The 121,896-nt window shown below is 47.2% G+C and overlaps 4 protein-coding genes and 1 long non-coding RNA gene across 10 annotated transcripts; 2 read left to right on the plus strand and 3 right to left on the minus strand.

The window, feature by feature from the left end:
- Positions 1–3,235: 3,235 nt before the first annotated feature.
- On the minus strand, positions 3,236–6,431 carry LOC124968818 (inhibin beta B chain-like). The gene is given in 2 exon segments (XM_047531620.1): positions 3,236–5,327; positions 5,330–6,431. Coding segments are annotated over 2 exon segments (1,221 nt in total). The 5' UTR covers positions 6,396–6,431; the 3' UTR covers positions 3,236–5,172.
- A 12,960-nt stretch (positions 6,432–19,391) lies between these two features.
- Positions 19,392–28,298, minus strand: Clec3b (C-type lectin domain family 3 member B). The gene is made up of 3 exons (XM_047531867.1): positions 28,076–28,298; positions 23,939–24,037; positions 19,392–19,835 (listed from the first exon to the last, which is right to left on the minus strand). The coding sequence occupies exons 1-3, from the start codon at positions 28,182–28,184 to the stop codon at positions 19,435–19,437; spliced, it is 609 nt and encodes a 202-aa protein (XP_047387823.1). The 5' UTR covers positions 28,185–28,298; the 3' UTR covers positions 19,392–19,434.
- An 11,115-nt stretch (positions 28,299–39,413) lies between these two features.
- Positions 39,414–50,938, plus strand: LOC124967855 (uncharacterized). The gene is made up of 3 exons (XR_007105621.1): positions 39,414–39,512; positions 48,043–48,147; positions 50,771–50,938. It is a non-coding gene; the product is annotated as an uncharacterized LOC124967855 (long non-coding RNA).
- Exosc7 (exosome component 7) lies at positions 39,741–67,387 on the minus strand. Of its 2 annotated transcripts, none has more exons than XM_047530227.1 (8): positions 67,291–67,387; positions 59,993–60,094; positions 59,605–59,699; positions 52,612–52,777; positions 46,977–47,047; positions 44,469–44,592; positions 43,296–43,451; positions 39,741–39,986 (listed from the first exon to the last, which is right to left on the minus strand). In XM_047530227.1, exons 1-8 carry the CDS (start codon positions 67,375–67,377, stop codon positions 39,882–39,884), a joined length of 906 nt encoding a protein of 301 aa, XP_047386183.1. In that variant the 5' UTR covers positions 67,378–67,387; the 3' UTR covers positions 39,741–39,881. The 2 variants fall into 2 exon arrangements, with proteins under 2 accessions (XP_047386183.1, XP_047386184.1); XM_047530228.1 differs by lacking the exon at positions 67,291–67,387 and adding an exon at positions 67,153–67,290.
- A 126-nt stretch (positions 67,388–67,513) lies between these two features.
- Positions 67,514–118,925, plus strand: Zdhhc3 (zinc finger DHHC-type palmitoyltransferase 3). Of its 5 annotated transcripts, none has more exons than XM_047530222.1 (8): positions 67,514–67,653; positions 82,899–83,228; positions 95,220–95,344; positions 100,819–100,915; positions 101,544–101,625; positions 101,733–101,873; positions 105,292–105,422; positions 116,874–118,925. In XM_047530222.1, exons 2-8 carry the CDS (start codon positions 82,923–82,925, stop codon positions 117,123–117,125), a joined length of 1,134 nt encoding a protein of 377 aa, XP_047386178.1. In that variant the 5' UTR covers positions 67,514–67,653; positions 82,899–82,922; the 3' UTR covers positions 117,126–118,925. The 5 variants fall into 5 exon arrangements, with proteins under 5 accessions (XP_047386178.1, XP_047386179.1, XP_047386180.1 ...); XM_047530223.1 differs by having other exon boundaries at positions 101,757–101,873; XM_047530224.1 differs by lacking the exon at positions 116,874–118,925 and adding an exon at positions 108,005–109,665.
- Positions 118,926–121,896: the final 2,971 nt, after the last annotated feature.

Genomic DNA, 121,896 nt, shown 5'->3' on the forward strand with positions numbered 1-121,896 from the left:
GTTTTGTGGGATTTTGTTCTCCATGGGAAGAACCATATGCTGGTTAATTATACCATCTCCTTTGATTTTCAAAGCACAGTCAAGAAAATAATTTAGTTTTTGTTTGTTTGTTGTTGTTTGTGGGGGGTACCAGGGATTGAACTCAGGGCTCAGGGGTACTCGACCACTGAGCCACATCCCCAGTCCTTTTTTTTTTATTTGTATTTTATTTAGATACAGGGTCTCACTGAGTTGCTGAGCGCCTCGCCTTTGCTGAGGCTGGTTTTGAACTCTAGATCCTCCTGCTTCAGCCTCCCGAGCCTCTGGGACATAATTTCATTTCATCTTACACTCAGAGTATGCCTGGCACCTAATGACTCCATTAACTCTGAACTGAATTGGTTCCTAGAACCACTCATAGTCTTCTTCCTTGGGAAATGAAACTTGGTTGGCTTCTTGTTGATTGAGAACCAGACTCTGAGTATATTGCTTGCTTCTTTAATGGAATCCTAGGCCAGTGGTTCCAACAAATCAGATCCAACCACTCACTCTAAAAACCAAATGGAAAAGTAATGGCAAAAAAGCAGGAATCGGTATGGTTACCCTGGAAGACAAGGGAACCAGAGTTTCCACGCCTATCAGCAGGGTGCCGACATGAGCTCTCAGAGGAGAGGTAGGTAAAGGGTACCGGAAGTACGCACAGTCAAGCAGTCTTGGTGAAACTGTGGTCTAGTGGAGCATTATCTCAGGATTGGTCAAGAGTCCTTGTCACAGATATTTTTAAATCAGACCTGTTGTTCCTGTAATATAAAGTGACTGACTCAGAGCAAAGTTGACCCTTGCAAAATGGAGGCAGAGATGCCAGCTTTTATACATCTGCAGGCCTAAATGAAGAGTCAGTGTTTTAGTAAAAACAATCTTTACATCCTTGTGACAATTTGAAGACAATTGATACTTTGCTATGATGGTTAATTTTATGCCTACTTGATTGGGTCACAAGATACCTGGACATTGGATTAAATGTTATTCTGAGTTTCTCCTCCCCACTACATACTCGCCTTTGAGAACGACAAAAAACTAAGCTATATGTATCATTTGCTGTTATCTGACCAAATGCTCCTTGTTTCGTTACAGAGCAAGAAGCTAAGGCAGCCACAGAGGTCCTTGATTACTGATTCTTGCTATCACCCTGGAAAAACTTCAGACATGGTCGCTCAGAGTGGCAGGTGTGAGTTAATTAGAAGGCATAGGAAAGGGGGAAAAGGAGACACTCTCAAGGGAGAGAGGGAGCCTCTCAAAAAGGAGAGGAACAGTACAGGCCCTCCTGCCTTCCAGTTTTATTGGGTGTCTCAGGGAAATTTCCAGAGAGTCCCACCCAGGTTCACTCTTGACTTTTGACTGACAGCAGGATTGCATCAAACTTTCAAGTCCCCACTGTGCATGGTCTTACCCCATGGAGGGGAAATTTTACTATTATAGTGACATGCTAAAGATCAAAGACAACTCTAAGTCACTTTGGTCTGCACAGGCTGGTTCTAATTGAAACTTTTTTCTATCGATTTTACAGTTAGGAGACTTTGCTTCTAATTATCCTATCTCCCCAAGTTCTGGGATCTGGTCTGTGTAAAGTTCACAGAACTCCCCTCCTCCCAGGTAATTTGTTCTTCTTATCCACAGGGAGGAGCCTTTTGAGCCTGCATGTCTCCTGCAGATGACAGATTGTTGAGGAATGTAGCTCATCCTATGACTGAAGCCAGGCATGGCTGAGGGTAAATTGTTTTTTTAAAAGAAAGCATGTGTTGAGTTGGGGAGATAGCTCAGTTGGTAGAGTACTTGCCTCGCAAGCCCAAGACCCTGGGTTAAATCCCCAGCACCGCAAAAAAAAAAAAAAAAAAAAAAAAAAAAAAAACATGTGGAACCCAAGTGCCTTGGTGCACACCTATAATCCCAGAGGCTTGGGAGGCTGAGGCAGGAGGATTGCAAGTTCAAAGCCAGTCTCAGCCACTTAGCAAGGTCCTAGGCAACTTACTGAGACCCTGTCTCAAAATTAAAACTAAAGGGGGCTGGAGATGTGTCTCAGTGGTTAAGTGCCCCTGGGTTCAATCCCTGGTACCAAAAGAAAGATAAGAAAGCATGTGGGTTTGGGGAGTCAGTACACTGGGCCCCCCTTATAGAATTATCCCCTTAACCTCATGTTCCCACCGCTTATGTTTGTCTGTTACCTATCAATTTCCCCTGGGGGGGCAGGGGGAGCAAAGAATTATGAAAAATTAGAATTAGAAGGAGGATCATTAAAAATGATTTTGTGACCAACCATTCATTTTACAGACCAGGAGAATCAGGCCCTATTGAAGGAAGGATAATTGGAAATGTGCTTTTCAGAGGTGATCCTTTCCCAACCAGGGTCAGATCTTTCTTTCAGAAATCTTCCTCACTTCTTCTTGAAAGCCAACCCAGTGACATTTCTGCAAATAACGGTCTCTTTGACAAGCACTGGCAACACAGATACTCTGATAATGAAGACAAAAAATACCTTATCCTTAAAAAAAAAAACAAAAAAAAAAAAACTAGTGTCAAATCACTCTGATTTATACAAGATGAAGTTGTATTTTCAGTTATGTTTCCCTTAAATAACTTGAATAACAAGGACCTTTCAATATAATAGAGCCTTTGTCTTTGGTGCTAAAAAAATAAAAAATTGGTCCAATTTATTTTCTGCAGGCCAGGGACATTGATTTTTAAGATAAAAATTTGCACTTGCTACAGTTGCTGCCAATGTAGATTTCTTGCACAAATACATCAAGATGCTTCTCTTTATCTTCAGATCCTTACAAGGGGTTGAGCAATAATTGAACTTGGCACCACATCTGCTTTGATTTGCATGAAGGATTTTAGTGCTGGTGGCACTAAACCATATGGTATCAATTCAGATGCGTGCTCAATTCAATCCCATTATTTCTGTTCATGCTTACTGAATACCTACTATGTGCAAGATACCTAGCTATGTGCTGAGAGAGAGGTTTCCATGCATTTGAATGCCATTTGAACATTCATTCAACATGGCTCCACCTGGGGTGCTGATGTTTCCATCCCAGTAGATGCTTTCCTGAGCCGTTAAGACACCTCTAAACTAGAAGAGGAATGTGGCCGGAAAAGCAATAATAAAATGCAATGAGGGTCCTTTGACCATTTTTGTTTGTTTGTTTGTTTTGGTTTTGGGTACTGGGGATTTTTTTTTTTTTTTTTTTTTTTTCCGTGGCACTCAATCGTTTATTTTCTTAAACTGTACACAAACGTAAAATATTTTAACAGCCAGTCTATGGGGAAATTGTTTGGTTTTAAATTATTATGAAACAGAACCTAAGGGGAGCTTTATTAAATAAACATAAAGATGAGGATTTAAGGGTACACACCTGCATTCTACCAGTCATTTTTACTCTACCTTCTGGGTGTGTAAGGATAGAAAAGACACATTGAACTGAATAAACAAAATCCATTTATACCCTGAAACATTGGCAGGCCACTCAAGGGATTGTTCAGAACGTCCACCTCATAGAAGATGGCCTCACCATTCTAATAAAAATTAAAACTGATCTGTTGGCCTCTTTGGTTCCAAAATTATGTATAATACATTTAACTGTATTCATTTTTTTTGCTGCTATAAAAATAACTTCTTTTTTCAAATGGCAGTTTCTGACTAACCATGCAACTAAATCAGTGCAAACATTAAAAGCAATCATTCGCTTAAAAAAGAAGCAAAGGATTTCATTTCAAGTATAAAAAAATATAAAAAGAGTCATACGAGTCCAGTTTCATCTAGTGTGGGTCGACCCTTTAAATTGCATAGTTCGCGTGGCACTTGGACATCTAGAAGGAGAGCGACTTCAGCGCTCTTCCCAGGGCCACTTCTGGACACGCGCAGATCGGCAAGTGCTATATCATGTGCGTTCAGGCAGGTTGGCAAGTGCTATGCGGGGCAGGCGGGTGAGTGGGCAGGTGCCATGTCCATGGCTGCCCCGGTGGCCAGGGCCCACCCACACAGGCAACTTCTGCAAAGCAGTGAAAGCCTTCCCCATCTCTCCAAGGCCAGCGGAGCGGCTCCCTTCCCCCACCCTGTGCTGAGGGAGCCCCCCCAACCAGCATTTCCAGAATGCCTCCACTCCCCATTGCCTCCTCTGGGCTCACCCCCTTGCCTAGTGGTCATTCCCACCCTCCCCCAACCAGTCCCAGAGGAATGTCCCCAGGGAAGGGCACCGATTGCAACTTTTCTTCTTCTCATTTTGAACAATTCGATTTTTCACGTAAAAGGTCATACCTGATAGGAAAGTCTTTTCAGTTCTACAACTGGCACAAATGACCTGTCAACTGTTGGAGATCAGTTAAAGCATCAAATTAAGACCCCTCTCCTCTCCCACCCGCCCCACCCCACAAACACACACACACACATAAGTCATGTCAGGGACCCGAGTGACGAAGAGTAGAACGGTCACTGCCCCTGCTCCAGTCTCTGACAGTTGGTGTCCTTCCTGGGCCTCCTTCCCTCTACAAGGGTGTGGAAGGACAGTTCCCTGGTCTCGCAGCATGGAGAATGCCAGGTGGGGAGAAGTGGACACGTCTGCGCCAGGAGCTGCAGTGGCAGAGCAGGCCTGGCATGGCCCAGGGGGACATGCGGCCTGCCTGCACACTCTCCACCCTGCTTTCCTTCTCCATGGCACTCTCTTTCTCTCTCTCTCTCTCTTTCTCTCTCTCTCTCCCTGTCTCTGTCTTTGTGCTTTTATGTGTGCTCAGAAGGCGCGATTCAGAGTGGCCCGGCCAGCTGGTGGGAATGGTGGCTGCTCACCCCATTCTCTTCAACTGACAGGCATTGGTAGCTAAGCTGCCATTTGTCACCGCATCCATTTGCTGGTATCCTGGAGGCTGCTGTGTGGGTGGCAGGATGCGTCTGGCTGTGCGTGTCTACGTGTGCATTTGAAAGTCTCTCATGTCAGCTGAGGGCTCTCCCTCTGGTTTTGACTGGTTGCTCTATGAAGTAGTAGGAAATTCTTTCAGGCTTCACCCTGGCACTCTCTCTGCAGCCCAACGGAACGACCGTGCTCAGCCCACCAGGCACCTCCTGTCCCCGCAGGGGCTGGAAGAAGCCCACTGGGGACTGTCGTCCACACCCCACTGCCGCTGCGCCCCTGCCCTCTGCCATCAGGCGCAGCCACACTCCTCTACTATCATGTTGGGCACGTCCCGCTTGACGATGTTGTACTCGTCATCAAAGTAGAGCATGGACATGGAGCTCAGCTTGGTGGGGATGCAGCAGGAGTTCACGGGGCCGGGGTTCAGGCCCCGCATGCGGTACTGTTCACCACAGCAGTGTGGAAGGAGGAGGCGGAGCCGGGGACCCCGGCCAGGTAAGCCGGGCAGCTGCCCTCGCAGTAGTTCCCGTAGTAGCCAGTGGGCGCAATGATCCAGTCATTCCAGCCGATGAGCCGGAAGTCGATGAAGAACTGTTGCCTGCAACAGAGGTTGGTCCGGCCATCACACTCCAGGCCCCGCTTCCGGATGCGATGCCTGTTGTCGCCCAGCCGAGCCTGCACCACCACAAAGGGCCGGTGTGACTCCTCACCGGGGTCCACGAACACCGGCACCACGGCCAGCTCCTGGCAGCTATCGCACTGCACATCCAGGTTAAGTCGACGTTCACCCCGCTCGAACAAGGCCTGGAGGGCCTCTGTGAGCGGAAAGGTATGCCAGCCACTACGCTTGAGGTCCACCTTCTTCTCCACCACATTCCACCTGTCGCCATGGCCCTGCTCCTGGAAGTACACCTTGACCCGCACCTTCCGCCGACTACCCTTCTCCAGCACATAGGGCAGAAGTTTCAGGTAAAGCCACAGGCTGGCCTGCACCACAAACAGGTTCTGGTTGCCTTCGTTGGAAACGAAAAAGTACAAGCGAACCCGGGAGGAGGCGAGGCCATCTGTCTCCGCAAAGCTGATGATTTCGGAGACGCGCTCCTGGCCGTCGACGCCGGGGCTAGCATGGCCGTCGAGGTGTGGGATCTCCACGCGGCCGTCCTCGCGCACCTTGCCAGCGTGCAGCTTGCGCAGGGCCGTGACCATGGCGGCCTTAGGCACGGCGTGCGTGATGTTGGGTCGGCCCCGCAACTGCAGGCGGTTCAAGATGTGCCGCTTCACCGCCTCCAGGAAGTCGCCGTCCACCCGGCCCAGCTCTTCAGGCCGCCGGAAGCCGCCGCACGACGTACAGGTGTCCTGCGAGGCGCCTGGAGCTCCGGGCGGCGGGGGCGGCGGCGGCGCAGCGGGCGACGGCGGGGGCGTGGGGGAGCCCCAGGCCTCGGGCCCCAGCCAGCCCGCCACCAGGAGCAGAAGGCAGGCGGCCCCCAACGCCCGACCGGGCAACCCGTCCATGGTGCGCCGCTGGCGACGAGGGCGCCCGCCGCGAGGCGAGCCGAGCGCAGGGCTGGGCTCCGGGCTCCCGGGTACTGGGGATTGAACTCAGGGGCACTCAACCACTGAGCCACACCCCCAGCCTTATTTTGTATTTTATTTAGAGACTGGCTTTCCTGAATTGCTTAGTGCCTCACTTTTGCTGAGGCTGGTTTTGAACTTGTGAACCTCCTGCCTCAGCCTCCCAAGTCGCTGAGATTACAGGCCTGCACCACCATGCCTGGCCTTTGCTGGTTTTTATTTGGTTTCCTCAACTGTCGGGGTGCCCGGGACCCCTGGCCCTAGGTAAGGCTAAGATGGCGCCTGGCAGTGAGCCAGAGCAGTTAACTTTTGCACAAACAACTGACATTATTTTGAGGAAGTTCCAGGGATTGGTTGAGTTCCCTCGTGGACAGTGCATGATCACTGCATGTCTGCATTTTACTGCCTGTATCTGTTCATGCTCTCCCCTCGTGCTCTAATGCTGATTGGTTACGGTAATGCATATATTGGAGTGTAAGTTCCTCGAAAGGGAGAACAAAGAAAGAGAACAAAGAAAGAACTGAGAAGATGGGGGTGCGCGCAATAAAAAGGCTGAAAAGAACCAGGTGTCGTGTCTCTCTGCGGGCGGGGAGCGCGATACTCAACTCTGAGCTTTTGTTTCTAGCATGGTTCCTAAGGCAAAAGACCACATTTCAAGTTCAGTTAGCAAACAGACCATAGTCCATTAATCCATAAACTAAGTAAAACACATTGCCATGATTTCCCAGCAAAATTCTTTAATAACTTTCATTTTGGACACTAAAAGAGAAAAGCCTGCATTGCCATGTCCCACAGAAACGCTGAAGGTCAGCAGTTCAAAGTTACAGGTTTTTGTTTCCGTAAGAAACAAGTCAACCTTGAGTGCAAACCTCTGCATAGGGTTTCTTTTAGGAACAGAAATCTCCAGTGTTCTAACCTGAAGGGGAGAGGAAAGCCATATGTGGACCTGTTGTGGTTTGGCTATGAAGTGAGCCCCAAAGCCTCCATCTCCAGTGAAGCCATGGGGCTTACGGGAAGTGATCAGATTGGGAGGGCTGTGACCTCACCAGTGGATCAAGCCATTGATAGCTGAATGGACTACTGGGAGGTGGCAGGAACTGGAGAGGGTGGGGCATGGTCAGAGGAAGTAGTTCACTGAGGTCCCGCGCTGGTGGGAGTGGGAGATATTTCTTGTTCCTGGTCCAATGGAGCCAGCCAACCATAGTCACCAAAACCTCTGAAACCATGGGCCAAAATACATCTTTCCTCCTCTAAGTTGTTCTCAGGTATTTGTTGCAGCAACAGAAAGCTCACTAGCCAGGGCCATTAGGGAACTGCAAAACCAGGTTCAGCTGGGGAGGATGTCACCCTGGGCACTCTCCACACATCTCATTGTCACTGGCTTGGTGGGTTGGTGTTCTCCATCAGAAGAATCAGTTAAAGGCACAACTGTGAAAGGACAAAGTCTCTTTACTGGGACTCCAGGCTCAAGCAGAGGGGACACAAAGCATCAACCATGAGAGAGTCAAACTGCTTCCTGAACAAAGAAGAGAGTTATTTTTTATTCCTGGGTTGCAGGATTGCAGGATTGCAGGATTGCGGGGGTGGCCTAGAGTCTGGGGATTTTCATTGGCTCTGGGCACGTGTTCTGAGGTGTTTTCTTTGCGGGTCCTGTGCAAGCACTTCAGCCTGGAGAGAGGGCAGTCAGCCTGGGGCAAATGTTCCCTGCCTCCCTGCAGGATCATCTTGGCCTTGGACGTGTTGTGTTGCAGCAGCTGGTGAGAGAACACACCGGTGGGAGCAGAAGAGAATGCAGATCACGCAGGTAACAAGACAGGCTTCGTGGGGAGCCCTCAAGGACTGGGGGCTCCCAGAGGGAGAGGATCATCCCTGAGACAGACCTAGAGCAACAGAGTTAAGAGCCCTCTCCTAATAGCCAGCCGTGCATAGAAACCAGGTGTTCTGCAGAAAAACTGCGTCTTCCCTACTTAACTGGCAAGTGTTGGTGTACAAATGCCCCAAATTTCCAGTAGACGTGCGAAAATGTAACTCTCCTTCACTCCCTCCCTCCCTCTCTCTCTCCCTCCCTTCCTCTCTCTCTCCCTCCCTTCCTCTCTCTCTCTCTTTCTCTCTCTCACACACACACACACACACATACATACACCCCTTCTATACCTTGAGGGAACAATTGTGTCAGAAAGGATTGCACTTTTAAAACCTGATGGCATGCAATATGTTTTCTCCTCAGTGACATCTGAGAGAGGTGTACTCACGCCTGCCCTGCCATCCTATCAACTGTATTTGGAATGTAATTTGGACTTTCCCATCTTAAAATCTATGGAGTCTTGGGGACTATCGGTAGAAATTTTCCTTATGAATACTAGATGGAAAACGTTGAGAGATAGGTTCTGTGAGATTAAGTACTAAAAATCCAGAGGCCGTTCTAGAAAATGGTCATTGGTGACATCTGGAACATGTGCTTGTACTTTAAAACAGGAAAAAAAAAAAAAAAAAAAAAAACCGATTGGGTGTGGTGGTGCACACCTGTGATCCCAGCAGCTTGGGAAGCTGAGACAGGAGGATCATGGGTTCAAAGCCAGCCTCAGTAATTTAGCGAAACCCTGTCTCAATATGAAACATAAAAAGGATTGGAGATGTGACTCCGTGGATAAGCACCCCTGGGTTCAATCCCCAGGTCAAAAAAAAAAAAGAAAGAAAAACTGAAAACACACACACACACACACACACACACACACATCCAGGGAACAGAAAAAGAGGTTTACTTGCCTTTCCCCTTGCCCGTTGATCTCTAGCTCTTTCACTCTGTGGCCAGAAGCACCAAGGGAATGCTAGAAAGAGCTCTGAGTTGACAAGATGGAAACCCCAGATTCGATCCCTGTTCCCTTTGTCTTTGCAATGGCAATCACAGATGCGGACGGCTTTGTCCTCACTGCAGGTCACAGACAGGTACATGACAGTACCCTGTGAAGTGTGTTTGGGCCTCCATCCGGGCCCCACCCACCTCCACCTCTCCTGCTCCCTGGGAGACTGACCAGACTACATTGCCTGGACCTACTGCTGCTAGTTACAGGGAGGGTTTTCCAGGGCGAAGCACCTGCAAGAGCCAGGAGGGTGGACAGGCAGGTGTTGGGATAGTTCCTCTCGGTCGGCTCAGAGCTCCGGGTGGCATCTTCCGTCTAGGGCTGTGTCTCCACCCAGGGATCCCTTGCTGTGGACCTGCAGCATGACCCCAGTAGTATTGTTTGCTCGGGTCCTTCTGCCCTCCAGGGGACTTCTTGCCATGGCTAACATCCCCTATCATCTTGCCAAATGGTGCCAGTGTCTCTGCAGATACAGAGATAGGCACAGTCGTATGGGACTGCAAAAATGAAACCAGGCAAGACAGTCTTAATCCTCCATGGGGGAAATTACTATTGTTCTGTGACTTCTCAAAATGTTTATCAAAACATTGAAACTGTCTTACTGTCAGTAAAAGTGCCAAAAAAACCAAAAAAAACAAAAAAACCAAACACAGAATATGCTAATTTTAAAATATCAGAAATGTTGAGAATTAAAGTATTTTCTCTGTAAAAGTCTCAGCAAAAGTCTCCAGAACAGCTGGCCTCCTCCTGCCTGTGGTGACTTTGGATACAGAGTGAGCGTCTCTTCTGTGTCTTGGTAAATTGTTCTCACATTTAGATCATCTTTCCCACGTTAGCCTTTTTACTGCCAGTGTCACAAGACATCTCCAAGAGTTCCCGTGGTGTGGTCTGGGGTTGGTGTCATTTCCTCTGGGGACATTTTCAGGCTTTTGGTCACACTTTCTTCATCTGTTTGGATAAGTTCATAGACACCACGCTCCTCTAGCTGCATCTCCAGTGTCCGGACACTGCGGCATCCCCACATTCCCACGGCCAGCTCCTTCTTCTCTAACTCCATGTGTGTCCCATTTGAATGTCACTTCCAGCACCATCACCCTTCATTTCTTTGCACATTTTTATCTTTCTTGGCCAGTTCCCTCTTTCAATTATCTATTTTTGTACAATGTCACATGGGTTGATCGCTGGGAGTCAAGGAGGTGACACAAATACACACATTGCTGCCGGTGGATGAACTGAACTAACAGGTGCCCAGGCACCCGTGACTGACCGATTTCAAAAAAGAGGGATGTGGGTCACACTGTACGTCTGTTGCTATGGGGCACAACTCAAGAACAGACCAATCACCACTGAGAAGTCCAAATTTGAGAGTCTTTATTAAGCCGGTTGGCTGACTTTCTCACACAATGCCCCAAAAATGACTATTGGGAGAACAGCCCTGACCACGGGGTTGTAGGGGTTCTTATACCAAAAATCACATCAATCATAAGTGTCTGTTGCTATGATTCGAAATTACAAACTAACATCATGCAATATCAGCAGAGGGGGAAGTGGGTCAAAATGACCCTTACCCAGGTACAAACTAAAGAATGGTTACTAACATCCACACAATCACTGTTCACATGGTACATTGTTTAGGAGCAATAGGAATCAAAAGAGAGCAATTTTTCATTCCATAAGAATTGTCATTTTGCATTGCTAAACATGTCACACTAAGCAACCCATGATGGGTACAGAGAAGGGGTGTTCCCATGGGAGAAGCTTATTTCCTACATAACATGGAGTCTCAGAGTAAAATGGAGTCTGTCCAGTCATTTCCCCTAGAGTCTGGCCTATAACATTCCCATGGAGTCAGATCCATCAGCCCATCACACTGTCAGTGACTGAAGAACTAGCGGAGAAATTTGACTGTCAATTGATATACTCACAATGATCTGTAATGTAAATTATACTCACAGCTAATATATCAAGGTATCTGAAATTCTAACCATTTCTCTAGGGGACTGGGATCAAGCATATCAGAACTGTGCAAAAGGGGCCCACTTACTGTCTTTTCACAACAGTCTTTAACTGAGCTGAATTCTTTTTTTTTTTTTTTTTTTTTCAATGCTGAGGCGGGAACCCAGGGCTTCCTGCAGGTCTGGCACGCATGCGCCCTACCCCTGAACTACTTCCCCAGCCCTTAAGCAAGTTGAATTGTTTCCTGCTGCGACCATGAGTGACATAAAGGGTACAACTAATTCTCTGAGTAATGAAACAATCCATGATTCTGCCTACAGGAGGAGGCAGGTGGGAAGGCACTTCTTGGCCCAGGCTCTTGAAGAAGGAGGTTAGCCTATTGAGAAGAACAATTCAAAACTAAGGCTGAGACAGCCCTGCTTAGGAGCGAGGGTTGTGTTGAAAAGGCATTAGGGCTGGACCCAGCTGCCCAGCTGCAAACAGGACTCATGAAGGACTCTTGGCAGCAAGCTTTTGGGAACCAGATCAAGAATCACCATTTCTTCTTCAAGATCTTTTAATTCTCTTGCCTCCTAGCTTCCCAATCAGGTTCCACTGCATACTTCTAGTTGCCTACAATTTGCCCCTTCTTCTTTAAAATTGAGTTTAATTTTGGGGGGATGTCAATGTACCTACTTAAAAGATTTTACTTTTTATCTTTTCTTGGAGCTAAGTGCTAGGAAAAGTTCTACCTGTATGGATTTAGGGAAAAGAGAAAAATCCTTAAAGGAAGTTGATGGGTCCTTTCTCCCTTTCCTCTTACTTGATGACTGAAAGGTGGATGATCATGGCTGGAGCTTCAGCAGCCATCATGGACTATGAGGTGATGGTACAGCCCAAAAATAAGAGGAAACTTGATCCCCCTTGATGATATACCAATATCTTTTGTCTTATTTAAGACCCTATTATTTAGAATTTTTAAAAAATATTTTAGATATTGATGGACCTTTATTTTATTCATTTATTTATATGTGGTGCTGAGAATCAAACCCAGTGCCTCACACATGCTAGGCAAGTGCTCTGCCACTGAACCACAACCCCAGCCCCTTGGATTTTTATTATATGCAGCCATATCTAATTCTAACTGATAAACATGCCTACTTTCTTCTGAAATGAACTGATTGCATCAACTCCTTCAAGTTCAACTTCTACTTCATTTCAAAATCCATACAGTGGGGCTGGGGATGTAGCTTAGTGGTAGAGCCCATGTCTAACATGCTCAGGGCCCTGGGTTCAATCCCCAGCACTGCAGAAAAGAAAAAATACATAGAAAACAATTATGAAGCCCAGTGTGTTGGCACACGCCTATAATCCCAGCAGCTGGGGAGGCTGAGGCAGGAGGATCATGAATTCAAAGCCAGCCTCAGCAAATTAGTGAGGCCCTAAGGAACTCAGCGAAACCGGTCTCTAAATAAAATACATTAAAAAAGGGCTGGGGCTGGGGCTCAGTGGTTGAATGCCCTTGAGTTCAGTACCCAGTACCAAAAGAAAGAAAGAAAAACAACAATTATGAGTATGATCATTGCCAATCCTGGTTAGTATATGTGGTGCCACTGCTCAGTGCTTAGAATGGTAGGGACTCACTGAGAGACAATGTCTTCCTCGTATAATAAGAAACAAGGTCATGGTGGAACACACTGTATATTTTTCCTACCAGGTGAAGACAATGGTTTTTTAATTTTTTAATTTTTAGCTATGGATGGACATAATACCTTCGTTTTGTTTATTTAGTGTTTTATGTAGTACTGGGGATCAAACCCAGTGCCTCACAAGCGCTAGGCAAGCGTTCTGGCAAGCGTTCTACCACTAAACCACAATCCCAGCCCCCAAGACACTGGTTTTTATTCTTTCATCATCTTTTATGTAGGATAATTTTGTTTCCAAAACATTTTGATACAGTACCATTGTCTCATGATCTCCATAACTGTGTGCCAAGGGGTGGGCTTGTGGCTTTTTGCAGGTTCAATCCACAACAGCAATGGGAGAGAGGCAGTGAGGCTCACTCTCCAGGTGAGGGGACAGCTGCAGAGAGGAATCCTAACCCGGGGTCACCATGGTCCCCAGTGGGGGTGCTGCTCTCCCCTCTCATCACCCCAGAAAGTGGACTGGCTTCTAGAAACAGAGCTGATCGTAACTTAGCGGACTCCAGACCCTACTCTGCTGCCTTCACTGACGGCCTTGGAGAGAACAAGTCACAGGTGAGTTGAAGAGACTTCGGGAACCGCAGAGAAGCCGGGCAGGGCGTGGCTGATTTAAGAAGCTAAGAAATTTGCCTTCAGCTTCTGCATCTGCAAGCCTGGCCCCAGCCCTCCACTCTCCCTTCGTAAATGAAGAAACCACAGCTCCGAGATGACTCCCCGGGGCCACAGGACTAGAAAGTGGCAGAGCTGACATCTAAACCTAGGGTTTCTTCCTGACCCAGAGTCACTGCCGTTGAATAACTACAACCTGACTTAAGATTTTCCTGGTTAAGAAAACCCTTGAACCTAGAGCAAGTCCTGGCTTCCCTGCTTGCTATTGACCTAGTGATTTAGCTTGTCCACTATGCAATATTTTCTTACCGTACTGCCAATTCTTTTCTCCACAATGCAAAACTGGAGAGTTAATTACTCCCAGGGGCAAAACTAGCCCCATGCCATTCTCTCTAAACATGGAAAATGCCAGGCAGTGGGCTAGCTCAAGAGCACTCAGGACAGCGAACTCCACAGATGGTAGGCAGTCAGTTCTTACTAGTGAGCAGTTTAGAGAAATGGACTGCACTGGGCTGCTTTATCCTGAGAATGTGGCCTTGACTGAGGGAAGCTCCCTGTGCCTCAGTTTCTCATCTGAAGACTGCATTGCTCTTTAAGGTATTTCCCGGCCCCACCCCAGACCCGTTCTTCCATTGCGTGAAGCAACAGTGCCCTCTAGCGTTTCGTAGGTTGTGCCACGATTTTCAAGGTGAAAGGTTTCATAAACCATGTTCATAAATGAGTGGCCAATGTAAAAGTAGGTGAGGGAGAAGACAACATAAGGCCTCAGAGGCAGCCCTAGAAAATTTGGGGGGAATGTGCTTTTACAGGATTCTGCACCTCCAATCACAAATACACACCAAAGCCAGCACTATCAACGGTTTTCTTTTCAAAGATCTTTCATAATCATATCATCAAACATCTGAAAACTTTTTTTTCAAGACTCAGGAAAGAGTCAGTGTACAGAGCAGGTGGCACAAGGGCTCTGGAAGGCAACAGACTTGCACTGGAATTCCAGCCCCATTACTGAATGTTCTCAGCAAAGTTATCTTTGTACCCTATTTTTCTCAATTATAAAATAATTTCAGTAATAACTTCCTCCTGAGCTTATGAATATTAAATGCAATTTCTAGGTTGTTGCCAGGTTCATAGTAAACAGTTTCTGGGTCAGTATAAAAAACTGTTCATTTTCTTTGTTTTTATTATGTCCCCATTTGCTCTTTGCAAAGTCAAAATCAAAGGAAGAATTATTGCCTGGAAGTCTGAGCCATCCAGGATGCACCAGAGGTTGAAGCTGTTTTCAGATGAAGCAAAGCTGTGTGTGCAAGTTACCTTTAAAACCGTCGAAGTAGGGGCCTAGGGACTTCTGGGTGGCAGGGTTCACTGGGCTTCTGAATTTGTACACATCTGGGATTCAAGAAAGCACAATGGCCCATGGCCACTGCAGAAAATGAAATGGCCAATGCAGGCCTGAGCGCTGCTGGGCAGAGGAGACAGCCCACAGACAGCTTTCTTATCTGAGGGGGTCCCTACAGTGACATTCCTGAGAACAGGCGGGTAGAATCCTGAACTCAGGAGTCTCAGGGACACCTAAACTTCCTTTCGAAGATGAAGAAACAATGCTCCATAGGCCATCTTCGGGGCCCATGTCTAGTGCCACCAGGACCAGCTCTAGGTTTGCTGGGGACACAGCCCCTTCTCCACTGGAACTGAGCTGCCTGGGCCCCCAGAGGCTCCTTCTACACTTCCTGCTTCCAGTTCTCCCTCCCCTTTGCTGGGACTGGCAGGGTGAGAAAGGCTGCAGAAAGGGCCAAATGGGAAAGGAACAGGAACAGCAGAGGGGATGAGAGAGGGGAGAGAGAGTGGGTGCAACCAGGCCTGATTGCATGGTCCCAGCACATCAGCAAGGAAGGGCTGACCCCAAGACCCATAGCGGAACCACCATCCCTGCTCAGCTATCCTCACCAATACTGAGAGCAGCCCTGCTTCCGGAGACAGGATTTAGTCCCGCACTCTTCAAACTTATTTTGTTAGCATTCCCCCAACACAGTTGCTGTGCCATAGTTTAGGTGAGGAATGGTCTCCCAAGGCCTGTGTGTTGAAGGCTTGGTCCCTAGCTTGTAGAGCTATTTGGGAGGCAGTGGAACCTGTAGGTAGTGGAAGAAAGTCAGATTATTGGGGGTGTGCCCTTGAAGAGGATATTGGGACCTCTCTTTTTTTGCTTCCTGACTACCATGAGCTGAGGTTTTTTTCTGTCACACTCTTACTGTTATGTGCTGTGCCAGAAACAGGCCCAAAGGCAAGGGGGCCCAGCAAGCATGGACTAAAACCTCTGAAACAATCATGAGCCAAAATAAACCTATCCTCCTTATAAATTGATTACCTCAGGTGTTTTGTCACAGTAATGGAAAGCTGACTAGCACATATTCTTAGCACACAATTGACCAAGACATCACAGATACATTACACATTTTTATAATCAGGCAAGTAGGTTTTTTAAAAATTGGTTCACGAATCCTAGAATGAAGCAGGATTCAGCTTTGACATTATTGCTATTTTTCACTTTTAGTGTTGTAAAATGAAACCTTGTTTACATAAATAAGTTGGTGGCACAGCTAGGAGTTTTGTTACCTTGTTGTCACCTGAACTTCTAGGTATAGTTCAGAAGTGTTTAATCATTGGAAATTATTTTGTATGGTCTATTGGCTGACAATTTGGTGAGGATCTTCCCTAAAGGTATTGAAGGTAAAGAATTGGATCTACTGAATTTGCAAAAGGATGGTGTTTTAGTTGGTTTTTTTCATCTCTGTGACCAAAATACCTGACAAGAACTATTAGAGGAGGAAAACTTCATTTGGGCTCAGAGGTCTTTGGCTTGAGAGGTCTTCTTCCATAGACAACTGGCTCCATCTCTCTGGGTCCAAGATGAGGCAGAGCATCATGGCAGAAGGGCGTGGTGGAGGAAAGCAGCTCAGGCCATCAGGAAGCAGAGTGAGCTTCTCTCACCAGGGACAAAATATAAACTCCAAAAACTCACCCCCAGTGACCTACCTCCTCCAGCCACACCCTGCCTGCTTGCAGTTACCACCCAGTTAATCCATATCCATGAATTAAGTCACAGATTATGTTACAACTCTTGCAATCTAATCATTTCAATCTCTAGACGTTCTTGCATTGTCTAACATGTGAGCTTTTGGGGGACACCACATAACTAAACTATAACAGATGGTTTACCTTATCTTCTTACTTTCTCAGCCCCTACACTAATAATATTTCAAATTATCCCTTTGTTTGACATCACCAAAACTTTCCACACACCATGGTAAGATCAGGATGGGTAGCAGAAGAGTGGCCTTTCTTTTGTAGAAAGCGGAAAAGGTGATTGTAGAGAGAAAACAGAAGAGGCTTCTGTCCCAAGCCTGTGCCCAGGTAGCTCCGTTCAAAAGTTGAATATTTAGACAGTAATTCCCTTAAAACTATCATTATTTGTATTTCATCTAAAACATGCTCCAAAGTTTGTAACTCTGGGGCAGATCAGGGACTAGAGTTGAGTGAGGCACTCACCAGAGATATACATTTAAGGGAAGGTCAAAGTAAACCCTTCGTAAGCAGATAAATCATATCTGAACACAGTATTATTTCATATTTAATGCTAAAATATTCATAATGAACAAGATGTCAACATTTAAAATAAAAAAGATCATCAGGAGGCTGAGAAGGAAGGAGCCCAGAAGCCCAAGAGCTCAGGGCCAACCGTGAGAACCTGTCTCAAAAAATAGAGACAAAATCAGAGGACGGGTGTACCCAGTTTAAAGTATGCAGGTGTCCCAAACACAAGAGCCATTAGAAACAGGTGAAAAGATGTGTAATGATTCTCTTGCCCATACTGCCACCTGCTGCTGGAGCCAGGTAATGCTTTCCCCACTGTCAAAGAGGTGTGACCGTCCTCTTAAGGCAGCCATTCACTTTAGGAAGTTTGAAAAACTCCTGGCCACCCTGAGCAGTGGGGAGCAGGTGTCAAAGGATCCATAACTGAGTCACAAGACAGTTTGGGACTCAGCCTAGCCCTTCACTAACTGGACCATCTTGAACATACGGCATCATCTCTCTGAGTCTCTTTCTGCACTTCCTGCAACGGATCTCATCACCTCCTCCCATATGTTAAATTTCATGAGATGCTTTCTGTGATAACAGACTTCCTGGCACAGGGTATGTACAACATTCACTGGAAGCTGCCTCCCCACCCCACCCCACCCACACTGATCAACTATCATCCATTTGTCACTGAAGGCAAGACACAATAGAAGACAGGGAGCAAAAGATGCTGTGGAAATTCAGACAGTAGAGCAATGACCAGCGCTGAGGGGTGAGGAAAACGTCTCCGAGGAGGTGTCACTAGAGCTGGGCTTATGGTGATTAACTGAGCCAGGTCATGCAGGAGCTGGCCAGTACCTTCTGGGGAACAGTAGGCCACCTCTTGATTTTATTTCAGGAAAGTTCCAGTCACAGGAAGCAAACCAGCCATGGCGATACAAAGGCCAATGCCTTTGTAATGAACCCTCTGCTAAATCCCAACTCAGCTACTGACTAGTTTTGTGTCCAACAGAAGCCACTGAACTTCCCTGAGCTTCCATTTCCTTTCCTGTAAAATGATGATCAGAACACAACTTATCCAGGGTGGATGAAACTAAACCAGGTGACACGTTTGAAATTCCATCCCAGATGTGGTGGCCCATGTCTGTAATCCCAGCAGCTTGGGAGGTTGAGGCAGGAGGATCAAAAGTTCAAAGCCAGCCTCAGCAACTTAGCGAGGGCCTGTCTCAAAATAAAAAATAAAAGGGCTGGGGGTGTGGCTCAGTGGTTAAGTGCCCCTGGGTTCAATCCCTGGTGGTACTACGATAATACTACTTCTACTACCACTGATAATAATTTCCTGCAATATGGTGGGCACAAAACATTCTCCATGATAACATGAAGCAACACTTTGACCCCTGATTAGCCTTCAGTGAATAAGAAGGAAGGGGACACCTTGGCCATTGGTAGGGGAGTTTGGCCACTCCCACATTTGGCTCCTGGACCAGCCCCAAGTTGTGTTGAGGTAGAAGGTGGATGCAAAGCTCTCCACTCCTCCCCTACCCCACAGCAGGTCCAGCATTTCAGTGCATCCCAGATCCTCAGAAGGAGGAGAAATGGAGTGGGGTGAGGGTGCTGGATTCCAACAGATGGAAGTGGGTTTGCAAAAAGAAACCTGAAAATCCGAATAACGACTGTAACTTAGATATCAATATCATCAGTTTGTTTCCTGACCTTGGTAAGCATGTTGTTGCTTATGTAAGAAAATTTCCTTGTTTTCAGAAAACACACAATGAAGTATTTAGGGATAAACGGGAATCATGTATGCATTTACATCAAAAATAATAAGAGGATTAAACAAAAAATAGGGAAATGATAATACTGGGGGCATCAAAAATTCTTGCAACTTTCCTGGAAGTCTGAGATTAGGTGAAAACAAAAAGTTACAAAAAGAAAAAGAGCCAGGGCTCGCTCTCCCCCGTTCTACCCCGTCCTCCCTCTGAGAATCCACCGGGGGTATGCTCAGCAGGCTTCTTGCACCAGCAGCTCAGGCCTTCTGGCCCCGCCCCCCGAAGTCCCGCCCCGCCCCCCGTGGTCCCGCCCTGCCCGGCGCACCCAGCACAGACCGCAGGGACTCTGGGTGAAGCTGCACCGACTTTATTGCAAGAGGAGGCCCCAGGGCGGGAGCAGCAAGGGCTCCCCTGGCACTCCCCGGCGCCCTAAGATCCCTGGACCCCGCGGACCCCGCCCCTCCCTGGGACCCCGCCACCCCCGTCCCTCCAGCCCCGGGCCCCCCCCACTCGGCCGCACTGCTAGCGGCTACACGATGGCGAACTGGCAGATGTAGGGCAGCGCGTCGCGGCAGCGCTTATCGAACCACTTGCCGTTGGCCGCACCGGCCAGGGCGGCGCAGTTCTCGGCCTTGCCGCCGTCTGGCTGCGCCGTGATCTCCGTCTCCCAGTTCTTGTAGGCTACGCGACCGCCGGTCATGTCCACCCAGGAGCCCTCGGCTGCCATGTCGTTGAGGCCCAGCCACACCTCGGCCTCGCTGCCCACGCTCTGGCGCGCGTACTCGAACAGGGCGTCGTTCTCCGAGCCCGTCTGCGGTGTGCCCAGCGTGCCCCCGCGCGAGATGCAGTCCTCACTCGCCTCGTGGAAGGTCTTCGGCTGGGGGAAGGCCAGGAAGCACTTCATGTGCACCTTGGTGCCCTTCAGGCAGACTGGAAGGGAGAGAGATGGCTGTCATTGCGGGTCCCCCGGTTCCAAGCCCAAGAGCCACCCGCACCAGCTCTAGGAAGGCCCACCATCCTTCATCCCATCCCCTCCCACCCTTACAGTCCCTAGACTCAGGCAACAGGACCCTGCTGTGGTGGACACTGAGGCACTGGGTCCAGATCCGTGATGGAGAGGTCTTGAAGCTCCTGCCATTGGAATCAGGTGCTGTGCTGCAGAGAGCCACCTGAGGGCTGTGGGAGTGTAAAGTCCAGGTAATCTCCATTCAAAGCGGAATGATTCTGAAGGGCTCTTTCAGCTTTCTGGCTCTTGTAAGGTCACATTTGGAGGCTAACCTCAGCTGTCCCCTGCCCCATTGCACTGCACTACCTTCCCTGCCGCCCCCCCCCCCAAAAAAAAAAAGTGTGGATCAGAGACCTCTTCCCAATGGATTCACTTCCCAGGGAATCCATCTCTGATCCTTCATCCCTCTAGGATCCCAGAGCTTGCACTGCCAGGGTGCATGCCCATGTTGAGCTGGGACCACACTCCAGGTACCTGGGACCTGCAGTCCCTGACATGCAATGGGCCTCATCCCAGATCAGACCTCCCACCGCCTGAGTGCCCCAGCTTGAGGTTACAAGACCCTCTGATAGAAGAAACAACAGAAGAGGTGGGCTCTGGCTTTTTTGGGTGTGGAACTCAGGACTCGAGGATTCTCAGATTGAGCCTGGCCTCAGAGATTGTAAGGAAGTACTATTTGTTCAAGTTAGGGGGACAGGAGGTGTTTTCTTCAAGCAATTTGTTTCGTTGCTTCACTTCTAACTTACATGTTTAGACAGGTGGGGTGTATGCCTCTTGCTGCTGCCCCACAATGTCAGGGACACAGCAGTTCCACCGCCCCCATCTCACCCTCCCAACTCACTCACCTGCTCACCCGGTTACTTCCACTCCATGCAGCAAATATGGGCAGAGTGACACCTCCATATATGTCCCTGTGGGCATCTGACAACCCTAAACAGGGGCCTGAGGTCTCACAGAGGTGTCTAGTCCCACACTTTGTCCCAACTCAGCCATCCTACCTCGTGCTGTCCTGCAGCTAAGCCAAACCAGCCTTTCCTTCCTGCTGGGGACACTGACTCTGCCTAGGTCCCCCTAGGGATGAAGAACTTGCTTCTGGAAGTGTGCAGGAAGACAGTCCTCTGCTGGGATTGTCTCTGTGGGAGACAGCCACCTGGCCCGAGGTCACATCCCTTTCCCAAAGCAGCTGCACTCAGGGACTGACCAATGTGGCCTCTTGCCCAACCCAAGGCAGTGCTGAAGGGATGTCCCATCGCCAGGGCACCCCGTATAGTAGATGGAGGCTTTTGTGGACTCCACAGTGCAGCTCTCTCTGCCACTCGAGCTCCCTTCTGTCCCCTCCCTGCCTCAGGTGCAGATCCTGAGAATGTCCCCTAATATTCCTCCCTCAGGCTAAGCTCTGTCTCAGGGCTGCTTCCTGGAAACAGCCCTCAACACTCCCAAGGACCCTCAGCAAACATTAGTGCCCGTGATATTATCCTACTGTCCTGTCCCTCTGATGATTCAGGCTAGCCCTCCCCCATGCCTCTGCTTGCAGGCTGTCTCTCTTCATCTCTTCTAATCCTGAAAGTCCCTTCAAGGCTCAAGTGATTCCATGAGCACATTGAGGCTTCTGGAGAGAGGGCCCTGGCCACCTCTGTCTCCTTATGCTTGGCAGAGTCATACTGGCTGGGTTCTTCACGTGTACTGCTGACAGATGACGGGAGAGAAGTGTCACCTCCACAGGCCCCTATTCATCCACGTCAGCTTGGTTGGTTTGGTTTGCTCTGGGTGGGTTCACTATCAAGGTCATTTGTGGGATGTGGTAACAGAAGATCCCTAAGGAGGCAGGAAGCCAGGAACTTCCTGGGAGTCAGCAGACTCGGAGGAGAGTACTTTGGACCTCTATATGTCATGGACTTTGGGCAAGGAGGTCCTCACTTACCCTCTCCTGCACTGACTTTTCACAAGTACATGGTTACACAAGTGAGAGACCTCAGAGTTAATGCTTAAGTCTACCGCTAGCTAGTCCCTCTGCTCTGTAGAAGAGAAAACTGAGGCCCAGAGTGGCCCTGTGCTCTTCTAAATGCCCCCTCTGTTGCGGACACTTTGCTTCCCAGCTGTCTTCTCCCTTGTCTGCCTCCAACATAGAGGCCAAAAAAGCTGTCTTCTTGCACTCTCCAGTGCTCTTAAAGCTACAGATGGCCACGTGTAGAGTCCTGGTCAGTGAGATGGAAGTGGAAGGGTCATACTTTCCAAAGAATGGGATAGATGTGCTGGGCCACCTTTCATCCTTCTGGTCTCAAATGGCCTCCTGATGCCTGGATTTGGGGCCACCATGTTGGAACCACGAGGTGAAGTTTCTGAGCAAACCACTTAACAGCCACTTACTTCCACACTCACTTTTTGTTGAAGCCACTGTCGGGTTTTCTTTTATTTAAAGTAAAGACATCTCTGGAGATGCTTTTTTACTAGAATCTTCTCCCTCCCATCCGCCATGTTAAGCAGAGTATCCAAGGTTGTGTGTTTGTCCCTCCTTCAAGAAAGATTTAGAGTATTGATCTGCGGCAGGCACTATGCTGGACAGGGAGGGAGGAGAGACGAGACAATCTAAAGCAGGCGTGTGTCCTTGGGGCTTAGAGTCTAGTGTGGCGGGGGGCAGACATAAATCAAGACCATTACAACCACAATAAATGTGATAAAAGAAAAAACTGTTCTCTGAGAGTTGGTATAGCTGAGGAGCCTGCTTGATGAGGACTTAGAGGCTCCCGAGAAGTACCCTGGAGGCTTGTATGAGGTGGCTCTTGAGCAATCCAGACTGCCAGAAAAGCATGTGCAAAGACCCTGTGCTAGGAGGGACAGAGGGTGGCACTTTCAAAAGACAGGCTGGCCAGTGTGAATGCAGAAAGGATCTGAGTGGAAGACTGCCCGGTGAGAAGTATCTTGGAGGCTTCCGAGGAGGCAGAGTGGGGAAGGACCCAGAACCCAGGAAGTGGGTGAGCTGTGCTCAGAGAAGCTGCGGGTGAGAGGGCAGCCATGGACACAGGGAGGTTTGTAGATTTGCTACAGAGGAGTCAGGGTGACCCCAGGTTGGGAAGCTGAGGCATGGCAAAACGGAGCCAAGTGAGGCTCTGCTCCTCTCGGCTGTTGACAAGGTGGTCGGCTTCCCGGTGGGAAGCAAGGGCGAGGACATAGTGACAGAGTGACAGCCCCGTAGTGTGGTTTGCTGCCAGTGAGTTAGTGTGCGTTATGTACTTGGAACAGCACCAGGCACCTCACCAGTGATGTTCACTGGTGAGAACGCACGCTGCGTCTCCCTGCCTCCCGGACTGGAGACCAAGGTCACAGGGGAGCGGGTGAGACGGAGGAGGGTGGAGAATGGAGACCTCAGGCTGCGGGGGCAGGTGGCTGTGACCTTAGCCCTCAGCTGTGTGACGGTCACATCTTTGCTGGGCAGGGGAGTGCAGAGCCAGGAGGGCAGAAGCCCAGCAATCCCGACTCCTGACTCCCAGCCTGGCACAGACCAGGTTGCTTCCTGCTCTGTGGGACTGGGTGCAGGATCTCTTGGTGGGCCCAGCTGGGGGTGATAAGTCCTGCCTCAGATGACTCAAAGAGACAGTGTCAGTCACACTGCTGACATGACTGTGAGTTTAGCAGGGTCCAGGCCTGCAGAAGCTGCTTAGTGGAGTGTCTCCTGGGAGCCGTGCCAGTTTGGGCCACTACCTCTGCCCCTGGAGTGGCCTGGGAGTTCACTTCTCCTGGCCAGTAGGATTCCTGTTGGAGAGCCTCCTGCCCTCTTGGACATTCCCACTGTCACACCTCCCAGCTATGACCAGAGACTCAACTGCACATGCCTGGTTGGGTCTTGTCAGGGATCTCTCCAGAGGAAGCAAGCTAGGGACAGGGCTCCCTGTCCCTGCTGCCCTGGCCTGGAGGCCTGGCCTAATGCAGCCAGGGCCCTGATGCTGGCTGGCAGTCAAAGGCACGTTCCTGGCCACAGCCACCAGCCTGGGCTCTCAGCTGCACTCCTGCCCAGAGAGGGCCCACTCACCCGTCTGCAGGGCCTGCTGCTCCTTCAGCAGGGCCACCTCCTGGGCCAGGCTGTCCAGCCGGCTCTTGAGCTCCTCAAGCATCTTTGGGCTCACGACATCTGGGATGAAGTCAGGAGAAAATGGGGACGGTCACAAACACATGAAGAAGGAAGTAGAGACCGGGGCAGGGGAGGGGGGACAGGCAGAGAGGACCCAACCTGTCAATCAGCCATGAAGGGACAAGGGAAAGGACTCCCCTCAGCCTTGCTCCCTGGGTGTGCTCTCAACCACCCTGTCGCCTCCAGAGGAGATGGGAGAACAGGGAGCAGGGACAAGGGCCCTTGAGATCCCAAAGGCCACTTCCCCAGGCTGGAAGAAGGAGAACAGACCAGCAGGACAGGTGCTCCACCCGGGGACAACGGAGCAGAATGCAGCCATGCACAGGAGCTGGCAGGTCACAGACATGGGTGACCTGGGACAAATTGCTCAGCCTCTTTGGATTGTCTCCTCATCTATAAAATGGGAGGATAACAGCCCCGCTGAGAGGACTCTGGAGAAGACTAAGAGAAATAAAGCCTGTAACCAGCAGCTCCCGCCTGGCACATAAGTGCACCCACCCAGTTACAGCTGGGCAGGTGGAAGGAACCAGGTTTTCACGTTTAGCCACCAGTGCGTTAGTGGCGGCTGCAGGCCAGGTCCGGGCTCAGCCCTTCCACACGCTATTCTGTGGTGCTCTCAATCTTATGCCTTGGGAAATGTGTCGTTCTCTACCACCAGCATTTCAAAATGGGGAAACTGAGGCCAGCCTTCTATAACCCGAGCCGGCCTGTTGGGAGCTGGTTGTGTGTGCGTGGGCAGGGGCAGGCGGGAAAACAGATTTGTGTGTGTGTGTAAGTTGAGAGATCTGTGGGCGGGCCCCAGTCTTTCTGAAACCCCAGGGGCTTCTGGAAGGGCTGCACTGGGCTCGGGGTAGAGGGTGGGGAAAGGCTTTGGCAGCCCATTTGCTGCGTCTGTTTACAATTCACATTCACGAGGGATGAGATCAGGCCTCTGTCCCCCCAGCAGACGACTTTGCAGAAAAATAGCATGCAACACACAGACTTATTATATACAGAGATTAGTGATGTAGCTTGTCAAACACGAGGGAAGAAACACCCAGATGAGCAAGGCAAAAAGAGAGGGTTGGGCACTGGCAAACTAGCTTGGAGTTACATGTGCCTCGCCCCTGCCTCTGACTCAGTCTTTGGGTTCACAGTAGCTCTGCCTGGGTTAGGTGTGCAAGACATCGCATGTTCCAGCTGGACTATTGAAATCCCTTTTTTTATTTTTGCAGTGCTGGGGATTGAACTCAGGGCCTTCTGCTTGTGAGGCAAGCACTCTACCAACTGAGCTATCTCCCCAGCCTCAGTAGCTCTAGACCCACTCACACATGCACCAGCACAGGGCGCCATGCAAAGCTGTGCAAGTTGGGTACTGCTCAAGGGTATCAGCTGAGGGAACAGGTGGAGGTTCATGTGCAGCTCCTAAGCCTTGTCCAAGCTAGGCTGGGTCAGACCAGAAAAAGAGGTACCCTTTAATAATTTGTCAGTTCGCAGGGGCTACCTTTCATACTTTGTACTAACAAGCCTGGATGTGCAAAGTCCTCCAGGGACTGACCAAGCAGCTGACGAGGAAGGTGTGGGAGTTGGGGGGCATCCCTGCGGCCTGGGTGGGGAGTCAGGAGGCCCTGTGCTGGCCCTCTACCTCCAAAGCTTGGGTTTCTGATGTGTGCTGTTGGAATGGATGCCCTCCAGGTCCCCACAGGCCCCTGTTCTAAGGGCTTGTGACCCTTATGAGGCCATTCTGCCCTCCCGAACTCCTCTGCCAGTGGTGGCCATGTGGCCTCTGGGCCTCCAGCCCTGAGCCTTCCCTGCATGCCCCAGCTCTGACTGACACTCATCAGTAGCTAGGCCATAGGCCCCAGGAGGAGCCGGTGAATGCCCAGAAGCACCCGGGCTCCCTTCTTAGCCACGCTGGGGCAGGGCAGGGCCTTAGCACACACTGTCCTTGCCTCCCCTCACCAGCCCTCCCAATGAGTTCTCCACCCGAGGCCTGGCGGTCCCTCCTCTGAGTCCCACCCCTCAAGTCTGTGCGTAGCCCCCATAGCAAGGTGGCTACTGGGACTCAGTCCTGGGAATCACTGGGGACCTGTGGGAAAGGTAGAGGGCGGGGCCACTGCAGCCCTGAGCTAGGGGAGGGGCCCAGCACCTGGATTTTGGCGTGCACCCCCCAACCCCAGGCTGCTTGAGTGAAAACCACCCTGGTCCAGCCTAAGAGCCGGGACCACGCTTCCCCGCTGCTGTTATGCGTCAGACCTCCATGGAAGAAGAGTCCCCTAGGCTCAGCTGTGTAGGCGGCTGGAAGGAGGAAAATCCAGGCAGAATCAAACACCGAGGCGGTCTTTGGTGAGAACCAGGGGCTGGGCTGCGTCCCTCTGGTGCTGTTCTGAGGGCACCCAAGGCTTGGACCTCCAAGGCATGGAGACTGCTGGGGTAGAGGCCCATGCGCCAGTGGGGACGGACCAAGGCCTTGCTTTCTCTCACCCTCTCCTTTTACACCACCGAAGACATGATTTACATTTAAATAAACACATACCAACTCTTTAGTAAACTTGAGAAATGAGCAACTATTTTCCACACTAGAAAGTTCTCCTGGGGTCGTGGCTGTAGCTCAGTGGTAAAGCAGTTGCCTAGCATGTGTGAGGCACTGGGTTTGATCCTCAGCACCACATAAAAATAAAGATATTGTGTCCATCTACAACTAAAAAACAAATTAAAAAAAAAAAGAAAATTCTCTTATTTGCTCTGAGTTGCCTCCTGTCCCCTGGTGACCACTGAGTAATGCTCATGGATATAACTGTCTCTTTTTTAAATGGATATTTGGTAAAAGGTTATGTATACATATAATTTAAAAATTCAAACTGTTCAAAAACTGAAGACTCCCTTGCAAAAAGACTGCCCCCAACCGGTTTGACTTCCCAAAGGTAATCCCTGATATTGGCTCTTGTGGATGGATCCCTCCAGAAAAATTCTATGCATATACAATTAATATGCGCTTTTACACAAATCCCTTTTTCAAAATAAATGTCAGTATGGTATCCATCCTGTTCTGAACTTTCTTTGTTCACTTTGTCAGCTTGGAGATTCTTTTTTTAAATTTTTAGTTCTTTTGCGGTTCTGGGGATGGAACCCAGGTCCTCACACATAGCACCCCAAGCCCCTGAGGATTTTTGCTAATAGCACCCAGATCTTCCCTGTTCTTAGTTGCAGCCTCACAGGCTCCAGGGTCCCTTGTACCTTTATGTGCTCACTGTCCATTTACAGAGGAGTCTGAGAGGGACAAATGGAACCCCACACCCACTTTCCTTTCTTTGCTGGGCTCTTGGCTCTGGCTGCCTGTTCCTCTGCCTAAATCCCCACCCTCTTCTCCTTGGCCTCAGAGCCTGTGGGACAACAGCCCAATCCATGGCCATGGCGTTCAGCTGGTGTCTCCAGGCAGCCCAGGGTGACCTCACTGCTGGAGAGGCTGCAGGGCAGGTCTCACGGCAACCAAGGCAATCTAAGAGCACTCCACACCCCAAAGGCGCCAGAGACAGGCTGTGACACCCTATGGAATTGAGAGTTCACTTGTCCCCTCTTTTCTCCTGTGCATTAAGCCTGCCCCATGCCAGGTCCTGGGCTAGGTGTCTTTATATACCATGCATCATCAAATCTTCACAACAAGCCTTTAAGCAACTACCACTCTCCCCATCTTACAGTTGAGAAAACCAAGGTCCTGAAATTACAAAGCCCAGGCTTATAGCGCCCCCTGGTGGGAGCTGAGCATCTCCACCAGGCCAAACCAAAGTTTTGGTCCTTTAAATTGCTGGGGAGTGGGGAGCCCATGTCAGTTCAGACCATCTGGGAGGTTCTTTCCAATTTTAAGAGTTTGGGGCCCTTGTGGTTCTGGCAACCACCTCCCCACCGCTATGAAAGAAGTTCAGCCCCCAAAGGGCCCTTCACCAAAGTTCCCAGGACGACCCATCAAAGAGGAAATGAAGGGAAGCAGCATGAGGTCACACAAAGGAGGGGGTGACCTGCTTCCTGGAAGATGGGGAGGGACCCTGACCCCCTCCTTACCTTTCTTGGCATTCGCAGCCTTCTTGACCTTGGGGGTTGGTGCCTCGGCAGTGACAGGGGTCAGGAGAGAGAAGAGGCAGAGGAGTAAGTAGGCCCCCCAGAGCTCCATGCTGTGTGCGTGGGGACTGCTGCCTGCAGTGGCCTGGGTCAGAAAGCAGTGGCAGCCCCGGCTGCACGTCTTAAGGCAGCGGCCACAAGGACCTCTGTCCAGGAAACCCTCCCAAGACTCGGCTGCAGGCGCACCAAAAAAAAAAAAAAAAAAAAATCCTGCAAAAGGAGGCGGCCTGGGAGTCTCAGCTGTGCTGCCCAAGGAACACCCACTCGGCAGCCTGGCCCTGCCTTCCAAAGGGGAGTCATCGTTTTTAAGGATTCTGAGAAATGCGCTATCGCTGTCACTGCTCGCATCTGCTGAGCAGTCGCCTGGGGCCAGAGCAGGGCCACACTGTGCGTGAGCTCACAAAGCCCTCACACCAACACCACGGGGGAATTTGGACAGTTGAAGAAACTGTGAGGCTTAGTGAGGTGGAGAGATTTGCCCAAGCTACCCAGCCGTTAAGGGACAGGGTGGTCTGGGGCTCGCTGCTGGTTGGTTTAGAATGTTTGTGCTTTTGTCTCTTTGGGTTAAAAAAATACAAGGGAGATTTCTTCAAAAACGTATGTCCTTCCTCAACAATCCTGTCCTGGAGCCATGAGAGGGGGCGAAGAAGTAACCATGGTGTGGGCGGGGGAGTGGGGGGGAGACTATGGTGCCCCAGGGCAGGTGTCAGGAAGCAGGAAGAACGTCCCCTCAACACCTGGTGTGGGGTGTCAGAGCACAGCAGGGTGGAGGGAGGCATCCCTGAGGAAAGCGAAGGCCCTGGATGGAGCGTTGGGTTCAAGTGAAGGTGGGAGGTCTGGTTGGGGGGAAGATGGTGGCCGAATCGGGAGGCTGTTGAGCACTGACTGATAAGTCAGTCTTCAAAAAACAATGGGAGCCAGGTTTCTCCTTGCCAAAGAAGGGACTTATGCATATGGAGAAACAAAAAACTAGAGTGAATCCCGTGGAGTAGGTATTATGATTTGGATCTGGAACGTTCCCCAAAGGCTGGCCACGCTAAAGGCTTACTCCTCGATGCAGCAGTGTTCAGAGGTGGGGCTTTTGGACTGCTCCGATATGGAGGCTCTGGTCTCACAAATGGATTAACCCATTGTTGTGGGAGGTGGTGGACACTGTAGGTGGGGCCTAGTCAGAGGAAGGACTTTGGGGCATGCCCTTGGGGACTATATTTTGTTTCCTGCCCTTTCTTCCCACTCTATCTCCCTCCCTCCTTTACTCCCCCACACCTCTCTCTCTCTCTCTCTCTCTCTCTCTCTCTCTCTCTCTCTCTCTCTCTCTCTGCTTTCTGACTGCCAAGGGCTGAGCAGCTTTCCTCCACCACACCCTCCGCACCATGATGTTCTGCTTCACTTCAGGCCCAAAGTAATGGAGCCAGTTGACTTTGGACTGAAACCTCTGAAACTGTGAGCCAAATAAATCTTTCCTCCTTTAAGTTGTTTTTCTCATGTGTTTTGTCACAGCAACAAAAAGCTAACACACGAGGATTAAAATCAGAGTGATGGTGAGCCCTTATGAACTTGAATGTATACAGAGAAACCCCTGAATGCAGATGTCAACATGTGTAGGCGTCTGCTCCCCAGCTGTCACTGGGAGGGTCTTGGAGCAACAAGGTCTCCAAAGCCTGGAGCCCTCCTGCATCCAAGTGCTGGCTCCCAAACACACTTTCCACTCAAGGAACCAAAGCATCTTGGAGAAATGGCTGATTCCAGGACAGGGCAGGAGAGGCAGAAAAGGAGCCAGAACATATTGTTTTGCCAGGAAGCAAGGGAGTGTTTAAACATTGATGGGGATACGTCAGCCGAGCACAGAGCCAGTTTGAATGAGGTTCCAGTGGCCAAAATCAGAGAATTTGAGCACCAAAATAGTGATAGTAACAGAATAAAATAGGAAACCAAAAGCACACACAAATATAAATAAATAGGAGAATACACTGAAAGTCTGATGTACCTCAATGGGAATGGCGACATGCTCTCAAAGAATCTACCCACAAATAATCTTTTTCCTGGTGCATTCTAAATATACAAAATAGTGGGATTCGTTGCAATGTATTCGAAAATATTTCTTCGTTACACAGAGAAAGAGGGCAACTTCCCAGTGGAGAAGAGTGGCAGACATCACCTCAATCAAATGACCAAAGTAAATGTCAACAGCAGTGGAACACAGGGGCCGCACACAGGGGCAGCAGGGAGCGCACCGCATCACACCCTGAGATCCCTGCCAGAGATAGGTCCAAACTGAGGGCATTCTACACAATGCCTGCTAGTAACTTTCAGAACAGCCCAGCTCCCAGCACAGGGACCAATGTGGACTTGGAGGAGAGAAGACGCAGAACTAAATGCAATGCGTGATTCTGGACTGGACCCCTCCGCTCTCGGGGACACAATCAGGACAAGTGATGGGACCTGTTATCCCGGTTTGGATGTGCCCGCCTGTGGGCAACACACGCTGCAGCCTTACGCAGCAACCAGGTCAACAGCTTACTCATGAATGGTTTGAAGAGTTTAATGGGAAAATGTTCTTTTTCTTTCTTTTTGTAGTGTAATTGCAAATTTTCTAATTTTGTTCAAAAAGAAAAGAATACTGACTTTCCAGGCCCATCTGCTGTAGGGAGGAGTCTGTTCTGCAGGCTCCAAAGGAAGGAGCCCAGTGTGGTTTCCCAGGACACTGTGACGTGCCCAGGGTGGAAGTCCTGAGGAGGGAGCACAGCACTCTACTGGCCCTTTAAGAATCCAGATGCCACCTCTCACTTCTTGGGAGTGGAGAGGGTTTTGTGTCTGCAGCAGGGTCCTCAATCTGAGACCTGACAATTACATAACCCAGCAAGGAGCCTTCTTCCAGGAACTCTGGGTAGATAGCAGATGGCAAGGGGAAGTTCATGTTCTTTTTAAAAGTAACTCCTTCGCTTTCCCAGCTTTCTCACCTTGACCCAGCTGTTATAGTCCATAGAAGAAATGGAAGGAGTGTGCTTGCCAAACAAGAGGAGGCCGGAGGTCCCAAATTTACAAGGAGGTGCTAATGGTGGAGGTCCTGCCCTAGATATGTTGGGAAGAGGTCCCAGGAAAGCTGTCATGGTGACCTGGCAAACTGGGACCCCCTGCAGGGTTGCTGTGTTCCATCACATGGAGACAAGAGAGCTTTGCTGGATCAGGACACACCTGGAACTGCTGGAGCCCTGGTTTCTCATGCATTCAATCATGTGCCTGGCTTGTGTTAGGTCCTAGGAATTCAAGGCAAGGGCCACGCTGCTTTGGGTCTGCTGTGGGGTCTGGCAGGGCAGGAAGGCAGCCCACACAGGCTTGGCCAGGTGAGAGGGAGGGAGGATGTGGACAGTGCTCCAGGCTGAGGGAGCGAGCAAAGTCTCTCGGCACACCCCAGATCCTGAACCCCAGTGCAGGAGACAGAGGGCTGGAGATGTCTCCATTAAGTGTAGAGTTACATTAAAAGACTTTAGAAATGAACCTGGAGGAAATGGGAGACCACTAGAGAAGCAAGCTGGGAGGCTGTGGTCAGCAGGCACTTTGCTTTGAGGGTCCAACATTAGACCCCAAGCACATGGGACCACACCTTCACAGGGGAATGTGACTCTTCCCTACTTGCTCCAGTAAGGGAACTTTCGCCTTCAGAAAGGTGGTTGGATTTGGGGTTTACATTAAGCAAAGAGCAACGTCTTTGGTCTTCTTAGCAGCGGATTTTTGCAGGGTGTGTGTGTGTGTGTGTGCATGCCACACAGAGCTCCTCTATAAGCACCTGGGTGTTCCCTTTGTACTGTTAAAATGACTTATGTAAAGCCAGGCATGGTGGCACATGCCTCTAATCCCTGCTACTCAGGAGGATCTTGAGTTTGAGGACAGCCTGGGCAATTTAGCAAGGACCTGTCTCAAAATAAAATAACAAGATCTGGTGGTGTAGCTCAGTGGTAGAGCACTTGCCCAGCATGAGGGAGGCCCTGGGTTAGCTTCTCCATACTGGGGTGGGGGGGAAATAGACTCACCAGGACAGGGAGAAGTGTCTTGTCTCAGAGTCTCCTCAGGTTTGGGACTGGCTAATCTCCCAAGAAGGGTCTGCACAGCCCAGAGGTCCACCAACAGTTTTAAGATAAGTGTCGCCTGACTTTAAACCAGCATCAGCAACAGCCAGCTGTAGTACACTCAGAATGATGTTTCAAAAATAACATGTCTTGTGAATGGTACATTGCCTGGTGTTATATTTATGTGTGTTCAAAGTACATCCCCTTGATATGGAATGCCCCTTTCCACTGACCCTCATATTTGCCTATATGCTTGCTTAGGGTTGGCCTCCAAAACATCACCCAGCAGTCCCTGGCACTGGCCACTGGAACAAACATGAGAGGCCAGCCACTGACTATTATGTCCTTCCCCCTTTCTTCTATGACATGGTCCCTGGACTTTAACCTTCTGGAAAGTCGCCTCTGGATAGAATTCCACTTGTTACCATCCTCACTGTGGGGCAGATCTCAGAACAAAACATGTTCTTGGGGGCCAGCCTATGCCTCCTAGGGGCAGACTGAACCCTCTATCCAGAAAGCCACAGTGTGTGGGCTCTTTGCAGCCACTGCACCTCATTCGTGGCCGACAATGAGCCTGCATTATCCAGGCCCTCTGGTCTGCCCCCAACCCTCCCTGCCCGGGTGTGTGTCACCATTTCTGCCAACTGCCATGGATCCACTGAGAGCGCTGGTTGGGTCCTGTCAAGCTCATCTTCCTTGCACCGAAGCTCTCCCGCTGGCACTGTCCAGGAGACCTCTGCCAGTCATGGTGCAGCAAGTGGGGGAGGTTTCAGCTAGGAGAATGGTGCTGCATTAGCTCCCGAGGGACCCACCCTCAAGGAAATATCCAATCACTAACACCCCACCCTCTGGCTCAGACTCTTCATTCCAATTTCCCTGCACAAAGAAAAATCCTGGTAACAAAGCCAGAGGCACTCGAAAAATCAGAGGAAGAGGGCTCTGAAGGCACAGTTCAGTTTTCAAGTAGTTTTTGTCCTTCTTTTTCTCCCCGCTCCACGGCTGTTGGAAGTCTGAGTTACACAAAACAGGCTCCAGGCCCTCCACCCACATCAGCCCAAACAGCATGAAAGCTCTTGGCCCAGCACGGAGCCCATCCCTACGCCAGACCTCTCCGCACAGATGTTTCCTTTCAGCTCCACTGGCCCCGAGTCAACAGAAACAAGGTCCAGCCTCCCGAGGCAGAGGGCTTTCCACACCCTCCTCAAAGGTCACAGCATCCAGGGTGCAGATCTCCAAGAACACTGCGAGGACAGCCTCACGGCTTAAAACGTAATCTTGGCCTTGATGACCTTCACCAGGAAAGTCGTCTGTTCAAACGTTGTTGGCCCGGTTCTGTCAGAGCAGCTCTGACCCTGTGTGCCAGGCCGTATGGGAGGCAGGCCTTGGGGACAGCAATATACCAGTCTTTGCTCTCGGGGAGCTCATACTCCTTGTTTAGTCCTTAAAGGAAAGTGGAAATAGAACTGGGGGTTCTGAGTTCCAAACCTGGCAAGATACTGGGCACTTGTGTCCTTTGGGCATCTTATTTGAGACCCAAATCCTCTTACGTAAAATAGGGTAATAATCGCTGCCCTACTACTCATGGGGTTCTTTTAAGGTACACACTGAAGTCACATGTGGAGACGGCTGGGCAACCTGTAAAGTCACAGGAAGGACGACAAGTCTGGGCAGTGTGTCAGGGAGCAAGATGGCCTCTTTCCAGGGGAGAGAGAGAGGAAATCACCTGATTTATAACTTCCAGAAGAATAAGGGGCATGCTCAGCCCAGTTTTGCACTTACCTGATGCCTTTGGCAATAATAATTCACACAAGAAACCCAAACCTGATCAGCCCTTCAGGATGCTACTAGAGATTTCCTCCTACCTTGACATCCCCTGGCCTCCCTGCTGGTCTTCAATTTCAGGAAAGGCAAGTTCAGCTTTGTGTTCACAGATTCTGAAGTTTCCAAATGATCACACTATCCCTGCTCGGCCTTGTTATAAGTTTTGCTCCTTTCTATTTTCCCCTACAGAGTCCCCTTGCGGGCACCAAGCCTGATCCTTATCCCATGACCAGAATCTGCAAATGCCTGCAGGGAAGAAGATGGCAGGTTAGAGAGGACTCACTCCAGAAAAATCCCTCTTCTGGAATTTTACGCCATGCCACCCTTTTTGAGTCAAGATCTCTAGATGTCTGAAGATGGGATCTTTGAAAGAAGTCCAGCCATTTGAGTTGTGGCAGCATGGTTGGTAGTGTGCCCAGACCTCTAAGTCCTACTCTGAACCAGAAGTCACCAGCTTGTGGAGGAGCAGCAGTAACACAGGCCCCAAAGCTCTGCACTCTTTGGCCCACGTACAAATCTCTCTGATCTGTCCATCTTACTCCTTTTGTGTCTTTGTTCAACTAGCCAAGCATATCCCTACCGTCCAGGAATCCACGTGCAGTTCATCCTTCATGCGAACTGAACCCCCACGTGTCCTACTGCTCAGTTCCTCCACTGCTGTCCCGTGCGGCCCCCTCTGGGTGGATCTATAATGAAACAGTGGTCCCTGTGTGGCTTGCATCATTACACAAAATCAGCTTACCCACAAACCTGGTGGGAGTGTTTTCCTCTCCCAGCAGCTGGTCGCGGCAATCTCCCACAGGACCACAGATGTGATAGATGTGCATGAGAGGCATTGGTGAACAGGGTACATGACAGGAATCTAGGTTACCTATTTTTGTCCTTGCTTGTACCTGAACTGCTCATGCCTAATCTGGATGAGCACTTGTATCTTGCATGGACTGTTGCTGAACCCCCAATCTTATGACCTGGGGAGTCTGACCATAACTAGCTCATGATGGGCAGCTCATCACTTGAAGGCCCAGGTTCAGGAACTGTTTCTCATTGGGCACAGTGGCAAGCCAGGAACTGCTTTTCAAACTCACTTGGAGGTGAACAGTTTCAAAAATCCCATCTTCAGGCAGTTCCTGGTCTTACTCTGGATTCCTAGGGGCTGTGCTGCAGCTTTTTCTTGAACTTGCCAGAAACTACACAGCTCCCTTATCCACCCCAACAGCCCTAGCTCTGTGGGAATTTCCATCATATGGAACAAGAGGAATCCTGTAATGCAGATTGGCTGGGCCTCAGAGCCTGGTCTTGTTTTGGGTTCCCATTCACAACTGGTAGCTTTGTGAGTTACTTGACAAGTGGCAACGAAGAAGCAATGCTCTAAAGTGTAGAATTTTTGCCCCCCAAATTCCAAGGCTCAACAAATGCTGTGCTTCTTTCATACTAGAGGGGGCGGGGGGTGGTCGTGGGTACAAGGTTTAAATGGTCTCTAATTCACAGGGATGTTTCAGAATACCCTACATCATTGGCTACCTAAAAACATTACAGCACGCTTGTGATTTACTAGAACTTCCTATGCACCGGATCCAATAAGCATGATTTCATCAATATCAAGGGGTTAGCATGATGGCCTTGCAGAATACACTGACACGTAAAGCTGGTGATTTACACAGATCAGAGACAGAGCCACGAACACTTTACTGCCCTTCCATTTAAGAGATCTGCTTTTAATCCTTGTTGCTGGGGATGAAGTATTTGCCTAATCTACAGCCACATATGAAGTGCCAGAGGCTATGTTGATTTCTCATTCAAAATACTTCATCCAGCACAGGAGCTGAAACTGGGGCTACTTCGTATGTTTGTGGTTGTCCTCTGTTATCCACTACAATCCATCTGGCTTTTCAGAGTTCCAAGGTTAAGTTCAATGGCGATGAGTTAAGAGACAAACACCACTGTATCCTTTAGGTCTCTGACATTGGAGCTAATCTGCAATTCCTCCCAAGAGCCAGTATCGTTTCTGATTTTCTTCCTCAACTGTGAAAGGGAAGCAGTTTCCAGTCTTGAGTCTTCTTACCACTGTGATTCTTAGTCCATCACAATCACCTCATACCCATCCCATGTATGCATCTGCGGACAAAGAAATAACCCCAGAAAACACTGAATCCATCGTGGGCCAGACCTGTACCAGATCTCCATTCATTACCTAATCCCCATTACCCTTCCCTTTTAACTAGAGAACCTTGATGGCATTTCAGGTTCCCTAATGTGGCCATCAAGACAGAACCCACATCCAAATGTCTTTAAATCACCTTTCTCCAATGCTCAGTTATTCCAAATCAGGAAAGTATTTATTGTGGGAACATATGGTGGCATCACAGGATTCTTGCTTAAAGGGACCAACCCCTCTTCATCAGACCTTGGTCTGCAAACTGGCAGATCTGGAAACTGGGTGAAGGAATGGAATTTCCCATCATGGTGGTTGACCTGGACTTTTATGCTTCAACCTTTCCCCCACAAACGGAGTAAGATCCTGATTACTCCTGGGAACACATGATCTATCAGCCATGGTCACAAATCCCTGCAGTGGCATCCTGACCACCACTCTGGCCTTGCTGTGATGGCTCAGAAATTAATATTCAGTTCACCTCTGAAGGCTGAGAGCTGCCACCTTTCCCCTGCTCTTCTCAAATCCCATTAACCCAGTAATATTGGAGATCCCAGGACCATGGTAGCATCTCCTGTTGCTGACTTGCAGAAAAAAGATACTACTGACCCTCTCAAGGATGTAGGACCTCTCCCAAGTGCTGGTATCTCCTCCTCATTTTCTCTGATCACCAGATCCATACTTCAAGGGAGCTATCCCAGCAGAGAAACTTTGCTCTCCTTGCCAGAATCCCACTTCCAGCCACAGCCTTCGTCCAATACCCTCAAGATCCCCTCCCACCTCAATTTTCCTGATACATTCCAAGCAAAGGAAACCTGCTAAGGGTACACCTGCAGTCTCCTACGTGGTCATGAGCACATCCTGAAACTGAACTGCGGGCACTCTACCTTGCAGTTGCAGAGCAGTCACTGAGGAGTGCCACGCAGGCCTTCTGGTTTTTATGGCATGCCATAAGCTGACAGCTGGGTGATGGGCCTTCCAGCTTTAAAAGGCTTTCCATGGCAAGTAATAAGTCAGTCACCTTAGTCAGCGACTGTCACTGCCATGACGCCATACTACCCTGTGTGGAGCTTTCACATGACCCAACGTTTTCCTCTTCCCTGTACATATGAACTCGGCACAGGTGAGACCTGCTAGTGATGCTAGAGGAGGGTTATCACCTCCCACTTACTACCACCCATGGGCTTTTGCTGCCATCTGCTAAGTTCCACTTGGAGGATCTGCTTTCCAGGACCACTACTGGTGCCAACTGCTTGCACTAGGTTTCTGTCCCAAAACCAGAACCTGGGACAAGGACTTATTCTTTGTGGGTTATCTGGGAGGTGGCTTCATGGGGTGCCCTGGGGAAGTAACAGGGGAAGGACAAGAGTTGATCCCAAGAGTCATGAGCACCTGCAGCATGATCATGTCAACAAAATTTGAAGAGAGTCAAATAATCTCCCAGAATGGCTCCCCCACGGCCAAATCTCTCTCCACCACCTCCTCTCCCACTACTTGTGAGTGGTCTTGGGAGGCGAATCCCAAAGTCTGGGCTGCACACACTCAGATGCTGAGTAGGCTGCTGCCAGTGTGATGGCGGAAGCTGAATGGAAAGCGGAAGGTGCACGGGGAGCACAGGGAGCCAGCCTGCCAGGGACACTCAACACCCAACCACTTCCCCAACAGTCACTGACCCTGCGGCCACTATTCGAGGATATAAATAATACTGGAATGAATTCCTCTAAATGTCATGTTTTTGTTCCCCTGGCGTTCTCAATTGTTTACTTTGGTTACATTCTCAGAAGTGGAATGACTAGGTCAAAGGGAATGGGCATTTTTATGTTATACACATGGGCAGCTTGTTTCCAAAACCTCTGGTGTAGTATAATTTACGCTTCACTGGTAGTCTGTGTGTGAGACCACCGCCTTTACTGAGCAAAATGCAAATTACCATTAACAGTCTAAATCCATGTGATTTGCATGCTTGAATTGCTGGGACTTGGGAGACCCAGGAATCACAGGATAAAAGCTACTTGAGCACTGCATAACACTGCATTATTCCCTGAAAGGTTATTAAAGGCTACCAAAGATGGCTATGGTTGTGCTGGGTGAAGCAGCAGGCCTCTCCAGGATGGTACTTCTCTAAGTCTCTGCCTTCAGTTTTCTCATCTCTTATTCTCTGAGTGCAGCAATAAACAGACCTTTCCAACAAATGCTTCTCCTGGAAAGATCTGCTCTTCTGTCTGATGTTTCATTTGAGAAGCACTTGTCCTACTGAAAGGGTGGGTTTGGAGGAAAGGCATGGGATGGTGAGCAAGGATGCTAACATCTGCTTCTCTCCTTCCTTTGTTCTCACTGTAACTGCTGGGGGCCAGCCTGCTGGGAAGCTGAGAGCTGCTGGTCGTTCCACTGGCCCGGCAAAGGCTCCTCTGTGTGAAGGAAAATGCAGCTGAGCGCGGTTTCACAATACCAAGTACTCATTCTCATTTCTGCACCTCGAAACAACCCACTGATACCAACCCTCAAACCCAAGGCCTCTAAACTTTATTCAGACTTGAACTGCAACTATGTACCACCACTGCCAAAGTTTTCTTGGGACAGGGAGGAGGGAGGTGGCAGATTTCTGCCCTCTTGGGAGCAGAGTGTCATGGTGCCTGCAGAGATATTAACTGGAAAAACAAAATGTGAAAACTCAGTTGCTTCTGTCCACGGTGGACCTTGCTGGCTGGGAGGAGGTACTCACGCCAGGACGTCTGGAAGCAGTCTGCAAGGGCTTCTGCTCACTCTGTGTTCTTTCCATTAGGTGATAAATTCCTAACACCTTAACCTATTTGTCTAACTGAAATGCCCGAAAGCCATGGCTGAAATACGCCCCTTCATGAATCAGCACCTTCCCCAGGGTTCTTTAAGATGGATTCAGGAGTTTTGGTTTCCCTGGAAAAAAAAAACAAAGGCTGCTCTATTCATGAGGAGACTTAATTCCAACCCGCTGCACTGGGAATGAAGAACAGGCTTAAAGGAACAGCCCCCAGGCCATCAAGAACAGCCTTCCTTCTTCCCCAGAGTATGGAGACCAGCTGAGTAATCAAATGACAACATCTCTCAAGCAGCCTTCTTAATGCTGATAAAACAACTAAATCTTATGAAACACCAGGGAGTGATTACACAACACAGAGCAATTTCAAAACAAAAGTGATAAGAAAGCTCGGCTAAGAACTAAAGGAGCCTCTAAGCCCCTGACCCTAAGCAGTCTGGCCTGGATCTGGGAAGGTGACCCGGGAAGCTCACCAGCCCTGGGCTTGGAACTATGGCAAAGGGCCTCCTCTCCACCACCACCATCCCCAGGAGCACTGAAAACAAGGTAAATGAACTTCCCTTAGTTACTCTTATTTTGAAAGTTCTGTGGTGAAAATGTAATGCATGGATACATATCACAAGCATTTCCTTTGAGCCACTTCCTGCCAGGTCTTAATTCCAGTGCTTATTGTTGTTTTGAACCTTTGCAGCAGGAGTCTCCCAGGGCCCCCTCCCTTGGCAGCCAATCTCTGAACTGGTGGCTTGTAGTTCCAGAACTCTGGCCATACCCAACCAGACCTGAAAACAGACTTTAATTTTACTTGTACGAACACTGCCTTAAATTTGTAACGGTTAAGAAAAATATATACAAACTTCAGTTCAAAAGGAAGAGTAAAAAACAAAAACAATCCACGGGGAAGGGACGACGGGCAGATCACCCCAGGAATCCGACTTTCTGTCTCTTGGGCCCCAGGCTTTCTTCCTTGTGTAGGATGCTCTGCAAGGAGGTGTGCAACACCTTGCCCACTCGCTTGCTGGTCTGCGGGACAGGGAAGGGATGGAAGAGAGCAGTCACTCCTGAGGCACGTTGACGAGGAAGCGCTTCCCCTGCAGCCAGCCATCTTTCCGGTGCTGAACGCAATTCCATCTGCTGGGGATGAACCCAGGGCCTCACACAGGCTAGCCAAGTGCTCTATCACTGAGCCACACTCCCAACCCCTTAGAGGATTTTAAATTAAAACAAAAACAAACCACAAACCCCAACAACATAATGGTTACATTCTGGAAAAACCTCCATACCAAAACAAACAAAAAAAAACAAAACAAACAAAAAAAGGATGCTTGCCCAGGAAGAAAGGCTGCCCTGGCCATTAGCTCACGCTTGGCATTCCTGGTGCCATTTCAACAGGCAGTAACGCTGTCAATCAAATCTGGGCTTGGTTACACAACTGCCCTGTAGTGAGAAAGCACAGGGAAACCACAGAGAATCCATTCTGCTGGAGAAGGAACAGATGGTGCCAAGGACATTTTAATAAGCAGGGTCTAATTCACCTCCCAAGCCACTAGGCAGAACTGCTCAGATGCGACCAAGTCAGTGCCTGGATGGGGTCTTCATGTTACTGCCTTGCAGAGATGCTAAACACAGTGGAAAATTGGAACTGAGACACATCGAAGTCAGACAACCCACAGATTTAATAATTAACCCTTACACAGCAGACAAGGAAGCCCCCTTAAAAAAAAAAAAAAAAAAAACCCTAATACACAAAAATCTTTCTTTAAGGAACTATTAACTATTATTCTGTCTCCAGGCTTATGAATCATTTTAAGAATATAATCAACCACCAGGTGACTCTCCCAGTGACTTGGGAGACTGAGGCAGGAGGATTGCAAGTTCAAAGCCAGCCACAGAAACTTAGCAAGGCCCTAAGTAAATTAGCAAGACCCTGTCTCAAAATTTTAAAAAAATTTAAAAATTAAAATAGGGCTGGGGATGTGGCTCAGTAGTTAAATGGCCCTGGGTTCAAACTCTGATACCCCCCACCTCCCCCCAAAAAAGAAAGAAAGAATACAATGAACCAATCCCAAGTCTCCACCTCAAGTCTCCATATTCCCACAGCAGAGTGAATTCAACTCTGCCAATGGTCACATTCTCAATGTCAGCCCTGGACCCCTCCCCAGTTCTCCCAGACACCTGTGTGCCTGCTCCTCTGGCCCCTACTGTAATGCGGGATAGCTGAAAGTGCTTGCGAGAAAATGATCTGAGGCTGGGAAGAGATCAAGGGTATGGACGTAACAGCAGGGTTAAGGTTTAACATGCCTTTGGAAAGATTATGCCATAATGTTAGAGAAAGAAAAGATGTCAAGGTTCACCAAATAGGGGAACTATAATTAATGGTAAAAGCAAAGATAAGAGAGAAGAGAGGAACAGGACACCAGGACTTTAGAGGGCTTGGATGCCTCAGAACCAGCAGAAAGAGACCAGAGAGGCTGGATTTTCACCAGCAGACATGTTACTGGATTGCTGCATCACTGTGGGAGACAGACAATGAGGCAGGGCCATGGGGCTACGGTTTACAGGCCTCCTCCCCAAGCCCCCAAGGAGGACAAGGCTCAGCTCGCCATGGCAGCCAGGAAGACCTGGCTTGCAAGGTTCAAACAGCACAGAGGTTGAGAGCAGGGCTCTGGAGGCCCAGTGTGGTAAGAATACCAGCTCCAGCACTTACGAGCTCTGTGACCCTTAGGCAAGCTACTCATCCTGTGTGCCTCAGATCCCTCACTGTAACAATGAGGATGGCAGCAACTGTAACCTCACAGGACTGCTGAGGATTAAGTGATATTTAAAGCAGTGAAATCAGTGTCTGGCATGTAGTGAGCACACAATAAATTTTAATTATTTGCTTTTTGTTATTTAGAAACTGGAAGTCCAATAAAACTCTTGGGTGAGGAGGCTTACAGAACACATTTGAGAGGCCTGTGGTAGAACTTCTAAGTGTTTCTGGAAAAACCTGAACCTAGGCTTAGTGGAGCACAGAGAATACACTCACGAGAATGGCAATGTGTATCGGGCACTGAGCTGATGCTTCTCCTCCACACCCTCAAAAGCCCTCAGAGCAACCCCAGTGGCAGATACCGTCATGCCCATTCTGCACATGAGGGACTGGCCTAGAGCCAGGATTCAACCTGGTATGTCTTCCCAGCCCATGCTTGGGTCCTCCACACCATATACCCTGCCCATCATGTTCTTTTGTTAGGTTTTTTTGTTTGGTTTTGGTGTTGGGGATCAAACCCAGGGCCTCATTCATGCTAAGTACACACTACCACTGAGCTACACCTCCAGCCCATTGTTCTTTTAAATAAAATGATACAAAGAGAAATATAGACATCCCATGCTTGGAATCTTCAGTGAAAAGTCATTACTACTAGCTGGGTGTGGTGGCACACACCTATAATTCCAGCAGCTAGGGAGGCTGAGGCAGGAGGATTGTAAATTCAAGGCCAGCTTCAGCAACTTAGTAAGAACCTAAGCAACTTACTGAGACCCTGTCTTAAAATAAAAAGGTCTGTGGATATAGCTCAGGGGTAAAGCACCTCTGGGTTCATGCCCCAGGATCCCCCCGGCCAAAATAAAGTCATCACTAAGAATGAGCGATGTCATGATCTGAGGCTATACAGTGTATGACTATACAGTGACAGAGTGGATAGCTAAGAAAAAATAAATCATCAGATCCCACTAACTGTTCCTGGCGATTCAATCAGAAAGCTGAAGAGAATGTGTGTTGGGGGTAGAGGGGAGGGAGGAAGAGGGGAGGGCTGCTGGGAAGACAGGTAAGTAGGCCCAGGACCCTGATCTAGAAGGTCTTACAATCCCCAGGACTTCCCGTCATTCCTACTAGTTCCCATTAAACACTTTTAGATCTGTAAAGAATCTAGGAGATGGCCAACCATTGGCCACTGGTTCTACCTTTACTCTTCCTATAAAGGACAGGAAGTGGTCATTCAGGAATTAATTCCCACATCAAATCATGCAATCTTGTGGTTTGGAGGTTTCAAGTGAACCTTGACATGACCAATGTCCAAAACTCTCATAGACGTAGTAACTTGGGGGTCAGAGATGAAGAGAGACTTACTAAGAATAAGCAAGTTTACTGGCTGATCCCTCATCTCCAGTCTAGAACCACCCCCAGCCTGGGCTACGTCAGCAGACACCCAGTCCACCAGCTGCTCTCCAAGCTTTGAGTCTGGGGCCAAGGGTATGAATAGGGAGGATTCCCATGGATGACCACATGGATTGGAAGCAACAAGCACCCCCAAGCAGGCTCCAGCCCCTGCCTCTGCACCACCACCTCACCTCCATCATCTCGAAGATGCTCTCAGGGTCCAGGCTGCCCTTCCCCACTTTCCTCATGCATGTCACCACTCCCTTGCTGGTCACTGACACCAGCAGGCTGGCCAAGGAGCAGGCCTCTTCTTGAAGAGTAGCATCTACCACATGCCGGTAGCCAATCTGCAAAACAGGGGCAAAACAACACGTGTGGCAACGCCCACCTCAATGGCTTGGTGATCTGTATCTACACCAGGCAAAGGCCCTGCACTACCCACTTGACCTTAGTTTAGATGGAAAATGTCTGAAGGAATGTTCAACATTTCTATCATAGCCTGGTTATGTAAGTGGTGTCACCAAAACTCAAAATATGGGGTATAGGGAAATCAGAGACCATCTAAGTCAGAGGCCACCAAGGCGTTCCAACAGAGGGGCACAGGGAAGAAATTCACACTTGAAGCCACATGAAGTTTCACTCATCACAAATGATAAATGAAGAGGGTCAATGCTAAAGGACAAGCTGAAAATGAGTTAGGAGCAGATGGCTTTGGTCAGTCCCAATACCCTTCTGTCTGAAGTTTTCGCCAAACTCCAAGTTCATGAAATGATTTTAGTGGACGCAAACCTGACCCACCCAGTCTTATTTTTATATAGTCCCACATGCAATTAGCCACAATCCCAGCCTTCCCAGGCCCGTTTGCATGGTCCAGGGCAGTGCTAGTTACACACCAGCATCAACCAGACAGCAGACCCCACAGGACTCTGGACTCTGTGAAATCCACCTGACAAATGCCACACCTAGGACCTGCTCCAACACCTCAGCCCACAGATGTGGATATTCGAGCCCACAGAGGGAACACTGCCATACTACCACGACTCAACCAGAGCCAGAGAGTTAAAGGAAATATGCAGAGACAGAACTGCAGTAGAGTGCATGGTATACAGAAGGAGCTTAGCAAACTCTGGCTATTACTACTATGAGCCCATGTGTGTGTTCCCAGCACTCCATCATATCCTCTGATTAAAAAGAAAAGACGAGCTACTTGTGAAAGTGGTCCCTAATATAATTAAATCATTGGATTTGCGTTAAAGCTACTTCTACATGGTTTGTGAAACTAACAAGTAACCTCAACAGGCTGGAGCTGGAGACCCACCTCCAAGACATCCCTTAAACAAAAACTGTAAAATACAAGCTCACACCTTGCACAGAGTGACGATGCAGGGAACATTCTCCACACTTAGTCGGATGCAGTCGTAAGGGTCATCAGAGAGTTCAATGTCCTTTGATCCCTCTTCATCTTCCAGAACACGAACCCTCGGTATCCTGGAAGTAGAAGCAAAACTAAAATTTCCACTCACGCTGGGCATGGTGGCACACACCTGTAACTTGAGGCAGGAGGATCACAAGTTTGAGGTCAGCCTTGGTAACTTAATGAGACCCCGCTTCAAAATTAAATTTTTAAAAAGGTTGGGGTTCTAGTCAGTGAGTAAGGTCCTGGTTCACTCCCTATCACTACCCCTACCCCACCCCCCCCCAAAAAAAATTCATTTATTGGAAGAAAAATAACTCCTTTCTCTTGAGACTCAGATAAGGAGCTGAAATCCCTGTTCCACAGGAGAAAGTGACATGATGCCTATGCTTTGCCATCCTCATCCCATCATCCCTGTCCAAAGTGCCAGGGCAACACTGCAAAGCAGTAAAGAAAGGAGTTATTTTAGAAAATGATGCTGGGTTAATCAGGGGACCACAGGGGGGAAAAAGTTAGTCTTAATCCCTACCTCACACTTAAGCATAGACCTATATCAAATAGACTACAGGGGCTGGGGAGATAGCTCAGTCGGTAAAGTGCTTGCCTTGTAAGCACAAGGCTCTGGGTTTGATCCCCAGCACCCTAAAAAAAAAAAAAAAAAAAATAGACTACAAATGTAAAGGTGAAAGATAAGGCAATAAGGCTTAGGGCCTGGCACCATGTGGTGTGTGCCTGCAGTCCCAGCTACTTGAGAGGCTGAGGCAGGACGATCACTTTAGCCCAGGAGTTCAAGGAAAACACAACATAACGAAACCCTGTCTCAAAACAAACCAAAACATAAGCACACTAACAAATAAAAACAACAGTTTTCAAAGAAAAGCTGAGGAAATTTTCATGATCTTGGTGTAGACATTTCTTAAACAGGACACAGAAAGAGTTTACCATAAAGGAATAAACTATAGATTCAATTATATTAAGATTATGAATTTATGGTCATCAAAAGACACCATTTAGAAAGTAAAAAGATAATCCAGAGTGGAGAAAATACTTACAAACATTCACCTGAAAGATTACATGAGGAATTCCTACCAAACCTAACAAAAAGATAGACAGCTTGATAGAAAAATGAGCAAAAGACATGAACAGGGACTTCATAAGAGGCTATCCGAGTAGCCAATGAACACATGAAAGTGCTCAATTTAAATACGCATCAGAGAAGTGAGAATTTAAAATACAATGTGATTATCAAGACATATCAGAGATTAACAGTAAAAAGGAAAAAAAAAAAAAAAATCCAAGGGATGGCAAAGATACGGAGGAACCCAGAACTCAGATAGTGCTGGTGGGAGCATCAACTGGTAAAAGCGCTTTTGGGAAATTTTTCTGCAGTATCCACTAAAACAAGACATAGCCATGACCCATAGCTCACACTTTCACTCCTCCCCAACAGAAATGGATAAATATGTGCACCAAAAGATATGTTACAATAATGTTCACATCTGGTACTATCTAGATAAAAACTGGAAATTACCCAGATGCGCATCAACAGAACGGATAAACTGCCACATGCACACAGTGGAACACCATACGGCAAAGAGCATGGATGACGACAGGAAACAATACAATGCCTCAAACCACAATCCTCAGTAACTGAGGCAAACACAAAAAACAGTGCAGTTTCATTCACATCAAGTACAAAACCAATCTGCTTTCTTATAGTGGTATCATCAGTGTGCAATGACTGCATGGGGGTACAGAAGTGGGGCCTTCTGAGGTGCTGGCAATGTTCTCTTTCTGGAACTGGGTGCCAGAAAAACACTTCAACCCATAATGTCAATCACCGCAGTCTGGGGTGGAGGAGCCAGGAACAGGTAGTCTATCCAGTTTCCAAAGGGAAACAGTGCTGGTGCTCCTCCCAGTTCCTCTAACAAAAGCCCGATAGGATTCAGTCCTGCTGGTCATTCCTACATGAGGCAGCGTCCCGAGCAGATGAGCTTTAGCTAGAAGATGCCCACGGGGTTGAGGAGTCCTGCTAGCATCTGACCTAGTTCTTAACAGAAGCCACAGAACAGGCTGTTGCCCCACTTTTATGACATTCATGTGCATAACAGAACTATGCAAGCACCTACTATGTGCCAGGCCTGTTCATAGTGCTGGGGATACAGAAGAGTAAAAACTCCTGCCCTGTGGAGTTTGCCCAGTAATAGCATTTGGACAGCCAGCCTGTAGTTGGTTTCTGCTCTTTTTTGCCTCTCTCTAGTTTTCTAATACTTTCCTATAACGTTTACTTAAGAAAATAACAACACACAAAAAAATACAGAAATATATATTTCATAAGTTTTAATTTAGGTATCCTAAAATTAAAACTTAAAACACCCATTTTATGATAGCAGAAACTTCCTCAGTGTTCCATGGTAAGCTCTCTGCAGGCAAAGTGGCTGTTTCCAGGAAGATTTACCTTGTATTGAAGAGAGCAGCCTTCACAGCAATGGAAATGGCATCGAACAAATTTCCACCACACTCCAACAGCTAAGAAAGACAGGGATTGAGAGAGGGAAAAAAGCAAGCATCATTTATTACATTATTCCACTTAACAGATACAGATTCCCAAGCACTGTTGAGCACATATTTATAAAATAAAGCTAAGAACGTGGGGCTGGTCTCCTAGGTAGCCATGCGGTGACCACAGCTCACTGACACAGCAGGCTCACCTATCTACAGTGCTGCCTCATGCTGGCTGTGCTTACAGGGCACGTGCAGGTGACAGCTGGCCCTGGCTGCTATGGTACTCCTCTCACAGGCACACCAGCAGTTGGGCAGCACTGAAGGACAGACTGATTGCCCTTGATTTGTCCAAATAGCTCCCAACATAGCAAGTACCACTCTAGTCTTTGACAGCACATGCCTGGCCTCTCACAAGAAGGAACTGGGGACCACCTGATGCTGCATCTACAAGTCATGCATGTGGGGTTACCTCTCCTGTGTGACTATCAAGGTACACCTGAAACTCAGATAAGTACCTCCACATTTTACATTAACTAAGGTCTCACACAAGCTTTTGCCCCTGAGCAAGTGCTGACTGCACCTGTGTGTGCTCATCTGGCAGAGGAGGTCAGAGCCCTTCATCAAGTGCTGTCCTCATTTCAGAGAAGCTCTGGCCTGAGGTCCTGCAATAATGCGAACTGGGTTGCCCAAGTAAGAAAAGACACAAGTCAGATCTAGAAAGCAAGTCACACATTCTATCTTTAAGAGTCTGTCTCCTTTTCATCTGAACTGTGAACTCCTGAAGTCTGGGATTCTGCTTTTGTTCATCCCTCAATCCCCAGAGCCAGGAGAAGGGCAGCTATGAAGAAGGTCAGCAGTCACTTGCAGAAGGTGACAAGTCCTATGCCTGGGCCCCCAGCTCGACCCAACCAAGCCAATGATGATACCTAGAACATATCGTCACCCAGTGCAAATCTCCACCTCCCACCCTTACGCTCTCCACATAAGCCTCAAGTTCACACACCCTCTTTTTCCCACAGCCTTGCAAAATCCTACCGACTACTAAGATCCCAGTCTATGTTCCCACCTGGCTTTGTAGCTGCAACTCACTTGTCTCACACCCAGGCTCACTCCCATCTCCTCTGGTAAGTGTTTAGACACAGAATGCTACACAGCAGAGGGGTTCTGGGCCAGACAGCCTGGACTTGATTCCTGTCTTCACCAGTTACCATACAATCCTGCTGGTGTATAAGCTCCCTGTGCCACCTGTGGAGGACAAAAATTCCAGCTACCTTGCAGAGCTGTACAGAGGCTGAACAAGTGAGTATCTGCAAAGCTCTCAGGAGCACATCTGGCACACAGTAAGCATTAGCTAAGTTTTCTTTCATTTTCCAGTTGTCTCTCACAGACTTTCTGAGGATGCATGCTGCATGTTCTCCATCTGCATCGCTGATAGCTGAGGTTCCAAACCCTGGCTGTGTATCAGAACCACCTGGGGATCCTATTAAAAATACAGTGGGGGCGGGGCGGGGGGTACAATTTATATTCTTACTGGAGTCTGTGTGGTCCTGATGGTCGCTGTTTTACTACACTTGTCATAGTTCCTGCTTTCTGCAAAGAAAGGGCTAGATAAATGCTGGCACCTGTTCGAGCAGTTGTGGAGCCTTGAAGCTGGTAAAGACCCCAGAGAACGCCTCGTTCAACAATGACTAGATATGTGCAAACTGAGAAGCTCTCACACATGGCACAGTACAGATTTCCAGCACAAAACTCCTGAGAGAGCAGACTGCTAAAACAAAAGCCAGGTGTCTGCCTCGGAGCCTTAGCTTCCTCTACAGATGCAGAACAAGCCCACCTCCAGGACTCAGGGCTGCCTGATCAGACTGCTCATGGTGTAGCAAACGACAGGGCAACTCAGAGTGCTCCCTGGAGCCAGGCAGTGTGGGTCTGACCCTCATCTCTGCCACCTGCTTGCTGTGTCCTCCAAGCTTTGGTTTCTCCCTCAGTAAAGTAAAACCATGTTTTCCTGCAGGGTGGCCCTAAGGATGACTGTGATACCATCTTTAATATTCCCAGGCCAGAACTGGTGCTCACAGACCAGACCCTCCTCTCTGCTAGGGCAGGCTAGCTTATCAAGAACCTCTTTGCTAAAGATACCAGTAGAATCAAGGAGCAGCAGGAAGAGTGGGTAGTGTATGGAGGCCCAAAGCAACCACACTGGGCTACTTGCATAGGCCTAGAATATGCAGAGAGGACACAGGAGACAGAGGCATCTAGGTTAGAGACACTCCAGGACTGTGGTCCCATAGCAGGTCACAGGAGTCGCCCTCCCCAGGGAAGAATTCCTTCTATTACAGAGGTGGGCATGAAGCACAGCCAGAGAAGACACATCTGGTCACAAACATAGCCTTTCAGATGCACAAAGCCTAGAATGTTCTTTTAGGGGACCAGCACAACATACTCTGTAGGATTCTGGGAATGAAGGGCTTCTTTCATGGAGCATCTTCCAAAGCACACTGCTAGGAAATACAGCCCACAAAAAGGGAAATGTGCACGACCCACTCCCCCTGGACTTCCCTCCTGTTCTCTCAGACACCAAGGCACAGCACTTCCCCTGCCCTTACGGCCAGCTGCAGGGTACCGCAATGATTCCAAAGCTCTTTCCTCCCCATGCCCAAGGCCATGGACTACATGCTGGTTCTCATGGTCACTCCCAGGACCCACCTCAAAACAACCTGGTGACCCATCTCCCCAATGCTATTAATGCAACAAAGTCCTGATAGTTACCCCATTAGGATAAAATCTGATGCAATAAAGGAGCTGTGGAGACCAAAGGAAGGCAAAGTTTCCGTGAAGTTAAATCTTCACTTTCCTAAAATAAGTCATCTGGGGACAAACACAACAATGAAAACTGGTGGATCATCTAACTGTAATAGGTGTGAAGTAAGTAAGTGCGTCTGTAGCAAAAGAAAGAAAACATGGAAGGGTGTCCAGCTAATAGCTGAAGATGGGCCCAGTCTAGGGCCCAGACCAACTGCTGAAAACTTTTAGGAAATTCTCATTTCACAATCCCAGTGACAAGACTGGATTGGTACCACCTTGCTTTAAACATGGACTCAATCTATTTACTTTATCTTTAGATTCAGAATAAAAACTTTCTCCCCTAACAAAAGTCTACACCACCTCACATGCATGAAGTACATTTTCACTGAGGCTAAAAGCAAATACTTGTTTTCATGGGAGAGGAACTCCTCCACCTATACAAAGGATGTGAATAACAAAAACTGATCTAAAACATTATCATTAATAATTTTTTTAAATGTTGATAGAACTTTTTTTTTTTTTTATTCATTTATATGTGGAGCTGAGAATTGAACACAGTGCCTAACACATGCTAGGCAAGTGCTCTACCACTGAGCCACAACCCCAGCTCCCATTAATAATTTTTTAAAAATGCTTTTCAAATTAAGAACTTCACTGAGGATGACAACATTTCAAAAGTCCACATCTTTTTCAAAATAAACAAAAGCTATTTAAAAAGTATGTGAGAAAAATTCCAAAAGCTGGAAGTTGTAAAAAGAAAGGTCTAAGCCAGGCACAGTGACACATTCTGTGTGGCACTATCCAAAGAGCATCTTTTGTTTTTCTCTTCCCTGAATAGCTTCTACAGATAACTTTAGGAGCTAATATGAAATGACTATAATTTTATTATAGAATGGCATTATATGTATGCTATTCATACATATGTTGCATTTATCTTAATCCCAGCTACACAAGAGGCTCAAACAGAATAACTGCAAGTTCAAAGCCAGCCTGGACCATATTGCAAGGCTGCCTCCAAAATAGAAAGAAAGAAAGAAAAGAAAAGAATCTACAGATGACAGGGACATCGTGCACCTTCCCCTGGGTTATTTCCACTTACTGTATATCTCCAGCTCATGGAAAATAAGAGCAATTTCTGAGTTGAGATAAAGTCCCTATATTCATCAGCTTTGCAAAGATCTTCAGTATCAGAACAGGGTTTCTATTGCTTCAAGTCTGACTACATTCAAAGTGCAGCAGTCCCCACCACTGGGCCACCCTCCTGCAAAATCAGTGTACACAAACACCACGGAGAAACCCTTCAAGGGACAAGAGTGCCACAACGCTCCTATCTACCTTTTCTGGTCAGGGAGGGGAGAAGAGGTCAAGTTCTTCTGACCCAGGTGGAACATGAGAGTCCCTGCCACAGAGCTGCACCTCCCTGGGTGACTGCATAAGGACTTCATGGGAGAAGTTTGAGGAGTTTCTACCTCCTCAAAACCACTTTGGAATAGTCACACTACAAGGTACATCCCACTTATCAGAGAAAGGAAAAAACACACAGAAATGTAATTTCCTCATTTTCACTCTGGAGCAGCAGCAGTCAGAAGAGCCTGCACCTGCTGGATGACGGTCACACTAGCCTTTTCCCCTGCTCTGGCACTGCTGAGGACGGAACCCAGGGCCTCGTGCATGCTAAGCAAGTTCTCTACCACTAAGCCACACCATCAGCCCATTGCTACGGTTTGTTGATGCTCCATTCATTACCAAATTAATTTTCAGATATACAAAAAGCTCTACCCTGTTTCATAAAAAGCCAACATTTAGAACCAGCCAAGATGGTTCCCTTCATGAAATTCACTCAGTGCACAAGATCCCCATTATCTCTACATTCATTAAAGAAATGTGGTTAATGGCTTAGCCTTGTGTCCTCCATCTAAAGTGAAGATATAATCACTATTCTCAAGGATCACAAAATTTAATGAAAAGAATAAAATAGACTGCACATGAACTAACAACTGACTGCTACATTACAATACGAAGGCAAAATTAATTGCAGCTACACAGAGGAGCTACTGGAAAGAGTCAAAATCTGGGTAGAGGAGCACCAGGGGAGAGCAGAGGGAGGAGATGGAGGGCTGGACTGGAACAGCCCTGAGAAGCAGACTGTGGGAGGGACTGAGGGACCTCAGAGACTCAGGGCCTCCGAGCTTCCCCTGAAAATGAGGTGCTCAGAGCAGGCGGGCTCTAGGGCGTTTAGGGGAGGACAGCATGGGGAACACAAGCACAGCTGCTGACATCAAACAGCCTGGCTTTGAGACCAGAAAGCATGACTTACAACTCCTGGGTTAGTTATTTCACCTCTCTGGGTCTTCGTTTCCACATTTTAAACAGGGACTACCAGAGTGTCCACTCACAAAAAATTTGTTAAGGCTCACATGAAAAGAGCTTATCATCATTCCACACAGAATGTCCCAACTAGTCAGAATTCTGCCCTTCATTCTGTGTGGCCCCATCCACACAGCAACTTTTGTTTTTTCTCTTCCCTGGTAACTTCTACTGAAAACTTTTACAGCCAGCATGATATGACTATGATTTTATTATAGAAAGGCGTTATATGAATGCTACTTAGACATATGTTTCATTTATCTTAAAAGAATTATCATGGAAGGCCCTCTTTTCCCAAGTGATCTCACTGTGGAGGATGAAAGCATCCACCTGAAGTAGGGAAAAGCAGAGGGAGGAAAGCAGGCCAACAGGGCTCCAACGAAGGTACACAGCGGCTGGCACAGCAACGTGACACTCACCAGCACATCCACATAGAGGACCCAGCAGTGCTCCCGCGGACTGATGCAAAGGGACTTCAGGTCGACGCTGCTCTTATTGTTAAATATACGGTAGAGGGTGTTAGCGATCTCTGTGCCAAGGTCATCACCTCCCCGACCTTCAAATTCAGGGGTAGCATTGGCTGAACTGCACAGAATAGAAAGAGAAAAGCTAAATGAATCTTTGCAAAGAACACAGGGGTTGGGCTTTATTCTAGTTTTCCATGGAATGCTGGAAAAGGCAGCTGCTGTAAGGAAAGTCACTGAGGGCTGGGATTCTAGCTCAGTGGTACGGCACTTGCCTAGTATCCGTAAGGCCCTGTTTGACTCCCAGCACCTAAAAAAAAAAAAAAAAAGACTGCTGAAATGGGGAAACGGTAGCATCAGCCTCCAGACACATGCAATGTACCAGCCCAACACAGAGCTGTCCATTGGACTGGACGATGTGTGTGATGGGCCTTCCCAATGACCTCTAGCAGAAGCCATCTTCAGCCAAGGAAAAACAAGACAGTGATGGTATGTGAAGCTTGGATGGTAATAATTAACTCTCTTAACTTCAGAGGACAAAAAATATTCTCTGACTGGCCTAGGGAGCTGGAAGGCCTAGAGAATCTGTAATCTCCCAGTCACCACCATCCCTAGTTTTACATTCCAAAACCACAGTGTAAGTACAGTAACCTTTCTGGAAGGTATGTATGATAGTATGTCAGAGTTATGCTATAAACCATACATTATCACTGTACAGAAAAGAAGGAAAATGACATATATATAGTAAGAGAAAGACTAATGGCAGATTAAATATTAGGCTACCCCTCCCTTTTTACTTAAAATTTGATATTTTTTAAGAGAAAAAATGTTTCCTTCTTGGCCTCTTGATACTTACACCCAATTACCTCAACAAAGAACTACAAGATTCAACATTTATCACCCTAAACACTATTCAAAAGCGTTTAACAGGAAAATTTTGTGAGTTTTGGCTTGATACAAACAAACCCTTAACAGGTCTATGAAATAAATAAACATTAATCATTCTACTTTAACAATAAAGGTCAGGAAAGTTAAGAAACCAGCTGTTTCAGCAAGGACTCTTCAAAATCACATACTGAAACTTCCTGACCCTTCATCCATCTGGAAGGTACCAGCCCTGCCCTAGCCCCCTGTGACCTAGAGATGGAGCACGGTAGATGACCTGCAGTCTGCAGCAGGCCCAGTGGAGTAAGGGGATTTGATGATAGCGAGGGAACAGTGAGGTGGGGGGCAGCTGTCAACTAGCACTGATGGCTGCAGAAGGCCTCAAACTCAAAGGTCAGCAGAGCTGGGAAGCCACAGAGGCAGGGCAAGGGAATTCTAGGGAAAGCAAAGCCCCTGGCTGTGCCCACAGCACCTGTGTAGTACCCAAAGAAATCTCTATCAATAACCTAAGGGTAAAAATGAATCAGATTGTGTCACTGTGTAACTTTGCTTTCTAATTAACTAGTCTTCCCTTACCACCTTCAGCCAGCAGAACCCCAATTTAAAAACTCCAAGAGAAACTTTATCACTGCCATAGCAACACTGCTGTCCCTCCTGCTGTCTCTGCCAGACTCAGGCATCAAGCTGGGAAAAGCAGTTCAGTTACAGAGAAATAATCAAGTCACCAGGGACCAAGTTTATATTTTACACAGGCAGCAAAACACAATCTGTTTCTAATTTAAACAATAAACAATCAATACTGAGTCCCTTGTTCTAAGTGTTTCAAAATACATCTATATACATCTCTGTGTAGACAAACCCAGTTGGAGATGCTCGTCCTCAAAATGTTTACCGTCTGCTGAATGCAGTGGGTACATCTTCCTGCATGTGACCAAGTGCTGGGGGTTAAAGCAGGACCCTTCCTACAGCCCTAGGGCACTGCTCAGTTTCCAGGTCTCATATCTAAATCTATCTACCTTTGAAATCATGTCCCATTGCTTTTTTGAGACTGGGCTAATTTAAAAAGGAAATTTTACACATTTGTCTTTCAGCACCGCTAACAAGCAGACAGAGTGGAAGGTTTAGAGGCTCATCAGACTATGGCAGGTTCCTGTCTGCAAGGTGCCCCGCATAGGGTGACTAGAGAGGAGGCTGGGAAAATGAAAGGCAAGTGCTCAGGGTGGGAGATGGGGCACAGTACTTTGGATAACTTAAGAAAGGCCAGAAATCACATATTCTGCCAAAGAATTAGCTGGGGTAGGGTGGGGGTAGATACTGGAGCACAGAAATGAGGGTTCCACGTCATCAATGGGGCATTCATCACATGACGGACCTTTTCTGACAAACTGACACTTGCCAGGACTGCTAAAGGTATTTTAATTCATCTTTTAAAAATTACCCTATTAGGTAAATTTAAAAAAATCTCACAGGTAGGATGTGACCTGCAGGATGATACTATGAGACCCTGAAAGGGCCGACTCTTTTCATTTTATAATGAGGGAAACTTAACAATGTTTTAAAATGCTTACTATGTGCTACACCCCACTTAGCACTTCAGGTGTATTGACCCATTTAATTCTCAGAGCAACTCTAGGAGGTACTAATCCCATTTTACTTATGTGGGGCTGGGGATGGAAGCCAGGGCCCCACACATGCTAGGTATGTGCTCTGCCTCTACCACTGAGCTACATCCCCTGCGCCTGACACCATTTTAGAGATAAGGAAACTGAATCAGAAAGGCTGTGTAATTGGTGCAAGGTCATGTGACCAGTGCCTGGGTAGCTAAGATTCTAACCCAGGCAGTTTGGGCCTTACTGCTAGGTTCCCCTGTACTCTCCCTGGATTTGTAGCTCTGCATGCTTGGCCTGTAGTCTGACATCAGTCAGATTAGCTTTTCCTTAGGTTTATATTTTACTTTAAGATAATGAATGGGTGTTCTGGTCTTAGGACTTTTTATCAGACCACAAATGCAGTCAAAGAACAGAGACCAAGGGAGCTCTAAATAAAAAGCTTCTCTGTTAAATACAAAGGAGAAAAAGAGAGAGAGAAGAAAGGGAGAAAGAAAACCCAAGCTAGTAATTCTAGCCCACTGCTCATATGCATCACAATATATCGTTTCAATAGGGACGTGAGGTTTTTGGCATAAAACCAAATGCCTTCTGCATTTATAGTTACCAAACCAATTCAGGTCCTCCATAAAGCATGACCCAGTCCCTCTTCCAGAGCTGTGGGAAACAGTTTACTGAGCTGGATGAACTAACAAAAGACCCTGGGCACTTTGCTCCTCCCAACTCTCCACTGCTCCTGTCTCCTTACCTCTACCCCACACCCACCACTTGGCACAACTCTGGTTTAACTGAGATAGGTTGAGATCAAGGCCATATCTACCTGGAATGTTACTGTAGACACTAGGTTCAGTATTGTTTCCCTTGCAACCAATCCAGCCTGCAATCTATGGACTCTTCGAAATGGGTCAGGCCAGGCCCACAGCACAAAAAGGATTTAGTGGGTACCTAGGATAGGGCTAACTTGGGACCTTACTCCTCCAGCAGTCACCTACCCCAAGGCTGATTGCTCACTGTATACATGTGCTCATTTCTGAACCTACAGAAGCTTCCCCATTTGTAAGGAAACCTTTCATTGTCAGCTCCTATTTGATATTTCTGGAAGTTATCTCATCAGCTCTGGAGACTAGAAGCACAACCAGCCTCAAATGGCTTCTGCAGGCTGCCTCTCTGCTTTGACCCCACCCCTAGTCCTTCAGCAGAGGGCTGAGCCCGTTAACTCCCTTCAAACAGCACTAAGATGGCAAGAAACAAAGGAGATATGGTGGTGTCACACACCAAAGCAGGTTTCAAAGAATCTGGTTCTATGTTAGTGAAAAATACAAGTGATCCCATTAAAAAGTAGCAAAGATCCCAAGGGGAAGTGACAAGTGCTGGGCACACTGAAACATCTATGAATGAAACATGCTCTCCAAAACTCACCAGATTAAAAACCCAAGCCTCTGAGAGGCTAAACCACTGTCCAAACCCTTCCATCCAATGGTCAGAGGGCTGAGAAGTGACCCCTAGGAAGATAAGAAATTTTTCCTAAAGTTTCAGAGTTCTTCTTTAAAATGGCCTATTCTCAGCCTAAGAGTAATAAACCTAAGACACCAACAGGGTTAGAAGGTCTGCTTTTGCTTCCCGTTTAGTGAAGGTGCTGCCAGACACCTTTCCGGCAGGGCAGTCAGGCACAACCTTTAAAGGGCTATGAGACTTGATATGTCATCATTCCCAAGAAACAAGATAAATGTTGAGGGTGAGGAGCAATGTCTCCTTGGGCTCATGAATTATCAGACGTAGACAAAACTGGAGGGAACTGAGTTAACAAAAAAGCAATTAGCTTTAAGACCTCTCCACCACCGGGAATTTAAATAATTAAAGCTGGAAGTTGTTGATGAGGAATTAAATCACGCTAGGCTCAGAGTGGCAGAAGGGACACTACCCTAACACCAATTACTTTTCTCCCACTTGGGAGCAACTATGTTTCAGCCTAAGGATAGGTAAGTATCTAGAGCTCACCAGGAGAGCCTCCAGGTGCGTTGGGGGGTGTGCTGCACCCTCTCTGCTGGGCATGGCCGCAGGTGCTCAGAAGACATTCCTTTCACTGGGCAGGAATGGAAGGCTTTGCCTGTTTATGCAATTAAGAGCTGGTCCTTGAAGACTGGAGTGAGGCTCTGCCACAGCTGGCAGCTAGCAGTGCTCTACACCTTCTGTAGTGGTGTTCTGTGACTCTCTCATGGTGACTCTACCCCCTGGGCTGCTCACATTAGCTGAGCCACTTAAAGAAGCTACAGTGTGCCACCTTGAGACTATTCATCTTGAGAAGCATTCAAAACTACCTGGCAACCTGGAGCTCCTGAGCCTGCTGAGGTCCCTTTGACACCTGCAAGGTAGGAAAACAGAGCAGCAGGTGGAAAACTGAGGCTACTTCAAGAACCCAGATCTTGAGGACAGGCAGCTCAAAGGCTCTTTTCACATGAGTGTCACCCTCCCACTACGGCTGGGATAAGAAAGGGACAAGGGTAGCAAGCTGTCCTGGAGTCATGTTCAGACACAGAGCCACAATAAAACATAAACCCCATACCAAGCATCTGAGGGTGGCGCCCTCCCTTTGGTGTGGTTGAGCTGACTGTCACTGGTCTGCCGAAGATGAATGAGTTGAGGATAATGATGGGGAAGAAAAGGAGAGAAAATTATAGTTCCTCTCACAAGCTGTCTGCTCCTCAGTGATTGTTCACTGCTTTGAATTACGCAGATCAAGACCAGAAGAGGTATTTTGCTTCCTGCCAGAGCAAAGGAAGGGATAAGCAGGGCCAGAACCAAGTCACTACCATCCACGCTAACTCCAAGAATGGGCCAGATCCACTAGACACCTCAGACTGGTGAGAGCAGCTGAGCAGAACCAGGAGGAGACTGTGTGGGGAACCAGGACAGGTGACAGGAATGAACTGGAAAGAAAACTAGCCAGAAAAATGAACATGAATAGTTCTTCCACCTCTAAGCACAAGGCCCCTCTAATATGGACCTCAGCAGGCCGTATGAAGCAGCAAGAGCAGAGATTCAGAGTTAGATTGACCTAAACTGTCATTTTTAACTATGGGACCCTGGGAAAGTAAACTCCTCACCTCTATAAACTCCATTTCTCATTTCCCTCACTGAAGTACTTTGAGGAAGTACTTCAGTACTGTGTTTGGAAGTAAAGATTGAAAGATTAACTTGCTATGCAAAATGTGGATTCCCATTTGTGCAAAAAAGGGCTGCCATCTCTAGGAGGGTCTACTTGCAAGGTTGGTCTAGGTGACATCTGGGAACCTGGCTCAGTGTTCCCAGTCAACAGTAAACTGATAGGGGTGGTCCATTGTGCCTACATTATACAAATAAATTTTATGCTGAACACTTTCTTTCCTTCTGGCAGTCTGGAATTTGGTATGCCACCACATAGCAAAGGGTGCCTATGTGACCAGACCTCAGTAAAAATCCTAGGTGCTGAGTCTCTAGAGGACTTCCCTGGGCAGAAATGTCACAAATGAGTTACTACATTTATATTGCTGCAAAAAATTCTCAGCCATGAGCACAACTATGTACTAAGACCTGTGAGTCCTTCTAGGAAATCTTTGAATGTGAAAGTGATCTTAGGGGACACCCAATACAGTATCCACATTACACACCTACATCTAGTATGAGCCAATAGAGCTCTGCCTACTTCAAGAAAGCCTACTGTCAACACCTAGCTTCTAGAAGCAAGGTTACAGATAGAAATAGAGACTAGATCAGTGACTCAATAAAAGTCCCAACCCCAGAAGGGTGAAAGACATACGTTTATTGGAAGTCCAGCATAGTAGGTGCTTGCTCTATATTCATTTCCTCCTCATCACCAGTTTATTATCTCCACTTTTTAAATGAAGAAATTTAGGCACGAAGAGACTGAGAAACCAGCCTGAGATCATATAGCTGACCAGAGAAGGAAGTGAGATTTGGGTCCAGGGCTGAGCACAGACACTACAAAGCTCTGGTCATTCCAGCATCCTTGAAGCCTGCTTAGCTGACTCTAGGCCTCATGTGCCACGCAAATCATGAAGAGTTTTCTGCATAGCTGGAGCAGGAAGAAAAACAGGAAATTTAAGGCCCAATAATGGTCCTTACTATCTGTAGTGGGTATTTTTCAAAGCACCTTAACACACATTGTTTAATTTGACCTTCATACCAACCATATGCTGAACTGCTTGACTGATGTCCTCCTTTTTCAGACAGGGAAAATAAGGCCTAGCAAGGGCCAGGCAATTAAGACAAAGGGAGGACTCATGCCAAGACCTCCAAGCACTTGGCACATAGGAGAAGGTCAGTAAATACCTCCCAGAGAGTTGAATGATTACATAAATACAAAATATAAGAGGGCTCGATAGGAGATTGGAGGTTCATTTTCTGAATCATCACCTTTAAAATAATTTTTCTTTAAAAACATCTGCATAGTACTAACCAGTCAACAAAGAACTCCAGGTAGCCTTCGCTTGGTTTTTCCAGCTTCGGTGTCCCCATTTCTGCTTTCACTCCCACCAAGATGTCTGTGTGGCCCTGCAGACACATTCGAGAAGAGTCCTCACTCAGGGAAGAGAGACAGGAACCACAACCCTCCTCTTTCAGACATACAGCCCTGGGGGACTCTCTTGCAAGCAGTGCTGGGACTTGGAATGTGGTGTTTGGGGGTAAGGGGGTTCTTCAGATCTGGATAGACCCAAGGTCTGACTTTGGGTCTTGGATCTTCCCATGGATGATTTACACTCCAAAAGCCAGCAGAGGTCTACAGCTGGCTCCCTGAGGCCTACCCATTCCTCTACCTGGGCATGAACTGTGGCCACAATACTTACCAGTTTGACCCTTGCAGACCCACTGGTGTTGGACACCACATCGGTTTCCACTTCAACAGATCGGTAGTCCTCACAGCTGCGGCCATCCACACGGAGGTCTTCCTAAGTGAAACAAAGGTCCCAAGGCTATGATCCCAAACCAACATCAGTCTGCTAAAAAGACTAATCCTTTTGCTCCCTAGAGAAATATGCAACACATATCTCTTTTTCTCTTGGTGGATCATCCAAACTTCTGTCCTCATGGCTAATAACAATGTCCTCTTTACATTTGAGGAAAGGGAGACTTGGAGAACTTAAGTTATATATCCAACGTCCTTCAGCTAGTGAGGACAAAGCTAAATTTTCTTTGCAGTAGATCTGACTGCAAAGTCCATACTACATCTTGGCATATAGAATATGTGCATGAAAACAAGCAAAATCTGGAGAAGGGACAAAATAAGCCATCTTTCTTTAAGTCTGCAAGGCTGAAATTGCACCAAGAATCATGAGCTGTCAGAGCTATAGGGTACAACTGACTTAATTGCACCTTCCTGCCCCAAAACTTAACATCTACTTTTTAACAGCTAAAGACACTTAGTCTTCTAAAGCAGGGTCAACAAACCAAAGTCTACAGGCCACTTGTTTTCACAGCTGTTTTTACTAGAACATAGCCAGGCCCATTCGCTTAGGTACTATGAATGCTTTTCACTACAGTAGCAGAGGGGAGTGAATGAGAAAGAGATCTGCAATGCCCCCAAGTCTTTCCTCCTTAGCCCTTTACAGGATCAGTCTGCCAACCCCTGCTGCAGAAGATAGCTTTCAAGGTGATCTATGTGCTCCTGTCCCTCTGCCCATCTATTTACTTCTTAAATTATTTATATTGGCACAATTCATTCATGTCTATTTTATGCTACAGCTATAATCTAATATTATTTTGTCACTGAAAGTATTCCAGATTTGGCCTTTGGGAGCTCCTTTGGATTGGTTCTTGTGCTCTCTCAACATGCCTCCAACTTTTCTGGAGCATTTCCTTACATTCTGATAACATAACTTCTGGAGGAAGTTCCAGCCTCTTGTATTCCCCATACCCTTGCCCTAGTGACCAGCACTTGTCCAAGGAGTCCTGGTTCCTCCTCTGGAAAATGGTACTTAAAGCCCAGGTTCTTCGTTGCTCCTGGGGCTTCACTGCTTCTAGACCTTCTCAGCACAGCTAGAAAAAATATGTATGTATACTAACCCATGAATACACAATCTACATTTAATTCTGTGTGTACACATCTATTAAAATGTCAAGAGTCCATACCAAGAGCTCAATTCCAATCTAAAAGCCACAGGGTTCATTCTAGCCTCTTTTTTCTTTTTGGCCAGGGAGTGGATTTTGGGGACTGAACTCAGGGGCACGCAACCACTGAGCCACATCCCCAGTCTTTTTTTGTATTTTCTTTAGAGAGAGTCTCACTGAGTTGCTTATCACCTTGCTGTTGCTGATGCTGGCTCTGAACTTGCAATCCTCCTGCTCAGGCTCCGGAGCTGCTGGGATTACAGATGTGTGCCACCATGACCAGCTAGTCTAGCCTTTTCTTGTTTGTCACTTCTTTCTCAGACAGGGAGAACACAGGCTCTCACTTTCTACCTATAATGTATGTACCTATTTGTTCATTCTGAGTGTACACATCAAGCAGCTTCAGAGCTGCTAGTCCTATCCATGAGAAACAAATTTACCAAAAGAATAGTCATGTGTAGGGCTGGGGCTGTGGCTCAGTGGTAGAGCGCTTGCCTAGAATGTGTGAAGCACTGGGTTCGATTCTCAGCACCACATATAAATATATAAAAATAAAGGTTAAAAAAAAAAAGTATAGTCATGTGTAAAGTTCTTATTGTCTTCAGTCTTGGTACTCAGTCAGAATTTGTCTTCTAGTTATGTAAGTTAGTTCTTTTCTTCCCCATGCCCTTTCTGTGTGGTTGCAGCATACATTTGTAACACAGGCTCATCTGTAACTGTATTTCGGTTTGGGTTCCCCACTCACTTTTTTGGGTATGTGGAATATCACTACGGTCCTAGGAGTCAAAGCCAATCAGAAAAGGTATGCATGGAGAAATGTCACTCTCCCCTTAACTGCACTGTGCTCTTTTCATGTCCCTCTTCTTTCCAGCCCTTTCCCACCTACCCCAGCTTCATAATGGATCTCTCTAGTTTCTAGTTTATCTTTCTTGTATTTCCTCTTCACAGACAAGCAGATACATGAGTAATTTTTATGTCTCCTTTATACTCCTTCTATGAAGGGTGGCATACTGGGGTATAAGTTCTTTTACACTTAGCTTTAAAACACAAACAAAAAAAACTAGACAATATAAACATATGCATGTACACTAAATTGCTCCAAGTCAGCTCATAGAGCTCTTCTTCATTCTTTGTAAATATTTTTTGAAAGCAGTTTTTTTTTTTTTTTTTTTTTTGCCTCCAGAAAAAGAATCATTAGCTTCATCAGATTCTCCAAGGGTTGATGCACCCCAAAATATAAAACAAACAAAAACTGCTGCTCTGAAGTATGTACCTGTCAGAAACTTATCTTTAAACTGTCATGCTGACCGCATGTGTGAATGATTTTTTTTATTTTGGGAAATTAAAGAGAAAAGTAAAACATTGCTACATGCTCCCACCACGTAATACTAACTACAACCATCTGTCACATTTGCTTCAGCTCTAGAACCCTCTCAATTCCCTCTAATGAGAGAAAATAAACATCATAAATCAGGTGGAATCACTCCCAGTCTACTTCCTGGCAGTAAGCAGTCTATAAGTCTAGGGGCATGTACTCAAAAAGCAACAGAATGTCAAGTCTAGGAGAGGGAGCCATAAAGTGATCCCTCTTCACTGGAGAATCCCATAACTCCGTCACTGTGTGTCTCTTCACACCCCACCCACAGAACCTGAGGGCTTTCCAGGTCCATCTCTGACACCTCATTTCTCCCCACCCCCACTTGTCCCAGTCCCTAGACATGTCCAGCCCCCAAAACGTCATTTACAAGGACTCCTTCCTGGGCTACAGGTATGACACAAGGGTGAACAATCACTAGGAGAATTAGTAATGGGTTCCAGGCCTGGTCCCACCATTAACTAGCCGTTAGCCTTAGGACATGTCCCTTCCCCTGGAGACTAGTTTCCTCATTTGTAAAAGATCAATTAAACAGTTTCAAAAGTGATCCTTTAATTGTACAGATCTATAAATTTAAACAGCTGCAATTATTTACTATAAATAATAGCAGCTATTTACTGAGCATTTATTATATAGATAATGTGCTAGGAATACCACACAATTAATGTATTTAATTCTTAAAATAACCCATTTAAATAGTATTTATTCATTCCACTTCACAAATGGGGAAATGAGGTTGAATGATGCCAAATGACTGGCCTGAGGGCACAAAGCTAGTAAGTAGCATTTGAACTTCAAGCCAGAGCACTTTCCTGCTTTTTTGCATAGCCTGCTGCCTTCTAAGGGTCTCTTTGCTGTACAAAAGCAGTCGGCACAGCACAGCTGTACAAAAGTAGTCAGCAGCTGGCTCTACCAGATGGTCCTGATAATGATGATACTGACTCCTGAAAGCAAGTAGGCCACAAGGTCACAGGGCTCCTAAATACTGCTTTTAAAATGGCACTCAACTCTGGAAAGATCTAGTCACATCTCCTTGTAGCCACAACTCGCTTATCTTCAGATGGAAAAGAAAATGAGGCCTCATCGTATCTTCCCTTTCCAGTCCTTAATCACTCTGCCTCCTGGAAAAGGCTCAGAGGACAAATAAAAAATAAATGAAAAGCTACAAATTTTCCTTTCCAAAGATGCATAAGGCACATCCCCTCCACCCCTGGGTGGAGGGGAAGCATCCAAAAGAATTGGAGAAAAATAACCCCCAAAACCTAACTAAATTCATGAATGACTGTGCCCAGGGCAATTTTTTTGAAATTCAGCTTTCCTTTTAAAAGACAAGAAATTGTCCAAACCTTCCAGGCCTGGCTCTGAGCCTAGAGTCCTACCATGATTTTTCTTTATCAGCAATACTCAGGAGCGTAGAAATTAATCCACAGGTGAACACTTTAACACAGGTTGCCCTGAATTAAAAGTTCCATTTTAAAAATTAAGCTGATGGACATCATAGAGTGAAGCCCAGCCCTTCAAGCAGAAGAGACTAAAGCACCTTCTAGATCCAAGGTTCCCCTATGATGGGCTAGCCCTTGGCAACTTACATAGCTATTATCACAACCACCCTGTCAACTGGGTGTGGTATGATGGAAAAGAGTAACCTTCCTTCTAATATTTAAACCTCTGCTCTCACATACCAGCTTTGTGACCTTGAGCAAGTTCTTCAAGACCTCTTGAGTCTGTTTCTTCATCTAGAAAGTAAGAATAACCCCAACATAATGCAGTTGTCAGAGAATCCAAAGATTATAAGTCATTTCAGGGAAGTCCCCCTGCACAGGGTAACCATTTCTCCCAGGAGCATATATTAGCTCACTAAACCCTCAAAACTCTGGAGAGGGGTTATACATAAGGAAATCAAGGCACTAAGTTTCTATCTCCTGTTGGTAGATAGAAACAGGAAAGTTTCATTCAGTCATTCAGTCCAGAGCTGTTTTGACTCATGCCCAGGTAACCCTGTCCTGTTACTCTTTTGCGGGGGCAGGGGTGGGGTACTGGGGATTGAACCCAAGGATGCTTTACCATTGAGCTACATCCCCAGTTCCTTTTTTATTTTGAGAAAAGGTCTTAAGTTGCTGAGGGTCTAAATTTCTGATACTGCCTTCAAACTTGTAATTCTCCTACCTCAGCCTCCCAGTGCTCCTAATCCAGTATACATTGGAGGTTTGCAGACTAGAAGTGGTCCTTTCAGTTGATCCCTCATCTACACTGCTTTGTTTATTCAGTACCTCAGAGCTTTGTACAGGAGAACTGAGATTCAAACCTCTTCTAGTCCAGTTTTGCAGGTCCAAGACACAGCAAAAATAGACATTCATTCCTGTTTCGCTTTCCAAGTCTCCTGAGTAACCCTGCATTTCTTTGTAAGGATGTGGCTCCTTACATTATTATTATTATTACATTATCCTTATTGCTCCACAAGGTTGCACCCCACAGTGCCGGGGCACAGACCTTTATGTGCCATAGGTTTGTAAACAGAAAGGGCTAAAAAAGCAAGATTGCTGGAGGATGATTCCAGTTCTGCCATTGCCAGATTGAGAACTAAACACTGATATCTCACTCTCAAACCCGAAGACCAGGCTCAAGTCCTGTTTTCTCTCTTCTGTGCTGTGCCCCACACATTATGATAACATAAGGTAAATTCACAGAAAAGAAATGGAAACCATCAGCTGAGCTACATTTCCCTTCAATAGCAAAGAACGTACAATGAATTAGCTTTCATGCAGCTCCAAGAGGAAAGCCTCTTTGTTCAGTTAGTCAATTGCCATGGCCTGGTCTGAACCTGTGAGGACCAGTTTAATGACCAGGTTATGGACACAGAACTCAATAGGCTGAACATGGAAAAGCCCATTGTACCTACAATTCTGAAGGAACCACACAATCAAATCACCATCCACCCAAAATAGACAGGGATCGAAGTAGGTAGGTGACCCAAAAGCATACCATCCATAAAATGACTAACTTTTATCACGAAATACTAGAAAGCCAAACCAATTTTCTCACTGGAATCTGATTGCTGATCTGGGAAATACTTAAGAAAGGAGTTAAAGAGAGGCTGACAGGTCATGATGTGGCGGGAGGCTAAGAGAGGTCACCCAAAAGTAAAGTTATAGGGGAGGGGTAAAGATTTCAGCAAGGTGGACAGCAAGTAGTCACAGAAAAGGTAAACACTTTGGCAGAGAAAAGCAGAGGTATCACCAGCGACAGTCACACATCTACACAGACCATGTGATCCATGGAGTACATGAGAACCCATGCTACAGAACCCTGAAGGCGCTTCCTAGCTCTTGCCATAAACACCCCTTTTCTTATATAATGTAAGAATTCCTAGTCCCTCAAATCAAAAGAATTTAAATCCCAATAACCAAAGGCTAAGTCTTTAATGAAGTCACTATGAAGACTGGAAATTCAGTATAAATGGTTTAGTATAAAGTCTTATTGCTAACACACACACACACACACACACACACACAAACTTGAAAGGGAGCTAACAGAATGGAGGCTGCCCTGATTCATGACCTGTGAATAAAAGCGAATTACATCCTTAAAAAAAAAAAAAAAAAAAAGAAGAAAGAAAAGAAAAAAGGGAGTTAACATTTTTTCAGGGCTGACAAGCCAGGCATTCAGCATTCCTAACAACTTCATTTCCAAAACATGCCACTATTCCTAATCTTCTAACTAAAAAGTTCATGGAATTGTAAGTTCTAGTTTTATTTTCCAGGTTTAATATGCAACCTGGAAAATAATGACGTGTCTTAGTCTACAGAGAGCATAGAAGATAAACACCAGGTCACAATTTTCAAGGGGGCATGGTCTTTACTCACATTATGAAGATTTAGTGACAGAGGGTTAATTTAATTTGATGGCTACATCATGGGAATACTGACTTTGCATTTGGTCAAGGCAGAGGGAAGGCATGAAGGAAAGAGGGGTGAGCTGAAGAATTCTAGTGGGACAACCACACAGGCAGGGGGTCTCCATTCAGAGGCGGGTACCGGGTAGATCATTGCCAGGTACAACATTCCTCAACCCTTGTTCTGGAGTGGTCAAAACCAGGGCATGAAGATTGAGCACAGATCTTCAATTACAGCTGCCTGGGGATTTTAGTTCTCCACTGTCAAAATGGAAAACGGTAACAAGTATGTCATCGGTTGCCAAGTCGTTTTTTAAAAATTGTTCTCCCTTTATTCCTAAGGCGATTTGTATTTTCTAAGCGCCCTCGCCTGAGGTTCATGCTCTCTGCGCCTCCCATCCACGAGGTGAGGGAAAGCGGGCCAGATGCCCACCCCCAAATCCTAGTTTCCCAGAAGAGAAACCTGAGGCTTGGTCTAGTAAAGCGTGCCAAGATTGAATGGATGGCCGTGGAAGCGATACTCCTCGCTGAGAAACTGCCTCAGGGACAGACCAACGCTTCCTGCTGAGGTTCGGCATCTTATCCACCCCGGAAGGTCCAAGTGTGCAATCGGTCCTTATGCGGACGCTCACCCCCATCTCCTAAAACGCCCACGCTGCCAGCTTTGGGCTGCGAACGCGGACCGCAGAGCTGCTTAACCACGAGGTCACCCCAGCCTCCTCCCCGGCGACTCGAGTGCCGGCCGCATTCCGCAGGAGAGCCGCCGCTACCTGGACGCCGTGCACGATGTACACCTTCTCCGCCTCGCTCAGCGCCACAGACGCCATGTTGCCGTGCCGCCCCGCGCGTCGCGTCATCCATGCGCGCCGCCCGTGCCCCCGCACTGCGCGTCATCAGCCGGCGCGGCTGCCGCCCCTGCAGCCGCGGCCGCCACCGCCGCCGGGAGCTCGATGGGCTTCTGCGCGCCGTCCGGTATCTGGCCGAGTCCGGCGAGCCTTGGCGCCTCGTGCCGAGGAGCCATCGCCGCAGCCCGAAGCCGGGTCCCGAATCGGGGACTGGAGGAAGAGGCGACGGCGTCGGCTGCGGGCGTCCCCCCGGGGGTCTGGGACTGGCGAATCGCCTCAGGCTTCACGGTCAGTTGGGATCAGCGACCGGGTTTGGGGTGAAGAAGCTAAGGTGAAGCGAAAGCCCCGGCCCAGGACTCGCAGTGCGAGAGGCACGCGGCGGCTTGCTCAGAGCCGGAGTTGAAGTAGCAGATTGGCTGTGTGTGAGAGAGACAGACCACAGAGACCCAGACTGAGAGAGCCCCCCGAGTGAGGGAAGGCAGACGTCGTGATTGGCCACGGGAGGGCTGCCTCCCCGCCCCCTCTACTTCTTTGGTCCCTAGGATGGTTGAAAAGAGGCGCTGAAGCCCTCTTTAGGTCATTCTCCGTGGCAAGGGTCTGGGAAGGGTCTGGGCCGGGAGTGGAAAAGAATTCCAAGGCCTCCTCACCCTTTCACCCCAGGGATCATCTCTCTCCCTCTGTTCTTCCTCTGTCTCCCTCTCATTCTTCTCATACCCCGTATCTCTTTCTCCCTGCTTTTCTCCGATGCAACGCTGACCCAGGACCTTGCAAAGTCCCTTTGCCTCTAGCGGTAGCCAGAGCATTGTCCTAAAGAGAGAATTCAGGGGAGAAAGGTCTTTGTAACTGGTGCCGGCCAGGTGTGCAGTGTCCAGGCGACCGGTGTGCTTCCTGGAAGCCCTAGCTGGTGGAAGTGATCTCTGGGAGCTGTGGGCAGCGCCCCCCAAAAAGCCAGCCACCCTCGGTAACTGAGTAGGAATATGGGCCAGGGATATCCAATGAGGATACCAGCAAGGTGAAGCTGGTGTCACAGGAGGAGCAGACAAAGTATCCTGCAAGTTTTAGAGGAGCCCCGTGGATAAATGGAGAGGGGGGTGAGTTGATCTGAACTAGCTGAAACTTTCCTGAGGTCCCATTTTTCCATTGAGGGATTTCCCAGTTCTCAAAAGTGAAAGTTACCCTTGACAGATTACCCATCCAAAAAAATAGTTGGTGTTTCAGATAATAGCTTCACATATAGTTTCACAGATAACTATTAGAAACCTCCTAGAGAAGGACTTTGTGTTAGCTTTGGAAGATTTAGGTCTCTGCATAGTTCTCTACAGGTGCACCTGAAAGGAAAGGCATCTTATAGGGTTGGACTTTACCCTCCAGGGAAACTGGAAAGGTTACCTTCCTGCTGAAGGCACAGGTGCCCCACCTGTTATGGTACACAGATGCCTTTGCATGTGGTTATACAGCTGGATTCTGTGTAAGGAACTCTATGTGATGAGATACTAAGAGACTCCTTATGTTAGATATGGTAGTTTGTGCTAGTGATTGCTCAAAGGAAAGACCCTGAAAGTTAAGATTTTAATAGCTAGGCTATGTAAGGGGATTGAGGATTTAAAAGGTGACAGAAAATCAATATAGCAGAAAAGACACAGGAAGAAAAGTCTTGAGTTTTAATACCATGAAATCATTTTTGTATAAAAATCATTAAAGTGGGTCTCTAAAAACATAGAACAGGGCTGATACTGTAACTCAGTAGTAGAGCAGTGGCCTAGCATTCACAAGGCCCTGGGTTCAACCTCCAGTACTGCAAAAATAATAAAAATTGTTAAAATAAAAGCGTAGAACATGTGTTTGAACCATCCCTTTGACAACTTGCTGAAGAAGTTGGCAATATTTACTGGATAATATGAGTGATGTCTGATATGTTAGGCTAAGCAGGTATGAAGAAATATAAACAAGTGTTCATTTTAAATTATCTACCAAAACAATTATTCCTTCACTAATCATTATACTTAAATGCTGCCAGAACATTCTTATCACCTGTGTTGTGATACTGCATTAGATAGCTTCAAAACTTATAAATTCAAAGATCTTAGCTCTTTAGCTTATTGAAGCAATTCAAAGAACATATTATAGCCCCCAAAAAATCAAGAAATCAAGGATGGCTCATTTTTCTATTAAACCAATTTTTTTCCATCACTGTTGGGCTCTTTTGGGAACATACTATGTTGTAGATGTGTCTATTCTAAAACACTTTACTCCATTAATTTCCTTTAGCACCATGCATAGTGCTCATTGTCAAGCATTGTTCTAAGCACTTAAAGATTCAGCCTCAAAACAACCCTATGAGGGCTATTTTATAGGTTGGGAAGCTGAGGCACAGAGAGCTTAAGTGCCTTGAGCAGGATCACAGATCACATAACTAGTAAATGACAAAGCCAGGATTTGAGTTCAGCTATCTGGCTTCCACACCTGGGCACCCCCTAACCATTACACCTAAAGCATCTCCCCAGGCTCCATTTAATTCTCCAGAGTTTTAATAAAAGAGGCCCATGTTTGTTACAGAATTGGTAACTGCCTTGTAAACTACAGTTAGGTTTAGTCCAAAAGCAGGGAGTCTATTGAAGCATGAACTCACATTCCCTGAATCTTTTCTAGAGAAACATAGAAAGTGGTGTTGATGGGAAGTTCCTCTGTCTGTTTCAGCCCACCCAGTTACATAAAGTTCAAAGTGATATACAAGCAGGTAGAATACAAGCAGAACTTAACTCCACATAGCTAAGGAGAGAGCCCTCAATAGCAAAGAAGGCTGATAAATCTGGTACATATGATTGAGGAGGCATGCATGGAGAACTGGATTCTGTGCCATACTTCCAGCACAGACATCTAGAAGCTCATCAATCAGAAAATGTTTGTATGCATATGTTCTCATGGGCCTAAGGAGATAAAACCAAAACATCTGCCTAAGAGGAGTTTAGGATTTATTGTAGTTGGGACCCCAGGTCCTTGAACTAGTGCATGAACAAGACAATAAAATAAAATGCTCAATTGAGCCATGTGGTAATTAAAGAGGCCAGCCTATAATAAGGTGCTAATTGTGCAGGCCAGGCATCTAGTGCAAGAGGGAAAGAGCTGCTGCTAGCTGCTAGCCACGAGTGGGCAATAATAACATTACAGAGAAGGAGTAAATCTGTCCCACCTTGCTTTGGTTAATTACAGCTATAAAAGTCAGTTACAGAAGAGCTTCAGGGCAGAGCTGGGTCTGTGATGCTGAAGTTGCAAAGAGCTCTTAAAAACTAACAGGGAATATTTTATTCCCAGTCTTAAGCAGACATGGCCAAGATTTAGGCCTCTTCCTTTGCGTTTTCACTATTAGCCTGGTACCCTAGAAAAGCACAAAGTGAACTACTATTTTCCTTGTAGATCTGTTTTGGTTTTTTTTTTTTTTTGAACACTTTGCACTTGTCCTGCCTGTACCTTGTCTTAGAGAATACTAGATATAAATAACCTATTATAGTCTGACCGACAGGTCTGTGTCTATCTTTTTATAGACTTTATAACTTGGGATTACAGCAATAGAAAAATTGACAGCAGTATGTGGGTAAGTTTATTCCCAGTTACAGGAAGGCTCTTTATATGTGTTTCATTTTAAGAGGCTGGCAGAGTGCTTCCTATGTCTCAATAGGGCATGTGTAGAAAAGGAGGTCATATATCCTGATTGCCAAATATAGAAATGTTTAAACACACACCCTGATAGCCATTCAAAAAGTAAGAGTAAATATGAAGGGTGCTAGCTTAATATTGACCTCCTAGGGAAGAAAGGCTAAAGCCATCCTGTATCTGTTTTTGCATTTTTAAAAATCATTTGCTCTCCTTTTTGGAAACAAGTTTTGGGAGATAAATAGCAAGGTCATTCCTGGCTGACAGTTGTGAAGGTAAGAAGGTTAGCGGTACATGTTCTTAATTTAATCTTTCATCCCAACATGAAGTGCTGGGAAATTTCCATCTTTTCTTGGTCTCCTCTAAACCATAGGCTTAAGGGTATATAAAGACTTGATGATTGAACTCCTTAGATTTTCTGTGCCACCCAAGACATGAATGTCTCCTATTCAGAGACAGTGGGGGTGGAATACATTTGGGCGAGATCCGTTTCTTACCTCAGCAAAGTCAGTCAGTCTAGTGGGACAAGTACACTTCTGGCCACAGTCCTGTTGCAGTAAGTCTTGACTTTGACATGCAAAGTGTGTCGTTATAAACCAAGAATTCGTAGCAGAGAATTGAGAAAAACAGGTTGTTTAGGAAGATAATGATCAATGGTGAACAGACCACTGGGTGTCTAGTGCAAAGATATAGGCTTTGTCTCTAACTTACTTTGTGACTTTAAGCAAGTCAGTTAACTTCTCTACACCTCATTTTAACCCCAAACAAGTATCTTATCAGGTTGTAAAACTCAAAATAGTTTCTGGATATACAAATATTTAAACAGTGAAAAATGGCCATGTTTAACTTTGGGTTTTTAAAACTTCTCTCATTTGTCACTTTGTAGTATTTGATATATTTTGATAGTACTTTTTCCATTCTGAAAAACATTAAATGAATGAACAAAAGGAAATGGCAATTATATGCCTCTCTTGATTGAAAAAACTGAACCTGCTCAGGAAAAATGTTGACAGTTAGTAGGCTAACAGTTACTAGCGGGTTTCCTTTTTAATATTAGCAAAGAATGGGGTGAGGAAGTTGGGGAAAGCTTTTCATGAAAATATAAAATTCAAGAAATGAACAAAGAAAATGTCCTCTCAGAATCTCAGTCCTGCAAGGGATGGTGGCAGTAAGCTTATTTCATAGACTGAGGAGACTGAGGCCTGGGAAAAGTAACTATCCTGTCTGAGATCGTGAAGTGGGTGAGTAGTGGGATTGAAAATAAAACTCTGGCCTCTGGACTCCAAGTCCAGTCTTCATTCCCTTTAGCACTGGCCTTCTACCTTTCTCCAGAGGTTCTAGTTATTAGACAGCTAGCAGATGTCAGTCAGAGAGCCCCTTCTCACCTGTTTTGTTTTGTTTTGTTTTGTTTCTCTCTGGGGTGTTGAGGGTGGAACCCAGGACCTTGGTAGATAAGTGCTCTACCACAGCCGAGGACTATGTTCCTGTAGCACACACTGCAGACTAGTTTCCATGGTCCCACGTTCCTCCCAAGGCTCTGCTCTGCATTCTCATTGACAGTGCATGGGATTTTAGGATCATCAGAGACCTGAAAGCCAAATGGCTCCCCTACGTGAAGACTGATCAGTTGCAATAACTGGTTCTTCCTCTTTCTAGCTATTCTTTCATAGCCCTCCAAGCACTTTTGCTTCCAGTCCCTAAAAAACTCAAGCTCTTGCCTGGGTGATGTCACAGTGGCTGTGTATCTGCACATGGCACAAGGTGGGGCCTGGTACTATTTTCAACACCCTCAGGTGGGAACCTTTGCTGGTTGGTCTCTGCCTAGAATGAGTGGTCTTTCTTTCAGAAAAAGCACTGTCCTAATACTTGGACCCACAGGAACTATTTCCCAGCAGAAGCAGATTGTAGGGATTCAATCTTAGGTGACTCTCTTGGCTGAGGCTTCATGACCCTCCTATCTCATAGGTCAGGGCAGGATCAGTCTTCTAAATGCTGGCTGGTGTTCGGCCAGGACCCGCCTTAGAGTCCAGATGCTTTTGTTCATACCTGTGGCCACAAACACTGATGCATGCGACCCATCCAATAGCACCATCTCTGCATAATTGTGTGTGAGAAAGATAGCCAAACTGTAAGTAACCCAGGTCACTGGAGGAATTGTCTACACTCCTCCCTTTTTATTTTTTAGTTATTAGATAAAATTTAATGGTTGTAGTGAGTAGTTAAAAAGCGTACCCTGGGGTAAGAGCAGGCATTGGGGATGTTTCCTGTCTCCACCACTTCCTGGAGGTGTGAACTTAGGCAAATCTTTCTGTACTTCAGTTTCCTCATCTCTTAAAGGGGAGTGGGAAACTGGGGGTTTATACCTACAAGATAGAGTGGATGTGCCAATCAGACAGGATGGGGTGTGTCTGGCATGTAACCCAGTGCCTGGCAGATAGTAGATATTCAGGAAGAGTCTGGGCCCCACCCTACATTCAGCATACCCTGTTTCAGCAACAATCAAGCAGAATATCCATCTTGGAACCTACCCTGAGAGAGGCCAGAAGGCAGTTCAGGGTCAAATGAGATTGTGCATTTGATTATAAAGGGTTTCACAAACTATGAGAGAATCACAGTCATTGATAAGTTTTCTTCGGTAACTCAATCAGTAATTTGTTGTTGCCTTTGTGACAATTTGCCTCCTGGCTTGACTTCCTGCAAGGACGGGTTAATGCAGGGAGATGGCAGCTAATTAAACCCATGGTGATAGGTACCACCTTTAGCTGGAGAGCAAGTTAACCAACTGAATATTTTATGGAAGGCCCTCTGGTTTCTTGAGTTTCATTTCTTTATTCATCTGTCAAACAAGCTGGGCCAGGGTTTGTCCGAGCCAGCTAGTCCTCACAGTGTCTCCAACAGTCTGTGTTTCTGAGGGCCCGAGTGCCCCACTTGAGGTACACCCGGGGAAGTGTCATGCTTCCTTAAAGAGCCAGGAACCAGAAGTAAAATAGCTTCTGGAAGAAGGAATGCTGTGTTGTGTGTGTGTGTGTGTGTGTGTGTGTGTGTGTGTGTGTGTTTATGTTTTAAGAATGAGTGTTGGGCTGGGGAGATAGCTCAGTCGGTAGAGTGCTTGCCTTGTAAGCACAAGGCCCTGAGTTCAATCCCCAGCACCAAAAAAAAAAAAAAAAAAAAAAAAGATCCAGTCCACCCCTCACTTTAAAGATGAAGACCTAAAACTAAGTTGGAGTGACTGCCCCAAGGAACCGCAGATGCATGTGAAGCAGTAGGAAGTAGAACTCCTGTTTCCTGCTTGGTCATTCCTCCCCTCCCCCACTTGGATAAAAAGCAGCCATGTGCTGTGCTCAGAAGCCTTGCTCTGGGCTCTGACGGCAAACATAGCTGATTTTGAATCTTGGCTCCAGTGCTGCCTCCCTCCGTGTGACCTTGGGACTATTAACCCATACCTCTGAGTTCCTCTTTCGTCTCTGCAGTAGAGAATAATGCAAGTGGCTGGGCTGGGTTGGAAGAATTCAAACAAGCTGCTTAGTGTGAGTCCTCAAGAATGACCGGCATTCTTTATTATTGGTGCCTATCTCCATTCCTGTGGACTGTACTGCAGGCTTTGCCTAAAGCTTACATTTTAGATAAAATTTTTGGTCAAAATAAATTACCAATCCTTGAGTCCCAAATCTGTAGAACAGAATTTGGCTAAAATCTGTTAGATGGCCCTTAATGTTCCTTCCAGCTGAAAAATTCTGATTCAGATAGTGATTGTTTTACCACTCAGTCCTGTGTGATCTTGTTTTAAAGTTGTCTCAGTATTTCTCATTATTGCAACATTCGATATCCCACACCCATAAAAAGAAATTAGAACATGTTCCCCAAACGAGTAGTAGTTTCAACTGATTTCCAATGTTTGTGACATGTATTATGTCATACTATACGTGGGTGTGTATTTTTTAATAGACCTGTGAAGCTGGGAGATGATTTTTAAAAGCCAATTGTAGTAAAATAGTTGCTGTAAGTAAAGGAACTGTTAGCCTTTTAGCTGTCCAAATCTCAAACTTTTTTTTTTTTTTTTTTTTTTTTTTTTTTGGTAAAGAAGACCATCACTGTTAGAAGTCCGAGTGTGTTCAGGAATGGGTTTTGTAATCAAGTGATGGGGTATGAGGCAGGAAGGAGCTTACTGACCCACTTCCTGGCTTCCTTGTGAACTTCCACATGTTTGAAGTCCGAGTTTCAGCTACAGTTTGTTTTTTCCTTTAAAGTGTTTTGTTGAAGGTTGAGTGCCACAGAGGTAAGAAGCAGACTGAAGAAGATAGATCCTCCTTAGAAGGAGAAACAATGTAGACTTGTGTGTGCAGTTCTATAAAGCAAGCCAGCTTGCTCTGCCTGTGGAGATACCTTCCCTGGATGCCAGGGCGTAATGCAGGAAATAAGGTGCCTTTCCTTGATTGATCTCTGTATCACACCATTACTTTTTTGAAGAAGTTTAGTGACTCATTCTGTTTCTTTATGAAATATTTCCAACCTAATGATTCATGGTTCATTCTTCATTTTTCTGAGACTCGTCTAAAATGGGCATACATTTTACAATCTTTTGGGATTCTTATATAAATTTAAATTAATTTAGTTCAGGTAAATTAATTTTCTGCTTGACCAGATTCATTTCTTAATCTTTAGGACATGGGCCATTTACTCATCTTTGAAGTTGCAGAATTTGCTTGTAGATACTTTTTATTTTGTAAGTTGATCACTCTAAAATATAAGAAATCGTAAGAGTCAAACATCATATGTTTGGTTTTCAGTTTCAGTGTACTGAGTGGTTTTTGTTGTTTGATTTTGGTGGGTTTGTTTTTTTGTTTTGTTTTGTTCTTTTAATTGAGTGGTTTTTTAACATTGGAAGTGGGTGAAACACCATGTTCTTCTCCCCCACCCTGGTAGTGGGGTGTGAATCCAGGGTCACTTAACCACTGAGCCACATCCTCAGCACTTTTTTGTATTTTATTTAGAGACAGGGTCTCACTGAGTTACTTAGGGCCTCGCTAAGTTGCTGAAGCTGACTTTGAACTTGAGATCCTCCTTCCTCAGCTTCTGGGATTATAGTCATGTGTCACTGTGACCCGCAGCACCATATTCTTAGTAAAATTTAAACCATAGAAGTTTAACGTTAAACTCATAAAATGAATTTCAAATGAGAATTTTTGTAGGAATATCAGAAAAGATGCTATCCTGTTTGAGTTGACATTTTAAGTGACATTTTAAGGATGAATTGAGTTACTTAACTGGTGACAATTTGGGCAGAAGTTTAATGTTTATGTCAAGTTCAAGAGGATAACAGACCAGCCCTGCCCTCCAACAACAGCGCAATTTAATGCTAGATTTATTAAAAATTTATATAGTCACTTGAAATATGTTTGACTTAAATCAGAAGTCTCCTATTTTGAAGTTTCTACTGGCTTGCTAACGCTCCTGACAGCTGTTAAAGAGTTGATGAAACCGAGTTTCAACTAATAGTTCTTACTTGTAGGGACCCAAAAAGTTTAATCCTCCAATGTTGGTTTTGTATTGTTGGTTTAAGTATTTGACTGATCCTTACCTCTAAATAAAGGGAAAATAGTTGCCTTGATTTTGAGTTTGTTTAACGTTACGTGTTCAGATACTTCATATGGGCCTTCATACATGGTTGGCTTCATTGCTCTTTGTTAGTGTCACTTTAATCTATACAATCCTAAAATCCACTTGTATCCTATTCATAAACATACAATGTGAGTGGGTGTGGCACTTTAGAAAAGAAATCCTCACAGAGTACTTTGAAGTGCTTCTAGGGATTTTGTGTATTCGATCTGTGACTTCATAACTGCATTGTAAGATCTTATCCCGGGCAAGTAGGGGAAGTAGGACCTATTGGCAATATGAGAGGACCCTTGGGATCCTGGCAGAGAAAAAACAGTAGCATTTGGAATCACCAGTAAATCCAGTGCAGAACTTTTATGTTTTATGTGACAGTCATGCCTTTGACCCCTGTACATACAGCATGGACTGTGGGTTGGTTTTTTTAGGCCAGGAAACAGATTTATAGGGATTTGCCCCTCATTCAACAGACAACTAACTGTAGGCACTGTAGCTGGATTCTGCCCATCATTATTAGTCAATACTGTGGCCCTGGCCAACATGTCAGTGGGCTACAGTAGGATGGAGCCTATGAACTTGACTATAGTACCAAAACTTTTGAACTTAAACCCTTTGAGCTGCCCAAACACAGATAGGCAGCATGGGAATTTAGTCATGAGGGCTATCCCTCAGAGCTGACCAGTCCAGTTCCTATAATTCCTACGGCCACTCCATCGAATACGTTTGTATCTGTCTGTCTGGTTTAGTAAACGGAAATGCTTATGGTCCCCTGTAATGAAGAGTGTGTGTGTGTGTGTGTGTGTGTGTGCGCGCGCGCACGCGTGTGTGCATATTATACATGGATCTGGAAGCAATTCTCTCGACCAGCAGTTGTTTTGTTTTTGTAGAAAGTTAGCACTAATTTCAGTCACTTCTTGGCTTTGACTTCTGAAACTCTAAGAAGGACTCTAGCTGATCTCCTTAGACTTACTTCACTCAGCCTCCAGAAGGCCTGGCATCATGATTCTGACACCACATCTTACCACAGATCGCTGTCTCTGTGGAGCACTAGAACACCTCTGAATCTGTGAATCCTTTTCTCCTAGGACTTCTTTACCCGCAAAGCTTAGTCTCTTTGCCTCTCTAGGTCTCAAAGCACTCTCCTAACAGCTGAGAAAAATAGTTCCTTTGAACAATGAATTACTAACATGAAGGAGTTAACTCTTCAATGCTATAAGATACTTAACCAAAAAAAAGTAAGTTGCTATAATTAAAATGGCAAAATGATTGTTGTTCTCCATCTTTCCTGGAAAAAGTAGTAGCTACTAAAAAGAACAGAAAACCCAGCACCACCAAAATAAGAGCTAGCCTGTTGCATTTGTGCCTCTGGACTCAGCCCTCTCATCTGTCTTGCCAGTCCTGTCAGAGCGACCTTACTATGGTGTGGACATGATCCCACACAACTTTTCTCAGGAACTTTAGTAGCTCACCAGTACCTCCAGGGTGAAATCCCAGTTCATCGAAAAATTCAAAAACTTTTTAACACATATCTCTCCTACCTTTAAAACTTCATTTCCAGCCCAACCCTATCCTTCCCGTAAAACCTGTGCGCGTGAAGACTGCACACAGCCCTGGACATCCAGCTCCACTGCACCACCACTGTCTCGGCCAGTTCCTCCTTGCCTTTGTCAAGGATGCTCAGATCCTACCCCTTCCAGGCCCTTGCCGTGAAAAACTTTATCTGGCCTCTGCGTGGTTGGTTTTTGGTTTGTTGTCTTGATATCATTTGCCCCTTTGTTTTGCTGTTAGTCACCCGTGGGTTAGCATTATTATGGCTCTGTCTTTCTGATTTATATATGCATTCACTTAAGAACTATTGATTTGGGCCCAAACTCATGCCAGATACTAGGCTACAGGAGCTAGACAAAATGGGACTTACAGGATAGTAGAAAAAAACGGACAGCCTAGTCTGAACTAGACTGGGAGCTGGAGGAGGGGAATAGCAGGACCTGTACGGAGGCAGCAGACACACATTATTGATCTCACCCCTCCTCATGTGAGCCCCCTGCACAGTTCCTTGCATTTAGTGCCTGCACCATGAATACCTTTTTGAGTTGAACCAAATGCAGAGTGATGAAACGTTTCTTTAGAAAGGAAACGGGGCAAGGGGATGGGATGGAGAGGGCAGGGAGGGGAGACTGAAGGAGGCTGTCCCTCTGAGGTGCTGGGAGTCTGAGACCCACCAACCAGCTTGTGGGTCTGTCCCAGAGACCTGAGCAACCAATTCTGCTCAGCTCCTCCCTCAGAAGCAAGGACTCGTGTAGAAAGGAATCCTTAGCAAAGAGCTGTTGCTGAGCCCCAAGGTTGGGAGTTTCTCTAATTCAAAATAGAAGAGGTAAAGGGACTATATTTGCCTTTGTTGTTGTTAGGGACAGGTTGAAGAGAGCGTGTACAATTTGTTTCAAGGTAGGTTTCCCCCCCATATTTCTCACATGTCCAGTTTGCTAATTTAAGGGAAAAATCCTTATCGGAAAGCCACTTTCATTACTTGTGAGAGCCCCAGGGTTTAGGTAACCTGTTTGTAGCAGTGTGCCCTGCTTGTGCAGTTGGGGCATTTTGAAATTCTCAAGTGTGGATTGGCACATGCCCTTCAGTTCATACTTGGCTTCTGGCTCTGCCAGGTACACCCTTGACTGAGTTCTTTTCCAGATCACAGGCTCTTGCTCACTGATGAGGGTGTTGGGAAACAGCTCCCTTATACACTCTTTGGTCCCACATTGTTCAAACTTGGAACATTCTGGGTTTTGAGGGGTCAGTCCACCTACTTCATGGTCCTATTCAGTGTACCCTTCACCATCTGGAATACAGCCACAGCCCTGAAAGTAAGCAGACAAGGCTTCCAGCTGATGGCCCTGGGCTCACAGGGCTCCTGCATTCATTTAATGAACACAGGTATTAAATGGTTATTATGTGCCAGGACTGGGCTAATAACAAGGCAGGGCCTGCAGTTCTCAAGGACTGTAGAGAGGTCATGCATAGCAGGTACCTAAAATGAGTACCTTCCTTTCCAAAGCAACAAACAGGATTTCATTTTATTAACTTTTCCAACTCATAGCCAATTTGCAATAGTAAACAGAGAATGTGTTGATGCCTGTAAACACAGAAGCTGTAATGAAGGATGAAGACAAAGAACAATATAAATGAGTTGCCAGAATTATAGTCTGAACAGGCCAGTTGGTGTGAGGCTGAGACCTAGTGAATCTCTGTAGCCCCTGAGGACACCATTACCTGCTGCACTCCAGTAATTTATGGTCCTGGTAATGACTCTAAATCATTCTGGAAGAAATGGATGGCTACTGTACTCAAGACAGAAACAACTATAATTCCTTCTTTTCTTCTTCCCTCCCTCTCTCTCACTCTTTAAATTTTTATTTTTGAGATTTCTATCTTAACCATTCAAATGGTTAAGATATGTTTCTGCTTCAGAACAAATAACAGTTAACTGGGAAATCTATTTATATGGAAAGGCATATTCTCAGCAGAACTGCGCACATGCACATGAAACATAACTCCAGTGTAGTCAAGGCATTGCCATATATACAACCAAGAATGAGCAACTGTTGGAGGATAGAATGTAGCCAGCTCCTCTGAGTATACTGTGAGCCTAACTTAATCACTGAAAAAAAATCTAAAGGAGAATTGCTGTAAAATATATTCTTAGTGATCATGTATGGAAACCACACCATTTATCATCATTAAAAGTGCATTTTGATAGAGGACACTGCTCTGGGGAAGATGACCCTCAGACTGCAGTGACAAGCTGCCACAGATGTGACGAGGGGGTCGGGGTACTTTGTAGCTGACCATCTTTCATCACACTGAGCTGTCCTGCAGGGGAAGCAGGATTCATGATGGATGTATCATTTGGTAAGTGACCCCTGTTCAGAACTAGTGGCCAGCAAACTTTTTTTTTTTTTTTTTTTTTTTTGGTGATACTGGGGATTAAACCCCCAGGGCCTTGTGCACACGAGGCAAGCACTCTACCAACTGAGCTGTATCCCCAGCCAGCAAACCTTTCTTACAGAGATAAAGTACTTCAGACTGACAGGTTATGTGGTCTCCACTGGTTACTCAACTCTTACCATTACGGTGCAAAAGCAGCCAGAGGCAGTTGATAATCAAATGGTGTGGCCGTGAGCCAGTAACACTATTGGTTTTGAGCTTAAATGTAATTATGGGAACAGAGATGATATGCATACAGATCTGTATGGCAGCAGGAAAAAACTGAAAGAATGGCTGCATCTGGGGGTGGTCAAAGCATTGAGCCTTTGATCCAGGTCAGGGTTTGGACATTCCTGGTCTATGAACCCCTACTGTTTCATGCTTTAGGAGGTGGGCCCACTCTTACAGAGTCTTTAGGTTGTCACTGTCAATAGTAAGTTGTCTCCTCTGGAGAGCACAAAGTTGGTCTGCTAGAAAATTCTGGTTGATGGACCATTAGGAACCACTGTTTTACTTTACTTGAGCTAGTTATTCCATATATATCTTGACTTCTTGTTCCCAGCACTGGGCACTTAACATGTAATCATTGTTCATTTTTGTTGAGTTGACTGTTCTTTTGGGCAAGTCCTGCCTTTCAGCCATTAATTCTCTGCCACTTTGCGGGTGGGAGGGGCTGGCTTGATGTTCATGACAGCCTATGTGACTTTTGACTCTAGAATGTCCACCAATTGAGGAGTAGTTGCTACTCTGCCATCTCGGCTTTCTGGACTTGGACTTGTCCTTACTTTTCTTGACTATCCTGTATTCAATCCAGATGCTCTTTCTCGGGGGTGAAGGCAGTGGAAGAAGGAAAAGTGGAAGAAAGGGTCAGGACGGTCCAATATGACAAATGCAAACCTGCCCTTGCCCTTTAGCACACACGTGGCCAGCATTGCTTTTGAGTGATTTCTCTGCTGTATAGTGACTTGAGTTCCCAAAAAAGCTTGAATTGTCACTTGCCTGCCCCTTATCATGTACTACAGGTGGCTTTTCCATGGCACCTACATCTGGTGGTTAACCCAAGCCACCACAGTTTCTGAGAGACCTGGTTGGTGAGGTAGTGAGCCAGAAAGATTAAGATATAGAGATTGAGGAGAGGAATCTGTGCTTTCTGAGCCTTGCTGTGGACACGTGAACTTTAGCTTTTCATTACTGTCTTCAGAGACTCAAGTTGCAACTGCTTGAAGAAAGGCTGCTTGCCCAGCGCTTTCCTAGAGAGAATACGCATGCAGTCTGAGTGATCCAGGTGTTCCTTCTTCAGTCAGCACAAGCACCTCCACCAACTCCCCCACCTCTCCCACCAGCAACCCTGGGAGGAGGTGGCCAGGGTTGGAATGTGACAGGCTCACAAAACCCCACCGCCAGGTTGTGGGGCACAGCTTTGAATTCACTGTCCCTAATTCTCTGCACTTTACCCCATTACATTCAAGGAAGGCAGAACTCAGAAAGTCTCTTGTCCTGGAAAAATCAGCCATTTTCGCTAATCAGGCTAAAAAAACCTGATTTCCCCCACTCTGCTTACCTTTATCATCAGCTCGGTAATGTGGTGTTAGACTGTCTTAGTGGTTGTAGCCTGACACTGGTCCTAGCTAACTACTGCTTTTCCTTCTACTCATCCCTGCCGTCCCAAACAGCTTCAGTGCGGGCCCCGGGGTTTCCAGCTGGAGAGTTTTCCCTGAGGATTTAATGTTCCTCCAACCCCATCCCTACCCCTGTCTTTTATGACAACCTCTGAACTTATCTGCTGAAGCCCAGGGGAGCCCCGATAGCCAAGGAGGACTGGGTTCTGGTCCTCCCTGTAGGTGCTTCATCTACCCATGTGCTCCAGCTGACCATCGGTAAGACTTTTGCCCTTTGGAGGCCTCCTCTTCATTATTTGTCATGTGAAGGTTTGGAGCAAGGTAGACCTGTTTCAGAAAGGCTGTCATCTCTCAGCAGTAGGAAAGACAACCAGGGCTTTAAGTGAGCCGGTGTTTAGGCAGCATTTCTTTTTTTTTTTTGTATTTTATTTAGAGACAGGGTCTCAGTGAGTTGCTTAACACCTTGCTTTTGCTGGCTTTGAACTTATGATTCCCCTGCCTCAGCCTCCCAAGCTGCAGGGATTACAGGCATGTGCCACAATGCCCAGCCTTAGGCAGCATTTCTACAAGGGATTTGCACACAAATACTTCCAGCTCACTTTGGAAAGGAAGTTTTGTCAAGTCTTCTTAATGACAATATCAAGTTTCTGGGTTCTTTTCCTCTTTCAGATGCCAGTATGGACAGAATAGCTTATGATGCTTATCCCCACCCACCACTTTCGAGACATTGAGCGGAAGCCAGAATACCTCCAGCCGGAGAAGTGCGTCCCACCTCCCTACCCTGGTCCTGTGGGAACCATGTGGTTTATCCGTGACAGCTGTGGCATCGCCTGTGCCATCGTCACCTGGTTTCTGGTCCTCTATGCAGAGTTTGTGGTCCTCTTTGTCATGCTGATTCCATCCAGAGACTACGTGTATAGCATCATCAACGGAATTGTATTCAACCTGCTGGCCTTCTTGGCCCTGGCCTCCCACTGCCGGGCCATGCTGACGGACCCCGTGAGTATGTCTGGGCTCATTTTGACAAGCCCACACTCTCCTCCTCTGGCCCTGGACATGGCCAAAGCCTGCATGTTCCCCCTGGACCTCGGAGGGCCAGGGTTGGCTGGGAAAGTGAGCCCCTTTTTAGCGTTCTGTGGGAATCTGACTGGGGAAAAGAAGCCAACATCTGTAGTACAGCCTGTCTCGGTTGAATGGTACTGTCTGTACATTGATGTACACATCACTTGAGCTGCTGCAGGAGGGATTTGGTCTGGGGGAAGTTTGACCTCTGGCTTGAAAGGCATAGCCAGGTAACCTCAGAGACTGGGCAAGAAGGTTGGAGCAGAAAACATGCTAGGTGTCTAGGTCAAGATGGAGAAGATGAGACTGGAGCTAAGCGGGCTTTGAAATTAAAGCTACATCCTGTTCCAGGAACATGCACAGATATGTCTTCATTGTGCTTGGGTGGAGTTCTTCTTTTCCTGAAAAGCTGGACAGGCCTGTTTTAGGCTTCAGCCAGTGCTTCTTGGTGAATATGTGTGGGTAAAACAGAGGTGATCTGCTCAGTGACTTAATTACATGTGCCAAGCTGTACAAGTGACTATTGAATGTTTTGCACCCTAGTATTAGACCCTCCATTCCTGTTCCTACTCACTTTCTTGTATGAGAAAAGCTGGAGAATAAGTTATTTGATAAAGACCCCTGTGGCTTAATTGTTTCAGTGTGTGGGATATGTTTAAATTAGGAAAGGGAAAGCGCTGCTAAAGACACACACAGATTTTGTTTCTGTGAGCCCCAAGAAATACAATAAAGATGATGAGATCCTGAGCTAGTTCTCTTCTGGAAGGACTCCATTTCCTGCTGGTTCAGGTAGTGGATTGTAAATCCGTCCCAAGGGAAGTCAGCTTTCCTAGCTCAATTACATGTCAGTGACTGGTCCAGACAGCACCCTTCTTATGCACGTGCCTCAAGGAGCTCACACACCCTGGCACTAGCAGGTAGGGGCCTGTTTGCCCAGGGTTGGTACAGTCATCACCTGAAAGAAACAAAACGTGGGTTTGCTTAAAAGTGCCCCCAGACACAAGGGTATAAAAGAGTATCAACATGGGCATACTGAAAACAAGTTAAGTATTTATTCAGAAAACATTGATGCCTTACTATTGGGGGATACAGGAGTAAAAGACATTTTTTTGCTCAGCTTATACTTTACTGTCTACTAACCCCCCAGTGCTGTTCTACCCTTAGGGTGCCCCCTGTCTAGGGGAAAGGAAGCAAGAACAGCTGTGGATGATGAAGGCTGTGGCACAAGGAAGCATGGTTTGTGGTGGAAGAACAGGGAGGGGATGTTAGCCAAGCTAGGTGGGGATGAGTGCTTAGAGAGGAGGTGATGCCTCATTCAGTTCTCATCAGAGCAGTGGCTGTTGGCAGAGGAGGTAGAGGGTGGTAGGGCAGGGAGATACAGGCGACATTCCAGGAGGGATCAACCTGTGCAGACACAAGCATGCAGGAGTGTGGCTCCAAGGCAGCCAGGCATTGTTGGGAATGGTGGGACCTGAGGAGGAAAATGGTCTGGATTGGTGGTAATGATGGGTGTTGAAGGAGGGTAGAAGTTGGACGATGACAGGTGGTCTTAGAGCCCCTGAGGATTTTAAACAAAAGAGTGACATTTTATGAGGATTGCTCTGGCAGTAGTGCAGAGGAACTCTGATGGGTGGGATAAAATGAGCTCAGTAAGAAGTTCCTTTCTGAGTAGTGAGAGCAAGACAGACAGAAATCTCTGCTGTCTTGAAGTTCACGTTCTAGTGAAGCAATCTGGCAGCAAAGACATTAATGAATGACATTATTGTAATGTCAGGAGAACATAAGTGCTTTAAAACAGTGTGACTGGCATGACATGATGGCTTTAATATGGGGGATTACATTAGATCAGGGTAATTCAGGAAACTCTCTCCTCATTGTGGCCATTTGAGCTGACCTGGATGATGTGAATCTGCAGGATCTATGGACGGAGCCTTCCAGGCAGAGGAGAGAGTCAGTAAAACGACCCAGAGGCAGAAGCAAGCATGGCATACTTGAGAATAGGACTAAGACCAGGGTGACCAAAGCAGAGAATGTGGGGAAGGGAGCGGAGAGGGCTGCAGAGGCCATGTATAATGTGCATTGTGCTCGCAGTGGAGGTCGAGGGTGGGATGAATAGAAGCAGAGGACTAGAGGAACTGTAGTAGTCCAGATACGTTGTGACAGATTTGACCAAAGTTGGGGCCATGAAACTAGAGAGAAACCATTGGATTTGGAGTATGTGTTAAACCACCAGTTCTCAAGCCTGCGCGCACCATAGAATCCCTTCAAGAGCTTTTAAAGAGAACTGATGTGTGGGCCCCACCCTGAGAGATATGGCTCTAGTTGACCTAGAGGCAGGACCCTAGGGTATTGGGACACTTACAAGCTCCCATGTTTCCCTCATGTTCAGTGAGACCTGAGAACTGTTGAGAAGACTGGAAAATGGAGACTGATCAGAGAGCGTGCCTTCCAGAATGAGCTAGAGCAGCTGGCAGATAACAGATATCCTTTATTGAATGGGAAAGTTCAGGAAGGAGTGGATGCAGGAGGAGAACCCAAGACTTCTGTTCTGGCCAAACTGCCCCTACGTTAGGTGCAAGCAGAGATGCTACTGTCCATCTAAGTGGACAGTGGATAGCCAGTCTTGAGCTAGTAGAGAGCTGGGACCAGAGAGCAGAGTGTGGAGGTCATTGCCTAATAAATGACCTGTGGAACTAGGGAGATGGATGTTGGACTGTGGAAGGGGATGCGGCACCCTGGCATTCTTGCTGCCCTTACAAACCTATATTCCTTTATGTACCGTATAGAACTGTGCATTCTCTCCAGGGACCTCTTCAGGCAGCCCCTGGCAGTTGGATGCAGGACAGCATGATTCTCACTATGGTATGTCGCTTAGCTTCCAATCCTGAATGGATGAGAGCTGCTGACTATATCCCAAACACCAGTGAGCTTCTCATAGGTGTGTTTTGCTGGCAGCCCTCAAAAAAACCAGGTCAACAATTGAAGACTCTGTTGAATAGCTACCATTAGCAAGGGAAGCAATTCAAAGCATGTCCTACAGATCAGCCATCTCAGGATCTTAATGCCACCACCTGCTTTTCCACACTCCCAGCATGTGACATCTTACTCAAAATCCAGTATGTAAAACAGAAGTGAAGCTGCAGAGGTGGGAGCCCTCAGGACACCACTGAAGCACCTGGGCTTCTAAGGAGCAGAGTTGGGAGCCCAGATCTTGTATGAAGGCAGATCAGTTTGGGTCTTCTTATTAATACAGCAGGGATGTCTGTTTTAAGCAAAAAGTCACTGCAGGGCTCTAAGGAACTCCCTAATGATTATAATGTTTTTGTATCTCAAGAGTTCATATTGCCCATAATTTTTTAGGACAACTTACATCCAGAGAGTATAAACCATATTGTATATGATTTTGGTTAGCACCAAAAAAGAGAAAGAGAGAAGGAAGTCTCTTGAGTGATCACCCATCAGACAGATACTGTCCCACTTCCAGGTTTAAAATTTTTATTCCAAATGTAGCATCAGAACAATTGCAACCACTGCAGCTTTCTAGACCCTTGAGCCATCATGTACTCTAATGCAGCCATAGTTGGGTCCACACAGAGCTTGAGCAGAAAGGGGGAGAGGTAAATGACCCACAGATGTAAAGTGACCCCCTCGGAGGTGATTGCTGTCCTTTGAGAGGTAAGCCCCATAAACACAGGGAAGAAGACAGATGGACCAAAATGCAGGGCAGGCACCTCATTAGGCCTGGCCACCCACCTGGCCTGGCCTGGAAGCATGCAGATGTGGGCGAGGTCGAGTTGGGCTGGCATTTGATCTCATGATGCCCTCTCCTTGCCCTCTGTGGGGTTGTAATGTTACTTCCAGGAGCTTTCTGAGTTCCTGAAACACTTCAGGCGTTTAGCGGTCTCAGTGACTCCACTTGCCCTCTCAAAGACAGCCTGGACTCAGAAATTGTGATCTTAAAAACCATTCCCTCCTTACCTGCTCCTAATTTCTCCATGTTTTCCAGCTCTAAAACATTTTAATTCTTCAGCCTGTGAACTCTCTCAGGAATCCTTAAAAAGTTAGATCCAGGATAACGTCTGTCTCCCAGAAGATGCCTAAAGCTGAGAGACCTAACTTGTTTCTGATGGTTCCAGCTGCCAGGAGGCTCAAAGCCAGGCATTGCACAATCACGGCAGTTGCACAAAACCTTGTGATCGCTTTATTTTTGCCCCTCCTTTCCTTGGACCTAATCATTTACTTAACTTCATAAATTATTTGAGAAAAGGAGGAATATAAATCCATTCAAATGAACCATATTGTTAAGGAAAAGAAAATTCACCTCTCTGCCTCCCACTACACCCCCCACACAAGTCCCACCCTGTGAACACCTCACTGTAAACCAACCTCCATGACTGTCTTAGACCATTGCAGGCCACTGACTTTATTTCAGTTGCTGAAAGTCATCAGTGGACATGTTTGGAGCTTACTTCAAATGTGCAGTAGATATTCCCTTCTGGAGTCTCTGCAGCAACCTTATTGTACAGAGCCAGTTGGCAGGTACTTCCTCAGCTTGATGTGGGGCCTGTGGGAGGACAGGAGAATAACACATGGGCTCTCCTGCCACAGGCCAGGTGCCTCACTCATCTCACCTAGAAATACTAGCATATCCCTGAATCAGGTCAAGGGACTTGCCTCAGGGTCCATTTGAATAGAGTGCCTCATTCTCTCTTATGCCAGGAAGCTTCTCACACCTGCCACTTAACAACCTGCCACTGAAATTCCTTTTGGCACCAGAGAGAAAAGTGACCAGTTTGGGGCTGCACCTGCCTCCTACCTTTCTGTGGAGGAGACTGGAGGCTCATGGCCCAGGCCTGCAGCTGGTTACCTTGTTCCTGGGAGAGTTGTTAGAGGGAATTGCCCAGATGTGCCAGTGCGCATGTGCCTGGTCCCCAGCTCCTAAAACAACATGAGCAACCTTTTCATTTTTGTTGCTGCAAATGGATGGTGGTGCTGAGTCCCTGAGTCCTTGAAATCATTAACTCTCTTTTTTTCTTTTGTTTAATCTTCTCTTGTTGGCATTTCTTCAGAACCTGTCCACTGCTTTCCATGGACCTGTCAAAGCAGACCTTGTCCCAGCCCTGTTTTAATCTGAGTATTAGCGTGGTATTAATATAGTTGTTGGCAGTGAAATAATGTGATAGCATCAAGGCAATTTTTAGAAAGCCTTTTTTAAATTACTTGTTAGAAGTATCTGATAAACCAGTCTACCTTCTACTAGAACCTATGTAGCATGGACTCTAGATGCGTATGGCCTGAGTCTGGATCCTAGTGCTACCACTTACTAGCTGTGTTGTCCTGGGGAGTTGTTCGTCCTGTCTGCCTTTTACCACATTGTAAAATGAGGGATATCATAGTCTCTACCTTATAGGTTTATTGTCAGAATTAGCTGACAAAGTACAGATTTGTCACAAAGCATTTGAAACTGTACCTGGCATCTAAGCACTAAATGTCAGTTGTGCCATTATTACTCAGCTTGTGTTACTGAATGGAGGCTTCTTGCCAGACCTTGGGCAATTTTCTGGGCTACAAGTTGAAAGACATTGTCTCCCCAGGAATATACATTCCGGTAGGAGAGATAGTGTGTAATTATATATGTGTGTTACAGTACGTCCTCCAGGAATTCACAGTCCTATAGGAGAGGCGGCATGTGACTACATGAGGTGTGCAATGACACAAGTACAAACTCGGGACACAAAGTTGATGGTTCTGCCTCAGGAAGAAGACAGAAGAGGGTTGTGAGGTGGGTACAAGTGGCAAAGAGGTGACTGGCAGGCTTTGAGAAGGTGTTAACAGGGCTGTGGAGGCAGAAGAGGAAAGCTTGAAGAAGGTGTCCCTTTGAGAAACTCCAGGCAGGACTATAGCACTGGATCGGGTCCCAGGCTGGGCTGTGGCGGCCCCGTGTGCTCTGCCCAGAAGCTCAGACTCTGGTCCATGGTCACTAGGAAACGAGTAAAAATTTAGACCAGGAATCACGTGATCAGGCTCATGTTTTAGAATGTTTACCCTGGAAAATAGTAGGGAGTTGGAGTATACCATACCAATGAGAGATGGGAGGCAGAAAGGGCCAGGAGATTCTCTAATGGTCTGGTGCAGACGATAGTGGGGGCTGAGGGAAGACCCTGACAGTGGTAGGAGAGAAAGAAAGATAGTTAACGATTTCAGGACAATTGGGGGATTCAAGATTTGGGTGAAATTAATCTATTAAGAGTGGATGGAGTCTGGAGCAGAGTGAGAAGAATTGAGGGTAACTACCAAGTTTCTACCCTGGGTGACAGGGTAGATGGATGTGCCAAGGTCCAGGGAAGGGAGACTTGGGGACAATTGAGGAACAAGTAAGCTGGTTCCATTTTAGCAGTGTGTGTTGAATTTTGGAGGTTTTGTTTTATTGTTTCGGTGCCTATTGGACAATCAGATATGGATCTGTGTAGATGCAGAAGTCTGAGTTGGAGCTAGTGATTTGAGCATCATCACTGGGTAGTGTAGAGGAAGCAGGGGTCAAAGGCACGAGTGTCCAGGAGATAGTGTAGAATTGGCAGGGCCAAAGGCTATTGGAATCCTGAGGAACACTAGTGTCCAGGATGGGCAGGAGCATAGAGCTGGGGAGAGGCACAGCTTCCCACAGATACAGGGAGGGACTAGACTTAGAACAAGATGCTGAGGAAGATGAGAGCTGAGACTCCACCTTGGCATTTGGCCACAGGAAGTTGCTTATGACTTATGAAAGCAGTTCCCCAGTGTGGAGGGGACAGGTGCCAGAGAGCAATGGACTAAAGAGCAAGAGCACATGCTTGATAAAGCTTAGCCACAAAGCGGGAGAGCTTGAGAGACTGAGATGGGAGGATGACAAGTTTGAGGCCAGCCTGGGCAACACAGGGAAACCTCGTCTCAAGAAGGGAGGAGGGAAGTGGGAGGGAGATGGGTCAAGGTCAAGGTCAAGGCACATACTGAAAGTTTGGACTAGATACTAAGGGAAATGGCTGATGGAGACATATCATACCTCCTGCCACACATGAATACACTACATTCCTTTCCTCTGTGCAGAGGTACAAAATGCAGATAAGCTCTGACGACTTCTCACGATTCTGTGAACTAAATTAACCACATTTGAACTGATGTGTATTTTGTGTATTTTGGAAACATATTTACATTTTTATAGATCTATAGATTTTGAAAGTGTTTTTAGGTTACTAGGTACCAAGAAAAAAGATTAGAAGAATATGCTTCAAAACAGTAGTACATACCTTGGGTGAATGATTTAAGAGTGGATTTTTCTTTTTCACTTTCTCATCTGTATTTCCTTTTTAAAGATCATGAACAAGTATATATTACTTTGGAAATGAGAAAAAAAAAATCAGTACCTTTGGATCTACCAGGCTGAGGTAATGTGGGAGCTTCAAGACATCCCTGCAAGGTGTGGGGGGAAGGGCTGGTATATCTCAGTGACAGAAGTGGCAAAAAGTCTCATCAGGCCTTCCTACTTGCCTCCCTGCCGTCTCTCCGAAAAATTTCTTACTATGAACTGATAAGTTTCCACAGTTCTAAAATCTGTGGAAATGTGTGCAGAACAGCATCTTCCTGAGTGAGAGACGGGAAGGAAAACTTCATCTGTGACTGGAAAGTTCTTTTGTCACAGACCAGTCTCAGGGACTGGTCCAGCTGGTCTCTGATTCTGAGAGATGGGTGCAGGTGGCTGGGCAGGTGGCTGGGCAGGTGGAGCTTTGTCTGGATGGGGATGAGCCTTCTGGGAGCTTTATGCAAATGGAATCACAGTAGAGAGGCAAACTTTCGGGAAGACTGACCTGCTAAGATTGGCTTTGACCGAGGTCTGAAATAACCTGCGATAATGAGAGTAGCCAGTGAGACCTCTAATGCCTATTTACAGAGGGATTTGTCTTGTGTCCCTCAGGGTAACTGGGAATATTTTAAAAACTGGATCTTCAGGGGGCAGGGGTCCACGTGGGTCTGCATTAAGGAAAGCTGGGTTCCATTGATGCTTCTTGGGAAAATAATGTCTCTGTACTTTTTTCTTTGTATACATGACATTAGTGACTTCCAGCTGCATTTTATGATTTCAGGATAAACAGGTCATACAGTTGCCCAAATGCAGTTAGTTTTTAAATTCTCTTTAATGTAAAGAGATTCGTGAGACCCTCTCCCTTAGCCAGATTTGGGAGTTGGGGGTTGCTTAGATGGCTCAAAATGAGACACTATTAGCACTTCAGTTGCAAATGGAAAACCATTCATATTTCTACTTTAGGTAGTTCCTTCTTCAGGTTTATTAATTTATTCTGTGTTTTCAAGGATTTTTCCCTTATTGTACAAGCCACATGTTCATAATAGAACATTTAAGAAATATAGTCAAGAAAATAAAAAGTACTTGTGATCCTACAACTCAAGGCAATCACTAATACTTTTGCATGTGTCTTTTTCTTTTGTTCCTATTCATGTGTGTGTATACACACGTTTGTATGACTATATAATTTATTGTTGTTTCTCATCAATTAAAATATATATTTGCTCTCAAAAACTACATTGTAAATGACATTGTACATACCATATGGTCCTTGCCCGCCAAAGTTGGGTATTTGCTTTCAAAATTTCTGTCATAGTCTTTTCTGACATCTGACCATATTTTGCAGGACACATTTTTTCCTCCGTTTTTGAACTTTTAAAAGGAAATTTAATGGAGTACCTAAGGGAGTTGAAAGGGCATGAAGGACCTTTTTTCCACCCCACTTACAGTCCTGAGCCCCCACCAGGGAGATGAGCATGTGTGTGAACAAGTGACCCTTTGTGTTTTCTCATTGCTTCTTTGAAGTTCCTCATCCTCAAGCAAACCAATGGGGGAGTGACATTACTCCAAACAGTAGCCAGCCAAGTGTTGCACATCTCAGGAGTGAATAGGTCCTCAGTCAGTAGGAGAGACTCAGCAGGGGGGACTTGGGGACCCAGCAAAGAACCTTATGAGGGACAGAAAGGCCAGGAGTTCTGTCCTCCTGGCCTTCCTGGGATCCCTTTCTTCAGTCCTCCTGCCTCATTGTCTGTGCCACCTGTCCACCCACCAGCTATTGGAGGCCCTGAGGTCCCATTGCTTCTCTGTGTTTCCCTCAGTGCTTGGCACAGTGTAGGCTTTCAGAACAGAGTTGTTGGTTGATTTGTCTCTGCAGTCGCCTCAGCTGGACTTTTTACCCCCGTGAGTCATTTCCTTATCAAAAAAAAAAAAAAAAAAACACAGTTTCCTTGCATTTTCAGCATTGAAGATTTTTGTTTCTTCTGTAGCTGTTCCCTTCCCAGAGTCATTCTTCTGTAGGATAGGTTCTGTGACTTCTGCCCTGGAGCACCTCATTGACTTGTGGCTGTTTGTCCGCCCCACTCTGCAGGAACCAGTGAGCTCTATCTGAAACCCTCACCCTAATAATCCACACTGTCTTTCATTCTGGACCCTGCTGGAGGTTTATAAAATGCAGGTGTCTGGGCCTTGCCCCAGTAGTCTGCATGGTAGTGCTGCAGCAGTCTAGGTGTCTATATTTTTTGAGCTACAGTGTTGATGCCAGTGCTGGATCCAGAATCCAGGCTACCGTATGCCGAGCACTGTGTATGACATGCATCATCTGAGCTCTTTCCATAAACTAACTGTATGGTTGGACCCTCATGGTAATGCTGGAAATTAGGTAAGATGAATCCTGACTCACTGGTTAGAAACTAAGGCATAGAGAGGCCCACCTGCCAACAGGGACACCAATGGCAACACATGTGGAACTGAAGTCTAAAGCGGGACCAGTGGAGTTTCAAGCCCACCCCTCACCCTCGTTCTGTGCCACAAGGTGTCCTTCTCTTGTGCTTCTTAGACCCATATTCCCAGCCATCTTCCTGACATCTTTTCCTGGGGGTCCCTTGGGCACTTCAGACCCAGCAGGCCCCTGCTCTTCCCTACAACTTTCTTCTCTAGTACTCTCATGGTGGCTTAAAGTGTGCCTCTGTTTACCATCTGCTAAAAATCCAAACCTTATATGAGTGTTCCCTTTCTGTCAACCCCTGTATCACCACAATATTAAGGTGGTTCTGTACTACACCTTTTGTAAGTTCATGTGTCTGAGCTTTCTCTCCATTTCACTTCCATCCTCTTATTTTAGTCCTTCCCTACTGGACTGTCAGCAGTACCCTCCTGAGTGGTCCTGGGATTTTAATCTCTCCCTTATGTGGTCCACACAGCACAGGCAGACAAGCTCTATTCCTGAAGCTTTGGTGTCACCCAACTGCTCTGGGCTGCCTATGAAAAAGGAAAACAACCCAGCCCACCCTTACTTAGGTCTGGCATTGAGCACTCCACATGGGCTAGCCCCCCTGCTAACAGTGCACACCTGGGCTCCGGTCACTAGTTTTCTCTCCATCTGCCAAGTGTGCTAGGCCCACTCGCACCTCTGCCTTTGTGCCTGTCCCCCTCTGCTGGAATCTGATTTCTCCCGTAGCTCTTACTGGAAAACCTTGTCGCATTCCTCTGGATAGCCATTAAACATCAATTTCTTAAAACTTAAACCTTTTCTGATTCCCCTAGTCAGTTGGCTATGCCTCCTCTGTGTTCTCTCAACATAAACAACTTCTGCAACAGGTAACCCCTTTATCAGAATTGTTTGTCAGCTTGCAAAAGACTATGAGCCTCCTGGAAATGGATTCTCGAGTCCATAGCCATGAGCATGGGAACACAGGGCTCAGCGCCAAGTAGGCACTTGGTGAAGGTTGGCTCCCAGACCCTGCTCCAACTGTGCATTGCCAGTTTCCTTCTGTTGGGATGGGTGCAGAGCAGCAGCAGATTCTGATGGCATTTTGGCTCTGCTGTTGGTTATGCCCAAATGTGGACAGCTAGAACAAGAACACCAAGTGTTCTCAAGCATACTAGCCAGATGGAATAGCAAATCAGAGGGTAGCCTAGCCAGATAGCAAGTCAGATACCTGAGGCCAAGGCTCCCTGTTGCTTGTGAATTTACTAAGGAAAAAATACAGCTTACCATCCTTCATAATAATAGTGCTGATTGAAAGTAAAATAAAATAAAATTTGATTCCAATTTAAACATAACCCATTGAAATGGAGATCTGCACATTTTGGTCTGGGAAAACCGGACTGTTAGATGTGATGCTTACCAATGAAAATTCACAAAGGCAGATGCTATTAACAGGAAATTTAATGCAGACCAAAAAAATTATGAGTCATATTGTCAGTGTAATATGTAGGTAGGCAAGATTGAATTCAATGAAAACGATGTTAGCAAAATTAAAATAGAAAATAACCAGGAACAGGGTCTGGGGTTGTGGCTCAATGGTAGAGTGCTTGCCCAGCATGTATGAGGCACTGGGTTCAATTCTCAGTACTGCATATAAATAAATAAAATAAACGTCCATCAAAACTAAAAAATATTTTTAAAAAAAGAAAGAAAATAACCAGGAATAATAGAACTGTTCTTATGTAGAAAATTGATCAAGAGATTGATGTGGCCTAATGGCATTTCCTCAGAAAAATTCATTGTCAGTGAATATTCCTTACCAGGCACAGTGGTGCACACCCGTAAACCCAGCTCCTTAGGAGGCTAAGGCAGGAGGATCACAAATTCAAGGCCAGCCTGGATACTTAGTGAAACCCTGTTTCAAAATAAAATTTAAAATGCTGGGAATGTAGTTCAGTGGTAGATTGCTTGCCTAGCATGCACAAGGCCCTGGTTTCAATCCCCAGCACCACTAAATAAATATTAAGTAATCCTCACTGTTGATATAATTCAGAAAATAGAATTTACACATGTATGGTGGCTGCTTTGAAATGACTGTCTCCACTTTGGAGTGTTATGACTGACAGAACGGCCAGCACAACCCTGACAATTTTCCTCTTTCTTACAGGGGGCAGTGCCCAAAGGAAATGCCACTAAAGAATTTATCGAGAGTTTACAGTTGAAGCCTGGGCAGGTGGTATACAAGTGTCCCAAATGCTGCAGCATCAAGCCCGACAGAGCCCACCACTGCAGGTACACGGGCTGGGGCTCCCCTGTCTCCTCTCAGCCACCCTGCCTCCTGTCACGCACACACCCTGGAGTAACGCACACTTCCTACACAGGTGTCAAGTCAGCAAGTGTTCTCAGAACATTCCCTGCTCTGCACATTGTGCATTTCCATCCTGGTCCCTGTGAGCCCACTAGGTTGGAAAGGGCATGTGATTTCGACTCAGGACATCTGCCCCAGGACTTGGCTCTGCCACACCTGATGCAGGCCTTTGTTTCCATATATGTAAAATTGAGGGGACTCCTGATTTTCCTACCACCTCACAGCTTTATGATAAGGGGACCATGAGACAAAGCTTTAGAAAATCATTCTGTGAACATCTTGTACTTGAAACAAACGGTTGCTCCGGAATAAAGACTTTCCTTTAAAACGAAACTTCTGGAAGTTATGGCTATTGTAGAATTCAACCCCCAAAAATGTTTTCCCATCTTATCTAGTGAGTTTTTCCTTTTTGTTTTCAGATTTCTTTGTTGTTTTGAGTCTTCTTGATGAGAAGATATTTAGATAAAAATTGTACTCTCTCATTACAAGGGAACTTTACATGCCAAAATACAGAGGGAGAAATGTCACTGAGTCCCCTTTTCAGACCAGTGCATGTGGGGTGGGGAGATGAGAGGCAAGAGGTCATCCTTGTCAGCCTGAGGCCATGGAGACACTTGGGTCATGTGAGAGATCTGAGTGAATGGAAGGTGGCCTTTCCCTGCAGTCCTCACCGCCCACCTCTCAGAGGAGGCTAGCCAGTCTCTAGGGTTCAAATTCCAGTCAGCTCCTTGGTTCTTGCTGTGTCACAGGCACCGTAGCCCTTCTCGTCCCATTATCGCTCATCTGATTTGTTTCTTCACATCCACCCTGACAGCTAGGTATTCCTGTAGGGGTTACTCTTCCTAGAAAAGGAAACTGAAGCTCATGGTGGTTAAGTGACTGCTCTAAGGTCTTGCAACCAGTGAGTGCTAAAGACAGGATTAGGTCCTGCTGGTTCTGGCTCCAGGTCCCGGCAGGGTTCTTTCCACTAGAAGTCCAGTTTGGGAATGACTCATGTAACTGTATGTACTTGTATGTTTGTTTCTCTGTCTCTGAGAAAGAGAGCTCTGCAAGCCTGCCCAACTAGTTGTCACCTGCTCGAGGGTGAAGGAGGAGCTCAGCAGAGTCCTGTGGCAATTGCCGTCCCCTGCGGGGTTTCTTTCTCAGGATCCACTTGCTTCTGAGGCCCACTTCAGGCTTGCTCCTTGTGTCTGAGATGGAAGCATCAGTCTAGCCTTTTCCTACCCCCCAGGGCTTTGGAGCTAGCTGCTGTCTAAAGATCACCCACCTTGCTTGTGTGGTTCCTCAGAGTAGCCCCGAGGGTCAGACCAGGCTGTGGCCTTGATGTTGGAGAGGTCAGTGTTGAAATCTGACACTGTCTCCATTGAACTGTGACTCTTAGACCTCAGCTTTCTCTCCTAAGTAAGGGTTGTTCCTCCCTAACTTATTATAAGGATTAAATATAAAAAACAAGTTGCCCAGCTCAGCAAGCTGCAGCTACTCATTGAAAGAAGAATGAGTAGGAAGTTGGAGGTGAGCTGGGTTTATAAAGGCAGGACCAGAAACAGAGTTGTTAACATTACAGAAAAGAACTTTGGGGTAACCACAGTGGTTCTTCTCTTCTTTCTCCACACTAGGCTGCCTCCACTGCCTGGCATTTTCCTGCCGCCTCCTTGCCTCCCTCCCCAGGGTGACCAGGGAGGTGTTCTTAATGCTAGTAAACACATCAGCTTGAGCAGCAGGAGCTGCTGACTCAGATGAACAAGTGAGGCTGCCTGTGTGTCGCCTATTCCTGCTTCAGGAAGTGTGTGCTGACAGCTGCTCCTTTGTGATGGCACATGTGGCCCTGGCCATCTGGGGACCCACAGTTTGGAGAAGCAGAATCCCCAGCACGTGGGACAGCCTGGCCTCATTTATGGTTGGCTGAGCCCAGTCTGCTGTGGTTAGAGAAGGTCGATGCTGGGCTTGCCTGCTCAGCGTGTACATTTGTTTGTCCCCAGCTCTTTTTTTCTGTGTTCCCAACAGAGCCAGTTGAATTTGAGGCTGTCTCCCTGTGCTCTGGGGGTACCACAGATATACCCAGACCTTGAACCTGAAGGGTGTGCTGCCTTCTAGCCCTGTAATATGTGGGTAGGTGTCTCCCTCTGGAAGCACTTAGAACCCCAAGCTGCTTTCATCCTGGTATGGAGTCTCCCGTTCATGAGGGCCATGGAAGCGTGTGGAAATCCTGTGAAAGGAGCCGTCTGTGCTGATGTGGATGGTCAAGGCATTAGGCTTATGCTCTGAGCTCTTCTTGGAAGAGGTGGAGACCCCTCCTTGGCAGGTCAGCCTCCCCACATCCACATCTACACAGTGAGGCTAGACAGTGGTGGGCTGCTTTTTGCACCTACTAGTTTCTTATTGTTTTGTCTTTCTCGTTGTTAAGATTACTGATAAAATGTACGTAGCACTGGTATTGCTTTTAAAGCAGTTAGCGCACATTAGAGATCAGGGTAATCCTGCTGAGGCTGATTGGAGCGCCTGTATTTCTTTGCCTGGACCCGAGGTGAGGCTGTGCCCTCCTACACCCTGTTCTTCCCTGGCACTGCTCTGTCTTTCACAAACTCGACTCGGAGCTGCACTGGACTACGCTGTGGATCTTTGTGCTTATACTTCCGTCATAGCCAGTGAGATGTGGCGCGTTGAAACCCTTGCGTGTTGCCACGGCCCCTTCAGTACTTCTCGCTGTTTTCTTTTCATTTTCCCCACTGGAGCATCCTCAGCAGGTGTGAGGCAGCTTATTTCCCTGGCTTGCTCATGACCAGTCTGTAGCATCAAAGCCTTCATTCAGCAGACTGCTAAGGAAGGCCCCAGGCTTGGCTCTGGACTTACATCAGTGGATTCAAAATGGCCCTGACCCTAGGGGCCTCCCACCCAGGCAGGACAGACACTCGTCCATTGTGGCTTAGTTCCATAAGTGCTGCTGTGAGGAGAGACACGTAAGACATGGCTGTTGTGTGCAGGGCCATTACCCAGCATGGGCACCAGAGCCTCAGCCAGCTCGTTTGGAGCCACATACCCAGGGAAGACCTGTACACCTACCTGGAGAGGGAACATGTAAACCAGAGGGAGGACATGGATGCACATGAGCCAAAGAGCTTGTTGGGTTCTCCCAAGCTTCGAGTCCTGAGAAATGGCAGGGAGCCTGGAGGAAGTGGGGAGGAGAAGCATCTGCCTTCTTCTAAAATAATAACTTGATACATAAAAGGGGCCTGGGAAATATGAATGGCAAGGACACACAAAAATACTTCCTCATAAGGCATTTGGTCTTTTTAATGACATGTGGTCCTCGTGTCCCAGGAACTTACCAGCCCACAGTGTCTTGTCCACAAGATACTGGCATTAGTGCTAGGAAAGAGTACAAGGAGAGGGCTGTCAGGCATGTTAAGGAAAGAGCAAGTTAGGAAGGTACCTCAGAGGACTTGGTTTTGCCAAGTGAGAAGAATGGAGACAGGGTCCTCTGGCGTTGGCCCACCCGCAGCATGGCAGTAGGTGTCTGCGGCATGTTGGGAGAAGGGTGGCGGCTCCTCTATGCGGACTGTGAGGCTTCCTCTGACCCTGTGCTTTGGCTGCCCTGCTACGTCTGGTCAGGGGACACTGCTGAGCCCACTCCATGTGCAGTGGGGGCTGGCTCCAAGGTGCTGATTTGCTATTGGTCGTCAGGCCTTGTAAATGAAGTTCCTGGTCTTTCCGCCTCCTGTGGGGTGGTGCCTTAGGTGAGACCACAGGATAGAGGGCAGGTGCCCTCCGCTGTTCCAGGCCTTGCCCCTAGCATACTCCCTGTCCAGCCTAGTTGGGTAAGCTTTTTGTGAGCAAGTCAGCCTCTGAGCAGTGCCTCACCCCACCCACCCTGCTCTACCTGACCCAGGCTTAGCAGAGGTGCCATCTTGATGGGTCCTATCTTTGAGAACAGGAAACTCAGAGACCAGCATTTTGGACCAGTCTTTGCAGGCCTCAGTGGCCGTGCTCACTTTCCCTGCTCCCTTAAGCACGAGTATTTGTCTTAGTTGGCTGCCCAGTGACGCCGGCTTCCTGGGCCCACACCTCATCTCTGCAGGGAAGCTGGGAGGAGAGCAGACGACAGCTTTGCTGCAACAGCTCGTTTAAACTCTTGTACAGCTTTCAGCAGATGGAAGGCCACTTGATGCCTCTCTGCCACTGAGCCTGCCATGCCTCAAGAGCACGCGCTTAAAAGTCCTTCTAGAAATAAGTAAAGATAGAAGAGGAACTTACTCAGGGGCCTGGAGCAGGAAGTATGTATACCTTCAGGAGTCCGTTCTTCAGATGAGGCGGGACATAAGGAACCCCAGACTTGATTGTATCCAGAAGAACAAGAAATGAGCTACAGTGGGTGGCTCGGAAGAGCAGGAGCTTGATACCGAGGCCTAGAACAAGGAACGAATCACTCCTTGCTGTCTGTGCTTTTAAAATTATTTGCTGGGAATAGTTTTACCAACTCAGATGTCTATTTCATATACATACATATATAAATATATATATATATATATATATTTTTTTTTTTTTTTTTTAAATGTATGTTTTTAAATTGTTAACAGAGAGACAAAGAAACAGACGGGGCATTGGAGTTGCTGGTACCCAATGTTCTGTTTGTTTTCCTCTGCCTCCCTCTTAGGCCCCTGTTTCTTACTCTGCCTGCCTGGCATCAGGGAGATTATGGAGTCAGGCCAGCATGCTTGTGTTGGCCAGGCCCTTTAGAGTGGTGGAAAAAAGCAAGAATGGAGACCAGTATGAATCCACCACTTGTCTGAGCGAGGCCCAGGGTGTGTTCTCATATATGCTTTTTCTTTCATGCTGGTAGGAGACCCGAGGCTCAGAGTTCAGCTGTTTGCCCAGGCAGCTCAGCAGATCCAGGTCCACTGTGCCACCAGACATCAGGCCAGGCTTGGCAAAGCAAACCCTCATCCCTGGGAGCACATGACAGTGTTTTTGGAACTTCTTTGTGGCCCTTGGTTTGGGGTTTTGTTTGTTTGTTTGGGGGGTGGTAAGGAGCAACTCTTCTCTGTATCTCATCCTACTCTGTCAGGTTTTTAAAACTACTACTCCAGTCCATCTTTGTAAATCCAGTTCTCAGCTTTGTTACCTTAGGAGAGCAGCCTCTTCCTCAGCCATGACAGGTCTGTCCTGTTTATACGTTAAACAGGATAAAAGGCCATGACTCTCTCCCCCTGTTGGGAATGACTGACCCTGGGCATACTGACCCTACCTTCCAAGGCCCTTGTAACACACCCAGAAAAACCTCTAGCCATGCCAGAGGAAGCCAATTCTGAGGAGTGAAACTGGAGCAGAGGGTCCTACCTTACCCTTGGAGCCCCCAGACTATTAGGATACCCCTAAAGGTCTGACCTGTGGGCTGTTTCAGTGTTTGTAAGCGGTGCATTCGCAAGATGGACCACCACTGCCCCTGGGTCAATAATTGTGTCGGCGAGAACAACCAGAAGTACTTCGTCCTGTTTACAGTAAGTCAGCTTCTGATGTCTGCCCTGCCTTCCACGAAGCAGCAGAGCCCTGTATTCCTTTGCAAATTCTCAGCATTCACAGCGGTCTTGTTTGCCATTGAGAATGCTGCCTGCCCGTGTAGCTCTCCACCTTCCTGCCAAAGATCTCTCTGACTTGACAAGTGCCCTTCACTTGTGCATGCAGACAGGTTGATTAGCTCCCACCCCAGGTGTCAGGCCTAAGTAGCTAGCAAGCTGTCTTGGCAATGTCCTCACATCCTGAGGTGCAGGTAGGTGAAGAATACTCAGAGTGAGGACTGGAAGGGCTGTGAGCAGTCAGCACCCTAACTTCAAGCGAAGAGAAGTAGTACGCCTTGCATGCCCCCAGGCAGCCCAGGTCATGCCTGGTGCCCTGGCTTTGTTTCTGTTCTGGTTCCACAGACTCAGAGAATGGCTGCTCCCCTCAGACCCAGGGCGGGAGGTCGGAGGCCCTGTGAGGGAATCACCAGATGCCTCTCTGGCCCCCCTCCTGGTCAGGCCTCAGCCTAGCTAAGTGTTCCGAGGAGCGGGTTCTGAGTGCTCTGCTCCAGAGTCTGCACGGTCAGAAGGTTCTCACAACAATGGCATCTGCACTGCTTTCCTGTTTCAGATGTACATAGCTCTCATATCCTTGCACGCCCTCATCATGGTGGGATTCCACTTCCTGCATTGCTTTGAAGAAGATTGGACAAGTGAGTATGTGCCAGGGCTTCCCTCCCTCTTCCAGGGTGGGTAGGTAACCTAAGTGGGGTGGTCACAGACCACTTTTGTGAACCCCAGCTCTGTTTCCTTCATGGAGGCTCTGTTTCCTTCATGGTGCCAGCTGTCTACCTCATTTTGTTAAATCTACTGCAAGACTATGGCGTGAACAGTGAAGGAACAGCAGAGGTCCAAGTCTCTCTTCATGAAAGAAAGCAGCCCCAAAAAGTCAGTTTGACAGGTAAAGTAATGAGTAGAACAGGCCCATTGCACTGTGTAGGCACAGGGAGATGCAGCCCCTGACCCCGGCAAGCAGAGCACCCATTTCCATCCAGGGGGAACCGTGTTGGGGGACAACTTTTGTTTCTTTCTCTAAATGAGGCTTTTTTTTCTTTTCCTTCTTCCCAATACTGGGAATGGAACCCAGGACCTGGAGCATCTATGCAAGTGCTCCACCACTGGGCCATACTCCCAGCCCTAAATGAGACACATTAATCAAAGGTTGTTTTATTCCAGTCTTACGAAGATTCCTATTTTTAACTTTCTGCCTAGGACATAGAGTTTTTTTAATTGATTTGCTTGGCTTTTATGTGGTGGTTGTTTTCAAACTGTTTATATTAATTATCACCAATTCACATTAAACATACACAAATTCTCCCTGCTGTTGAAGTATTCCATTTAAATGAGCAGATGGAATGAAGTCCAACCAGAAGAGTGCACAAATTCTGAAGGAAAAGAAAAATGGTTGCTAGAGGGGAAAAAAGAGAGAGAGAGAGACCACCTGCTGGGCTAAAGCTTTCACACTAAGAATCTGAGGCAGAGTCGTGAGCAGGGAACATCATGTTTCTACTGTTCTTCCCTGAGGGGGTGCCCTTTTTCACTTTATCATCTTCAGAGGGATTGCTTTTCCTGCATGGTCTGACTTGCCACACTTCTGGCATAAGCCCAGGGAGAGGAGATGACCAAGCTAATGAACAGGAGGCACAGGGAAGGTTGGGGGCGAGTGGGCATCTGCAGATCCTAGCAGAGAGTGAGTCTTCAGCAAGTTCCTGATCACTCGGTGAGCATCCTCAAGTGTACACATTCTGCCACGCCCTGGGGATGCAAGTCAGCTCCACATTTTACCATCACAAACACCTCCCACCTATCATCAGGGTAACAGTGGGCAGTAACACAAACTGTCAGTGAGGCAGAACGTTTTGAAATGGTTTTAGTAATGCCTACAAGGAGTCAGGCATGGCACAAAGGGCTTTTTGAGTAGTACCTCATTTCAGCCTTACAACAAGCATGCAAGGTTGGAGAGTGCTCCCCACTTTGCAGATGACAAAAACTGGGACTCACAGAGGTTGAACAAGTTCTAAGATCACTCAGCCAAGAAGGGGATCTGCTATTCAAGGCTAGGTCTGGAGCAAGGATTTCCAGCCCTATCTGGGTGTCCCAGGTCTGGCACCAGTTGTCTTTGGTCAAGATTCCTGGTGGAGTGGACTTGGGCACCAGTTCCTAAACCAGCAAGGCTAGGAAGGCATGGGACAACCCCCAGAGTGGAGACCTGAAGGTGCCTGTGTGTGACAGTTAATGCCTTCACTGCTTGGCCCTGGTTGAGCCAAGTGGGGCCATTGGAGCTTGCATTAAGAGGGTGTGGGGACTGTCCCCTAGACTGAGGTGCTTTGAGTTAATGTTTAAAGAAGAATAGGGAAATAGTTTTACATCCCCTGAATCTGGATCCTGTGCAGACTCCATTTGTAATCCCCAGAGCCCAGCTCAGTAAGGGAAGGATGCTTGCTGCTTTGCAGGGAGGGAGATTAGGCCCTACCGTGGGCTCTGCCTACAGCTCCAGGGGAGCTGAGGTAGGTGAGGCAAAGGCAAGGCACCTCCATTCAGTGAGCACCCTGTGACTTTGTGCCAGGATGAGGCAGAGCTCTGCACACGTCCTCTCAAGAATTCTTAATCATATCCCTGTATGGAAGGAAAGAGCCCAGGCCTCTTGCCCATATTCTTTTGTTGTCAGACACTGTTCCCAGCTGGTTATGTAGCAGTGAGCAAAGTTCCCAGCTTTCTGGAGCTTGAGGTATAGTGGGAAAGGCAGATACCAAGCAAGTACCAAAAGAAATAGGCAATCCCACAATGCAAGATTGGCTGCAGCAGAATGTTTGGAGGGCGTCACAGTGAGAACTCATGGCCGGGGGTTCGTCCCCCAGTGTGTCCGCCCAACTCCAGAGAGTTACGTTACTTTCTTCCCAATATCCTGCCCAGCACACAGCCAGGCAGGCATACTTGTGACCACCCAGAGGCAGCCCATCAAACTGGTGGGCTACCCTGACCAAGCCCTGCCTAGCAAGGAACCAAGAAGAAAAATCATCTTGAGGTGTTAAATTCCCAGGGAAACCTGAGGAAAGGAAGGTGTTTAGATGAGATGTTTACCTGCCTCCCTCAGAGCTTGGTATATTTCTAAACCCCTTTAACCTCCTTTACTCCTCCTGATGTTCCTGTGAGGCCACCAGCAGGGCAATTCAGAGAATCACTTCCTCCTTGAATCCTCAAAGCCAGACTGTCTTTCAACCTCTCCAGCCAGGGAAGCGAGCCTAGACTATGCTGTCAGTGCTGTTGCTGAGCCAGGCATGTCCCAGGTGTGGTCCACCTGTCCCAGGAATTTCCTGGGAGGCTGCCTCGATGGCTCACTTCCCTGCTCACCTCCACCATCTCCAACAGCACCTCTGCTGTTCTCTTCAGAACATTGGTTTTCTTATTTAGACTATGTTCAGACAAAAGATTCTGCTACTCAGGAGTAAACCGTGCCTCTAGTCAAATATTACTGCTTTAGAGTGGATGCCTGGGGCTGGGGAGATAGCTCAGTTGGTAGAGTGCTCACCTTGCAAGCACAAGGCCCTGGGTTCGATCCCCAGCACCAGGAAAAAAAAAAAAAAAAAAAAGATAGAGTGGATGCCTGAATAGGACAGGGACTCACCCCAGGTCTCATCCAGGTCAGGGTGGGCAGTACAATGAAAGTGCTGACCTTGGGCTGTTAGCTCTTCAGTTAACTCCCCAGCCTTTGGGACTGATAGTCTCAGAGAGACAGATGTCCTGGGAAGAAGGGGCATCGCCCCACACTGTGGTCAGGGCTGAGCCCTGCATTTAGCCTGCGCTCTGCCAAGCTTCAAGTTCCAGGTCCTCCAGACCTGCCCTTTTCTCTCTCTGGTCTGTTGGAGGTGCAGAAACAGGCAGCACCTTGTACAGGAATACCCAGGAATCCCCTGGCCAAATCAGGACTGGAGGACCCTCTGCACCTGAGCCCTTGTGTTGTGCTGAGGAGAGGAGAGGCCTCCGTGATGTAATGAGGTGGTCAGACTGCAGTTCATAATCCTTCCTGGGCCTTCCATGTGCCAGGCACCATGCCTTGGACTCAAGGACTGTGAGCAGGGGCTGATTCTTGTTAAGGAAAGGGAAGCCCCAGCTAGGGCCTCTTGAGGAGGGCTTCCCTAAGCAGGTGAGGGGTAGCCAGGTGTAGGATAGAACAGTACCTGCCATGCCTGGAGGCCAGAGACCTGTGGCCCCCAGGAGAAGCCAAGTCCTGAGGTGTAGGCAGAGCAGGAACCCAGGTGGTGTGGGGAGCTGGGCATCTGCAGGTGGCAGCCCTGAACCTGCATGTCCTTCTCTTTCAGAGTGCAGCTCCTTCTCACCACCCACCACGGTGATCCTCCTCATCCTGCTGTGCTTTGAGGCGCTCCTCTTCCTCATTTTCACGTCAGTGATGTTTGGAACCCAGGTGCACTCCATCTGCACAGATGAGACGGTAAGTGGGCAGCCCTGCCCTCCACCTCTGCATCTGGAGCTGGGAAGGACCCCAGCTGCTCAGAAGCCAGACCTGAGAGCCCGGTAGCTAGGCCCCTGCGTGCAAGGCATAGTCCCTTCGTTTGCAATGACAGGGATCATCTTTATGTACACACCAGGAAAGGGACTCAGCAGCCTGGGCCAGAAGGTTGCCTTTACCACAGTCCCTTTCATGACTTACATCAGGGTTCTTGTTACACACTGCTGTGTTAGGCACTCTGCTAGGCGCTGAGAACACATTTCCCATCTGGGGGCCAGAGGTTTAGAGATAGGGTGATCCACAAATTATGCCCTAACACAGCTGGGACAGGCAAGGTCAGCTTTCCAGGGGAGATGTCATGACCAGGTCCTGAGCACAGTTGGAAGACACCTGCCTTGAGTCTCCTGGGGCAACAGCTCCTGCTGGCATCTGAGTCATCTGTGCTTGGCCCAGCCCTGGTGCTCAGCCACAGCCTCCCATCCCCCTACTCCTTGCCATCCTACCTACTACTCCTTTTTTGGTCCCTTCAAAGTTGCTGTCTGGGCCAGACTGGAGCCTGCTCCCCTGGTGCCCTGCAGCCACCACATTCCTTAAGGTGTCCAGAATCCTTGAGGCAGCATTTCTTTTCTGGTTTGGGGGTCCAGATAAAGGACTCCAGGAAAAGAGGGCAGCACTTTGCTCTGAGCATGAGGAGCAATCAGGAGGTCTCAAGTTTGTCCTGGTATCACTCCTGGCTTCCCGAAGCTCCCCCAGGTGGACATTTTCAACAGTGGTCTGGCGACTGAACTGTTGGGTAACCAGCATGTGAAGTGGGGCTTACAAGAAGACAGAGGCTTTCCCATTGCTGTGGGCTTCTGTGCCTTATAGGCATAAAAAAGCAGTCAGCAGAGAAGGGTCAGTACTATCCACTGCCTAAGCACCATTGCTGGGGGGTTCCCAATGTTTTAGAAGGGTCATGGGACTTTCAGCAACTGTTTTTCATTTATAAGAAATAATGTCATTGCCGGGTGCAGTGGTACACACCTGTAATCCCAGTGACTCGGGAGGCTGAGGTAGGATTGCAAGTTCAAGGCCAATCTTGACAATTTAGCAAGGCCCTAAGGAACTTCACAAGACCCTGTCTTAAAATAAAAAATGAAAAGGGCTGGGGATGTGGCTCAGTGGTAAAGTGCCCCAGTTCAATCCCCAGGACAAAATAAAAATAAAATGTCATTGCACAAGAGTTTCTGTAAAATAGTAGCCAACGGTATAGATCCAGCTATGTAGCCAAATGGTACGATGTCCAGCTTCTCTGCATAGGAGCTATGGGGAAGCCAAAGGTGACTGCCAGGCTCTGCCCACTTTCAGGATGCTGTTGGAGGGCCAGAAGAAAAACTGTCATGGCCTGGTGCTAGTTGTTCTTCCCCATCAAGGCTATTCCTAAAGGGATGTGTTGGAAAGCTAAAGAGAAAGGAACAAAGGGCCTGCACCTCATGAGAAAGGGTATCTTCCCCTTGACCAATGTTCTTCCAGGTCCCTGGGCTGTGAAGACTCAGAATGAACTGTCCCAACCCCCATCTCACCAGAGACCACAGCAGACAGAGCTCTGGCTGGGCTCCTGCCAGGCAGCTTCTCTCCTGTCTGTGCAGGGGCCCTTCTCAAGCCCTGCCCTTTGGCCAGCTCCTCTGGCAGCTGACCAGCTCCATCTGAACAAGGGAAAAGGGGAAGTTCCTCCTAGCCCCCATTTTTTCCAGTGAAATACAGCAAGGGAAGTGGCACAGGCTCTGTGACATTGCCACATTGGCCTCCTCCACGCTTCTCCCCAAAGGAGCACTTGGAAGACCTTGGACATGACTGAGGCTGACCCGTACTAATCCCTTTCCTTCCTCCTCTGGTGACTTCTTCCCTCACCCACAGCCTCTCACTTCTGCCCCATCTTCTTGGTTTGTGTCTCACCAGCCCCACTGAGCCAGCTGCTTCTTAATCCCCATGGCTGGTGAGACTCAGCACCAGAGCAGTTATTTGATTTGTTGCCTTTTACTTTTTCTTTTTCTTTTTCTTTCTTTTTTTTTTTTCTTTTTTTTGTCTGCAAAGTGGTCATAGTAGCTTCAAACTTCCCATGAAACTATCCCAAATTAGCAGCCACTGCTAGTTCTCATGATTGCAGACTCCCAGCCAGTTCTGAGGGTTCCCCCATGAAAGCCTGCACTACACTCCCATATGCACCCAGCACAGGCCACAAGCACCTCTCTAGAGCCCAGGAAGGACCAGGTCTGGTGGACGTTCCCAACCTACAACACACTGGATCAGCACAGTTAGGAACAGCAGCTTAGGTGTCTCCTGCTGTGCTCATGTTCCCTTCCTTCTCTGCGGGACTTGTAAATATGTGCCCACCAAAAAAAGCATGGTTTTTTTTGTGTGTGACACTTCTTATGAGGGACACAGAAGAAAAGTGTAATATGTAGATAGCTTTATTGCTTTAAAAAGGAAGCCTTTACTCCAGTCACCTCGAGCTAATGGATGTCCCTCCCCAAAACTACAGCAATAAAGCGCTTGACTGAAAGTATGATTGTTCTTGTTTTCAGGGAATAGAACAATTGAAAAAGGAAGAGAGAAGATGGGCTAAAAAAACAAAATGGATGAACATGAAAGCAGTTTTTGGCCACCCCTTCTCTCTAGGCTGGGCCAGCCCCTTTGCCACGCCAGATCAAGGGAAGGCAGACCCATATCAGTATGTGGTCTGAAGGACCCCTGACCAGCATTGCCACTCAGACACAAACCACATCACAGCACTATCGTCCGATCTGTTCTCATGAATGTTTAGACAGAAAAGCAAATCAACTACTCTTAAAACTTTTTTTATGTCTCAAGTAAAATGGCTGAACATTGCAGAGAAAAAAAAAAGTCCCCATGTTTTATTTTTTAAAAATCATCCTTTTTGATTTTTTGATGACCGAAGCTGCTCTTCTTTTTCCTTTTTTAAAATCACTTCTCTGGCCTCTGGTTTCCTCTCTGCTATCTGTCTGGCATGACTAACGTGGAGGGTGCTGTCTCCAGGCCATGTCCACTTCTACTAATTGAGTGAGACCTGATGCTGTGCATGGATGGACTGGCCCAGTAGGAAAGCCAGGAGGGCCCTGACCTCCCACTGCCCAGGAGGCAGTGGCAGGAGCCCCATGGGACTGAAATCTCACGGAAGATGGCTATTTGCCCCTTGAGGCCTGAGAAGGGCAGGATCAGGGCTGGAGCCTTCAGAAGGGCCCGTGGTGCAGCGGCCTCATCCCCCAAAGTGGACACGGTTTGCCTCCTTATTCACAAAATCATTTGTTCTGCCTTGTACTTTATGGGCCTGGGTTGTGTAGAATTATTCTGGTGGGGAAGGGAGAGAGTTGAAGGGGTCTTATTTGTATTCTAAATCAGCAGATTTGTCCCTCTGATGATTTGGAAGAATATGAAGGAAATAAGTTTTTCCATTTAAAAATGCCCTGTACAATCAAAGGATTTGGGGGGGGGGGTATGCAGTTTCAAGCAAGCTACATTTTTCTTTGTTACAACTACTTCCTCTCTGACCACCCCACCTCCCTCCCTTCCCTGGCAAGATGTCAATGAAGCAGTGTTGATTCTGGGTGGAACACACGTGCCCCACCATCAAGCCCTTCTCATTTTGTAAATCTCTAACCTGGGTCCACCTTCTGACATTTAAGAGCCATGAAATGTGCATATACCCATGTCTTACTTTAACCTAGGAGACTGTTGTCCTGGCATGGAGCTAGCCTTGATCCGGGACGGCATTTTTAAAGTTGACAGAAGGCCGTCTGCTCACTGGACTGAGCAGGGGAACCCAGCCCTGCTGCATTGAGACTGGCCAGCCTTCCCATGGGAGGCACTTCCTGCATTGGGTCTCATTTGAAAGAGGTGGTGACAAGCTAGAGGAAGGACCAAGGATGGTGGGGAGAGGTGAGGAGGTAGAGAGTGCCCTCAGACACAAAAATAACCAGTCTGAATCCTGACCATCTGTGAATTTCCTACACTGATTTGTTTTTAAGCGATTGTCACAAATTTCCCTTTTTAGCTTTCGCTTGGGGTGGGGGCGGGGGATAAGTTTTATTCAGTCTAGTCCTGGGTAGGGAGAAAGTTAATCTAGCCATGTGATTTTTCAGAAAAATAAGTGGAACTTGCTGCCTCTTTTCGATTCTGTCAGTGCTTCCACATGGAAACAATGCAATAAAACTTTTCCAAAACCTGCTCTGATTTAGCTGTCCTCTCTCCCATGTTACCCACAGAGGAGGGCAGATCGTCCATAGCTCCTGGGGTCTTCTCTGCTTGAGTGTTTGTTTCATTGTGCCCCCTCATGAATGAAGGTTTTTTATTTAAAGGTTTCTTGTATAAAGGACATTTATGGTCCCTCTCAAACAAGCTACCCCACCAGGCCTCTCCCATGGCTCTCTGCAGTCTGAATTGCCTTCTTGGTGTTGATGGACTCTCAGGGACTTTAGCAAGTCCTGAAGTCTCTCTGGAGTTTGTGAGCAGAGCCACCCAGCCAAAGGCCAAGTCCAACCGGAGGAAAACATTGCAGATCTCTGGTGCATGCTATTCTGATGTAGTTCTTTGAGGAGCTTTGGCCTCTGGTGTGGCATGGTGCCCACTGAGAGAAAACACCCTTGAGGTGTTTAGTCGAGCAACTCTGTGACCTTCCCTAAGGTGGTTAACTTGGACGTGCCTCTGCTATGCTATTGGTGCCATAGAGTCAAGGCTCAGCTCTTAAGTGTTTGTTTTTAGAAAGCCTGTTTTTAGATCGAGTTCATAGCATTTGTTCTCCATATACTTTTTTTTTTTTTTTTAACATTTCATTTAGGTACATGAAAGAAGAATGACTGTTAAATGACTTTTAGCAGTTTAGAAGGAATAGGTCCCTTGGGAGACAGTGCTGCAGCTCTGGTCCTCCCCCTAGGGGACAGAGACTAGTACTCAGGAAATAGCTTTTACGTATTTGGATGCCCTCAGAATTCTCCATCTTCAAGGACAATTTTAAAGTGACGCATGGTGCTGCTTTCCCCATGGAATTTCAGAGGAGTGCAATAGATAGTGCTGCATTGGATTTTTTTTTTTTTCTAAAAATAGAAGCTCATCATTTAAACCTGAGCAGACTGAGTTTCTCTCCCCGAGAGAAAGGTTCTTTCAGATATCCCAACTGATCGTACCTCTGGGTTTGTACGAGCCCTTAGGCTGGAGTGAAGGTCCCTAGCACTCACGTCAGAGTGAAATGCTGCACTTGGCATACCCCTAGGTGGCCTGTATTTTTCCTATTTCATTTTCCTCTAGACTGATAACATTTTGCTGAGAGTGCAAGGAATGTGGCCGTCACTTGCAGTATAGGGAGTGGTTCCCAGTCTGGGATCCACATAGGGAGAAGGGCCACCCCTGAGCTCTCCTAATATTTTCAGATGGAACATCTGAAAGAGGATATCTCCCTCCCCAACTCCATGGGAAAATGAACCAGTATAGCCAGGCTTTTGGAACATGGGCTCTGGGAAGTGGTTCCTTTCATCTGTCAGTGTCAGCCAGACTGAGCACGCAAAAGGTTTAGGTCCAAATGAATTTATGCATATTTGCATGGACTTGGTGGTGTCTGCATGTGTCACATCTCCTGTTAGTGATGCCATTTTGTCTTTGTAATAACTCCATGAAAGAGCAAAAGAACTACCAGCTTTTGCTCATTCTGGTCAAGCTGTTTATAGTTAGTATCTACCACCCTGATCAGAAATCTTCCAGCTGAGGTGAACTAACTAATATTATCACACCCCCATGCAAGACTGGTAGCACACACAAGCTCCTCTCTGGGAGGCTGGGCTCTCCTACCAAGCCACTGGGTTTGAAGCTTCTCTCCTTTTAAAACTGGCAGTGCAGTACCGCAGCTAAGAGAGGTGCGGGGTTCCAGCCTAGAAGGAACCCTGCCCTTGCTCTTTTTACATTTACAGCTGGGGATGGAACCAGAGCCTCACACGTGCTAGACAAGTGCTTTACCACTGAGCTACAGAGCCTCTTAAATATCAAACACGAAGGAACATGAAGGAAGAAAGATTTTGCCAGAACCCCTGAAGGATCTGTGGTAGTCCCTGGCCCAGCAGCATCAGTGTCGCCTGGGCACCTCTTGGAGCTGCCCTTCCCAAGACCTACCTAATGAGCCAGAATTCTAAAAGGGGGACCTGGTAGACTGTATTCTAATAGCCTCCAAGTGATACCACTGGGCTTTTTCTATTTCTTTTATTTTGGGGGGAGGGCAGTGCCAGGGGTGGAACCCAGGGCCTCAAGCAGGTGATATTACTAGGGGCTGGGGTGTGGCACTCAGCGTCACCCCTGATGCCTGCAGTGTGCGGCCAGGCTCAGTGTAGTGCAGTATGGCAACTCTGAGGCCACAGGTGCTCCCCCTGCAAAGCATCCAAGAGCCCTGCTTCTGCCCGCCCTCGTGCGGCACCTCCACCAAATGAATGCCGGGAAAGCAAGGACAGTCTGAAGCTGCACCCGCTGCTCCTCCTAAGCATCTCCTCAGTTGAACTGCCTTGGCCAAGGGCACCTTTGCTGAAGAACCAGCCCAGAATGGAGCAAGGAAAGAGTGGAACCAGGGACCCCCAGATGGGAGTGCCAGCTGGTGAGTACTCGACAGCCAGGGGCGTTTGCCCAGCCCAGCCACAGGCACATGTCCTGGCCTTGGTTCCCATCTGTGGGCCTCCACACCCACATGAATGTTTTCTTGTATCTTTAAAGACATACCCAACCTGAGAGTCACCTCATAGAAGATAGAGAATTTACAGTGAGCCAGTCACTGTGATGCACATCTATAGCCCCAGCACTCGGAAGGCAGAGGCGAGAGGATCACTTGGGCCCAGACTGGGCAACATAAGTGAGAACTTGTCTCAAAAAAAAAATAAAATGAATTCACAGTGAAACCAAAACCAGCCACTGACCAATGTACTCAAACTGAAGTCTTCGTTCCCGCTCTCTTCCTCAAGAGAAAGTTCCTGATAACTCGAGCTATGTGATTCCCTTAGCAAAGCAGGGAGGGTGGGAGATCCCTTTCCACCTTCCATCCTCCCCTCACATGGCAGGAGCTGATGGAGCAGATCTGAGGAATAATGACAAGGACTGCAGAGGAGATTTGCCAAAAAGCTTCTGGGGGAAGAAGGCACATGTTCTAACAGAGAGATAGGATGCCCTGAACTCCAACCAAGGTCATGTGTTGTGGTGCCCAAGCACTTGGGATCTGGCCTCAGTCTTTGGTTCAATCCCCTGCTTGGCTATTTCCTAGTACACCTTACTACCAAGCTCTAAGTTTGGACATTCATTTCTGCAAGCCTCACTTCTTGCTGAAAAATGGGCATGAGAGTCTAACACACAAGGTTGACTTGACATAAATATTAAGAGAGTAATGAATGTAAATGTATAGCGTGTGGCACATGATCTGGCTTTAGCGAATATTAACTGCATTAGAACTGTGCTTTTCAAACCATAGGTCACAACTATTCCTGACTTGTGTAACCAATTTAGTGGTTTGCAACCGGCATTTTAATTACAGTACATATCATAGCTTAAGATTCATACAGCTGTGAGTATGTATGCCTGTGTATATATACATGTGCTTGTGTTCTGGGTTGCAACAAAAATATTTCCAATTGTGGGTTACATTTAAGCCAGGTACAGTGGCTTATATCTGTAACCCCAGCTACCTAGGAGACCAAGACAGGAAGATTGCAAGTTCAAGGTCAGCCGCGGCAATTTGGCAAGACCCCGTCAAAATAATAAAAAAGAACTGGGGGTGTAACTCAATGGAAGAGCACTCCTGGGTCAAATCCTCAGTATTGGAATGACCCAGGGGTGGGGTATGAAGCCACTGAGGAAGACAGATGGTGTTAGGTGGCCAGCTGTGGAGAGGCATATTCATGTGGGCTGCTGTGTGAGGTTCTGACTTCTTCACCCAAGAAAGAGTGAGGCTGAGCTTGTGCAGAGTACATGCTTGGCCTCCCTCCGGAGCCTTGGTCCTGATACATTCATTTTGGGGAATTGTTGAATTTGTTCACGGGTCACAGCTCATGTATCACCAAGTCACACACACCCAAAAGAGGCATAGTTGTATGTCACTGCCCTCTTAACAGGAGCCAGCCATTTCTGTTCTCTTGAGCCTGAAGTGAGTATTACTGCTGCTCTGCAAACCTTGAACTTGAGAACTTTGCCTTCAGGACATCTTTATATCCACCCAAAATTTAAAATTAAGTGCTACCAGGAAAAAAAGAAGCCCCCAGGTCCTTTTTATGCATCTTATTCACTTATAATATTTTCTTCTCTCCAGACTCAAAGTTGACATTCCTTGAACATTGTCTGCTTAATTACTGAAGAACTTGTATGTGGGTACACAGGCCAGGTTCATGTCTGGAATGCTTATATGAGCTTGTTGAGGTTGAATATAATACAAGAGTGCTCACCTGGAGCAGGCCACGTGAATGGTAAATAGTAACCCTGGGTGCTCTTTGCTTTGTTCTCCTCTGCATCTTTTTCTGACTTTGAGATCAGCACAGGCAGAGTGAGGCTTTGCAGTACAACTGGGAAAACAAGGGGCAGAGAAGACTCCAGTTCTAGTCCCAGTTCTACTTAACCGTCTGGATGAGCTTTGTTCTGTCTCCCCTTCTGCCAAGTGTCGGTACTAATGGCCACCTCCTCACAGAGTGGCTGTAAGGAAGGACTGGTAGATAGCCATGGCCTTGAATGGACACAGCCAATCTGCCATTTCTGGGCATCTCCTCTGTAGCATGCTCTGCCTCCTGGTGCTGTCCCAGCTCTCTAACAGACTGCTCTCCAGGAAGGATGTGCAGGATTCCCAAAACAGGCTGCCTCAGTCGGCTGCCACTGCTTCTGCTAAGGAGGTCTGGTGAGGGCCCAGCAGGGAGCAGCGTGGCATCCCGAGTACATGACCCACACAGGGTCCCTCAAGACTTGTATCCATAAGGTCCATTTGTTGAAATAGACTTTTTTTGTTCCAATTAGAAAAATAACACCCGCTCATTGGTAAAAACCTAGAAAGTGTGAGAAAGTACAGAAACGGAATACAAATCGTATAAAATCCCATCCCTGAAGGGAGTTGCAGGTTCCATGAGACTGTCCTGTGCACCTTTGCTTTCTTCCCTTGATGTCAGACAGGATGTTCCAGAGTCATGTAGAAATGTATGTGTACCATTTTTTATAGTTGCATAGTGTTCTGATTATAGACTCATTTACTTCACCTTCATCATTGGACATGAGGTTTTCGTTATCAGTATTCAAATTGTCACTGCAGAAATCTTTGCGTCTTGCATTCTTATTTTTTAATATTTCATTGTGAAATAATTTCAGACTTACACAAAAGTAGAATAATTTATAGAGTTTCCATGTATCATTCCAGCAGTGTCAGGCTAAAATTTTAGACAACCGTAATACAAATATAAAAACCTGGACCTGGGTGTGGTGGCACACTCCAGTAGTCCCAGCCACTCGGGAGGCTGACCCAGGAGGATTGCTGGAGCCCAGGAGCTGGGCTAGCCTGAGCAACATAGCCCCAAGCACATTCTGATACCCTGTCTCTTTAAAAAAATAAAAATAAAAAAATCTGGAAATTTACTGATACATTACTATGTAGGTTATTACTAACCTACATACTTTATTCATATTTCTCCTGTTGTTGTTTCACTGATGTCTTTTTCTATCCCTGGATCCCACATCACATTTTTTGTGGGGGTACTGGGGATGAACCCAGGAGTGCTTTACCACTGAACTACATCCCCAGCCCTTTTTATTTTTTTATTTTGAGCCAGTTGTTTAGAGCCTCACTAAGTTACTGAGGCTGACCTCAAACTTACAATCCTCCTGTCTCAACCTCCCAAGTCACTGGGATTACGGGTGTGCGTCACCATGCCCAACTCACATCGTTTTTCCTATCTCTTTAATCTCTTCCAACTTGTGACAGTTTCTCAGTCTTTCTTTACCTTTCATGACCTTGACCTTTTTTAAAACTAAGGTAATCATTTTAAAGTATACAGTTTCATGGTATTTAGTGCATTCACAATATGCCATCACCACTTCTAACTAGTTCCAGAATAGTTTTGTCACAGCCTTTGACCCTTTTTCAAGATTGTAGGCCATGCTTTCCATAGAATATCCTTTACTTTACGTTTGTCTGGTATTTTCCCATGGTTAGATTGAAGTTATATGTTTTGGCAAGAGTGTCACTGAAGCACAGTTAGGGCCTCGGTGCACTGCAAAGGTGACATTATTGGTGAAGTTCTTTGACATTTGGTTCAGTTGGTATTGCAACATTTTCCTACTGTAAAGTTACTATTTTCCCCTTGGTAATTAAAAAGCCTCATAAGGAGATACCTTGAGGTCAGATTATTTAACTTACAGTTTTTTCAAAAGTCAAGGAAAAAAATCACAGATGGTGTGGGAAGGGTGCTGGAGAAGAACGGCGTAGGGTACGGTCAGATTTGAGACAGTATACGGCCCTCAGTTTCTCTTCTCCAGAGGATCATGGGAGTTGGGTAAGAATCTTGTCATGGAAGAGCAGATCTAGAACAAGATGCAGAGATCAGTCCGAGGTGGTCTTGAGTCATGTGCAGGAACATACCCAGGTCTGACACACTCACAGCAAGTTCCCTTGGCTTCCAGAAGAGATGGAGAAGGCAGACCACTCTGGGGTCAGAGCCTCTGTGAGGGTATTGTGGCCTGGAGAGCTGGCCTGGCTGTGTCTTTAACTCCTCTGGGCTTCCCTATCCCAACACCCTCTGTGGCCTGGTGGCCGAGTCACAGCCAACACCCAGAGGCAGGTGAGTGGGCGACTTGCGAGAGGCCACAGGGAGTATCCACTGCATGAGCAGGCCTGATGCCAGCCCTAGCGCCCCCCAGTGCCCGCTGCATGCTGGCACCTGCTTCACCTTGCATGCCGTTTGTATCCTGCATTCTTGCCTTTGCCCGTCAGCTGTTCCCATGCAGAGTCTGCCACTCCTACCATGAGGGGTGTGGCCCAGGAAACAGGCCACCTTTCCTACTGGTCTTCGCAGATGGGTGGCCCAGCTCATGCCTGGAGAGGCCTAGGATGTTACTCCTTGGCCCTCGGCCACTTAGCACGTGGCCCCTGTCCAGCAGCTAGCCTGTGCCTGTGGGAAGAAAGGAGGGAGAGGCCAGGGGAGTGGGCAGCAGACACAGGCCAGCTGCTGTGCAGGCCCTGCTTGCTGGGGCTCCTCCACCCTGCTCCCCACCCATACGCCAACAACCCTCTGAGGGCCTCCAGGTGACCTGGGCCTTAAAAGCCTATGCTGTTATTTACCATCTTGCTCCTGCCTGGGCCCCACCACTGCTATGCCAGGACCCAGGGAGTGTTCATGAAGTGCAGCCCCAGACCAGGCTGATGCTCCTTCTCCTGTCCTCCCCTAGACCATCGAGCGCCTCAAACGAAAAGATCAGCCCAGGGAGCACACAGCCAGCTGGAGGTCCGTGAAAGAGATCTTTGGTGGAGACTTCTCCCTGAACTGGTTCAACCCCTTCTCCAGACCATGGCAGCCAGAGACGCCCAGTGACAAGGACTTGGTGCGGCAGGTGTCATCACTGTCAGACAGCACCGAGACGACAGAGGAGCAGTCAGAAGAGATAAAGGACGAGGACTCTATTGAGGTGATAGATGAATAGGTGGTGTCATGGGAGACAGCCAAACACTTAAAGTGGCTACCAACCCGTGTTCTGGGGTTTTGGTTAAATGTCCTCCCCAGAACATCCTGACCCTTCTCCCAGGCCACTTGCTTGGTCTTACCATCCCCATGACCCCTCCTTCCTCTCTCCATGTCGGGGGGTAGACTGGGGACAGTGAAGAAGGTGGGACTTGCTCCGAGTTCACCTAAGCAGAGTGCACAGAGGGTGGTTAGGACTCATTCTCCAAGCCTGGGCAGCTTTCACAGCCTCTGTCCTCAAAGGAAGGTCCAAACAGGGCAGCCCAAGAACTCACTCCTGGCTTTCCTGGGGATGCTGTCTTCTCTTGGGAAGATTGGGGCCCTGGCTCCTGGCTAGTGATGGAAGGGCAGGACAGGGCTGGCCTTGGGGACCTGAGGTGGAGCACTGATGTCAGGAGAACCTACCTACAGCCACTCTGGAAGGATTTCCCCCACTCCCTGCCTCAATTAAGAGAAAGGCCTGGCTGTCACATCGACTGTCAAGACCTCAGACTTGGCTTGAGAGAGAACCCTGCAGGCAAGTGCAGCAACTGCCCCGGATGGGAGTAAGCCTGAGTTTGACACTAACATCAAAACTTAGTTCTGTTCCATAGGCAGCAGAATCCTCCCCAAAATAACTTGGAGCTCTGCCTCCTCCAAATCTGTCCACTCACAGGTGAGACATGGGCAAGACCTGTTTAGAGCACCTGAACACTCTAGCCTCCCCCATGGGAACTTTAACTCTCCCTCCTGGAGGGAGCCTAATACCAAAACACACATGGACAGAAATGACCAGAAATTCTGCCTGTGTTTTGGGCCAGTTCTCCCAAGATGGCACCTATCTTGTCTCTCAGAACAGTAATGGCCAGGGCCTACAGACTAATGAACCTAGGAGACAGACACCTGGCCCCATTCTGCCAGGATGAGCTGGATGTAGTGAGCCCCCATGAAACCTAGGGTAACTGACCATTGGTGAAGGTCTGAGCAGGCCCTCTGCTTCTCAGCCCCACAGCAGTGGTTTCTAAAGCAGCATCTTCTGCAGAGTAACTGAAGGGTCCCCAACCCAGTCAGACATGAGAAACACTCTGCTCCCCAACTCCTAGCTTGAGCCTTTGTTCTTACCCATTTCCCCAATGTAGTCTGGCTCCAAGATTGGGGGAGGGCTCAGGCATGAGGCAGAACCTGCCCTCGTAAGGTCTTTGTGTCAGGGTCCATCCCCCTTACTGCTCTAGGTGAAAGGGCATGGGGATCTGTGGCCCCGGTTGAATGGGGAAGAAAGTCACTGTTTGGAGATACAGCCTCAGGACACTGAGAAAGGAAGAGTAGCCAAGAGGTGGCCTTGTTCTTGGACAGCATCCTCGGGCAATCCCTAGAGGGAGGGGATTTATCAGAGAATCCTCTGTCTATAACTAAAGCCCCACCAGGCTCTGCAGTTAATTGTCCAGAGGGGCCAGTGTTCACAAAGCCCCCTCTGTCCTAACCCTTGCTCACAGCTCTCCAGCTATGCTCCATGAGAAGGGTGGTGGTCAGACTCTAATGCAGAGGAACCAGGAAGGTGTGAGCCTTCTGCAGCCAGCTGAAGGCCTGCTTTCTTGGTCCAAGTCAGCTTTCACATGGATTAATGCCAATGCACTATTGATACAGTGGCCTTCTTTACACGGAGGCTGCTGACACGTAACATTCTGCTTAGCCCCAAAACTGAAAGCGCCACACCCGATGTCAAAACGAGACACGGTTTTTCAGGGAGGGAAGGGGGAGTGCAAATCTTCACCTCTTTCTTTGAATAAAAAGCTGTGTGCTCAACTTCTGTGGCTGGAGTCTCCTGTTTTCAGGAGGAGATCAGTCCAAGTCCCTGGGCAGCATCCTTCCTCTCAAATCACCTTAAGGGCACCTCTAGGAAAACTGCTTTCATCCATTCCCAGTGTGCCAGACAGGTGAGTGTCACACAGACTCCTGTGACGACTGTGCGGGCGGTGTTGCCTCGGGTTCAAATGCCACAGGGGCTACTAACGAGACCCGTGTCGTGTTTCCAGCAGGGGATAAGGCACTCTTCATCCCAGAGGCACTCGCCGAACACCCGTGGTGTCCCAGGGAAGAGAATGTTGAGAGCAAGAGTGATTGCGATTGAGGGTTTTTAACTTTGAGTGCCTGAAAGGGGTTGGATGACAGGCCTTCCACCCCTGAGTCACACATGGTGATCCTCATTCAACCGGCCCACGGGCCTCTGCCAGGGTACCTGTCCTCTTGGATTTGCAGCCCTTGGGAGAGAGGCTGGATGTCCTGGACAGGCCCCAGAATTAAAAGCCAGCCCCTCAGAGAGCTCTGCCATGTGATCCTCCCCACATGACACCAAGCTTGTTGACATAAAGAAGTGACTCCGGGAGCCAGGCGTGGTGGCTTACACCTATAATCCCAGCAACTCAGGATGCTGAGGCAGGAGGATTCCAAGTTTGAGGCCAGCTTTAGCAACTTAAAAGACCCTCAGCAACTTAGCGAGACCCTTTCTCAAAATATAAAAGGACTGGGGATAAAACTCAGTGGTTAGATCCCCAGTAGTCTCCCCACAAAAAATGTTGACCATTTGAACAAATCTCTGGTGGGGTGCAGAAGAAATAGATTTCAGTTAGAGAAGGAAGGGGCCTTTTTCCAGAATGATGTAAACCCAGAATAGACCCCTACTCAAGCAAGGGGGCGCAGGCAATAGGGTCTCTCTCCCCTACCCTTACCCAGAGTAGCAGGAGGGCCTGCTCTGCTACTGAGGGCCTTCTGCTCAGCCTGAAGCATCTGAGAAAGGGCACCCAGCCCCATCTGAAAGGGCGGAGTCTTAAGACAGAGAGAACTTGGCACCTGACCTGGGGACATCTCCAGCGTGGTTTCCTACAGGGCCTGCCAGCTGTGCCTATAGGTTTCCCTAGGGCTCCACTAGCAGACTGGAAGAATGGTCCAGTTGGCAGATGCCTCCAGCAGTGGTGAGCCCACTTCTCTCCATGGCCTGAAGAGACGATATCTTCAGCCCCTTAAAGTACCAGCTCCCGGCTTCATGGAGGGGATCTGTGGCTTTGCAGGTCTTTGGTTCTGAATCCAGACAATGGTGGCCCTACTTTTTGAGGCCATGACTCAGATGGATGTTCTGAGCTCTAGGCTAGGTGTTTCTAGCTGTAAAAGAGGTGGCCTAGTTGCCTGTAGTTTGCATTGCTTTAAAACACCTTATCTTCACCTGGCTGCCCAAAAGGCTGCCTTCACATGACCAGTCAAATCTAATCATCTGTGATCGGAAAGCAAAGCATTAAGTAGGAAATGCTGAAAATATTCCCATACTTGGGATAACATGAAACTCAGTAGCCAAGGAGGAAAATATTAAAATTTTAATGTAGCCAAATTTTTCAAGGTTCTCATGCTGAAAGACATCTTGGTATTTAAACAACAACAACAACAAAATCACAAGCCATGTGGTGGTGCATGCTTGTAATCCCAGCAATTTGGGAGGCTGAGGCACTTATCAACTCAGTGAGACCCCATCTAAATAAAATATTAAAAAGGGCTGGGGATGTGGCTCAGTGGTTGAGCACCCCTGGGTTCAATCCCTGGTACCAAAAAAAAAAAACCACACCACACAAGACTGTTTTGTTGTTGTTGTTATGGTTGTTGTTATTGATACCAAGGATTAAACCCAGAGGCACTCAACCACTGAGCCCCAGCCCCAGCCCCCTTTATTTCTGTTTGGAGACAGGGCGTTGCTGAGTTGCTTAGGGCCTCATTAAGTTGGTGAGGCTGGCCACACCTGCCTCAGCTCCTGGTGTGGCTGGAATTAGAGGAGTGTGCACCACACCAAGACCGTTAGAAAAATGGACTGGGAGTGCAGCTCGGTGGCAGAGCACGTGCCTTCCATGCACACGGGCCTGGAATAGATCCCCAGCACTGCGAAAATAAATACAAATTAAAATTTAAACACACACACATGTATACACATATGTATATCTTCAAATCAGACACCTAGGTCCATTTCTCTGGAATCAAGGTGTCAGCAGGCCCATGCTCCCTCCAAAGTCTCTCCCAGAGACCTTCTTCCATCCATGCCTTTCTCTTAGATTTTTTCCCTTCCCCCCCACCCCTCCCACCCCTCTTTTCCCTCTATACAGTCCTTCTTTCCTTCATTCTTACCACACTCCTTATCCCTAACCCTAAACCTAACCCTAAACCTAATGCTAACCCCTCCCACCCCCCAATATATGTCCTCATCCACTTATCAGCGAGATCATTCGTCCTTTAGTTTTTTGAGATTGGCTTATCTCACTTAGCATGATATTCTCCAATTTCATCCATTTGCCTGCAAATGCCATAATTTTATCATTCTTCATTGCGGAGTAATATTCTATTGTATATATATGCCACAGTTTCTTTATCCATTCATCAACTGATGGGCATCTAGGTTGGTTCTCTTAGATTTTGATGCCAGCAATTCTATGTATGTATATTCAGTTTACATCCTGATCTCGGTCATTGTTTTGAGGAATTCAAGACATGTAATCCTATGCCAGCCAGAGGTCCTAACCTGACCTGGCCTCTTTCAGGATCCCTCTTAACCAAAAAATAGGGACCTTCCTGCACTACCCAGCCCCAACTGCAGCCTGTGGGCCTGAGACCCCTCCAGTGGAAAGGTGGGAACAAGGAGGCCTCCACAGGGGAGTCCTTGAAACAAAGATCTTTCCCAAGCTCCAGAGATGCTCTTCCCAAACTCCAGGTTGAATACCTGT

This window comes from Sciurus carolinensis, chromosome 17, assembly GCF_902686445.1.
Source record: "Sciurus carolinensis chromosome 17, mSciCar1.2, whole genome shotgun sequence".
Classification (NCBI taxonomy): Eukaryota; Metazoa; Chordata; class Mammalia; order Rodentia; family Sciuridae; genus Sciurus; species Sciurus carolinensis.

Excerpts from the sequence above, each read along its gene's own strand:
- Clec3b (XM_047531867.1), bottom strand. The coding sequence starts at position 28,184 with ATGGAGCTCTGGGGGGCCTACTTACTCCTCTGCCTCTTCTCTCTCCTG. Across the intron at positions 24,038-28,075 it reads GGCTGCGAATGCCAAGAAAG|ATGTCGTGAGCCCAAAGATG; the intron begins GTAAGGAGGGGG and ends ACTTCATCCCAG. Across the intron at positions 19,836-23,938 it reads GCAGCAGGCCCTGCAGACGG|TCTGCCTGAAGGGCACCAAG; the intron begins GTGAGTGGGCCC and ends TCTCCCTTCCAG.
- Exosc7 (XM_047530227.1), bottom strand. The coding sequence starts at position 67,377 with ATGACGCGACGCGCGGGGCGGCACGGCAACATGGCGTCTGTGGCGCTG. Across the intron at positions 52,778-59,604 it reads CTGGAGTTCTTTGTTGACTG|TTCAGCCAATGCTACCCCTG; the intron begins GTTAGTACTATG and ends TATTCTGTGCAG. Across the intron at positions 39,987-43,295 it reads GCATCTTCGAGATGATGGAG|ACCAGCAAGCGAGTGGGCAA; the intron begins GTGAGGTGGTGG and ends CCTGTCCCGCAG.
- Zdhhc3 (XM_047530222.1), top strand. The coding sequence starts at position 82,923 with ATGATGCTTATCCCCACCCACCACTTTCGAGACATTGAGCGGAAGCCA. Across the intron at positions 100,916-101,543 it reads AGTACTTCGTCCTGTTTACA|ATGTACATAGCTCTCATATC; the intron begins GTAAGTCAGCTT and ends TTCCTGTTTCAG. Across the intron at positions 101,874-105,291 it reads CCAAAAAGTCAGTTTGACAG|AGTGCAGCTCCTTCTCACCA; the intron begins GTAAAGTAATGA and ends CTTCTCTTTCAG.